General features: G+C 44.3%; 3 protein-coding genes across 7 annotated transcripts; 1 reads left to right on the forward strand and 2 right to left on the reverse strand.

Moving 5' to 3' along the window:
• The first annotated feature begins 367 nt into the window (after positions 1 to 367).
• Positions 368 to 4410, forward strand: FAHD1 (FAH domain containing oxaloacetate decarboxylase 1). The gene is made up of 2 exons (XM_089682104.1): positions 368 to 559; positions 3246 to 4410. Exon 2 carries the CDS (start codon positions 3265 to 3267, stop codon positions 3928 to 3930), a length of 666 nt encoding a protein of 221 aa, XP_089538230.1. The 5' UTR covers positions 368 to 559; positions 3246 to 3264; the 3' UTR covers positions 3931 to 4410.
• Positions 4411 to 8152: 3742 nt separating this feature from the next.
• Positions 8153 to 91535, reverse strand: MEIOB (meiosis specific with OB-fold). Of its 5 annotated transcripts, none has more exons than XM_089682106.1 (15): positions 91203 to 91535; positions 64240 to 65404; positions 47701 to 47783; positions 39815 to 39872; positions 36987 to 37118; positions 31836 to 31908; positions 26700 to 26895; positions 23825 to 23925; positions 23552 to 23604; positions 21345 to 21440; positions 19338 to 19439; positions 14860 to 15013; positions 11801 to 11987; positions 11565 to 11651; positions 8153 to 8629 (listed from the first exon to the last, which is right to left on the reverse strand). In XM_089682106.1, the coding sequence occupies exons 3-15, from the start codon at positions 47767 to 47769 to the stop codon at positions 8519 to 8521; spliced, it is 1419 nt and encodes a 472-aa protein (XP_089538232.1). In that variant the 5' UTR covers positions 47770 to 47783; positions 64240 to 65404; positions 91203 to 91535; the 3' UTR covers positions 8153 to 8518. The 5 variants fall into 5 exon arrangements, with proteins under 5 accessions (XP_089538232.1, XP_089538231.1, XP_089538233.1 ...); XM_089682105.1 differs by lacking the exon at positions 91203 to 91535 and adding an exon at positions 66436 to 66522; XM_089682107.1 differs by lacking the exon at positions 64240 to 65404.
• Positions 91536 to 112936: 21401 nt separating this feature from the next.
• Positions 112937 to 116334, reverse strand: LOC149458523 (uncharacterized). Its single transcript, XM_089682112.1, has 3 exons — positions 115920 to 116334; positions 114324 to 114510; positions 112937 to 114191 (listed from the first exon to the last, which is right to left on the reverse strand). The coding sequence occupies exons 1-3, from the start codon at positions 116173 to 116175 to the stop codon at positions 113582 to 113584; spliced, it is 1053 nt and encodes a 350-aa protein (XP_089538238.1). The 5' UTR covers positions 116176 to 116334; the 3' UTR covers positions 112937 to 113581.
• Between the last annotated feature and the right edge of the window lie 17458 nt (positions 116335 to 133792).

The following is a 133792-nucleotide window of genomic DNA, read 5'->3' on the forward strand; positions in this document are numbered from 1 at the left end:
TGTAAACCTGCCCAGCAACGTTTTTTTTTTAAACCGGAAAACACAACAAAAACACGTACAAAACGCAACGCAAAACACACTTCAGAAACAGATCAAACGCAACCTGCATAGGTGTGAACCGAGCCTTAGATCCACTTCAAATGATCCAACAAAAGTTTCACAAAACGCTCCAATGTAAGGACTGAACTACACCAACACCATACAGATGAGATGTTGTACACATGAGTACAGAATGACATGGATCTGGAGGAGCCACTCCACCCCACAATCTGATTACACTGGGATCACTGACACCAACACATCACACGGCACTGTAGGAGGATGACTCCTCCCCGGGCTGTACCATCGTGCAGGATGTGAAGGGGGTGGAACTACATAACTATCACTCTGACATACAATGCGGCAGAAAGTGAATCCGATGTCTGACTTGTCATTGACGGTTTGGAGTCTCTTATTGGCTGCAGCGGGTTAAGCTGTGTGTATGGGCAGGAGATCTGCTCCTGGGTGGCTCCTTACCCCTCTCTCTGCTCTACTTCCTCTTCCTCCATGTGACTGCAAGGTGAGTTCTGTCTTGTTGGGGATCTTTATGATATATTGATTGCTAGCTTCGCTGTCAACACAAGCTGCATAGAACACTGGTGACCTGACCTGACCCTTGTATGACTTTCCATATAGAGGACTGACTGTCCTGCATGCTGACCTAGAACAGAAGTGTCAGGGCAAGGTTCAGTATGGATGATGCATGTGTACAACTGAGTTTAAAGCTGAATTATTATTTCAGGTACTTATATAGCGCTGTCAATGTACGCAGCGCTTTACATATATATTACATTCACATCAGTTCCTGACCCTCAAGGGGTGTACAATCTAAGGTCCCTCACATTCATACATACACATACTAGGGACAATTTAGAAAGGAGCCAATGAACCTACCAGCATGTTTTTGGAGTGTGGGAGGAAACCAGAGTACCCGGAGGAAACCCACGCAGGCACAGGGAGAGCATGCAAACTGCAGGCAGGTGGTGCCGTGGTTGGGATTTGAACCAATGACCCTAGTACTGCCAGGTGGAAGTTCTAACCATTTAGCCACTGTGCTGCCCATCCAGGTATGGCAATGTTTCCATAGTTCTATTAGTCCAGCCTGGAGCAGTGAAGTGAAGTGTACAGTATGTGCCATACCTGTGGAAGCTGGAAATCACTGTAGTAGTTACTGCTACTACAATAGGTGCTGCTGGCTTCTGGGTCTCGTGCCAAGCGGCTGCCAAGCTTTGCACATCCTTTGATCAACTCAGAATGTGGATAATAAAGTGTTACTAAACCCACAACAGTAAAATCAGTCTGTATATGCAGTAAAGCATGCTTGTTATACTCACTGTGGAAGCTAAGGGGTTAATCCTCTGAATTGTGTATAAAAAGGCTGATTGATCCTGTCATCTCTGATCCTCCCCTTCTTCTACTTTCCCTAATACATCTGCTGAATGTACAGAGCTCTAGGAGCTACTCTGCACATGCTCACTTTACACCCCAGTCACACCATCTGACTTTGAGATCGTGCAACGTCCAGTGAAGTTGCACGATTTCAAAGTCGGATGTTGTTCTGACTTTAGGTACGACTTGCAAGACATCTGCGGCTTGCAAGACACAGATGTCTATGCAAGTCGCACCTGAGTTAGTGCATGCGGAATCGCACCGATATGACCACTTTAATTGTGCACAATAGGGTGCGACTTGCCATGCGATTTGTAACTCCCATAGCATGGCAAATCGCATGGCAAGTCGCACCTGGAGTGACCGGGTACTTAGTGTGTATTGCTAGAGAGGTTTTTTTGGGGGGAGGGTGCATGTGATTAGCATAGGGCCAATCAGCGCTGTCCAGATAGAGGGTCAGGGGTTATGCAGCCTCATAGGACAATCAGAGGAGAATTAAAACTCCTCCTACAAGCTTTAACCAGTGCTCTGCTGGACACTGATAGCAGTCACAAGACTGCTATATACTGCTGATAAGAAAAGGTAGTTATCAATTTACTAAAATAATTGCATTTCCATGTTGTGTGTACTGTGGGGGACCAGATATAATGAATGCAGGGGTATGGGTTTCGTAACACTTTAAACTGAAAGTTAAGTTGGGCTTATGGGTAGATTTAGATGTGCGTTTAAATCTCCCTTTCCTCTGAAGCCCGATCCACATTTGGATCACGCTTCAGAGGCTACTGACAGGCAGCAAGAAAGTGACGTGATGCCTCATCATTGCCTGTTTTAATCCTATTTTTGACGACAAACATGCCACAACCACGTGCATTAAATACGGTTGTGGGGTGTTTGCGGTGCTTCCCCATTTGCTATGTAAAGTCACTATAAAAATGCAAGTTTTTCAGCGTTTTATATTAGCTTTTAGCCGCGGTTTTATTTTTTTGTGTTTGCATTTTTTAGCCCCCCCAAATTTTTTATTTTTTTTAAAAAAGTCAGAAAACGCTGGTTTGCTGCGATTTACCGCGTTTTTCAGCGGTAGAGCATTTTTACAGCTAAAAAAACTCCTCTAGAAACCCACTAGTTCTGATGGTTTTTTCCAGCCAAAAAACGCCCCTGCCAAAAAACGTTGATTACAGTCTATGTGTGTACGGACACACAAGATAACACGCCGGGGGTGGACACACAGGATAACACGCCGGGGGTGGACACACAGGATAACACGCCGGGGGTGGACACACAGGATAACACGCCGGGGGTGGACACACAGGATAACACGCCGGGGATGGACACACAGGATAACACGCCGGGGATGGACACACAGGATAACACGCCGGGGATGGACACACAGGATAACACGCCGGGGATGGACACATAGGATAACATGCCGGAGATGGACACACAGGATAACATGCCGGGGGTGGACACACAGGATAACATGCCGGGGATGGACACATAGGATAACATGCCGGGGATGGACACATAGGATAACATGCCGGAGATGGACACACAGGATAACATGCCGGGGATGGACACATAGGAGAACATGCTGGGGATGGACACATAGGATAACACGCCGGGGATGGACACATAGGAGAACATGCTGGGGGGTTTACTGGTTGTAGAAAAAAATGTCAAAAGCCACAATCAGCCGCTGCAAAAACGTCCCGTGTGCATGAGGACTAAAACTGCAGTAATCTTTTCTGTGTGTTGTCTGATCCCTGGAGAAAAGCACCAAAGACGTTTTGTTAAACTTTGATAAATGTGATTTGTTCCAGACATCTCCATCATCAAAGGATGGCTTCCTCTAGAAATCTGAGCCGGTTTTGGGAATGGGGAAGAAAAATTATCTGCGTTGGAAGGAATTATGCGGAACACGCCAAGGAGCTGAAAAACGAGGTGCCCACGGAGCCAGTTTTATTTCTTAAATCTCCCTCAGCCTACGTGAGGGAAGGTGCGCCTGTTCTCCTGCCTTACTACACCAATAACCTGCACCATGAGGTGGAGCTCGGCGTTGTTATTGGTAAAGGAGGTACAAACATAGCTCAGTCACATGCGATGGACCATGTAGAGGGCTATGCTCTGTGCCTGGATATGACCGCCAGGGACATTCAGGACCAGTGTAAGAAGAAAGGTCTTCCATGGACTTTGGCCAAAGCCTTTGATACATCTTGCCCTGTTAGTGATTTCATCTCCAAAGAAACAATAAAAGACCCCCACAATCTGAAGATATGGTTGAAGGTGAATGATGACCTCAGACAGGAAGGACATACCTCTTCAATGATCTTCTCCATCCCATTCCTCATCAGTTACATCAGCAGGATAATCACCTTGGAAGAAGGAGATCTGATACTGACGGGGACACCGAAGGGAGTTGCTGCCGTGGGGGAGAATGATGAGATGGTGGCAGGCATAGATAATATCATTACTATGAAGTTTCAGATTAAAAAACAACTGCAGTGAGGAATCGCAGGAGAACTTACGAATAATAGCAAAGCAGGCCGGTTTTTGCATAAATGGACCTTATTTTTACATTCCCTCTTTACTTGTTGAGCACCAATCATTTTGGCAATTGTAGAGGCCAATGAAAATGCAAAAGCAGCTTGAAGTAGGTTGATGCAGCTTAGAAATAGGGCAATGCAAGTCAAAAGGAGATCTGAAGGACAAATGCACCCGTCGATGAACTCTGAATCATCTCAGAAGCATTTTAAACTGACATCAAATGAAGATGGAGTACATCTAAGAGCAAGCTGCATTCACCCATTGACATCAGCCCAAAGTCTGTTGATACGGGCCCTAAAGCAATGTGTATGGTCCTTCCCTTCCCTGTAATCAATATATGGAAAGAGATGAGACAAAGATGATTTACAACTGATGTTTTTTCTGCTATTCCTGGTTTTTCCTCTCATCAACATGCTAATAAAATTTTTATATGACATGCTAGAGGGATTTTTTCATTACAGAACTAATTTTAGGCCCAGGTATATCATCACTGGGTTTCTATGATTCTCTACACAATGTAGGCAGATCATGGTTGATGGGAGGAGCTAGCAGGGTGCTGTGCATAGTGTCCTGAAAACACCACAGCACCCTGCCTCAGTACTCCTCTCAAAAGCCCTCAGTCGTGATGGAAGCAGTGGACTGGCAAGTATTCAAATTCCTAGATAGATGGGTATCAGTCTAGAAGAGTCCTGTTCCTGGGCAGGCTGTATTTGCATGCAGATTACTTTAGGTATCTCCCACATGTGACGCTGAACCTCCATGATTGAAAAACTGAAATCCAATGAATGAAAGGGACGGGCCAGGCAGAAGTCAGGCTGAAGAGGATAGAGCTAGATAATGTTGGATGTCCAGCCAAGAAATGAGGCAGGCTCTGTCTAATGCAAACTGTATGAAGCTCACACTGAGCACTGAAATCAAAGTGAGAAATTTCAGTACAGAGGAGCACAACTGTGCATTACTGAAGGGTAAACTTGACACCCCGGTTACACCAAACCTGACTTTGAAATCGTCCGACTTACAGTGAAGTCGCACGATTTCAAAGTCGGGTGAGATGCCATTTTCAGGTGCGATTTGCAAGACATCTGACACAGATCTCTATGCAAATCGCACCAAAAGTGGTGCCTGTACTACTTTAGAATTGGTGCGGCTCCAACCAAGTCTGAACCGCACTGATATGACCGCTGTAATTACGGACAATAGGGTGCGATTTGGTATGCGATTTGCAAGTTGCATGGCATGTAAATTGCATACCAATTCGCATCCAGTGTGATCGGGGACTGGATGGAGTGGGAAAGGGTTAGAATCCCTGTCAGGTTTTTACTCTGTTAGGGCTCGTTCACACTTGGCTGTTTTACCAACGCTTGCCAAACGCCCCTATAGCGTTTGGCAAGCGTTGGCCCGGCGTTTGCGGAGCGTTTTTTAACGCTCCGCAAACGCCGCATGTGCGGTTTAGCGTCGGTTGCTAGGCATTTGCCGAGTGTTAATAACGCCCCACAAACGCCTGTAATGCAGTTTGAGTGGTGTTACCATTCCGAAAACGCGTCACAACCGCATTGCAAACGCTGGCCGGGCATTTGCGGAGCGGCACCATAGATGAGAATAGGAGGCTTCAACGCCTCCTGACTCAACCAGAGGCGTCCGTTTTGCCGCGACGTAACGCAAACGCTCCCGTTAGAACAGCACCATGTGCTGTAATGTGCAGAATTGGCAGAGGCGTTTGGGGAGCGGTAAAAACGCTTCCCAAACGCCTCTCTGCCGCCTGCACACAACGCTAGTGTGAACGTAACCCTAAAGAGATTGCCGCTCAGTGGAAGCAGAAGAAGTTGCCACCCCTAAGCCTGAGTCATGTGGCGGGGTGGAGCTCTTTCACACTTCCCATAGAGAATCAAATGCAAACGAATGGCTGTCCACAGATGATATCAGCGTTTCAGTGAATCTGTATTGTTTTAGACATACACACAGAAACCTTGCCTCCGACCTGCCCACTCATTTGCAATTAAGATCATCCCAGGGAGGAACACATCAAAGTAGGGAGGTTCAAGGAAGGAATTCTGTGTACATGTCCAGATGTATAAAGTTTTATAGAAACTCTGACATCAATCACTGATCTTTTGCAATCAGATTTCCCGTCAACTACTGTCACATCGACAACGGTTTCATCAAACAGAAAGTGAGTGAAAATTTTTATGAAATCTGCTATAAAAGCAAAAAAAACACAAACACAAACATTCTCTCTAATGGAATTACACATAGCAGGAAAAAAATGTTAATATATCCCCTGCCCAACAACGCAGTCAGGCTTTATGGAGAACAAACAAGTAAAAAGCACAGCCAAAAAATACTTGCTATCTTCACTCTCCCAAGTCTGTTTATATATTCTGTAACATAAAGCAAAATTTGTTTCTACCATCTCTTGTGATAAGTAGACAATCTGTGGGCTCAGCTAGCTATCCAATTTATTCAACAAAACATCATCACAACATGCAAAAGACAGCACAGCACAACATTCAAGTTTGTTACCTAAGGCCACTTTCACATGGGCGGCCTGGTTGTGGTAAAAACAGGTCTGTGGTTTTACCTCCCACCGTACAAAAGTTCTCAATATATAATCGTTCGTCGAAAATACTCAAATTGTGTTTGCTTTTACCATTCAGTTTTGGAATGAATGGACTTTCCTGAATGAAAAGCACATTCACTGTTAGAAATTAGTTTCATTTATTTAAAAAAACATTTCCATCCCGTTCCTCTTCACTGCGCTCAAAAATAACCCCAAGAATGATTAAGAACATTCCCAAAATGAAAGATTTCAAATAAGATTCTGCTAGTATATGGCCAGCTTTAGCCTAGAGCAGGGGTCTCCAAACAGTTTACTGTCCTTCAAACTTCAGGAGGCCAGAATGTGTCCATTGGGAATAGAAATTGTCCAGTGGGAGTAAACCATTCATCTTTGGTATTAAAGGGAGCAATAGTGTCAGTGGGAGGAATAGTGCCCCATTGTTGGTGTCAGCGGACGGTATAGTGCCTCATCGTTGGTGTCGGTGGGAGGAATAGTGCCCTATCGTTGGTGTCAGTGGGAGGAATAGTGCCCTATCATTGGTGTCAGTGGGAGGAATAGTGTCCCATCGTTGGTATCAGTGGGAGGAATAGTGCCCTATCATTGGTGTCAGTGGGAGGAATAGTGTCCCATCATTGGTGTCAGTGGGAGGAATAGTGTCCCATCGTTGGTATCAGTGGGAGGAATAGTGCCCTATCATTGGTGTCAGTGGGAGGAATAGTGTCCCATCATTGGTGTCAGTGGGAGGAATAGTGCCCCATCATTGGTGTCAGTGGGAGGAATAGTGCCCTATCATTGGTGTCAGTGGGAGGAATAGTGTCCCATCATTGGTGTCAGTGGGAGGAATAGTGCCCTATTGTTGGTGTCAGTGGGAGGAATAGTGCCCTATCATTGGTGTCAGTGGGAGGAATAGTGCCCTATTGTTGGTGTCAGTGGGAGTAATAGTGCCCCATTGTTGGTGTCAGCAGACGGTATAGTGCCCCATCGTTGGTGTCAGTGGGAGGAATAGTTCCCCAAGGATGATGTCAGCGGAAGGTATAGTGCCCCATCGTTGGTGTCAGTGGGAGGAATAGTGCCCCATCGTTGGTGTCAGTGGGAGGAATAATGCCCCATCGTTGGTGTCAGTGGGAGGAATAGTGCCGTTGTTAGTATCAGTAGCAGAAATTATGTCCCATTTTTGGTGTCAGTTGGAGGAATAGAGTCTTGTATCAGTGAAAGGAAAAGTGCCCCAAGGGCCAGATAAAGGCAAGCAAAGGGTCACAGTTTGGAGACCACTGGGCCTAGAAGACACCATAGACAAATATCAGTGAGAACCCATGAGATTTTGTAGTACAAGCATATGGCCACAAGATGGCACACCAGAATCACTGACTGCTAGCAGTTTCTACAGTACAAGCACATGGCCACAAGATGGCACACCAGAATCACTGACTGCTAGCAGTTTGTACAGTACAAGCACATGGCCACAAGATGGCACACCAGAATCACTGACTGCTAGCTGCTGACTATCAAAAGTGTTGTATTGATAACAGGACAAGGAAAGGTGAATAAAATGTTAGGTTTTGCTTCTTGTTAATTAGCAACATTACAGCAAAATACAGCTAAATCGCAGAAATATATATATTTTTAAAACAGAAACATTTTTATTTATCAATAAAGCATAAAAGTCTCAATTCGTCAAACAGTGAAGAACTGTTCATGTACACAAAATGGATATCCAGGAATGAAAGAGAACATGCTCATAGAAATACATTTACCAATACATCTTAGTTGCTTTTATTGAAGACTGACATTTAAGGTTACTGTAAAACGTCAGTTTGGCTAAAACCTGGCATTATAATAAACACAGTTTCAAGAAAAACGTTGAAAACGCTTTTTTGCAGCTATGAACTCTACCTTCTACTGTAGGCCTTATTAAACAGTGTGAACAGAACAGTACTGCTCCCTCTGTAAAGTCTACAGAGAAGTGAAAGGCTGTCAACGGACCTGAAATGTTTAGTGATTGTCAGGGTGGAGGATACACTGCAGTGCTTCGGTAGGATCTGCTCTCTTACAGGACAAGATGTTCACACGTAGGCCGTTTTTGGCTTTTGGTGACAAGGTAACCTGAAAAAACAGAAATGAGAAAGAAGCGTTCAATAAATCATGTAGAGGTATTGTCAGGCAAGGCTGTTCTACTTATACTGCTGTATTGGAGGTACTGAAGAGTTCCTTGTCTTCATATACAGTCACAATAGAGATTTTTGTCCCCTCTTCACAACCACTTCAGCTCTGGTATCTATACACCCTTTATGGACAGAGCAGTTTTTACATTTTCACTATGGGCCCGTTCATACGCCAATAACTTTGTCATTACATAAAGGGGACTTCCTCTCCCCCATAATAAACCTGACCTTATTACGAGGGGCGTTCAAGTCAAACCGGGACTTTTCATTTTCCAGGTATAAACAGGGATGCTAACATGTTGGTACTACACACAGTAATAAGTGCGTTCTATTACTGATAGGCGGCGCACATGTCGCGGACCAGTCCAGAGACCATTAATCAAGATGATAGACAACAGTGTTAGTGCGTGCAAAGAACCGCGTGCGGTTTCTTGTGAATGAAAGGCTTAAATCCTGCGGATATCTACAGAAGACTTCAAGCACAGTACAGTGATGAGAAGGTCAGCCGCAGTAAGGCATCTGAATGGTGTAAACGTTTCAAAGATGGCTGTACGTCCGTCAGTGACGATCCCGGCTGTGGTGGTTCCCAGCCCACAGTAGTCATTCCTGTGAACATTCAGTGCATGGAACGCCTGATCCTGGATAATCTATGTATAACCTGTTGTGAAATTGCACAAGAGACGAATCTTCTGTGGTCAGCATTTCAGTACTGATGATGAAGTGAAGCAGGCTGTCCTAGGATGGTTGAGGCGTACTGCCAAATCTTTCTATGCCCAAGCTTTTCAGGCATTATTTAAACGCTGGGATAAGTGTATAAATGTAGCAGGCGAGTATGTCGAAAATTAAATGCAGTTTCCACTCCTTGAAATTTGTTCTTTTAAACTCAAAAGTTCCGGTCTGACTTGAGCACCCCTCATACATTATAATAACTAAAACTAGCAGTACTTACCTGCCTCCAACTCAAACAATTTCCCCAGTTTTAGTGCTGTGTCCCCCGCCGGTTGGAAACCCATACCACCATCAAAAAAGAAAAAGTCAAGGCTTCTCTTTTCGCTTCTGCGTGGTTCCAGTGAAAGGAATTCTTAAATTCAAAACATTAACAATAACATATAAAGCCATTTATAACTCTGCCCCAAATTACATCACCGATTTTGTCTCCAAATATCACCCAAACCGTCCTCTCCGCTCCTCGCAAGACCTCCTGCTCTCTAGCTCCCTTATCTCCTCCTCCCATGCTTGTCTCCAGGACTTCTCCAGAGCTTGCCCCATCCTCTGGAACCCTCTACCCCAATTTATCAGACTATCACCTACTCTGCTCACTTTTCGTTGATCTCTTTAAACCTATCACTTCAGGGAAGCCTATCCTGCCCTCAGCTAATACTGGAATCTTCTACTCTTCCTACCAGTCCATCCCCCACAGTTACTACCTTTTGTACCACTAGCCCCTCCCTCCTAGATTGTAAATTCCAAGGAGCAGGGCCCTCAAATCCCTCTTGTATTGAACTGTATTGTTGCTGTATTGTCTCCCGTTATATTGTATAGGGCGGAGCAAACTGTTGGCGCTATATAAATCCTGTATAATAATAATTATAATAAAGGCGGCAGCATACCAAGACATTTTGGACAATTTCATGCTCCCAACATTGTGGGAAGAGTTTGGAGATTGCCCTTCCTGTTCCAACATGACTGCACACCAGTGCACAAAGCAAGGTCCATAAAGACATGGATGAGCGAGTTTGGGGTGGAGGAACTTGACTGGCCTGCACAGTTTTAACCCTACAATTACAGCTGAGTCTGTGAGCAGGATAGTACCCTGTGTGACACATTCACTGATTTTGCACAAATCAACAGGAGAGCAACACTGCTTCACCTCTCTTAAAGGCACCACCCATTGCCGATTAGCAACCATTGACAATCCTGCTGTTTAGAGCTGTGCATCTCAACACTGAGTAATATCTATCACTAAATAGATTGTAAGCTCCAAGGATCAGGGCCCTCCTAACCCTCTTGTATTGGACTGTATTGTTGCTGTATTGTCTCCCGTTATATTGTAAAGCGCTGAGAAAACTGTTGGCGCTATATAAATCCTGTATAATAATAATAATTGTTGGCGCCATATAAATCCTGTATAATAATAATAGTAATACTCCTTAGTGTTAACCCTGGACTAGTCACTCTTTCCTATTCAGTGCTCACAAATGTTCTCTAACAAACCTCTGAGGGCTTCACAGAACAGCTGTATTTATACTGAGATTATATTACACACGGGTGGACTCTATTTACTAGATAGGTGACTTCTGAAGGCAATTGGTTCCACTAGATTTTAGTTAGGGGTATCAGAGTAAAGGGGGTGAATACAAATGCATGCCACACTTCTCAAATATTTATTTGTAAAACATTTTTTAAACCATTTATCATTTTCCTTCCACTTCACAATTTATATGCCAGTTTGTCTTGGTCTATCGCATAAAATTTCAATACATTTACATTTTTGGTTGTAACATGGCAAAATGTGGATAATTTCAGAGGGTATGAATACTTTAAGGCACTGTATCAGGGATGTTACCTCATTTCACTGCATGCTGCTGTAGTGTCAAAGTAACAGCAACAGAGGGACTGTTTCATTCCTTGTACAGTAGTAGTTCCACTGTCTGTTACCTGCTCTGTCCATGGTCAGTCCCTCCTGTTTTGCATAGGTCATTTTTAATATCATCACATTTCATAATGGTGTGTATAGCAATCATATAAAAACGTAATTTTCCTTTAAGCCGTTATCCTGCTTTTCTATTAAACCGGCGTTTTCCTTTAAGTGATTTGTAGCAATAAGACCGGTGTTTAGAACCCTGGAGGTGACAAGTCTATTTGAGATTTCTCACCTTCACATAGATCTTGAAGCGCTCCAGCACAAAATTCCATTTCAGCGATGTCTTCTGGTCTTCTGTTAAATTGAAAAATCCATCTACCTAAATCAAACACATGGAAATGCGCCATGAAAAATCATTATGACTTGTGCGGCGAGGAAACGGCGGCGATTACTCTTCCTGGCAAGGAATTAGAGGTGATGTATTGTGCAGCATCATTTGAAATGTAAAATAAGTGAAGAGATACTTGCCGTGCATGATAATGTATCCTCGGCCACCTTGTCTGATAGGTTACAAGACAGAGTCCCGGTGTGATCGCTAATGTTCATCTGAAGATCCAGACTAGGGAGGGCAGATTTAGGGTCCTGGGACATCTCATTGCAGAAGGCGTAGTTGCATCCTTCGGATGGATCCTTGATGAAGTAGCGGCAACGAGAGCTGAGCAAAGAATTATGCCATTAAATATTTCTAGCTTACAGGGAGGATTAAAAATGTATCACTGAAAGGTAGCATTCTGAGATATGGTATGCCATGAAAAATCTATAACCAGAAGAATTTTTATCACTGCATTCAGAAGCCCTAAAGCTGTACTCCAGGAATTATTTGTATTGCACTGGCCCAGCTTGGCACAATATAAGAATGCATTACTTGTACCTAACGGACTGCTGGGGAAGCTGGAAATCACTGTAGTAGTCAGCTCTACTACAGTGATAGCTGCAATCTTACGGGTCCTAATTGTAAGAGGGTCTTAGTGATTAGTGAATTTTGGCACCCAATCACAAGGCCCTACCCCTGCTAGAGTCCTGCTAGAACACAATCCCACCTGCTGATGCCAATCTCTCCACCATCTTGTGTCCTACTTCTCACCACAGGCCTCTCCATGACATTCCCAGTCATAGAACTTTATATTTCAAAGAAGGAATGTCCACATGATAGTTAGCTTCACTGCACTTTACTGGTGTTGTTAAGGGAATGGCAAGACAGTCACATCACTAGTACATACATTCTGGAGTCAAATGGCATACACAGTCAATCACATATAGTGGACGGTCTGCAGTTGTCACAAGTGAAAGCATGTGCAGCACCTCACAGCCATCTCCCTACAGTCTCTCCTCTGCCCAGGCTCATCAGTACTCACAGGACTGTGTTCTCTGTAGACACCTACCAGCTGGGTACACCTCTCCCATGGACCCTCTTGGGAAGCAGGCTCTACCTAAATGGTGTCTAACACCTAGTACCACTACCTGCTGTACCAGACACTATTCTGTACAGAGCCACCTGGAGGCAAAGTGGCTAAGTGCACCTGCCTACATGCTCAGGTTCTATGCGAAAGGCTTTGTCACGATCTGGGTCAGGTTCAGAGACCAGTTGCTACAGCAGTTGTAAGGCTTACCTGAAACCAGCAGGATTGGTACACCAGCGGCCCACCCTGGGAATGACGCAGGCTCACCTGAGGTGCGGGGTCTAACCATCCACCGGTCTTCCCCAGAGCTCCTAATGGTGGAGATGGATTTGGCTGCGTGTGAATGCCAGGTCGCAGATCTCAGGATCACCCCACCAGGGAATGAGTAGGCTGGAAACCAAAAGCGGATCAAACAGTTCAGGGATCAAACAGAAGCGGAGTCAGTCACAAGCCAAGGGTCGGTCACCAATGGTAGTAGATAGGATGAGGCAGAATCGTAGTCAGTAGCAAGCCAAAGGTCAGTAACGTAGAGGAAGACAGCAGCAGGAACAGTAAGCGGGATATTGGCTGGTAAGGCACAATAATCTGGCAAGGAGGAAGTGCATGGACATGGCTTTTATAAGGAAGTTCATGGGAGGAGCAAGGAGTTCACGGTTCAAGACAAAACAGGGCAAAGGCAGGATCATCCAAAGATTTGTCAAGGGAACTGTCCAGCATTCCAGGTGGCTCAGCGAGAAGAAACACCGTCTCTCACCGCAGAAGGCCCAGGTTCGATTATAGGCTCTGACAGGCTTTTCCTCTGCTCACTGACCACAGTGGGTCATTTGCTTGGCCCTGCCACCATTCATAGAATGTATTCTATTATTTTTAAACTGAATACAAAGTGTTCTCTGATTGGACACAGTGGAGAGGTGGGGCAACGATTTCATGATCTCCACCCCTGCCAAATAGAGAATGCCTTGTATTCATTGTTCAATGAATGGGAACAGTGTGAACAAGTGACCCTGTGTGGTCAGTGTGCAGTGGGTCTGCCATCACATAGAACCCAAGTAGGACCTGGAGGATTGCAGCTATCATCATAGTAGCGCAGACTACTACAGTGTTTTCCATCATCCCCAGCAGTCCATCAGGTATGAGCTATATATACAGTACCTACTTACATTGGGCCAAGCTGGACCAATGTAAGTATGCAATACAAAGAAGCCCTGGAGTTCAACTGTAAAGCTGAACTCCATTAAAGCTGAAGTTTTATGAAATTAATAAAAATATTAAATGTATTTTTAAATGCAATTGCAAAAATACCTAAATCTGACATCTAACATTGGCTATCTGCATTCCCCTGTGGAACAGAAGTCAGACTAGGGAAGGCGGGGTCAGCATTAGGAACCAATCAGGCTCTGTTAAAGTAATAGTGCTCTCAGTCTAGGGCCAGGGACATGCTAACAGGAGAGGAGAGCACAGAGCCGATTCAGTGTACTTCTGCTCCGTAACTGTCCATTCAGAAAGTGTGTGTAGTTCCAGGAGCTGGCCTGTGAAACGATAAAAAAACTATGGTATGCTAAATTGTCCAAGCAACGCTTTAAAAGCCTTTACATGTCATCAATTTAGAGTTAGCAGTGGATGGTGGACCTAGAATTACTGCTCTCACCCTGGTGTAAGATACCTAATATCTGTGGTGCAATCATCATTTCGTACTTGTACGCATCTGACTCATGTGTTTGCACTTGTATCTGCTATGCAGCAAATTTAGCAATAAATTTAATTTGTAAAAATTAAAAAAAGAAAATTTAAAAAATAAATTATTTTATTTAAAAACATTCATTTTTAACACATTTTTTAGTTAACTGCTAACACAGTTATTCCTATCACAGGGCAGTTGACAGGCCCCTATGTGATAACAAATTGCAGTTGACAGGTTATCTTTAATCGGGCATCAGGGGTCTATTATAGGGGGCACAGGCCAGACTGGGTCTAGATCATCTATTCCAATAAACAGTCATCAGGAAGGACTTTTTGGAGCACAACTGAATTTCCTTGTCTTTTGGTTCTCAATACCAGGGCTCCAAATGTAAGCGTCATTATTTATTAATATAGACGTTAGAGTACAAAATGAAACTGAAGACATACCATCTAGTTCGAACAATTTTCCTAATGCTGTCATCAACATTCAGCAAGGAGATAAATGCAAACACAATGCCATACAGAGGATTCCTCTTTTCTGCAGCAGATGTAGCCATGTCCATTATCTGCTGCACTGTGTATACATCTTTGATTGTCTCCACTGAAAGAAAAAAAGATTCAGTTAAAGAGGGTGTTTCACCTTTATGTGAAATATTTAATGCAGCCACTATAACAAAATGTTTATATGCTAGAATTAAAAAAAAACACATCTTTACTAGTATATGGAGTCCAGCAACGTCTTCCTGGCAGCCAATGTTTTCCCCATGCTTCTGTATTTGCAAGCCGCCATTTTAGAACCAGGATGATTACTTCCTGACTCTCCCAGCCAGTCCCCCTAATGATGTGCCACTAGATATCACACACAAATCTACTTGGCTGTTTAATTTACTGGTCATTGGTAGGCATCAGTAGTAGGTTTTGTAAAGACACCATGGCATTAAAGAACTGGGTAAAGCAAAATCTAGCAATACTTTTGCAATTTTGCGAGACTTTGAAACTTACTGCCTTACTGCTTTCTGAGATGTGGGACTAAATATTCCCACCTAGGCAAGAAGTAGTATGCACCAAACACAAAACAGGAAAATTGGATGTCATTGTGTAAGAGGAAGGGGGAACTAAGGTAGTGTTTTTGTGTTTGTTTTTTGTTTTTTTTTTAAATTAAAGCTGCATTTCAGGTACGTGTTTTTTTTTTTTTTTTTCTACATTTGTCCTGCCAGCAGCTACTACAGTGGTTCTCGGCCTTCTGGCTGCTCTGCTACATGGTAACCATAAGGGGTCACCTGCACTGCGCCATTCGGAGACCACCTTGCATTTATTTTAATGTGTTAAGTAGAGACTGTGACATCACCGCCCCACCTCTAGACCTTGTCCAATCAGAGGACAATTAATTGAGAAAAATGAAAGGCAAGGCAACCCCCTGTAGTTACTATGCAGCAGGGCAGCCACTAGCTGCAGGATACAAAAAGCATCAGGGATCACTGTATAAGCAGCAACTACTACAGTGATCCTCTGCTTCCTCAGGAATCAGTCAGATATGCAATATGTATACTTACATTGGTCCAAGCTGGACCAATGTAACTATTTAAAAAAAATTAAAACAACCACCTGGAATTCAGCTTTAAAGATTAACTCTGGGCAATGAGAAAATCATTTAGTCATTGCTTTGAAGAAGACGTACTAAAAAATATAACAACTAGCAAAAGGAGAACTCCCCAGGTCAAAAAAGGTAAACAGAGGATAAAGGCCCCATGTGGAAAAGGGGAATCAGATGGCTTCAAGTGTCAAGAGATAATTTTAGAAAATCAATCCATTATGTGAAACGAAAGCAGTTGTTTATGGATTGCATATGTACACAACCATCACACATATGAGATAGAATAACAAAGAAAACTAGAGAATATTTGTCCTTCTCATCAACAGCTGTCACCCCCTTCTTCTCAGAATACCAATGACTTCTGAGCATGGTGGACACAAGCACAAAATGACTGGCCTGATTTAGAAGCTCATGTAAATTAGCAGTTTTGCTGAGACTAGGTTTCTAAAGGTTTTTGGTAAATACAGCCAGAACACATTGTGGGCAGTGGGCCGTGCTCATTTAGTGAATACTGTATATCATCATATGATAATGAGTGATGACTTAGAAATCTAAAGCTAAAACCAGTTAAATTTTGGAAAGGGTGGGGATTTTTTAATGTGTTTTTTTTTAGGTTGTGTTCTTTGGGGAGATTTTGGCTTCTCTTCTTGTCACAACGCAACAGGAAATGAATAGAAATCTCTTCCAGGTAAATGGAAATCCTGTCTAGAGAGTTATCACCAGGACAGATGTCTCCATTGAAGGGATAAATGCACTTTTCTTTTTTTCCCCCTTCCCCTGACCCAACCAATCCCACCCTCATCCACCACAGATGCATATTTAAACAGGAGTTCCAGTGAAACTGTAAAAAATAAAAGTCAGCAGCTAAAAAAACAGACACTCACCTGTCCCTCAATCCCGCGCTGTCCTTCCCGCAGCCTGTTTCATCAACTGTCCTGTGTTCTCAACGCCAGCATCTTCAGTGTGGGCACCCGGCTGTGACAGCCTCTGGCTTCACAGCCGGGTGCTCACTGCACATGTGCGAGTAGCACTGCACCTTGTGAATGGTACCGTAGTCTTCTGGGACCTGCCACATGTCCCAGAAGACAAAGGGGGGGGGGGGGTTGAGGACAACGTCCCTTTCCAATCGCCTAGGCAATCACAGAGAAAGTGGGAGCGGATATCTGTCAATTTTGGGTACCCACCCCTCCCCCCGCTCCCCAAAGGTGCCAATACTTAACGGGAGCGGGGGACCAGTCCTTAGCGGAACTTCCTCTTTTTGGCGGAGCTCTGCTTTAACTCAATCCGACAGCTGTGGTGCTGCCGTTTGTTTACATCTATTGCCACAATTCTTCACTATCTTGGCCATGTTTGAACATTACAGCCCCAAAGATTTCTATGGTACTGTCTCTGACCATCTTTGGCCTCAGGACACAGTCCCACAGAAGTCTATGAGGGTTTAAGGTACGGGGGGGAAGGCCAGTTTAGACTTGGATGTCAACAAACAAGGGAACAATAGCCATCAGATTGGTTTAAGTACCTGTAGATTGGGTTAGGAAGATGGGTTTGGTTAGGTCTGGGAAGGGGCAAAAATTAAATATACTTTATTCTAAGTGTATTTATCCTTTAAAAGATTTCAACTCCTGTTCCCATGCCAACTGTAACATTTTACCAAAACAAATAAAGGTGAAATATCCCAGCAGGGATAGAGACATCAATAAAAACCCAACAGGGGTTTTAACACCTTCATTACTCTATTCAAAAATATGGAAAATGTTTTGGCTTTAGGTATCCTTTTAGGGGCATTACAGCCATTATTAGCTGGTATTTTAAAAGACTTTTAATTGGAACTGAACTAAAAAGGTGAACATTTGCTATGTTATAGGTGACATTTAAAGGTGTCAATTATCCCTAAGTAGTACCCTGAAATATTTATCTTTTTTCTTGAAATCTTTCAGAAAAATAGCAGTGCACTTCCTGATATGTGAAGGTGCCTAGGTACTCCTGTGCCTACAGCATTATAGATCTATATCTGCAGTGTGAGATCTAAGGCAGTGCTGCCCTCAATTACTAGTCTCAGGAGATTTGGTGATGTCACTATTGTGCTTCTCTCTAGGTTCCTTGCTGGAGGCTTTCACATGAAGAAGAAAAATCATAACATGGGGAAAAGATCACTTGCAGGGTAATCACAGGCAATACTAGTGACTAGTTCTTGGCCTTCTGCCTGACTTTTTTTATGGGAAAGCTTAGAGCAGGGGTATCCAACCTTTTGACTTTCCCGGGCCACATTGGAAGAAGAGGAACTGTCTTGTGCCACACATAAAATACACTACTAATAAGGGCAGCTGATGAGCAGAAAAAGTCAGGCAGATCACAAGTTAACGATCACGGATATAGATAATGTACTTATCTGAGTAATAAAATGTCATTATTTATTGTAAAAGAGGGCAACATAAAAACGAGTGCGATATTTGACCCTGTTTTGATAAACGAACACATCAATATCTGGTTCAATTAATGTAGCAGCAATTCTCAATTAATTCTCAAGCTGCTCACAAATGTAGGAGCTGCCGAAAACTGATGACGTGAATAAGAATAAGACGTGATTGTGGAGAGAAGGAGATTTTTATTTGGGAAGATAAAACTTTTTAAAATCTAGTAAAGGGACACTGTCAAATTTTTCTACAGACACATGTGTTCACTAAATGTAAAATGCATTTTTACAAGAAATTCCCCCTCAAAAATCAATTTTTTCAAGTAAGTTACAATTTTGTGTTGGGCCCATTCATAGCCGTCTTGGGCCACTTGCAGCTCATGGACTGCAGGTTGGGCACCCCTGGCTTAGAGAGTTCAGTTCCTGTCAAAAACGTTTTCCAAAATGGTTTGCAAAATCTTGCAAAAGCATTTGTGTCTGACATATTTGTTTCCATTACTGTGCTTTCATTTACAAGCAATGTTTGGCAGGCAAGGAAACCTGCAGTTACTTCGTAATGCCTGTAATAGAAGCAGATATAAATACTTCCCAAACTATGCTCAGTGCCTGAATAGTGTTTGAGAAACTTCTGATTTTCTGTAATTCTAGAAGCAAAAGGTGATCTCTGCTAGTTAAAAATAGGTGCAAAAAGCATGGAAAAGGCTTTCTGTGTCAACACATGATAATTGCAATGGGGGTTTGGTAATCTCTGATAACAGCTTGATGAATTAGGCCCTTTGCACAGAGCGATGTCAAAATACCTTACAGCAGTCAAGGTGTCTCTGTGAAAAGTATAGTATCTACAGTGGGTAAATCTGACTGTCTTAGAAATAAAGTATGAGAGACACTTCTAATTAGAGCATTGCCTTATCTACTTACAATTTACCGACTCTGCTGCCGTCTCCTCACTGGCTTCTACAAAGGCTTCATTCTCAGCACATTCTCTGGCATAGTTCAATAAGTCATGCGCTTGCTGTATACCTTGTTAAAAATAAACAAATAATAATCACATAAAGCTTTTAAACCTTGTTAAAATTATTGTAATAAAAACTGCTGAAACCATGTCCCCCCATCCTACCAATTAAAGTGAACTTCTCACCCTTCCCTCCCTCTAACACCTCTAACCCATCCTGAATTTTCTTCCTTACCTTGTGAGCAGGTCAGGACAAATGGGTGGGCAGGAGGGGTGGCAGCCCTGGGCACTGTGCTATCATGTGAGGTGGAGGGGCACCATGAGGAGATTGGAGGGAGGGAATTTGTGTGAGGAGGGGGAATTTGGGGTGCGGAAGGGGGTAAGAATTGTTTCAGAAGGGGAAATTTGGGGAGGTGTGCTAGCAGTGGTGATTTGGGGAATTTGTGTTGGGATGGTGGAAAAAGGTTTGTGCCAGAAGTGGGGATTTGGGGGGTTTGTGCTAGAAAAGTAATATGCTAGAACGGGGAGGGGATTTGTGCTACGCTGAGAATTTTTTTTTTGGGGGGGGGGTATTTATGCTAGCAAGGATTATTGGGGGGGGGGTATTTGTGCTAGGATAGAGGGTTTGGGGGAGGGAATTCAGAGTGGGGGGAGAGGATTTGTCCTAGGAAGGGGCAATATTTTTTTTCTTTTTGAGGGGTGTGCTGGGGGCATATGGGGAGAAAAAGGATTTGAGCTGGGGGGGGGGCAAAGATTTGTGCTGGGAGGGGGGATTTCATCAGGGTTCAGGTTTGTACTGGGAGGGGGGAGAATTTATGCTTAGGGGGGTAAACATGCATATTAGTGCATCAATGTCACTCCTCTTCTGGTTCCTGAGAAACTCCATTGCTGGACAGCCAATAGGAAATATCCATGTCACACAGGCAGTGATGTGGACACCTGAAGAAGGACCCCGACAAATGTAAAACAGCAGAGGAGAAAAAAAGCTGGAACTGGAATGTAATGACCATGGCTTTAGGCAAGTAAAAAAGGCATGACAGCGCTGAGCGAACTATTGGCGCTTTATAAATACTGTATAATAATAATAATAATGTAGATTTTTTTGGCTAGACTTAGGCTTTGAAGTGTAACTATGGGCAAAATCAAGAAATATCAGATATGATGCAGTCAATAACATTAAAACAAAACTAAACCCATCAATTTAAAGATTCCCAAAACAGCTGCATTCAAGGTTTGCTGTGAATTAAAACTGCCACAGTTGCTTGTGCTCCCAACAGAACTGTCAAAATAGCTGGTCAAAACTGATCATATGTGCAGCACCATGGCAACTGCAGTTCAAGAAGAGGGTTTAGTTCTGCTTTAACACATCAATTTGTGTTTTTCTGAATTACCCTAGTTTTATTTTCTATTGATCCTGCCAGTTAATCAGTTACTTTTCTACTTCCAGTAGTAGGGTGACAATGCTATTCATGGCAAAGTAAAATGATGCAACAGTGTTGTCTTCCTGCGGGCAGGGTCGTGTACAAGTACACATGGACACGTAGTTTTAAATGGACTTTACGTGGGATACAAACTAATGAAGGCCTAACTTCAGCTAATGCTTTCTAAGCAGTTTGAGCAACAGTTTATGTCTTTTGAAGAAAAAAAAAATGAAACTACATCAAATTATAAATAAAAATTGACCTTTATAAGCACCCCAAGATGTGTTATATGGTTTGTCCCATCCCCTGAAACTGCTCCCTTTGCTTGTTAACTTGTCCTGTTACAGGAAGTTGAAGAAAAAGCAGATCTACTGGCAGGATCAACAGGGGTAACAAAGCTGTGTTATACTGGAAACTTAAACAAGCAGAGAGATGGTAAGTATATGCTGCTACATGGGCTGCTGTTAAAGTGAACCTGTTGCTTTGTCTTGCACAGTACAGGATTACTTTAAATTGTTGTGATTCTTAGTGACCTTCTATATTACTTTTTACCTGGATTGGGGGTGAAGATGGTTTTCGACACCACAGTTGCAACCATTGAATTTCGAAATGAGTCATAATTTATGCGTATCTCTGATGCAAATAAAACTAAATGTAACAAAAGATTAACATGGTTACACGATTGTTTAAATAATATCTCTTGCGGTTATATCTTGTAGGCTTAGTCCAATATTAATATGAGAAATAGAGAAAAAAAAAAGCGCCACAAACTAAATAGAACAGAAGCTGCACTCCTAACCAAAAAAAGGTAAAAATGTGAATAAATCAAAGAGTCCGCTAAATATAAGTAAATACAAAAATTATTAGTTTAAAATAATGATGTCCGTGATAGAAAAAATTTGATATAAAAGTCCATCCACCATAACAAAGGAAATTCCGCCCCGTGAGGACGTCGGATGACGAAACTAGTAGGGCGGGGCTTCTTTTGGATGTGACGTCTGGACGTTCCTCGTAGACTGTCGGCTGTGATATCGCGATGAGCGAGGCTCGTCCCTGTTTTCTTGAGGCTGTCATTGCTGGTGTCGGCTAGACACCCTGTTTGTGAGTGCATTTCTGACGTTTTAATAAAACATTTTGGTTTTAAACGTACTGCACCATGATTTCCTTTTTTGATTCCCCGAACATGATCTATGGTATGGAGACGTGATGACTACCCGCTGTTAAGGCTATTCCATATTGTGCTGACTGGCTGCTTGCAGTATATTGCTCCCAGTTTGGATTACTTCTGCTGATCATCACTCCCAGAGCAAACGCTATCTTTGCTGATTTATAATCTGGTCAGCATGGAGCTCTGGTGAGTGTACCCATTTCATTCGGTGGTGGATTTTTTTTTTTTTTTGCACGTTGTTTGATTTATACAAGATTTCAGAACTGTTTAATTACTTTGTTAAGGTAGATGGACTTTTATATAAATTTTTTTCTATCACGGACATCATTATTTTAAACTAATAATTTTTGTATTTACTTATATTTAGCGCACTCTTTGATTTATTCACATTTTAGTCCAATATTAATCTAGTCACATTATATGTTATTCTAGTAAACTTAAAAAACCTGTGGCCATTTAAAGAGGAACTATAGACTGGCCAAAAATATATAGACTGGCCAAAAATGTAAATATGTCTTCTGTCTACTCTCCATCATATGCAGAATACAATGCATGTTTCGCCTAGGAGTAACCTAAGATAGAGTATTACTCACCTTAACTCACAGTCCTGTAGCAGCCATGCTTTGATCCTCCTCCTTTCCAATCCCAGCATGTTTTACTAAAACAGTAGCCACATCAAGGCAGAAATCTGCGGATTGGGGAGCATAATGGATCGGACTCCAATTCATTATGCTCAGTCCGCAGATCCGATCCATCCTGCGGGGATTGCCGGCATGCAACCTATACGGGGTGACACCGGACCCGCTCCACCAAAAGGTAAGTTGTAAAGCAAGCCGACGATCCCTGAAGGATGGATCGGATCTGCAGATTAAGTATAATGGATCGGAGTCCGATCCATTCTGCTCAATCCGCAGATCCGATCCATTCTGGGGGGGGATCGTCGCCGGGGGTGTCACCAAGTGTTACCGCACCGGTTGACACCAACTAGGGACGCCCCTGGGTATGGTTCACTGTAGTCCCCATCAGGAAACCTGCCCTGAGAAATGGCATGCAGCTATCACTAGCGTGTATGTATGCAGACTGGAAGTGGCTGAATAGGGTTTGCAAGAGACCAGCAGCACTGAGATGTAACAGTGAAAAAAGTGGAAAGTTTTTGCTTATGATACAAAGGGGAGATTTACTAAAACTGATGCACTCAGAAACTGGTACAGCTGTGCATGGGAGCCAATCAGCTTCTAACTTCAGCTTGTTCAATTAGACTTTGACAATAAAACCTGGAAGATGATTGGTTTCTATGTAGGGCTGCACCAGATTTTGCACCGTGCAGTTTTAGTAAATAGCCCCCTATAGTGTTTTTGGAAAACAAATGTTTTTTAGTGAGGGTTTACATCTACTTAAACAGCAGATACTGTTAATCTCTAAGTATTACTGCATGTCTTCACAATGTAAAACAGAATCTATCGGGGTAACTAACACCGCGCTGAAAGAACGACACAGCAACATTTTCAAATAACTTCACTGAAAAAACAACTTCACAAGAAAACAGCAATTATTTCTAAGAACAAAAGTTGAAACGAGTAAGAAAGACTACCTGTTTCTCTTGGCGTCCAGCTTTGTGCCAGCTTAATGGATTCATTATCCCAGCTAAAGTTCAACAAAGAGAATCAATCTATTTTGCTACAACATTCACAGGTTTTATTAGAAGCAATAAAATTGCTGAAAATGTAGAAATGAAATGATCTGTACTTTATGAATCTCATGATTCAGTCACTTGTTTTCTTTTCATTGCGGCAATTTCAGCATACTTTATTTACAATAGTCCCCTGAATCAGAAAATGAAGTACATGTACAAATCTAAACCTACCATATCATTGGAAATGAATCAACAGAGTAGTCAAACAGCTTGACCTCACACCTCCGACCTGCTCTTTTGTCAGAAGTGGTAAAAGGTTTCACTTCCCCAACCTAGAGAAATTACAAAAATGAAGTGAGAGAAAATTCCTCCAAGTGAAGGAATTCCTGGTTGTCACTGGAAATAGTGTCCATTTTGGTAGATTTCCCCTCTATTGCTCTTTTGGTGAAAATCCAAAATCTGGGATTTTTCTTTCACTTTTACTGTACCAATGTTGAAGAAGAGGAAGGATCCATGAGTAGCCTGAAGGCTGCAAGATTTAAAGTGGTTATAAACCCTTACATATACCCAAAGAAGTTATTGGCCTCAAGTAATACACAGAGATGAAACAAATCCTCCTACCTAAGTTGTGCCTGTTTATCTGCAGTATTATTCTCTTCATCAGTGCAGAATTTATAAAGCTTGTCTGAGAGTTAAAAAAAAGGGAGTGAGAGCTAAAAGTACACACTACAGAGTGAGGAGAGCTCTGATTAGAGGGAAGGGATTCACCTCCCTCCAAACAGCTCACAGGAACAGAACCGAGGCTGTCAATCTGCTGGAGGTCCCTCTTGGTGATTTTTCTCTTGGTGACAGGAAAACATGTCAGAATTGATTTATGCTGATAGCAGAGAAATGAAGCAGCAGACTGAAATGACAATTAGTGCTCTTAATTGAGACAAGTACACACTATAGAGGGATATGTTTTGTTCATATTTTATGTCTGAAGTTTACAGCCACTTTAAGGTATGTATATATAGTTTTAAGTAGCAGGGGGTTTTCACACAATAGATGGTGTTGGAATTAACTGCAGGCAAAATTAAAAATAGAGCCCCAGCCAGTGTTTAAAATTAAAAATCAGCTCTGGTGGCACATCTTATCTGGTGCTGTCAACATGCAGTAATCCCATTCCATCACTAGATGTCCTCAGTATTCCAGGTCAATTGACGTGCAGGACTGAGGACATACATTATATTGCCAAAAGTATTGGGCCAGACTTCCAAATCTATAGTTTCAGGTGTTCCAATCACCTCCTTGGCCACAGGTGTATACAATCAAGCCCCTAGGCATACAGACTGCTTCTACAAACATTTGTGAAAGAATGGGTCGCTCTCAGGAGCTCAGTGACTCCAAGCGTGGTCCCGTGATAGGTTGTCACCTGTGCAATAAGTCCATCCGTGACATTTCCTGGCTACTAAATATTCCACGCTCAACTGTTAGTGGTATTATAACAAAGAGGAAGCAACTGGGAACAACAGCAACTCAGCCACCAAGTGGTAGGCCACGTAACATGACAGAGCGGGGACAGCACATGCTGAAGCGCACAGTGCGCAGACGTTGCTGCAGAGTCAATAGCTAAAGACCTCCAAACTTCATGTGGCCTTCAGATTAGCACAACAACAGAGCGTAGAGAGCTTCATGGAATGGGTTCCCATGGCCGAGCAGCTGCATCGAAGCCTTACATCACCAAGTGCAATGCAAAGCGTCAGATGCTGTGGTGTAAAGCACGCCACCACTGGACTCTAGAGCAATGGAGGCGTGTTCTTTGGAGTGATGAATCACGCTTCTCTGTCTAGCAATCTGATGGACGTGTCTGGGTTTGGCGGTTGCCAGGAGAACGGTACTTGCCTGACTGCATTGTGCCAAGTGTAAAGTTTGGTGGAGGGGGGATTATGGTGTGGGGTTGTTTTTCAGGGGCTGGACTTGGCCCCTTAGTTCCAGTGAAGGGAACTCTTAAGGCGTCAGCATACCAAGACATTTTGGACAATTTCATGCTCCCAACTTTGTGGGAACAGTTTGGGGATGGCCTCTTCCTGTTCCAACATGAGTGCGATCCAGTGCGCAAAGCAAGGTCCATAAAGACATGGATGAGCGCATTTGGGGTGGAGGAACTTGACTGACCTGTCCTGACCTCAACCCCATAGAACACCTTTGGGATGAATTAGAGCGGAGACTGTGAGCCAGGCCTCCTCCCCTGACATCAGTCCCTGACCTCACAAATGTGCTTCTGGAAGAATGGTCAAACCTTCCCATAGACACCCTCCTAAACCTTGTGGAAGGCCTTCCCAGAAGAGTTGAAGCTGTTATAGCTGCAAAGGGCGGGGCCAACTCAGTATAGAACCCTACGGACTAAGACTGGGGGGCCATTAAATGTCATGTGCGTGTAAAGGCAGGCCGACCAATACTTTTGGCAATATAGTGTACATTGAGTGCAGAGAGTAATAGTTCTATGCTTTCAGGGGGGTGTAATCATGGTGCTCTCCACTCACAATATACTCATAACTCACTCACAATATACTCACAACACAGAGAGAGAAGCTCTGAGGGTGTGAAAAAAGAACCGCAAAGAATACATTGAGATGGGGCGGTGCCTGCATGGGGATAAAAAGAAGCACTAGGCACCATACCTGGAGGTGGCACAAAACATAATACTAATTAAGAAATCAGCAATAAAGCAGGACTGGGTAAGTTTTGCAAGCAAGTATAGCAGAGAGTGACAAATGTTCTAAAAAAATCTCACTTACACAGACTGGAGCATGACAGAGGGGTAGTTTAACAGCATCATGAGTCAAAGGGATGAAAGCGAGTGAGAATTTAAAGTTCTAGATTTTAGATCCCTTTTCAATACCTGGAACTCTATCTGGTAATGTCTTTCCTCCGCTACACATAGGTGAAGATTTACTAAAATCTGGTGCAGCTGTGCATGGGAGCCAATCAGCTTCTAACTTCAGCTTGTTCAATTTAGCTTTGACAATAAAACCTGGAAGTTGGTTTCTATGCAGAGCTACACCAGATTTTGCACCGTGCAGTTTTAGTAAATAACCCCCCTATATTTATGAAATTAACATACCTGTCTTACTGCTGCAAGAATGTTAATAATTTCCTTATTCAGGCTTTGTCCATTAGCAACAATGTCTTCCAGTGAATAATAATCATTTGGGTGCTGAGTGGGGATATGCAGTAATGACAGCATGGAGTCATCAGTATCACGGTTAGAACATATCTTCACCACAGAATGCACTTCACTGATAAGCAGTTTGTAGGAACTAAAAGGCAGAAGGTGGATTTGTTTTTGTCAATGTGCATATAGATGAAATACAAGCCGCATTTACCATGTCCTAAATCTGGGCTTAGCTAATAATGTGTTTGACATTAGCAAGTGATAGGACCTAGGCCAGGACATATTTTCCCAAAACCTAGGAGCCAGCTCCAAAAAATATTAGCACCATCAACAATGCAGCAACACAGATATACAAAAAGAGGGGGAGGTGCAGCGCTATACAAACTAGCAGACAATAATGAAATTCAGAATCAAACTCACATAATAGACAGTGACTGTGTGCTAATAAAATAAAGCCACTGGATGGTGGCTATAAAGTGAAGGAAGTGCAACATAAATAAAAGAGTCCAATGGAGGGGTGCTCTTAAGATCCGAGATGATCCTCAGACGTCCAATATTTGGAACCGCAAGGTGATAAGTAATGTAAAGATTGCGCACTCACCAGATACGCAATCTTTATGCGCATTTGTATATAGTATCACTGGACCTCCGGTGTCATCAGACTGGTCTGGTCAGATCTGGTCAGCATGACCTCTATCTGAGTAACAGGCAGTGAAAGTCATGCTGACCAGATCTGACCAGACCAGTATGATGACACCGGAGGTCCAGTGATACTATTTTGCACTTCCTTCACTTTATAGCCACCATCCAGTGGCTTTATTTTATTAGCACACAGTCACTGTCTATTATGTGAGTTTGATTCTGAATTTCATTATTGTCTGCTAGTTTGTATAGCGCTGCACCTCCCCCTCTTTTTGTATATCTACGTCTCTGAAGGTTGTATATGGTGCCTTTTTTGGTGTACAGCTGTTGTTTATTTGTATATCTATTCAAGCGCTCACTTACTCTGTTTTTTTGAATGCAGCAACACAGCTCTCTTCCCTTTCCCAGCAGCCACCATGTATGCTCTTGTCTCTGCAGACTGAGGGACTCTCCCAACCCATCAAGTTAAAAGTAACCTAAAGCGATATTAAATCCAAAACCAAAAATGTAATATATTGCAGCTAACCAATCATTGGGCAAGGTTCACACCTAAGCAGTTTGCGTTTGATCCATTTCTGTAGTGCTTTCTGCGGTGCGCTTTGCATTTTTGCACATGCATTTTTGATGTATTTTTTTTTCAACTTGTTGCTGGGCAGAATATAACGCGAAATGCATAAAAAACGCACTACATGCTTTTCTGCAGTATCTCAATTGAAGTCTATAGAACCAAAAACACAACGTTTTGTGTTTAAAAAAGTCCCTGACCCATTCCAAAAAACACACTAGGTGACAATGCGGAGATGTGAACCTGTCCCATAGGAGATCATGTTAAACAGACTGCTGTGCGTTTCTGGAAAATACAGCGGAAAACACATAGGTGTGACCCTAGACTTGGGAATGGTGACTGCATTAATTTTCTATTCTTATACTTTGTTTTTACCAGGTGATCTAGCCAGTAACACACCTCCTGTATTACTGTAGGGTGCCACTACTCTAGATGAAGGAGCACAGGGGGACAACTTTAGACAGCAGTATTGTCAGTCTGGGGGGAGGAGAGTGTTAATTATACTAGCAGATTTAAATACACAAATTAAAGCCAAACTCCAGCTCACACGTTATAATCAGTTACAGCAAGCATTTTCTCCTTTTGGAATAAAGGTTTTACATCAGTAAATAAAAGCTGATCATTGTAAGCACCCTTGCCTGTGTTGAATGGGTTGTCTCATCCCTGGCAACTGATACATCTGGAAGAAAGCTTGTTCGTTTGAAAAACAAAAGACTTACAGGCTGGATCGCCAGACGAAAATAGATGAAAGCATAACAAAGAAATTAAATACAGCCATCATAGCTAAGAATTGGTAAGCTGCAATATAATAAACATTTGCTTTTGGGTTTAACACCACTTTAATCTTAAGACTAGAGCGATTGTTGATCATCAGTTCAATAATAAATACATTCTGTGAGATAATCATAACCCCGATGAAGCCATGTGTCCTATGGCGTAACGCGTAGGGGTGGGGCTACGAAGTCACTCGGTCTCAGAGAATAAGCGGCAAGTACGTATGCCAACGGCTGATACAGGCATTTATCACTGATTTTAACAATGTGAGTGCATTGATTAAGATTTGTGGAATAAAATAAAGTCTGTTTTAAGGATAAAGCACTATGTTCCTATTGTCTCCTTTCACACTGAGGAACGTATAAGGAGGATTGTGCTAGTGATTCAAAGCAGCTGAAGGAGGGAGAAATCCTTGTAGAGATATACAGCGTTTAAAAGGGAAAGGTGTTTGCAAGAAGTACCCAACATCCATCATATACTGCAGCAATCCTAGTAGGTTCCAGGATATGTGAACCAAAAGCTTATTAAGCCTGTATAATAGGCTTAGAAGGAGGTGAGTGCACATCTTTTTTCACTGAAGGATTCACGGAAAGTCACTGTATTATGTTTTAATCACTTTATCACAAATTTGGACTTTTTTTGGATAATAGATTTATTTTTTTGTTTTTTATTATGATCACTTTATTGATATATTGAAATTTTTTTGTCAGTTTGTATATATAATAGTATATTTCACACACTTTATATAGTTGGATAATAGGAGCGCAACATTTATAGATATATGGTTTATTTGAATTTAAAGTCTACTGTGGAAAAAATAAAAGTCAGCAGGTACAAAAACTGTTGTGCGCATTGTGAGTAGTCCTGCAGTCTGCTGGGAGGGAGTGGGGTGGGAGGAGAGCTTTCTATCGCCTAGCCAGTCGGATTGGAAGCGGGTAGCTGTCAAAATCGGAAACCTGCTCCCTCCCCACTCTCTAAAGGTGCCAATTCTTCACGGAAAGTGGGAGACCAGTCCTTAAAACAGAACTTCCCCTTTTGGGAAGCTTTAAGTGCTATTTATCAGTAGTACAATTATATAATATATAAACAATAGTGTTTTAAATGAGTCCTGATGAGTGTGAGTGTGTGCGTGTGTGTGTGGGGGGGGGGGGGTATAATAATTATGGTCAAGCCACAATGACATACCCTTCCTTTTTTCTGGAACAAGGATTTACAATGATCACAGTTACCTGCCAGACATCAAAAGACAGTGCAAAAGGAACCTCAGACCTAAAATTGGGACTGTGAGCATGTGTTCTCTGTAGAGAACATACACATTATCACCATAAGTTTGGGAACACCTGAGTATCAGTATCATATATTAATATATAGTATATTCAAAAGTATGTAGACATCCTCCAAATTATTGAGTTCAGTAGTTTACAGTGAAGGATATTGTTAATGCTGTAGAATACAAACACACTTTGGAAAACCTTAATCCAACAGTTTGGGGAAGACCATTTTCTGTTACAGCATCATTGTCCCTTTGTGCACAAAGTCAGCTCCATACAGACATGGTTTGATAGGTTTGGTTTGGAGGGACTCTAGTGGCCTGCACAGAGCCCTGACCCTCAACCCTACTGAACACCTTTGGCATGAATTGGAACACTAATTGTGAGTAATGTTTTCGCCAACATCAATAGCTGACAGCACAAATGCTCTTTTGGTCGAATGGGCCCAACTTCCCACAAACACACTTCAAAATCTTGTGTGAAGAATGGAGGTTTTTAGAGTTGCAGAGGAGCCAGCTCTTTATTAATGCCCGTGGTTTTGAAATGGAATGTCCAACATGCCAATGTGTCTCTGTGCATCCAAAAGGTCCTTTTGTGTTAAACTTACCCTTGCATCTGATCAGGTATTTCAACAGAGAATTGCCCAGCTTCTATCACAACTTTTGTTACCCATCCTGTTATTCCAGTGATAGATGAATTGTGGCCATGCCACGGTCCTGTGCGTCTTATGGATGCATAGAGAAGGGCTCAGAAGCGAGCATGAACCAGTGCCCCAATAGCAAGCGGCTGGCTATTGGGGGCACTGGTCAAGGGGGAGGAGACAGGAGCAGGGACCCAAGAAGAAGACGATCTGGGCTGCTCTGTGCAAAATCATTGCATAGAGCAGGTAAGTATGATGTGTTTGTTATGTTAAAAAAAAAAACCTTTAGAATCACTTTAAAGTGATTGTAAAGCATTTTTTTTAGATAAAATATAAAAGATGTTATCCTTACCTGCTCTGTGCAATGGTATAATGGTACTTCGAGAGTACCCAACCAGGGCTGTCTGCTCCGCATTTCTTCTGAGAGCCCCCTCAGCAAGCCCTGTGCTAAGGGGGCACTCATGCAGGCATGTTCCCAACCCAGACTGTGTGCGTTCATAGACACACAATAATGAAACTCTGTATGCATTAATATATTGTGAAAAAAATGTTTTAATGTAAGCAGCGTATATATCAAAATTGGACCAGGCATCAGCCTCTTGCAGCCCCTGTACAGCGGAGTTCTGAGTTCTAGTAGACAAAGAAGCAGCACAAAGAATCATTCAGTTGTGCTGCATTGCAAAGAGTAGGCTGACAGGAGGAGAGAGTAGAATGACAAAGAGAAACACTCATAGGTACTTTACTTTTCCTTTTACTGACACAGGCTGGATGAGCAGACCTGAAAGTGAAACTGCAGCAAAGAAAGGTCAGGTCCCCTGCTAGATAGGGTTTTGTGAGGCACCAGCTGTATACATTTTAGAATTGGATGTGCAGAAATGCAAATCCTTTGGCAGGTAAAATAGCTCAAATATTTGTATTTTATCTGTGTACTTAGCTGTTTGTCCGGAGTTCATCTTTAACTTGTAGACAGAATACTCACATCGTTTTCTAACTGCCTTTCAGACAAAAGCAGATTGGACAGAACTGCTTCTGAAAAGCTAGCATTAATCAGAGAGCTTAGAACAGGATGATGTAAATAGTACAGCTGTCAGGTATCCTAAATACATGTAAAGAGACAAACTCTGCCACTCTAATGATTGCTGTTAAACCTTAGCAGCCTCTTAAAGAATGGAATATGGCAAGTTTATGCTAACCCTGGCGTTGAAGGATTAAATTTTTCTTCTTTCTCCAGGTCCTTTGTTTGCACAAGAGGATTTTCAATCATAACTAAAAGAAATAAAAACATTGTTTAGAATGCTTTGCATTTCCCTAAAATGATGACTACAGATGATTAACACACAAAGAAAACAAGTAACAGATGTCCTCATTACCACCTAAACAAAGTTAAACAAAAAAAAAGGTTTATGGCCCATTTCTTCTTTGTAGCGTGTTAACACGTGTAAGCATGTTGTGTTACGGCAGCCCATTGAAAATAATGGGCGGCCAACGCACCCTAAAATTAAAAAAAAAAAACACATCACCCACTTTTTGTAACATGATGTGCTACACTGTAGGTGCCTTGAGGAGGGTGTCATTGAAAATAAATGGCATGGCAGCACATATTCCATGAAGTATATGAAGAAAAGGTGACCGAAGTAAGTACATACAGTATGTCAGTATAAAAGTTTGTCCCAACTCCTACAACTGTCAGTTTTGCTGAACTACTAAGCCTGCATGTAAAGATGTAAAAATAGAAATTAAGGCAAGTGAACAAGAAATTTGTATCCTGAATACTATCATTGCAGGTATTAGCACCATACAGTTACCAGAGTTCAGCATTTGTTTTCTTTACTGGGTCCTTAATGATAACCTTATACCGAAAAAAGAGCATTGGATATGCAGCAGGTCACTAAGTCTGTCAGGGTCCCTATTCAAGTTTTGACATAATACCGTATTGATTAAAGATTTAAAGCAGTATTAAACCCAAAACCAAAAATGTAACATATTGCAGCTTACCTATCATTAGAAGAGGTGGCTGCATTAGTTTTCTACTTTTAGGCTTTTTCCCTCTGTTTTCACCTGGTCAGGAACACACCTCCTCAGGGGCAGACTTACCATTTGAAAACTCGGGCACTGCCCGAAGGCCCGGGGTCAGTAGGGGGCCGCATGAGATGCCCCTGGTACCTTTTTCATAGGCTTGAGTTTGGACAAGGACACAGGGGCCCCATCATCCCCTATTGCCCGGGGGCCCCCTGAGTTGTCAGTCCGCCCCTGCACTTCCTGTATTAGAGTGTCACCACTCCAGATGAAGGAGCACAGGAGGCACCTCTGGACAGCAGCATTGTCAGTCTGGGGGGAGGGGAGTGTCAGATGTACTAGCAGATTTAGATATACTAACACATGTAAGTCAAACTGCAGCTCACACTTTATAATCAGTTACAGCAAATGTTTTTTTTTATCTTCTGGGATAAAGGTTTTACATAAATAAAAGGTGATCATTGTAAGCACCCCTGCCACTGATAAATGGTTTGTGCCATCCCTGTAAACTGATACATCTAGAAGAGAGCTTGTTCCTTTGATAAATAACAGACTAAGGCCTTGTTTAGACTAGCGTTTAGAGGGCAGCAAAAATGTGCGGATGAGCCACGTTTTTGCTGTCTATCAACTTTCCCCTTAAGCTGCAATAGGCAGCAGACGAGGCTGTTTTCATGGCAAGGCTGCAATGCTTCCCTTGGCAAACTTGGCAGAGTTGACCTGCCATGTATTGCTTGGCAGGCGCCAAGTTCACTGAACACTACACATTGCATGTGGTTACAAGGCATTTGCAGCACTTCCCCATTGACTTGCATGGTTAGTGTTCGGCGGGAAGCATTGGGGGGGCAATCCTAACGTGGATCAGGCTTCAGAGGCAAAGGAGATTTAGATGCAAAAATCTTACTCTACCCTTACTGGCTGGTTCACCAGATGAAAATACAAGAAAGAAAGTCTTAAAAATTAAAGCGAATGTAGCTAATACATCTAAGAATTGATAAGCTGTAATAATAAATGTTTGCTTTGGGGTTTAATGCCGCTGTAAAAGCAGAATTATATTTGACCAATGTGAAGTCTGCAAGCTCTCTCACCTGTGCTGACATCTTTGTCCAGTTTTCTTCCAGGTTTGGAATGTTTAGTGATTTTGATTGGCTGTCACAAAATGATGTAACACACGCACATGCCAGAATTGTTCAATGAGCTGTGCATGCGCAATTCACTGGACATTGTCAATAAGAAGGTGAAGAGGCAGATAAGAATCCTTTGTTGCAGAAAAAACTCTATAGTGTGTCTCTTCCACAATCAAAAGCCTGCCTGGCGGCACATTTTTAGTTTTTACTTGAAGTTCCACTTTAATTAGAAGGTAAGTAAACACAATCCTTGCATTCTTAGGGATTCTTGTACCATACTATGACCTGGCTTTATATGAGGACTATTCACTCTAAATTCTAACTGCTGCTTCAGATGTAGGAAAAGGTAATGGGGGTGAAGTAATTCTGCTGCTATTTTAGTCAACTTTAAAACATTTTATTACAATCATTATTACAAATAAACGCTTTACATTTTTATTCACAGCATGTTTATAGTGAATTTACTTAAAATAGTTGTGAAGCTTAGCCAAGTTATATAATAAATAAAAATAAGTATATAAATATGTACTTAATCCATTTGTATAATTAAAAAATAAAAAATTATTATATATCTTTTTGTACCAAGAAAGGTGTGTGGTGCATGTGATTGCTTTTCCTTCCTCAGTGCATCATAGACCTGCAGAGGGGCGTATTTACCACAAAGCAAAAAAAGGCATTTGCCTAGAGTGGCATTATTCGGGGGGGGGAGCAGCATTTTTCAGGGGAGCAGCGCCACCCCCCGAAAGAAGGGATGGAAAAAGGGACACATGCAGCATGGAGACCAGGTGGGATCTGAGAGAGGATGTGGGCTGCTTGATGGTGTATGCAGAGCCTGACCCTTGTTCCCAGGGATGTCCGGAGCTGTGAAGGTGAGTGTCTTCTCTCTCGCAGGGGTGGGTTGCCAGTGTATGGGGGGCGGTGGTAGTGGAAGGCTCTCTGGGGTGGGAGGGGAGATGGAGTGTTGTTGGTCAATGCCAGGCTCCGTTTGTGGGGGAGGGGGGTGTTTGTCGGTGTCAGGGTCTCTCGATGGGGCCGATTTTTGTGTTCCCTAGGGCAGCACGAAACCTAAATTGACCACTGGTGCCCAGATCAGGGGGCATGTGCAACATTTCTGGAGGTGATATTTGCCACTGAGCATCAGCGTTTCCAAGGTAATTAAATGCAAGTACACAGTGGTGTCCCGAGGCAGGTGCGGGGAGTGCGGCCCGCACCAGGTGACACCGACCGCATGGGGTGACACTGGACCCGCTCCACGAAAAGGTAAGTTGTAAAGCAAACCAACGATCCCCACAGGATGGATTCCTGCGGGGATCGTCGGCTTTCTTTACAACTTATCTTTTCTTGGAGCGGGTCCGGTGTCACCCCATATAGGTTGCATGCCAGCGATTCCTGCATCCTGCGGGGATCGTCGGCATGCAACCTATACGGGGTGCCACCGGACCCGCTCCAAGAAAAGGTAAGTTGTAAAGAAAGCCGACGATCCCCGCAGGATGGATCCGATCTGCGGACTGAGCATAATGGATCGGAGTCCGATCCATTATGCTCAATCCGCAGATCCGATCCATTCTGCGGGGATCGTCGGAGGGGGTGTCACCAAGTGTTACCGCACTGGGTGACACCAACCCTAGGGATGCCTCTGCAAGTACATACCTGACAGCATAATGTCACTCCCACCTTATCAAAGTCACCTTTCAGGAAGAGTTTTCTCTAAGACTGGGGAAGCCGCTGTCAATCAAGGGAGAGGAGATGGCTACACACTGACCATGGAAGATACAGGCACGCTGTGTGTTTGAACAGCCTGCCTGTATTTCAATACAGGGTGACAAGAAATCCACGCTAGCAAGGATCATCTTCAATGCTTATCATGTTCAGTTTTCAAACAGGAAGTGAGGAACTGGCAGGATCAAATAAACCAGCAAAAATAAAGCATATATAAAATCCTTAGAGACAGATGTATTTAATTGTATTATTATTACTGTTCTACAGTGGCCTATTCCTCCTCGCAGGCATCCTTCTCTAAAGCGTTGATAGCCAGCTCCACCACTAGTACAGGCACATGCCAGTCCAACCTCTCCTTCTATTCTGCCAAGGGAATATTAAAGCCTTTAAACTTAGGTAGCAGGGCCAAGGCAGATCCTAGCGGAGCCATACTGGAGCCCAATTTTTCCTTCCACACCCGCTGCAAGGGACATATCCTGCCGACTGCCCGCCAAGTGTGGGGAGGTGCAACGTAGTGCGGGCAGTGAACACATTAAGTCTGATTGCAATAAAACTTGAAACTTTATTGAACAGAATGCCAACGTTACAAACACCCTCGCAGGAGAGTGCCACTAGGGAAATAACTCACAATTCAACGCAGTCAGATGTGGCTGAGGAGAGGTGGCGACAATGTTCCAGAATGCAGTGTGGCCTGGCCCAAGAGGGGAGGCTTCCTAGGACAGCAAGTCCCCAGCCTTTTACTTCTCGTCTGCAAACCTTTGCTACTGCTAGTTACTTTTCTTAGCAAGTGGGGTCTCTCTCCCTAGACTAGCCAATCGCAAAATGCGCCAAAACCCTGGGGCAGAGAGTTATAAAGACCTTGCTGGCCTAAGATGGCCACCAGGGGTCACACAGCCGCAGTGTATCCAACTGGAACGCTGCTCCATTAACCCAGAAACCGTAGAGAAACTGGACGTTCTCACCATCACTGGGGCCGAGCGCCACCTACAGTGGAGAAAGTAGACTGCACCTGCCTACACCTAGGATAGGAAGTGTTTTAAACTACAGCAACCTTCCGCCCCTCTCCTCATCTCCGGAACAAAGGAGAAAATGTTCTGAAGGCCACAGAGATAGCTGGAAACAATGCTAACTGATAGTTTGATGATTTTTCAGGATCAACAGATATTTCTTGCACTTATCAAACATCAAGCAGATATAACAAAACATTTTCAATGGCATATTTAACAGATCAAAAAGGAGGTTCATTGCAAAAAACGATTAAAAAAAAAATGCAACTGCCAGTTGACTCTATCCTAGGAGCCTCTTAACCAGTTCACATACACTTTTAAGAAGCTCCAAGAATAAGGTCAACTGGCAGTTGCATTTTTATTTGTTTTAATTTTTTTAACCAAATATCACCTGTTAATCCCAACATTTGATCGACCTAGTTCATGTTTGAAACAAAACAGTTATATGAGAACAAGTAATAGTCATGTATGGACCTACCACAGTCACCGACCCGGAAACTTTCAGAAAGAGATTTAATATACTCCTCTCTACCCCAAGATGAGGCATTGATGAAGGCCGACGGAGAATCTCGAATGGTGAAACTGAATGTGTACCTTTCAGATCCAATATCTAAGCAAAATACAAATACAAGTTGTCTACTGCTACAAATGGCATATCAGTTTTAAGATTTTCAGCAGCATAAAGGACACTTGAATGTAAGTACCATCCCCTCTGATGATTTTAAAAAATTAATTACGTTTATAGTGGTCATACACTGGTAGAATTTTTTTTAAATGTTTTGTTTTAACCCCTTTTACCATGGGCAAGCAGCACAGCAAATATACATTGCTGAGCACATGCACACTGGCTCGTTGAATGACTGTGAGTTCATGCAATCACATGATCACAATAGCAACAAAACTGTTATGACTGAATTTCATTTGTACCGGCTGTGCTTCCTATAGTGATGTTGTGATTGTCCCACAGCTATCACATGGTACCTGGGTCAATTATTGCACCCTTTACCATCTGATAGCATCACTAGGGTAAGCACAGCTGTTATGAATTTATTTATTACAGGTACTTATATAGCACTGTCAATTTACAGCTTTACATATATACTGTACATTCACATCAGTCCCTAACCCTCAAGGGGTGTACAATCTAAGGTCCCTAACTCACATTCATACATACACATACTAGGGCCGATTTAGACAGGAGACAATTAACCTACCAGCATGTCTTTGGAGCGTGGGAGGAAACCAAAGTACCCAGAGGAAACCCACGCAGGCACAGGGAGGACATGCAAACTCCAGGCAGGAGGTGCCGTGGCTGGGATTCAAACTGCCAGGCAGAAGTGCTAACCATTTACCATGAATGAAATCCATTCAGTTCAAACACTGCCTTTTTTACACTGTGATTGATGATACAGTGGTGATTACAGTAACAAGCAATCACAGTGTAGAAAAAAAAGAAACTAAATCTCTGATCACCCCCCCCCCCCCCAGCAGAATAGTTCAGTGTCACTGTGGTAACAGTGAACTACCCTGATGACAGTATGTAAAAGAAAAATTAACAAAAAAAAAGAAAGGAGAAAAACTGAATAAAAAATTATTACTTTTTACATACTGTCACTAGTTAGTATTCCTGATAACCACCACACCAGTCATATGATGATGCTGTACTGCACTGGTGACTGTGTTAATGTGGAAAAAAAACAAGTTTTATTTATTTTCTAATTTTCCAAAAAGATGTGACAAAAAATTACAACTTCAAAAAACTCACCTTGCCTCTTAATAAATACCCCAGACTGTCCACTTTCCAAAAAGGGGTCATTTGGGGGGTAAATTTACTGTGCTGGCATTTTAGGGCCTCAAGAAATGAGGTCAGTATATCAGGACTGATCAGTTTTCAAATATATATACCAAAGATTGTAGACACTATAAATTTCACATAAACCAATTAATACAAAGCCATTCACAATGCTGCCCCTAACTACCTCACCAACCTGATTCCCAGGTACCACCCTACCCGTACCCTTCGCTCTTCACAGGACCTCCTTCTATCTTGCTCCCTGGTCTCCTCCTCCCACGCACGACTGCAAGACTTCTCCAGGTCCTCCCCCATCCTCTGGAACTCACTACCCCAATCCATCACACTGTCACCTTCCCTCCTCACCTTCAGGCGCTCCCTGAAAACCCACCTCTTCAGGGAAGCCTACCCCACCCTCACCTAACAGCCGCTCTCCTTCATTCCTCACACAGTGGGTACCTGGCTGTGAAGCCGCAAGCTGCACAGCCAGGTGCCCACACTGAAGATGCCGGTGTATTGGCAAGATGTGCCTCCCATGTAGATATGTCCCCCTGAAGCAACTGCGCATGTCCCAGTTTCAGACATAAGAAGCCGATCACCAACTGTAGCACAGAGCTGCCACAGTTAACCCCTTTAGGCTGCACCGCTGATTATTGGGGAGCATAATGGATCAAAGAGAGGACAGTTACATGGGGGGAGTGACATGGGGAGTACAGACACGTGGGGAGGACAGTGACATTGGGGTAGTGATATGTGGGGGGGGTCAGTGACATGGGGGGGGCAATTGTAGCAGCAAGATGTGTCTCCCATGTAGATATGTCCCCCCCCCCCCCCCGAAGCAAATTGGCATGGAAGGGGTTACTTCACCAAAAGGTACATGGTCAGATACAGTAGTTCTATCATCGATTGATCGTGCCTGAAACCGGGACATGCGCAGCTGCTTCAGGGGGGACATATCTACATGGGAGACACATCCTACCGCTACACCGGCCTCTTAGAATACAGGACAACCGGTGAAACAGGCTGCGGGGGGGACACAGCGGGACCGAGCGACAGGTAAGTGGCTGTTTTATAAAAGTCAGCAGCTAAAGTATTTGTAGCTGCTCACTTTTATTTTTTGACAGCGTGAGTGGAACTCCACTTTAAGCTAACATTTGAGTTCCGGTCCACTTTAGGTTTTGGAATGGCGTGTATTAGCTGTCAGCTGTCATTCTAGAGTGCATACAATACTTTTCTATTTCATCACAGCAATTCTCACTAGCAAATAAAAACCCTTCCTTACAAACTAGGATAATGCTACAGTAACTCATGTCAACAATAATGCCAAAAGCAAAGGCAGCGGAGGTAAATATGACAGATTTTCTCCAAAGAATCAAGTAATTTGTTCGCATGAATTAAAATTAATTATTTGCACCGCTTTAATTCCTCCGGCATAAAGAAAAAGCAAGGGAAAAGAGAATTCTGACTGACACGCAGGTCTCAAAGAGCTCAAGAAATAATAAAGGCGGCTTAACTTTTTCGGTCTGGAAATCCTTTGACATCTGTTTTCCCAATTACAATGCCCATTATGCTCTGAAAAATAAAAAATGGAATGTTGTACACAAATAAAACACAGATGTAGTTAGTAAATTAGATTTCATGGTCTTAAAAGCCACTAGTTAAGAGTACACATTTTTTTTCTTTCTGAACGGCAATTAAGCAGCAAGGTTTGCTCTTCAGCACCCAGTAAATCCATACAATGCGCTGTTAGGATTTTATGGAAACCATTATACACCGCAATGCACAAAAGTGGACGTTAGCCGAATGTAATACTAGACTGACCCTCTTTTTTTTCCTTCTCATTTGGCCTAATCATTAAATTGGACAAACTGACTAAGCCTCATTGGCGATGGCTTCCTTTAGAGTCTGGGTTTCCTGTAACCGTCTTGTAATTTGTACTTGCATGTGAAGTTTTCACATGACATGCCGAATTATTCCATAGCATACAATTCCCCTGGTAAAAGCCCCAGCATTGCTATGAATGTATTTAGTGCCATTATATTATTAAGTTTCATTAAGAGAAGCGCTGGTATTTGAAGTTCTTTTCTGTCGCTCTGCAGTTGTTAAAAGTTGATTTGATGATATATGACTGCATGTAATACAGGCAAGAGAGGAATAACTAAATTAACGCACAGCTGGGTGGATCTTGTATGTCTCACCCGTCTACCAAGGAAAACAGAGCAATATAGGATTATTATTACAGGCAGGGTGAATTGGGGCTGTTAAGGAGTAACTTTAGCCAAAACGTTTTCCTTTAGTTTTTCTTATAGCAAGAGCCAGAAGTGCTGTCAGCTTTTTATTGCTGTCTCTGTCTGTTGTCCTACTGACCCCAAATCACTGTCACATATAACACACCCGCACAGTAGTGCGCCACAACACAATACCTATACTGTGCATTAGGAAAATAAAGTGGCTGATTTTCTTGTGTGTTGAAGTGCATGGTCAGTCTATTCATAATGAATGAGCCGCTTTAAAGTGGACCATCCATAACAAACAGAATGACTACTTTTGCACCAACCCTTTGCACCTCCCTAACACAAATGGCTTTAACTGCTGCCCATCCACCCTATAGCAGAAGTACCGCTACAGCGCAGCATGGGTGCGCAAAATCACACATATATATATATATATATATATATGTGATTTTGCAGTCCCAAGTAGTAGGGACACGAGTGGCACGCCACCATTCGTGGCCTTGGCTGTCAATCACCAGGTTCCAGCCGTTGATTACTTGCCCACGCTCGGTGATTGCCGAGCATCTCTGACAGGGAGAACGCACGGCAATCACTGAGCGCCGGCGAGTAATCAACGGCCGACACCCGGTGATTGCTGAACATCTCCGACAGGGATGGAGAACAAATACAATTCTCTACCCTGTCAGCTCCTGCACACTGCTTTGCATGGCTGTGCATAGCAGAGCCATACAAAGCAGTGTGCTTACAGTGAAACACTCACATAGCACACTATGTAAAACAGCACACAGTTAACCCTTTGATTGCCCCACATGTTATCCCCTTCCTGCCCAGTGCCATTAATACAGTGTCAGCGATTTTTATTAGCACTGATCACTGTATTGGTGTCACTGGGGATGTCAGTGACACCAAGTCAGTTCACCCAGTGTCAGAATGCCCCCCCCCCCCCCGGAGTGGATAACCACTTGCCCCTCCTGAAGATTTACCCCCTTTTCCTGACCAGGCCATTTTTTGCGTTATGGCGCTGCATTACTTTAACTGACTATTGCACGGTCATGCAACGCTGCACCTTTTTTCCCCATGAACTGAGCTTTCTTTTGGTGGTATTTGATTGCCTGTGCGGTTTTTATTTTTTGCGCTATAAAAAAATAAAGACCAACAATTTTGAAAAAAAAACAAAAATATATTTTTGACTTTTTGCTATCAAATATGTCCAGTAAAAAATGTAAAAAAATCTAATTTTGTCATAAATGTAGGCCAAAATGTATTCTGCTCCATGTCTTTGCTACAAAAAATCCCAATACGTGTAAATTAATTGGTTTATGTGAAAGTCATAGCATTTCCAAATGGCGGTATATATACTGGGATTTTTTTTTTCAATTTTTACTAGAAATGGCGGCTATCAGCGACTTATAGCAGGACTGCGGTGGACATTGACACTGGGAGGAACTGACCTGGTGTCACTGACATCCCCAGTGACACCAACACAGTGATCAGTACTAATAAAAAGCACTGACACTGTACTAATGGCATTGGACAGGACAGGGTTAACATGAGTCCATCCAAAGCAGTGTGCAGGAGCTGACAGGGAGGAGAACTGTTAGTAAACAAATCAGTTCTCCTCCCCATCAGAAATCCTCAGAAATCAGCAGGTGCCGGCGAGAAATCCGGGACCCAGTGATTGACAGCCGCGGCCGTGAATGGTGGTGTGGGTAGGGCGAGCGTGCGCCCCCTACCTGGAAATGCAAAATCGTGTATATATGTGATGTTCTGCACTGTGCCACCTTCTAGCAGTATTTCTGCTATAGGGTGGATGGGAAGCAGTTAAAGAGCCATTTGTAAACAAGTCCCCCCCAAACAAAAACCCTGTCCTCCAAACGTCTGGAAGGCACAGGTGATATCACTTTCTCCAAGCAGATCTGGGAGATTGAAATACCATGAAAATGCATCCTTGCAATGGACTGGAGCACATTCCCATGGAATTTGCAGCTCCCAATTCTGTCAGGAGGTACAATGACGTCACCTGTGCCTCCTGAAAGTGCCGGTAGCTGGACTGTGGTAATTTGTTTAGGGGAGGGGGGGGGGCATTGTTTGTTTTGGAGGGGTAGGGGGCTAGCCAACAAGTAGAACTTCTGTTTGCCATGGAAGGTCTGCTTTAACGCAGCACACCCTAAGGCTGGTATATTAATGCCATGCATAGTGTCAAGGAGTAACACACACCCAAAACCATGGCTCCACTCCAGACTTGCTCCTTTCATCCCACTTCGATGACCCAGGTGATGGCTGCCACAGCCTATCACCTCTCCCAATCAAATGATAACAAATATAAGCTGCACTCCAAAACTTTGCTCTTTCTGTATTTGTAAAAAAAAAAATGCATTGATGTCTCCACCAGAAACCACCATCCTTGACGTTTCACCACTGGTGGATTGCTCACAAGGATAGGGGACTTCGACTTCCTCTATCCCCGCCAGCAAACCAGCAGCCATGAAATGTGTTAAGGAAGAGTCATGTGACTTTTATTTTCTATATCAGGAAAACAGATAATACATATTTTTCAGTTACTTTTAGGACCCAATGAGACCGCGTGATCTGCAGTGAGGGCCCCTTCCAGTGCTGGTGCTGATGCGATGCATAGTCAGTCCGCCAAAGCTTCTTGTGTTCATGGCATCTCACAGGGCCGTCTTTAACGCCGGGCAAGAGGGGCAGCAGCCCCGGGCCCAGTCATTGTTGTGGGGCCCAAAGCAGCTGCCCCTTGTCTTGGAGGAACAGGAGGAAGGCGAGCCTCGAGGGCCGCTAAGATTGAGAGCCCGTGAGCGTGAAGACCTCCATTGACAGCAACGGGCGCAGCATTCCCGACGGCGGTGCCTGGCAGACCATCCACTCCTCCAACCTCCCGCCTTCAACAACGACTGTAACGGTCAGGCTGACCAGGAGCCCGGAAGACAGGCTGACCAGGGGCCCGGAGGACAGGCTGACCAGGGGCCCGGAGGACAGGCTGACCAGGGGCCCGGAAGACAAGGACAGGCGGGAGCGCAGACAACCAGGGACTGCAGATCAAAGTAAGGAGCACATCGTTCCAGAATGAGAGAAGGGAGCCTGCCCACTGCGGTCATGTCAGGTACCAGGTACTACATATACCTACCCGCAGGAGGGGGCTGGGACAGGGAGGCACAGGAGGAACTGCAGACAGGGCTAGGGGGTCTCCCTCTCATCCTCCCCCTCTCTCTCCCACACCCACCCCCCCCCCTCTCTCTCCCACACCCATCTCCCCCCCTCACCTCACCCCCCCTCTCTCTCCCACACCCATCTCTCCCCCCCACCTTTCTCACCTCATCCCCCCCTCTCTCTCCCCACACCCATCTCTCTCCCCCACCTCATCCCCCCCTCTCTCTCCCCACACACATCTCTCCCCCCCACCTCTCTCACCTCACCCCCCCCTCTCTCTCCCCACACACATCTCTCCCCCCCACCTCTCTCACCTCACCCCCCCTCTCTCTCCCCACACCCATCTCTCCCCCCTCACCTACTCCACCCCCTCTCTCTCCCCACTCCGCACCTCTCTCAAATGCCCTCTCTCACCCCTCTCGCTCACCCCCTCCTCTCTCTCACCACCGTTTCTCTCACTCCTGCCTCGCTCTCTCCTCCTCCCCTCCTCTCTCTCAACCCTCCCCCCCCTCTATTTCTCTCCTCCCCTCACCCCCCTCTCTCTCTCTTTCATCCCCTTCTGTCTCTCTGACCCCCTCCCTCTCTTTCTCACCCCCCTCCCTCCTCACCCCCTGCTCTCTTTTACCATCTCTCTCACCTCTCTCTCTCCCCCCCTGCTCTCTCTTACCACCTCTCTCACCCCCCCTCTCTTATCCTCCCCCTCTTTTACCTCCCGTCCCTCTCTCACCCCCTTCTGTCCCTTACTCCCACTCTCACCCCCTTTCTCTCAATCTCCCTTCTCACCCCTCTCTCTTTCCATCACCCCCCCCTCTCTCTCATTCTCCTCCCCCCCCCCCTCCAATAAAGGCAGGGGGAACTGAGTGATCACTAACTGGCACATAACAGCAAGTGAGTGTCGCTGATCCCATCTCCCCCAAGCACTGCCACTGATCCCATCTTCCCCAAGCACTGCCACTGATCCCATCCCCCAACCAGCACTGCCACTCATCCCATCACCCACCAGCACTGCCTTTCATCCCCCCACCTTCCCAAGCACTGCCACTGATGCCATTGCCCCCAGCGCTACCACTGATTCCATCAACCCCCCCAGCACTGTCACTGATCTCACCCCTTCCCCCCCCAGCACTGCCACTCATCCCATTTACCTCCGCCACCACTACCGTTGCCAATGATCACACTCTACCCCCTCCCCCAGCCCCATAAACCAATGGTTCTAGCTGCTATTTATCATATGTCTCAGGTCAGATGGAGAGCAAAATTGCATGTGAGGTGGGGGGGCAGGAAAATGTTTGCTCAGGGTCCAATCAATATTAAAGACGGCCCTCTCTCACACAATACTTAACACAATGACTTGAGTGAGGTACACCACACATAACGCATTCAATCATTTTTCACTTGTACGCTGCAGCTGCACAACCCAATGCTATACAACATGGAAATATATTATAAATATTATTAACCACTTGCCTACCAGGCACTTATACCCCCTTCCTTACCAGGCCAATTTGCAGCTTTCAGCGCTGCTGCACTTTGATTGACAATTGCGCGGTCATGCAACATTGTACCCATATGAAATTTTGATCATTTTTTTCTCACAAATAGAGCTTTCTTTTGGTGGTATTTAATCGCCACTGGGCTCTTTACTTTTTGCGCTATAAATTAAAAGATGTGCAAAAAATTTGAAAAAAAAAAAAAAAGTTTGTTTCTTTTATAAAATTTTTCAAACAGGTATTTTTTCTCCTTCACTGATTTGCGTTGATGAGGCGGCACTGATGGGCACTGATAGGCAGCACTAAAGGGCACTGATAGGCAGTACTAATGAGGTGGCACGGATAGGCGGCACTGATAGACAGCACTAATTAGGGGTCACGGATAGGCGGCACTGATATGCAGCACTGATAGGCGGCACTGATAGGTGACACTGATGATGGGTACTGATAGACGGCACTGACTGGCATCACTTCTGGGCACTGACTGGCGGCACTGACTGGCACAACCCCTGGGCACTGACTGGTGGCACTGACTGGCAGCACTGCTGGGCTGCACTGGTGGGCGGCACTGGTGGGCGGCACTGGTGGGTGGGCACAGGTGGGTGGGCACAGGTGGGTGGCACTACTGGGCACATGTAGGTGGCACTTCTGGGCACAGGTAGGTGGCACTGCAGAGTGGCACAGGTGGGTGCACTGCTGGGCACAGGTGGGGGCATTGCTGGGCACAGGTGGGCGGGGCTAGTAGGCGCACTGCTGGGCGGAACTTGCGGGTGTCACTGCTGGGCACCGATCATCAGGGCACTGATCATCAGTGCCCTGATGATCGGTGCCGATCCCCGCTCTGACAACTGCCGGTTCTCGGCAGTACTTTCCTCACGATCTGACAGCGTGAGGAAAGTGCAGCCGAGAACCGGCACTTGCATTTCCCTGTGATCAGCGTGTCATTGGACACCGCTGATCACGTGGTAAAAGGCCGGTGGGATCGGCCTTTCACCACATCACGTGATCAGCTGTGTCCGTAGGACACAGCGATCACGGAGATCGCCGGGTGCGCGCCCCCTGGGGCGCGCAGGAGAGCGCGTTCTGGGAGGACGTCATATGACGTCCACTCAGAACTGGCCGGCCGCGGTGAAGCCGTCATTCGGCTATGCGCGGTCGGCAAGAGGTTAAAGGAGTATTAAAACCAAAATCAAACATTTGTTATTTTGCAGCTAACATTTCTTACATGTGATGGTTGCATTTATTTTCTTTTTTAGGCTTTATTCTATTTTCATCTAGTGATCCAGCCAGTAAATCTGTTTTTCTTTTCTTAAAAAAAACAAGCATTCTAGCACAATGTATCAGTTACAGAGATCAAATAAGGCATTAACACTGTCAGGGGCGCTCACAATGAACAGCTTTTACTTATTTATGTAAAACCTTTATCACAAAAAGGAAAAAAAACTACTGTAACAGCTTATAAAGTATTAGCCGGAGTTTGGCTTCAATTTGTTAGTGCATTTAAATCTGCTAGTACATCTAACACTCGCCTCCCCCCAGTCTGACAATGCTGCTTTTCAAAGGTGCCCTCTGTGCTCCTCCATCCAGAGTGGGGGCACTCTAATACAGGGGGTGTTATACTGGCCAGATCACCAGGTGAAAACAGAGGAGAAAAAGCCTGAGAAAATAAAACTAATGCAGCCACCAAATCTAACGATAGGTAAGTTGCAATATATTCGACTTTTGGTTTTGGGTTTATTACCACTATAGGTCTCAGTTACATCTGCTGTAGCTGATGATCTAAAATGTCTTACCAGAGATGTGCACACCGACGTTGTACATGTGGCTCCATGTTTGTAATTTACAAAAAAAAAAAGCTTTACAAACTGGCATATCAATGTAATAAATTCTGGCACCAAAATGTTGAATACAAGTTAACAAACATGTCTAAACAATGGCGGGAAATAAAGGCTTTGTTTACGATATGCCATTTTGTAGCAGACATACACAGCAGGGTTCAGCTTATTTCCACCTCCTTTAACCTTTACCAGTCAAAGAATAAAAATGAAACCAGCCAAGGGGGGATTTATTGGGGCCGTAACGCACAACTGTTGAGGCAAATTGCTTGGGACAGCTAGGACAGCTCAAATGTTGCCATCCAGAGTGGAAAATACCAGACGTCCTTTGCTATATTATGATTTTTACTCCGCTGAGTCCCAGCAATTATCTATTCAGCGTGCAATCAAGCAGATACAAAGGGGTCTCTCATACGCTTCAACAAAGGTTTGGCTAGCGCGTAAGTGTTGGGCCGGGTACCATGACACATCCCTGGACAGCACCCTCAGCATCAGTTTTCATCCCCTGCCATGTAAATAAAGATCATCAACAATCAGAGTATTGTAGTTACAGAAACACTGGTATTGCCGCAGGGAAACGCGGTGACAATGTGACAATGAGGTCGTTTGTGATACAGGCTGAGGCGGATGGGACGCGGCTGAACCGGAGGGCGATAACAAAGTCACTGATACTTACTGGGCGAGAGAGATTAGGGTGCAGGTCGGAAATGTTGACAAATGCTTGCCGGAAGGTGCGCGACGCCATCCTCCCAACACGATCTGATAGAGAGGGTAAAAAATCTATACATTCAATATACATTCTAAGGATACTATAGGACATTCACTTATGGCCATTATATCACATTTTATAACATTGTTACTTTTTACAAGCCTGCATGGCATGTTTTTATGGTAAGATTTGTAGGTGTTTAGTATGTCAGACAATGCATTCCTCACGTTAGAAACTAAAATAGGGCTCATTCTCACCAGATCTGTTTGATGATAAAACCATGCCTCTCAATTTGCATGCCTTTCCAAAGTATACAGTTGTGCTCAAAAGTTTACATCCCCTGACAGAAATTGTGAAATGTTGGCATTGATATTGAAAATATGACTGATCATGCCAAACAAATGCTCTTTTATTGAAGGATGATGATCATAGGAAGCCATTTATTATCACATAGTTGTTTGGCTGCTTTTTAAATCATAATGATAACAGAAATCACCCCAAATGGCCTGGATCAGAAGTCTCCGCACCCCGGATCAGAAGTCTCCGCCCCCTGGAATGTTTGGCCTTGGTACAGACACACAAGGGGACACACACGGGTTACAATGCCAATTAGAGGTTAATGTCCCACATCTGTGGCTTTTTAAATTCCAAGTAGTGTCAGTGTATAAATAGTCAATGAGTTTGTTGGCTCTTACATGGAAGCACTGACTAGGCTAGATACTGAACCATGGGGATCAGAACAGAACTGTCAAAAGTCCTGCGTAACAAGGTAATGGACCTTTATAAAGATGGAAAAGGACATAAAAAGATGTCCAAAGCCTTGAATATGCCAATCAGTACTGTTACATCACCTATTAAGAAGTGGAAAGTTCGGGGATCTCTTGATACCAAGCCAAGGTCAGGTAGACCAAGAAAGATTGCAGCCATAACTGCCAGAAGAATTGTCCGGGATTCAATGAAAGACCCACAGGCAACCTCAAAAGAAATACAGGCTGCTGTGGAAAAAGATGGTGTGGTTGTTTTTAAGAAGCACAATACGGTGATACTTGAACAAAAATGAGCTGTTTGGTCGAGGTGCCAGAAAGAAGCTTTTACTGCAGATGTCCAGATGTCATAGACTGATCTACAATCCTACTTCCTGCATGGCGGCCGTATTGCCCAGTTGTCATAGGCTGATCTACAATCCTACTTCCTGCATGGCGGCCGGTTTTGCCCAGTTGTCATAGGCTGATCTACAATCCTGCCTCCTGCATGGCGGCCGTATTGCCCAGTTGTCATAGACTGATCTACAATCCTGCCTCCTGCATGGCGGCCGTATTGCCCAGTTGTCATAGGCTGATCTACAATCCTGCCTCCTGCATGGCGGCCGTATTGCCCAGTTGTCATAGACTGATCTACAATCCTGCCTCCTGCATGGCGGCCGTATTGCCCAGTTGTCATAGACTGATCTACAATCCTGCCTCCTGCATGGCGGCCGTATTGCCCAGTTGTCATAGGCTGATTTACAGTCCTGCCTCCTTCAATGGATGATAAAGAAAATAAGATGTTTGCACTTAGGGCTCATGTCCTCTTAGATTGTAAGCTCTGAGGATCAGGGCCCTCCTTTCCCTCTTGTATTGAACTGTATTGTTGCTGTATTGTCTCCCTTTTATATTGTAAAGTGCTGAGAAAACTGTTGGCGCGATATAAATCCTGTATAATAATAATAATGTACACTGCAGCTGATAAACTGACGTTTAGGAGCTTTTCTGCATTTTTTTCAGCAGCCCCTGAACTCTCCCTAATGTTTCCTCTGTGTCCATGTACACATCATCGTTTACAGGCAGTTGAGTTTACAGTCATTTTTTTGAACACACCAAACTTGCGTTCAGGAGTAGATTTTATCAGCGTTTCAAATGTCAAATGCTTGTAAACGTGGCTAACCGTGTTTATAAGCCTTTGCGTTTAGAAGCGTTTTTTAACCTCCCTGGCGGTATGATTATTTCAGATTTTTGGGGCTGAAAGCGGTACCATTTTTTTGCATGGAAATATGTATTTTTTTAATTGTAGGCCTGTAATTTTTAGGAAAAACTCACTGAAATCTGTCCGAACAAGAGTCTAGTGAACATCCCGGGTATGATAAAATTTGAAACACAAAATCATAAATTATAATTTAATAAATAATCATAAAAATAATATAAAAATAGTAAAAAATTTAATTCAATAATATAATCAAACCAAAAACACTGAAATTTGAAATATAGCGCCAAGTTCGCACATTGCTGAGCTCAGTCGCAAAATCGTTTTCAGTGTCTGATGACGAATTTCCCCCACGAATCATTATCACTCAATTCTGCAAGTGGTTCTGATTTACTATCGCTGTTCTCTAGCTGATCTAAACCGCTTTTGACCTAAAGGGACACTTTTTGGATGCCATGGACATTTCTCAGTTTCCAGGCAGAAAGAACAGACAAAATGCAGGCAGGGCGCCCGACAAAGCACTCGGGACAATATGTATGTGAAATTGGTTGAGACAGCAATGTTTTACTATGTAAAATGAAAAAAAAAAAAAATGACATTTTTTAAAATTTCCCGCCGCCGCTGCCGGCGGCGCCCGTACGTCCCGACGTCACAGGGACAGGACACAGAAGCCGGATGCCGGCATCGGCCGGAGGAGATGACCGGGGACACTGCAGGGGACACATCGTGGGAGCGCAGGGTAAGGTAAGTGAAGAACAAATGCAGGAGCAACGCCACATGGTATTCCCGAGTGTAGCTCGGGGTTACCGCTCTTGGTACTGAAATGTTACCCCGAGCTACACTCGGGAATACCGCTAAGGAGGTTAACTGTTCCTTATCCAGATGCTGTCCAGAGCCACTTTTCATCATCAGAAATGCATGCAACACGTTTTCCATGTATTCAAATGGACCCGGTACACCAGCGCAGTCAGTTCCAGGTTTTGCGTGAAGGAAAAAATGTTAGAACGTGCCGCATTATGCTCATGATGGGATCCATAGTGAATACAACCAGAAAAGACAGGTCATCTCCACACATACTGCTCTCTCTGCTTCTGCTCTCTCTATTTCTCTCAAAATGTCTGAAATAGGTAATCATTTACTGTTTCTCAGTGCATTCTGGGCATTTGGGAAGGTCTCCTGAGGTTATCTTTTAAAAAACACTTCTAAACGCAAACACGCATAAATGCGGAATGCAAACACCGCTACACAGACGTTTTTTTAACCTACGTTTTCCAGCAGTCAGTTTCCATCATTCAGAAGAGTTTTCCAAACATCCAGTGTACATGGAGCCTTAGTCCTCATGCACACCGGACATTTTTACAGCGACTGTTTTTGGCTTTTGGCATTTTTTTCTACAGCCAGTAAACAGTGTTTTTTGGCTGGAAAACCCCCCCAGAACTGGGTTTACATAGTAGATACGGGGTCCTGGGTTTATATAGTGAATGCAGGGGCCCGGGTTTATATAGTGAATGCAGGGTCCCGGGTTTATATAGTGAATGCCGGGGCCCGGGTTTATATAGTGAATGCAGGGTCCCGGGTTTATATAGTGAATGCAGGGGCCCGGGTTTATATAGTGAATGCAGGGTCCCGGGTTTATATAGTGAATGCAGGGTCCCGGGTTTATATAGTGAATGCAGGATCCCGGGTTTATATAGTGAATGCAGGGGCCCGGGTTTATATAGTGAATGCAGGGGCCCGGGTTTATATAGTGAATGCAGGGGCCTGGGTTTATATAGTGAATGCAAGGGCCCAGGTTTATATAGTGAATGCAGGGGCCCGGGTTTATATAGTGAATGCAGGGGCCCGAGTTTATATAGTGAATGCAGGGTCCTGGGTTTATATAGTGAATGCAGGGGCCTGGGTTTATATAGTGAATGCAGGGTCCCGGGTTTATATAGTGAATGTAGGGGCCCGGGTTTATATAGTGAATGCAGGGTCCCGGGTTTATATAGTGAATGTAGGGGCCTGGGTTTATATAGTGAATGCAGGGTCCTGGGTTTATATAGTGAATGCAGGGGCCTGGGTTTATATAGTGAATGCAGGGTCCCGGGTTTATATAGTGAATGTAGGGGCCCGGGTTTATATAGTGAATGCAGGGGCCCGGGTTTATATAGTGAATGCAGGGGCCCGGGTTTATAGAGTGAATGCAGGGGCCCGGGTTTATAGAGTGAATGCAGGGGCCCGGGTTTAGTAACACTTTCAGCAGATTTGACATTTACATAGACTTGTATGGGAATACAGAGCTCATCTGATGCAAACAAAACCCTTCAGACACTGAGGCCTGACAATTCCTTCATCTTTGCACAGCTGGTTACATTATAAAATCAGAAGAGAAAAAAAATCACACAAATCTACAATAGAAGATAGGAATCCCCCGGGCCTTATTGTGGATGTATAGACTGTGTGAACGCCGCCATCTACATCAGGTCTAGGAATAATCCAGCCTCAGCCTGACTGTTCTGTCACTTCATAGCGGGGGCCTCTCAGGAACTACAAGGCCCAGCATACTCCCTCAGTCACTAAAACTCCTCACCAGCAGGGGCACATAACCAAATAACATAACCCAGCACACATACTCCACCTCTTCCTCACAAATGTCTCCTGACAGGAAATGTGTCCTGGCTCCACCCCCTCCCTGTCTGACAGGAATCTCCTCAGGAATCTCCTCAAGATGTCTCCCTTCCAGGTTTTCCCGCCTCTGCAGGTAGAGTCATGATTTATTATTTAGTGACCTGAATAATGCAGCCTTTCTCAGCCCCCCCTCAGGAAGTGTCATGTGACCTGACTACCCCACACTTACCTCAGGGCCCCCCACCTTCAACAAGTGTAATGCGACCCGACTACCCCACACTTACCTCAGGGCCCCCCACCTTCAGCAAGTGTAATGCGACCTGACTATCCCACACTTACCTCAGGGCCCCCCACCTTCAACAAGTGTAATGCGACCTGACTATTCCACACTTACCTCAGGGCCCCCACCTTCAACAAGTGTAATGCGACCTGACTACCCCACACTTACCTCAGGGCCCCCCACCTTCAACAAGTGTAATGCGACCCGACTATCCTACACTTACCTCAGGGCCCCCCACCTTCAACAAGTGTAATGCGACCCGACTATCCTATACTTACCTCAGGGCCCCCCACCTTCAGCAAGTGTAATGCGACCTGACTATTCCACACTTACCTCAGGGCCCCCACCTTCAACAAGTGTAATGCGACCTGACTACCCCACACTTACCTCAGGGCCCCCCACCTTCAACAAGTGTAATGCGACCCGACTATCCTACACTTACCTCAGGGCCCCCCACCTTCAACAAGTGTCATGCGACCCGACTATCTCACACTTACCTCAGGGCCCCCCACCTTCAACAAGTGTCATGCGACCTGACTACCCCACACTTACCTCAGGGCCCCCCACCTTCAACAAGTGTCATGCAACCTGGCTATTCCACACTTACCTCAGGGCCCCCACACTTCAACTGTGTGACAGGAATCTCCTCAAGATGTCCCCTTCCAGGTTTTCCCGCTTCTTCAGGTAGAGTCATGATTTATTATTTAGTGACCTGAATAATCCATCCTTCCTCAGCCCCCCCCCCCCCCAGGAAGTGTCATGTGACCTGACTACCCCACACTTACCTCAGGGCCCCCCACTTTCAACAAGTGTCATGCGACCAGACTATCCTACACTCACCTCAGGCCCCCCACCTTCAACAAGTGTCAGGCGACCTGACTATTCCACACTTACCTCAGGGCCCCCACCTTCAACAAGTGTCATGCGACCTGACTATCTCACACTTACCTCAGGGCCCCCACCTTCAACAAGTGTCATGTGACCCGACTACCCCACACTTACCTCAGGGCCCCCCACCTTCAACAAGTGTCATGTGACCCGACTACCCCACACTTACCTCAGGGCCCCTCACCTTCAAGTGTCATGCGATCTGACTATTCCACACTTACCTCAGGGCCCCCCACCTTCAACAAGTGTCATGCGACCTGACTATTCCACACTTACCTCAGGGCCCCTCACCTTTAAGTGTCATGCGACCTGACTATTCCACACTTACCTCAGGGCCCCCACCTTCAAGTGACCTGACTACATCACACTTACCTCAGGGCCCCCCACCTTCAACAATTGTCATGCGACATCTTAGAAACGCAGATAAGATGCATTCCAAATGTGTTTTGGTGCGTTCTGGTGCATTTTTGATGCATTCTGGTTTAATTTTTTCCACTCATTTTCTTCAATTTAAATAGGGACATGCGCGTTCTAGTGCGTTTTTGGTGCGTTCCAGTACAGTTCTGTGCAGGAAAAATGCAGCCTGTTCTTTTTTTTTTTCTGCAACCAGAACACACTGCAACTGCAAGCACTGATGTGAACGATGACATTGACCACCATATCACCTAATTTCTGTGCGTTTTGAATGCAGAAAAAAAGCAACTGAAACGCATGTCGTGTGAACTGGCGCTTAAGGAGATTAATCAAGAAACAAGACAATTGTATAATGTATGGCCGGCTTTAATCCCCAGCTGCTACCTCAGCAGCAAAAGGGGGAGTGGATGAGGGGTGCTAAAAATGCAGCTGTGGTGTTTTAGCATCCCTCAACTGCAAGTGTAAATGAGGCCTAAATCCACACATCAGCTTTAACGCCTGGCTTACACCAATGCGTTTTTTTTTGGTGCTTTTTGCAGAAACACACTACAGTCCATTTAACATGGTTTCCTATGGGATGCATTCACATCTATGCTTTTTCCAGCTGCTGTGGTTTTGTAAAGAGTCAGGGACTTTTCTTGAAATGCAAAATGGTGCATTTTTGGTTCAATAGACTTCAATGGAGACGCTGCAGAAAAGAATGTAGTGGGGGGTTTTTGATGTGTTTTTGATGCGTTTTGCAGTTTTTAATCTGCCCAACAACAAATTGTCCTAATAAAAGTATAACAAATGCAAAATGCATTAAAAAAGGCATGAAAAACATGTGTGCAAACGGCATAGGTGTGAACCAGGCCTAACATGGTAAGGTCATTTCCACAGTCCTCTTCAATATTTACATAGCTGCAGTTTTCAGGAAAATAACACTTGGCGATCCTGCCATGTGACCAGGGCCGGTGCTGCCACTAAAAACTGACATAGGGTGGACAGAAAGTGCTTGAATTAGGCAAAATATTTGTGTATGCATATAAAAATCTTATAGATACCCTTTTCCCCTTTTTATAAGTGAGTACGTGTACCCTCTGTTCTCAGCTGCATTAGGGGCTCAGAGAGCTGGGGGAGGAAAAACAGCAGCTCACTGCACTTTCCAATGAATAGCTGTGATGGGTATGTCAGTCTGATACAAAGAGAATAGGAGACTTTTTCATACAAGTACATGGCACAGCGGGCACGTATCAGGAATATGAAATGTTGCATGTTTTTTAACAACTTGAGTACCGGGTAGGTATATAGATGTAACTGCTCTTCCACCGTCAGCTTACTATCTCCTCAACTCCACTCCATACATACAAAAAAGATACTCCTCATAGTATTTTCATATGTATGGAGTGGAGTTGGAGGAGATAGTAAGCTGATGGCGGATGAGCAGTTACATCTATATACCAACCTGGTCAAAAGGGAAAAGCGCAGTTTGACCTGGGATACAGGTCAGACATTAAGGTGAGCGCAATAGTGTGTCGGGGGGGTGTGGACACTGAAGAGGGACACTATTGCACTTCGGTTGGATTTGAATATCACATGAACCACGGCAGTTATTAAAGGCACAATTCACTAAAAAATTGTTTAATAGCATATGGTGAATTTCAAACACAGCAAGTTCACCACATGGATGTGATTTATGATGAATTTGGAACTTAATATGTGCTAATTATTTTGATGGACATATGTTTAACTTTGGATAATTTCAATGTATGTTTGGCCACATGCATTTGTCACTTATAACACTAGGATTTGCACGTTTATATATGTATATGTTTTCATTTTTTTGATGGATATATGTTTAATTTTGAATAATTTCAACGTATGTTTGGGCACATGTGTTTGTCACTTATGACACTAGGATTTATTTATTTCAGGTACTTAGATAGCGCCGTCAATTTACATATATATTGTACATTCACATCAGTCCCTAACCCTCAAGGGGTGTACAATCTAAGGTCCCTAACTCACATTCATACATACACATACTATGGACAATTTAGACAGGAGCCAATTAACCTACCAGCATGTCTGGAGTGAGAGAGGAAACCCACTCAGGCACAGGGAGAACATGCAAACTCCAGGCAGGTGGTGCTGTGGTTGGGATTCGAACCAACAACCCTAGTACTGCCAGGCGGAAGTGCTACCATTTAGCCACTGTGCTGCCCCAAAATGTATCCAAAATTAAACATATGTCCATGAAAAAAATGACAACATATGACACTAGGATTTGCACGTTTATATATGTATATGTTTTAATTTTTTTGATGGACATACAGTATGTTTAATTCTGGATCATTTCCACACACGTTTGGGCACATGCATTTGTCACTTATGACACTAGGATTTGCACGTTTATATATGTATGTTTTAATTTTTTTTATGGACATATGTTTAATTTTGAATAATTTCAATGCACGTTTGGGCACATGCGTTTGTCACTTAAGCCACTAGGATTTGCACATTTATATATGTATGTTTTATTTTTTTTTATGGACATATGTTTAATTGTGAATAATTTTAACGCACGTTTGGGCACATGCGTTTGTCACTTATGACACAAAGATTTGTACGTTTTTGGATGTATAATTTGGTATTTATTGGAGTATATGTGTTTACTATGCACAATGATATGTTTATGGTATACATCTAATATATTAGAGCATTATTTGAGCGCTGCATATACACTTTTTCTGTATGTGGGAACACGTTCTATGTGGGCAGCACATCACTGTATAATAATATCAACACCGTATTGCGTGAAGGCTTTTTCTATATATGGTTCCATGCACACTGACTTATAAAAACGCCAGTACTCTTGGCAGAAAAAAATGCTAATTCCGAACAGTTTTTGTAGTAGCGTTTAGGAGCATTTGGTGTGTTTTTCTGCCAGAAAACCCGCTCTCAAAAATACAAAACTGAATAGTTTTTTCTGCCTCTAAATGTTGAGCTTAAAAAACAACTCGGGACTGCCTAATGTGCATGGACACACAGGATAACATTTGCTGCTTCTACAGGCAAAATGCTAAACCCCTCCAGGAGCAGCGTTTTTTTTAAGTCAGTGTGCATGGAAAAAAGACCAAACATTTTGAAGAAATTCTGCTGTTGTGCATTTGTTAGGCCCCTTTCACACGGACGTTCCCATCGGGTCCGCCTGCCCGGTTTTCAGGCAGACTTGATTGGAACTTCTATTCTCTTCTATGGAGCGGCGGTTGTAAACGGACATGTGTCCATTTACACCCACCGACATCCAATCAGATCCAATCTGCCAAAAAGAGACGGATGGGGATCCATTCCCCTTCTGTCTATCAGATCGGATGGCAGTCGGATGGAAACGTACAGGCGGTGCATTTTCATCCGACCGCCCATGGAGGACAGCGGGCTGTGTCTGTGTCCACTCTGCAGCTGCGGAGCGGACACGGACCTGTCATCTGCTAGGTCAGCGGGGATCAGCGGAGAGATCTTCTACTGAGCAAGCGGATTCACTTTGTGTGAAAGAGACCTTAAGGCCCTAAAATGCCTCCAAAATTGCTTAGTTTAGGACATACAGTACAGCAACCAGAGTGCAACGTTCAGGACTATGTAATGCACAGGACAGCTTGTGGTCCTTTAGGTTGCTTTCACACTGATGCATTTTTACTGTGCTAAAAATGCAACAAAAACACAATGCTGTTAAATCCAAAGTGACTCTTCACACCACTGCGCTGCAAGTGCGGTGCATTTTGAGAAGTCCTGCATGCTGCATCTTTGGTGCAGTTTTCAAAATGCACCAAAAACGCAGGTCCCCATTAAATTGAATAGAATAGAAAATGTGGCAAATATGCATCAAAAACATACCTGCGTTGCATTTTTGGTGTGTTTTTTGGGTCACACGTCCAGGTCTGACAGGTGCAGGCTGGGTAATAGGCACACAGAGAAAGCATCGGAAACACAGCAAAAAAAGCAGGGGGGGGGGGGGTAAGCATAGGAGCTAAACGTAGGTGCTGGCAGGTGTTGGGGCTGATCCCGCTAATGCTGCGTTTTTGGGGACGCTATACTAATGTGAACGCTGGTATAGTTCTGATCTGGTCAAAGATGTTGATCCGTTCAGACACTATACTAGCATTGGAAGTTTATAGTGTATGAACGTGTTCCTGGCAATCAAGGGGTAAATGTGATTACAGGTGTACTGATGGGCCATCTGACGCTATCTGGGAGGGGTGCGAATATATATATATATATATATATATATATATATAATTTGGTGCACCCGTGCCGCCCTGTAGCAGTATTTCTACTATAGGGAAGAATGGAAGTGGTTACACATATCCGATAAAACAATTTAAAAAATCAAATTTCATATATTTAGGCCAAAATGCATTATTTGCTAAAATAAAAAATCCCAATATGTGTAAATTAATTGGTTTACATGAAAGTTAAAGCGTTTACAAATGGCGGTATAGATACTGGAATTTTTTTTTTTGTTTGTTTTGTTTTTTACTAATAATGGCGATGATCAGTGACTTATAGCAGGACTGTGGCGGACATTCTGACACTGGGGGGAACTGACTTGGTGTCACTGACATCCCCAATGACACCAATACAGTGATCATTGCTAAAAAAAAAAAAGCGCTGGGCAGGAAGGGGTTAACATTTGGGGGCGATCAAAGGGTTAAATAAGTGCTTGGAGTGTTTTACTAGGGGGCGGGGGTGTATGTTCTTCACTATAAAAGCACACTGGCTCTTCTCAGCCATCCAGAGCAGTGTGCCCAAGCTGACAGGGAGGAATGCTGTTGGTAAACAAAGCAGCTCTCCTCCCTGTCAGTTATCACTGGGCGCCAGTGGGTAATCACCGCCCGGGACCCAGTGATTGAGACCCGGGGCTGCGATCAGCGGCGCGGGTAGGGCGTGTGCGTCCTACCCGGAAATGTGAAATCACGTGTGTATATACGTGATTTTGGGCACCCGTGCCACAGTGTAGCTGTACATCTGCTATACGGCGGTGGGGAAGTGGTTAGGACTTTATTTAGCTTGTGCATCCTTAACCACATCCTGGCTGCTCTATAGCAGAGATAGTACAGTGTCAGTGCTTTTTTTTTTAGCACTGATCACTGTATTTGTGTCATTGGGGATATCAGTGACACCAAGTCAGTTCCCCCCCCCAGTGTCAGAATGTCCACCGCAGTCGCTGATTGAAGCCATTACTAGTAGAAAAAAAAAAATTGCAGTATCTATACCGCCATTTGTAAACACTATAACATTCACATAAACCAATTAATTTACACGTATTGGGATTTTTGTTTTGGTAAAGACATGTCGTAGAATACATTTTGGCCTAAATTTATGAAGAAATTTGATTTTTTTATTTTTTATTTTTTACTGCACATGTTTAATAGCAAAAAGTAAAAAATATAGTATTTTTCTCAAAATTGTTGGTCTTTTTTTTTTTTTTTTTTAAAGCGCAAAAAATACAGGTGATCAAATACCACCGAAGGAAATCCGCTGATCAGAGCTATTCCCCCAAACATGTGCGCCCCTCACCACTGCTAGCCATTTCTCCCCCGCTGTCACCTAAAATACACCCCTTCTTCACCGCACTAATACTCTCAGCATTTCTGTCTGTCTCCCTACATTCACCCCCCTGCATTGATTTTGTCCCCCTGCAACACAGATCCTCTCCTGCAGCTTGTGGCTTCCCTCCTCTGTCCTCTCACTAGGATGATGTGCTGCAATGGAAATGACATAGGCGAAAAAAAATTTCAAAATGTACTCTTCTCCCCACCACATCTGCCCTCCCCTTTAGTCTTTAGTGCCCCCCTCCCCAATCTGACATCCCGCCCTGTAGTCCCTCACCTTCTCCCGCCGGCTGCAGCTGTTTCTCCAGAGGGAAACGGCTGTCAGGATGGAGAGAAAACGGGGGGGGGGGGGGTGTGCAGTTAAACAGGATGAACATAGCGAGCGATCACTTCATTCATCACTGTAGCATAGTAAACAGTGTTTACTATGCCACGGTTTATGAAAGAAAAGGAGCCTCTATGCAGAGATCTCTGTTCATTTATATGCATTGCAGAGAATGCAGAGGCTGCAGAGAAAAGGACTGAACTCTGTCTTGAGTCCCTTTGTCGGTCGCAAAATAGAGATATGAGTGGTCTGTTTTGACCTCTGATATCTCACCACATACAAGTTCACACAGGGCATACACAGCGTACACCCCTGAAAGGCCGCACACTTTAGTATGCCCATGTGAACGAGGCCTTAGTATGGATTAACTGGTTGCCGCCCAGCCACAGTGTTTTTACTGCGGTAGGGCGGTACCTCTGCGCAGAACACCATCTTTTAACCTCGCTCTGCAAAACAGGTAGGGGCGCGCGCAAGGCGCGTGCCCGCCCTACCCGTCCCGCCGATTGCGGCAGCGGGTGTCCATCACCGGGTCCCGGCAGGTCATTATCCTCCGGGTCCCGGCGATTACAAGCAATCACTGACGGGGCACGGCTGCAGTGTTTCTTATAAATATTTTACTGGACATGTTTAATAGCAAAAAGTAAAAAATATAGTATTTTTCTCAATTTTTGGTCTTTTTTTTTTTTTTTTTTTTTAAAGCGCAAAAAATAAAAACCGCACAGGCGATCAAATACCACCGAAAGAAATCTCAATTTGTGGGAAAAAAAAGGCGTGACTTTCATGTGGGTTCAGCGTTGCATGACTGCGCAATTCTCAGTTAAAGTAACGCAGTGCCGTAACACAAGAAATGGCCTGGTCCGGAAGGGGGGGGTAAATAGTCTGGATACTAAGCGGTTAACGCATTGTAAAGACAATTTTTTAAATTAAAATAATAAACATGTTGTGTTCACCTGCTCTATGCAAGGGTTTTGCACAGAGTAACTCCAAACCTCTTCTAGGCTGGCAATCTTTGCTCGAATCCAAATAGTTTATACGTGATTATATCCCATCCGTTGCTAAAGGGGTGCGACCAGATGTCAACGCTAAAAATTCTAAATGAACCGTCTGCTTACTGCTATATACCCTTTCTAGTAAACTGAGTGAAAACAGGGATTTTTAGTTCACATGCATTGCAATACATGTTTAAGCTGGCCAACTACGTCAAGGTAATCCCTCTCAGGCCAGTTCCTACTCTACTCTGCAAAAGGCAGAATTATTAGGGCATTAGAGATTGTGCATTTTAGCCCTTTCAGTGCCAGGTCTGTACGGCGTACGGCCCTACAGCATTGCTTCTAGCTGGCCAAGTCAGTACGCAGTACGGACCTGACATGCCTCCTTCTACTATAAGTTCATGGTTACTTCAGTGACCACAAGTCTATAGCAGGACTATTCAGCAGACTCTGCTGAACAAAACAATATCTCTGATCAGCAGATGACAATCCGCTGATCAGAGCTATTCCCCCAAACATGTGCGCCCCTCACCACTGCCGCTGCTAGTCATTTCTGCCCCGCTGTCACCTAGAATACACCCCTTCTTCACCGCACTAATACTCTCAGCATTTCTGTCTGTCTCCCTACATTCACCCCCCTGCATTGATTTTGTCCCCCCGCAACACAGATCCTCTCCTGCAGCTTACGGCTTCCCTCCTCTGTCCTCTCACTAGGATGATGTGCTGCAATGGAAATGACATAGGCGAAAAAAAATTTCCAAATGTACTTTTCCCCACCACATCTGCCCTCCCCTTTAGTCTTTAGTGCCCCCCTTCCCAATCTGACATCCTGCCCTGTAGTCCCTCACAGGGGCGGACTGACCATTTGAAAACTCGGGCACTGCCCGAGGGCCCGGGGTCAGTAGGGGGCCCCAAGAGATGCCCCTGGTACCTTTTTCATAGGCTTTTTTGAGTTTGGGCAAGGACACAGGGGCCCCATGATCCCCTATTGCCCGGGGGCCCCATGAGTTGTCAGTCCACCCCTGGTCCCTCACCTTACATAGCGAGCGATCACTTCATTCATCACTGCCATAGTTTATGAAAGAAAAGGAGCCTCTATGCAGAGATCTCTGTTCATTTATATGCATTGCAGAAAATGCAGAGGGTGCAGAGAAAAGGACTGAACTCTGTCTTCAGTCCCTTTGTCGGTCTCAAAATAGAGATATGAGTGGTCTGTTTTGACCTCTGATATCTCATCAAATACAAGTTCACACAGGGCATACACAGTCTATACCCCTGCAAGGCCATACACTAAAAATCAAAATAACTAAAAAAAAAAAATGCTGCTCCCATGCACGCACACCTGTGTTCAGAAGCCTTGACCCTGTGGCGGTATGTAAACAGCGGTTTCACCATGCATGTGAGGTATCACCGTGAACATCAGATCAAGGGCAGTAATTCTAACACTAGACCTCCTCTGTAAATCTAAAATGGTAGCTTTTAAAGTGTTGCCTATGGATAATAAAAATGTTTGCAGTTTGTCGCCATTGCACGGGGCATGCACAGTTTTAAAGCATGTCATCTTTGGTATCTATTTACTCAGCATACCATTATCTTTTATATGTTACCAAATAATTGGCCAATATATTGTTTTTGTGCATTAAATGTAAAAGAAAGTGTATTTTTTCTTTTTAAAATTTGCTTTTGAAAAATCGCGGAGTACTATGTGCCATAAAAAATATTAGTAACCACCATTTTATTCACTAGTGTGTCTGCTTTAAAAAAATATATAATGTTTGGGGGTTTAAATTAATTTCCTAGCAAAAAATACAGATTTTTTTTCATGTGAACAAAAAGTGTCAGAAAAGGCTTGGTCTTCAGGTGGTTAGAAGAGTGAATGATGTGTGGCATAAACTTCTAATGCTGGGCATAGAATGCCCCCACCCCCCAAAACGACCCCTTTTTGGAAAGCAGACACCCCAAACTATTTGCTGAGAGGCATGTTGAATCAATAGAAGAATTTATTTTTTTACCACAAGTTTTTGGAAAATGACAAAAAAATATATATTTTTTTTACACAAAATTGTCACCAAAATGATTTACTGCTCACACATGCCATGGGTATATGTGGAATTACTCCCCAAAATACATTCTGCTAAAAGGAAGGAAACGGGCCTGTGCTTGCTCCTATTGGGGGACCCAATGCAAAACAAAACAGACAAAAAAAGGTGTGAGGCCCCCCCAAATTCCATACCAGACCCTTATGTGAGCATGTGGTCTTAAAGGACGTCAAGGGGAAGGAACGAGCCTGCGCTCCCTCTCTCCTGAACCATATCAGGCCACATGCCCTCAACATGGTTGGTTTGGATACTTTGCCGGGGGGTCCTCCTACTCCCCCCTTTTCCCCCAAAAAAGCACCTTGTCCCCATGTTGAAGAGGACGTGGGACTCTTCCTCACAACCTACGCCCAGTGGTTGTGAGGGTCTGCGAGCAGGGGGGGGGCTTATCAGAATCTGGAAACCCCTTTCAAAATAAGGGAGTGCTTAGATAATTATCCCCCACCAGATACCCACAGGAAAAGGAAGTAAACGAGCCTTTGCTTCCTCCCATTGGGTGACCCATTGCAAAAAAACAAAAAAAGGGTGTTAATTCCTCCCCCCCTTCCATATTCCATACCATACTCTTATGTGAGCATGCAGTCTTGAAGGACATGAAGGGGAAGGAACGAGCCTGCGCTCCCTTTCTTCTGAACCATATCAGGCCACATGCCCTTAACATGGTAGGTTTGGGTACTTTGCCAGGGGGGTCTTCCCACTCCCTCTTTTTTTTCCCAGAAAAAGCACCTTGTCCCCATGTTGAAGAGGACAAGAGCCTCTTCCCCACAACTTTGGCTTGGTGGTTGTGGGGGTCTGTGGGCTGGTGGCCTATCATAATCTGGATACTGACCCCTCCCTCCCCACCAGATTCCTCCTGAACCATACCAGGCCACATGCCCTCAACATGGAGGGTGGTACCTTGCCAGGCAGGGAAGCCCCTCAAAGATGCTTGTCCTTATGCTGAAGAGGACAAGGGTCTCTTCCCCACAACCCTGACCCAGTTGTTGTGGGGACCTGCGAGCGGGAGCCCATCAGAAGCTGATAAAGCGGCCCCCTTGATATCTCCCTCCAATGTGAATGAGTAATGCAGGCCATAGATGGGTCGTTTATCGGCCGAATTTTCAGCCGCACGAAAAATAATCACACCGTTAGTGGGGCCAGCCCGTCAGCCGGTCATGCTGAAAAATCCACGAAAAACAGCCGTTTTCCGTGGACATTGGTGGCAGCATCGTTGCCAGCAATGACCGATTTTTCATTTATCGTCCGAAAATTCGGCCGATGAACGAACCATCAATCGCCAGCCTAAAGCTGGATATATACACAGAGAAGATCCCCTGCTGATCGGAGCAGAGGGGGGTGGTTGCCACATCCATACCTGCTTAGTTTTTGCAGAGCAGACATGGGCAGGTCCTGCTGAGCTCTATGGGTGGCCGGGCTGTTTAATGTCTTCAGGCATTTCAACTGTTGGTACGACTGCCTGAGATGGATCCGTCGCTTCTGTTGGTACAGCCACAGCAGATGGATGAGCCTGCGACATCGGAGATCTCCTCCGGCTTCTCTGTGTGCGGCTTGGTAACTGTGGTGCCCTCTTTTACTTTTTACGCCTGCCGAACAACCACTTTCTTTTCTTTTTAGCTTTTGGAACTTTCAGATGTAGATCTGGTGCATTGTGCAACTCTTCACTGTCTACAGGAATTTCTTCATCTGTGCTTGAATCATTGCTCGGTATGGAAGGTCTCCTTTGGATTATGTTCCTGCGGGTCAGCATCCTCTGTGTCTTAGAACTTAGAGCTGAAGTTTGATCCGGTGCATCCGTTGGTTGTATCGGTTGGCTGCATTCATCCAACGATATAACCGGTTCCAATAGCTGTGTCGGGGCAGGTTTGGGGGTCCAATCTTTGTACATTTCAGGCAATACATATGTTTGTAGATTCTCTGTAGATGGACTAGGCTGATACATCTGAGATGGATATTTGAATTTGTAGTTGTACTTATTCCTCATCGCCAATGACAGAGACATTCTTTGTATAATTGGAATCTTCTCCGGTAGATCTGGTACATGTGTTGTCTCCATCTGTTGGTCAATTTCAACGGATTCCATCTCGATAACTGTATCCGGCACCTTGGGCTCCTCGGGCTCCTCGTGCATGCGCCCCTCTTCCATCAATTTTACAGCATCAGTTACCTTGTGCCTCAAATTCCTGTGAATTCAATTCAATTCAATTCAATGTGAACCTGATACGTGCCGTTATCACTGATGCTGACAGGATCAATGACCAGGGAGCAGTGTCCCTTGCGCACTTGCCTCAGTTGTATCGATGCCCTTTCATTTGTCTCACTTACAAACAGAACCTCGGTGGCTTTTAGATGGACTATTGGTCTGAATACATCGCTGTCGTTGGACATCATGCTCCACCCCAAATCAATCTGATGACCCCCGCTGGGTTCATCCACGTTAAAAAAGCATGGGACCAGCAGCCGCTGTCCCTCCGTAACGAACACATCATGGTCTGGTATTTCGACGCTCGTGATTTTAGCACCTAGAGAAAGAAACAAAACAGGATTATCTTCACAGCTCTCAAGTAAGCCAGCAAATCACAAATTAAATATTGTCAGGGGCAGCGATCACTGTAGGAATTGCTAAATACTTTGAACAGTTACAACTTTTCTTGGTATGCATGTCCCTAAAATGATAAAATAATACATTTGACTCTATATATGACATGGGGATGGTAGTTGTTTAACTCCCTATGGCCTGATCACACTATTGTGTTGCGGTAACAAATGGCTAATGCAGCGCAACAATCGGGGGCGGACTGACCATCTGGAAACTCGGGCACTGCCCGAGGGCCCGGGGTCAGTAGGGGGCCCCATGAGATGCCCCTGGTACCTTTTTCATAGGCTTTTTTGAGTTTGGGCAAGGACACAGGGGCCCCATGATCCCTTATTGCCCGGGGGCCCCATGAGTTGTCAGTCCGCCCCTGGCAACAATGTGCCTGGGACCATAAGCCCTGAAACTACATTTATGTGAAAGTGTAACTCTGGGCAACATAGAAAATGACTAATATACTGCAGTATGTCGCTAGCATCACCACGGCAGTTTTCCATTTTCTTTAGGGTTGGTTCACTCCAGATGCTTTCCAGTACATCTTTAAACTGCATCTAAAATGCATTCACAGATATTGACATGTATTCCAATGGCCGTAGTTCACACCAGTGCGGTCAGTTTCAGTGCTTTCTACAAAAGTACAACCTGCTGCGCTTTTTTTGTCTTTTGCGCAGACTGCATGAAACTGCTTGTAAATGCACCAGAACGTACATTGTCCTGAATGAAAATCAAGATTTCTCAAGTGTCAAAAAAAAATGCATTGGAATGCATCAAAAACAAGTGAACTCACATGGAAAAATGCATCTGGAAAGCAGAAATTATGGTGTGAAGATTACTCTACAGTGACTTGATTCGTAAGTTCGTACGTTCGGTGGAACTACAAGTAAACACATACAACAGTTTTTACATACAGATCTACCTGCATTACTAAACAACAGAGGAACACACAAGTGCATTAAATACCTATTTGGCCTTCTCTGCTTCCATAAAGCTTTTCTGATTGGAACTGTGTCTGTTTCCTCTTCTGTCTGGTGAGCATGTGTCTCTAGAAAATCCTAGCAGAGAGTTTTACACAGGCACAAATGTGAAACTGGCTGGGATTGGTTAAGGCTCTGTACAGTGTGAGACTGTCTGTGATTGGCTCACCTTATACTAACTCTTAAAGGCATATTTTCCTTTTCTGCTTCTGCTAACACAATGAATATATAAATGTCATATAACAATCAAAGACATAAATCACAGCAATGATTCTGCTTTTGGCTTTAACATATGTACATATACACTGTACTGAGATTATTGGCAGGTTTGGTATACACATATATGTGAACCATATTAGCAACCTAGGACTGGTCTTAGCTGGCCAGCTACACGCTTTAATTAAATATAGTTAATAGTTTTTAATTAAAAAAAAGCTTTAGCCATATAAATAAAGGCTGAGTACTGTAGGCAGCAATATCAGAGGAAAAAGCCTTTTTTTTTTCTTAATAAAAAAATAAATAAATATATATATATATTAGCCATGTAAACAAAATCTGATTACTGCCGGCGGCCCTGTCAGCTAAATATGGTTTCCTCCACCTCCAACTGACACTTTGTCAGCACAGCTGGACCTGCTACAGGACACTGAAAAATAACCGATCTACCGGCAGAATGACCAGATATGAACACTATGTTGGGGGAGGGGAGGGGGGGTCTGTGTTATGTCCCGGCACATCTATCACGTATTAATATTGCCGGGATCTCCTATTCTAACACACCCATTTTACACCTAACACCCACTATATAACACCCTGATAACAACACATACCTGCTGCGACGTTCAGAAATAGAAGGAAAATAATCATGATGGGAATCATCTTTAAATCACTTTATTAATAAGGAATTATATAACAAAGCGATGGAACATATTCTCTTTACAGAGCAATGTAAAATCTGTCCTCCTGTAGTGTGTTTCTGCAAAATGCTGTGAAAAACGCTTAGGTGTGACCCCGGGGTAAAGGGCAAGTTGGGTTGGCTAGCCCTCCTCTCCTCAGTTTCTTACAATTTTTTAAAATAACAGCTTTATTTTTTATTATTTTTACAATATTTGTATATATATATTTTTTTCATTTATTTATTGAACATTTGGGAGTGAACCTAGACTAACGGCTGCTTTCACACTGAGGAGTTTTTGAAGTGCTTTTGCGTTTAAAAAAAAGCGCAAGAAAAGCTGAAGATGAATGCTCCCCTATGTATGTCTTCACAATGGTCTGTTACGCTTCTGTTGTGGTGTAAAAAATCCTGCTTGCTGCATTTCTTGGGGCATATTTGGTCAGTTAAAAGAACTGCACCAGAAATGCACCATCCATTGAAATGCATTGTAAATGTGACAAAAGCGCTCCTGTGTTGTGTTTTTGATGCAGATTTTGAGTCACATGCCCTGTGTGTGAAAAACACACCGCAGTTGTGGCAAAAGCACGTTTTTGCTACAGATCAGTGTGAAAGTGCCATAAAAGTGCTTTTTTTAGTGATTGCAGCTGTCACTGGGATTGATCTGTCAGAGATAATGGAGGTTATTTACTAAAACTGCACGGTGCAAAATCTGGTGCAGCTCTGCATGGAAACCAATCAGATTCCAGGTTTTATTGTCAAAGCTTAACTGAACAAACTGAAGTTAGAAGCTGATTGGCTCCCATGCACAGCTGCACCAGATTCTGAGTGCTCCAGTTTTAGTAAATCCCCCCATTGAGACTTGTGGTTATTTATTTAGTCTGCACTTCTCTGTGAATGCAAATGGTAATTTTCCATGTGGACTGATCCTATGTAGAATGATTTACTGTGGGGGGATTTGGTGGATGGATCTGAAATGTTTCTGTGGATTCTGGAGAGGGAGCTTTGTGTATTGTGATCTTCAATGTCATCCAGATTTAGCTGTATTCTGGATGGATGGTTCTTATAGAGGAATTCGTCTAGACATCCAGTTATAAAATATATAGAAAATCCAATCAGAAATAAAGGGCTGTAGTGATGTTCTATGATGCCGGGATGAATAGTCTCATGTATAGTGCAGGAAGGAACGATCCCATCTTGTTGGTTGATACAGATGAACTCTTGTTTTGTATTATTTAAATTTGCTCAGATATGATGAGATCTGTGGTCTTGGCAGAATTTGTCTATAAAATGATGTCTTCAGTGTTTAGTGCTCTGTTTATTATTATTATTATTATTATTATTATTATTATTATAATCATTGTTCCATTATATTGCTGACATCTAGTGGTCTTAATTGGCATTGTGCCATAGCTCTGTGCTGTTCTCTGATTATGGATTTATGCAGTTATATCTGGCTTCAGCATCTTTGGGCCTCATACACACAGGGCACTTTTGCAGCCATTTTTAGGGGCAACAGGCATTTTTTTTTCAGCTTCCAAACGCCCCTCCATATCACCCTATGTGTGCATTCAGAGCTGTACAAAAAACGACTGACAATGTGTCTAGGGGCAGCGGCGTTTTGGCAGAAAAAAGGTGCATGTAAACGTGTCTAAATGCATGTTCACGCTAGGCACATTTAGTGATGAGTGTTATTCATTTCAATGGTCAGAATAAATTCTGAAACACTATTACAGGTGTCAGGTGTTTGTTCTGCCAAAACGCTGATGACAAGAGGAGGAGTGTTTGTAAACATCCTGTGTGCATGGAAATCCTAAGTCCTCATACACACGGGGCTTTTTTAAAACGTCGGTAGCATTAGTTGTATAAAGTCACGTTAAAAGCGCAAGTTTTTCTGCATTTTTTAGCATTTTTGCATTAGTATTTAGCTGCGTTTTTCCACATTTGCGTTTTTTTACACAAAAAAAAATTTTTGCTAAAAAATAGCCCAAAAAAAGCCAGTTTACTGCATTTTGCCTTGTTTTATCGCGTTTACCAGTGTTAGGGCTCATGTACACTGCAGCTGATAAACTGACGTTCAAGAGCTGTTCAGTGTTGTTTTCAGCAGCCCCTGAACTCTCCCTAATGTTTTCCTATGTGTCCATGTACACAATGTCGTTTACAGTCAGTTAGTTTACAGTCGTTTTTTAAACGCACCATACTTGCGTTCAGGAGTAGCTTTTACCTGCGTTGCAAACGCTTGTAAATGCGGTCAACCGCGTTTAGAAGCGTTTGCGTTTAGAAGCGTTTTTTAACTTCCATATCCAATGCTGTCCAGAGCCTTTTTTCATCACCAGAAATGCATGCAAAGTGTTTTCCATGTATTCAAATGGACCCGGTACACCAGCGCAGTCAGTTCCAGGTTTTGCGTGAAGGAAAAAATGTTAGAACGTGCCGCATTATGCTCATGATGGGATCCATAGTGAATACAACCAGAAAAGACAGGTCATCTCCACACATACTGCTCTCTCTGCTTCTGCTCTCTCTATTTCTCTCAAAATGTCTGAAATAGGTAATCATTTACTGTTTCTCAGTGCATTCTGGGCATTTGGGAAGGTCTCCTGAGGTTATCTTTTAAAAAACACTTCTAAACGCAAACACGCATAAATGCGGAATGCAAACACCGCTACACAGACGTTTTTTTAACCTACGTTTTCCAGCAGTCAGTTTCCATCATTCAGAAGAGTTTTCCAAACATCCAGTGTACATGGAGCCTTAGTCCTCATGCACACCGGACATTTTTACAGCGACTGTTTTTGGCTTTTGGCATTTTTTTCTACAGCCAGTAAACAGTGTTTTTTGGCTGGAAAACCCCCCCAGAACTGGGTTTACATAGTAGATACGGGGTCCTGGGTTTATATAGTGAATGCAGGGTCCCGGGTTTATATAGTGAATGCAGGATCCCGGGTTTATATAGTGAATGCAGGGGCCCGGGTTTATATAGTGAATGCAGGGTCCCGGGTTTATATAGTGAATGCAGGGTCCCAGGTTTATATAGTGAATGCAGGGTCCCGGGTTTATATAGTGAATGCAGGATCCCGGGTTTATATAGTGAATCCAGGGGCCCGGGTTTATATAGTGAATGCAGGGGCCCGGGTTTATATAGTGAATGCAGGGTCCTGGGTTTATATAGTGAATGCAAGGGCCCGGGTTTATATAGTGAATGCAGGGGCCTGGGTTTATATAGTGAATGCAAGGGCCCGGGTTTATATAGTGAATGCAGGGGCCCGGGTTTATATAGTGAATGCAGGGTCCCGGGTTTATATAGTGAATGCAGGGTCCCGGGTTTATATAGTGAATGCAGGGTCCCGGGTTTATATAATGAATGCAGGGTCCTGGGTTTATATAGTGAATGCAGGGGCCTGGGTTTATATAGTGAATGCAGGGGCCCGGGTTTATATAGTGAATGCAGGGGCCCGGGTTTATATAGTGAATGCAGGGGCCCGGGTTTATATAGTGAATGCAGGGGCCCGGGTTTATATAGTGAATGCAGGGTCCCAGGTTTATAGAGTGAATGCAGGGGCCCGGGTTTATATAGTGAATGCAGGGGCCCGGGTTTATATAGTGAATGCAGGGGCCTGGGTTTATATAGTGAATGCAGGGTCCCGGGTTTATATAGTGAATGCAGGGGCCCGGGTTTATATAGTGAATGCAGGGTCCCGGGTTTATATAGTGAATGCAGGGTCCCGGGTTTATATAGTGAATGCAGGATCCCGGGTTTATATAGTGAATCCAGGGGCCCGGGTTTATATAGTGAATGCAGGGGCCCGGGTTTATATAGTGAATGCAGGGGCCCGGGTTTATATAGTGAATGCAGGGTCCCGGGTTTATATAGTGAATGCAGGGTCCTGGGTTTATATAGTGAATGCAGGGGCCCGGGTTTATAGAGTGAATGCAGGGTCCCGGGTTTATATAGTGAATGCAGGGTCCCGGGTTTATATAGTGAATGCAGGGGCCTGGGTTTATATAGTGAATGCAGGGTCCCGGGTTTATATAGTGAATGCAGGGTCCCGGGTTTATATAGTGAATGCAGGGGCCCGGGTTTATATAGTGAATGCAGGGTCCCGGGTTTATATAGTGAATGCAGGGGCCCGGGTTTATATAGTGAATGCAGGGGCCCGGGTTTATATAGTGAATGCAGGGTCCCGGGTTTATATAGTGAATGCAGGGGCCCGGGTTTATATAGTGAATGCAGGGGCCCGGGTTTATATAGTGAATGCAGGGGCCCGGGTTTATAGAGTGAATGCAGGGGCCCGGGTTTAGTAACACTTTCAGCAGATTTGACATTTACATAGACTTGTATGGGAATACAGAGCTCATCTGATGCAAACAAAACCCTTCAGACACTGAGGCCTGACAAATTCCTTCATCTTTGCACAGCTGGTTACATTATAAAATCAGAAGAGAAAAAAAATCACACAAATCTACAATAGAAGATAGGAATCCCCCAGGCCTTATTGTGGATGTATAGACTGTGTGAACACCGCCATCTACATCAGGTCTAGGAATAATCCAGCCTCAGCCTGACTGTTCTGTCACTTCATAGCGGGGGCCTCTCAGGAACTACAAGGCCCAGCATACTCCCTCAGTCACTAAAACTCCTCACCAGCAGGGGCACATAACCAAATAACATAACCCAGCACACATACTCCACCTCTTCCTCACAAATGTCTCCTGACAGGAAATGTGTCCTGGCTCCACCCCCTCCCTGTCTGACAGGAATCTCCTCAGGAATCTCCTCAAGATGTCTCCCTTCCAGGTTTTCCCGCCTCTGCAGGTAGAGTCATGATTTATTATTTAGTGACCTGAATAATGCAGCCTTTCTCAGCCCCCCCACAGGAAGTGTCATGTGACCTGACTACCCCACACTTACCTCAGGGCCCCCCACCTTCAACAAGTGTCATGCGACCCGACTATCTCACACTTACCTCAGGGCCCCCACCTTCAACAAGTGTAATGCGACCTGACTACCCCACACTTACCTCAGGGCCCCCCACCTTCAACAAGTGTCATGCGACCCGACTATCTCACACTTACCTCAGGGCCCCCACCTTCAACAAGTGTAATGCGACCTGACTATTCCACACTTACCTCAGGGCCCCCCACCTTCAGCAAGTGTAATGCGACCTGACTACCCCACACTTACCTCAGGGCCCCCCACCTTCAGCAAGTGTAATGCAACCTGACTATTCCACACTTACCTCAGGGCCCCCCACCTTCAACAAGTGTCATGCGACCCGACTATCCTACACTTACCTCAGGGCCCCCCACCTTCAACAAGTGTAATGCGACCCGACTATCTCACACTTACCTCAGGGCCCCCCACCTTCAACAAGTGTAATGCGACCCGACTATCTCACACTTATCTCAGGGCCCCCCACCTTCAACAAGTGTAATGCGACCTGACTATCTCACACTTACCTCAGGGCCCCCCACCTTCAACAAGTGTAATGCGACCTGACTTCCCCACACTTACCTCAGGGCCCCCCACCTTCAGCAAGTGTAATGCGACCTGACTATTCCACACTTACCTCAGGGCCCCCACCTTCAACAAGTGTAATGTGACCCGACTATCCTATACTTACCTCAGGGCCCCCCACCTTCAACAAGTGTAATGTGACCCGACTATCCTATACTTACCTCAGGGCCCCCCACCTTCAACAAGTGTAATGTGACCCGACTATCCTATACTTACCTCAGGGCCCCCCACCTTCAACAAGTGTAATGTGACCCGACTATCCTATACTTACCTCAGGGCCCCCCACCTTCAACAAGTGTAATGTGACCCGACTATCCTATACTTACCTCAGGGCCCCCCACCTTCAACAAGTGTAATGTGACCCGACTATCCTATACTTACCTCAGGGCCCCCCACCTTCAACAAGTGTCATGCGACCCGACTATCCTACACTTACCTCAGGGCCCCCCACCTTCAACAAGTGTAATGCGACCCGACTATCTCACACTTACCTCAGGGCCCCCCACCTTCAACAAGTGTAATGCGACCCGACTATCTCACACTTATCTCAGGGCCCCCCACCTTCAACAAGTGTAATGCGACCTGACTATCTCACACTTACCTCAGGACCCCCCACCTTCAACAAGTGTCATGCGACCTGACTTCCCCACACTTACCTCAGGGCCCCCCACCTTCAGCAAGTGTAATGCGACCTGACTATTCCACACTTACCTCAGGGCCCCCACCTTCAACAAGTGTAATGTGACCCGACTATCCTATACTTACCTCAGGGCCCCCCACCTTCAACAAGTGTAATGTGACCCGACTATCCTATACTTACCTCAGGGCCCCCCACCTTCAACAAGTGTAATGTGACCCGACTATCCTATACTTACCTCAGGGCCCCCCACCTTCAACAAGTGTAATGTGACCCGACTATCCTATACTTACCTCAGGGCCCCCCACCTTCAACAAGTGTAATGTGACCCGACTATCCTATACTTACCTCAGGGCCCCCCACCTTCAACAAGTGTAATGTGACCCGACTATCCTATACTTACCTCAGGCCCCCCACTTTCAACAAGTGTCATGCGACCCGACTATCCTACACTCACCTCAGGCCCCCCACCTTCAACAAGTGTCATGCGACCTGACTATCTCACACTTACCTCAGGGCCCCCACCTTCAACAAGTGTCATGTGACCCGACTACCCCACACTTACCTCAGGGCCCCCCACCTTTAACAAGTGTCATGCGACCCGACTACCCCACACTTACCTCAGGGCCCCTCACCTTCAAGTGTCATGCGACCTGACTATTCCACACTTACCTCAGGGCCCCCCACCTTCAACAAGTGTCATGCGACCTGACTATTCCACACTTACCTCAGGGCCCCCACCTTCAAGTGACCTGACTACATCACACTTACCTCAGGGCCCCCCACATTCAACAATTGTCATGCGACATCTTAGAAACGCAGATAAGATGCATTCCAAATGTGTTTTGGTGCGTTCTGGTGCATTTTTGATGCATTCTGGTTTAATTTTTTCCACTCATTTTCTTCAATTTAAATAGGGACATGCGCGTTCTAGTGCGTTTTTGGTGCGTTCCAGTACAGTTCTGTGCAGGAAAAATGCAGCCTGTTCTTTTTTTTTTTTCTGCAACCAGAACACACTGCAACTGCAAGCACTGATGTGAACGATGACATTGACCACCATATCACCTAATTTCTGTGCGTTTTGAATGCAGAAAAAAAGCAACTGAAACGCATGTCGTGTGAACTGGCGCTTAAGGAGATTAATCAAGAAACAAGACAATTGTATAATGTATGGCCGGCTTTAATCCCCAGCTGCTACCTCAGCAGCAAAAGGGGGAGTGGATGAGGGGTGGTAAAAATGCAGCTGTGGTGTTTTAGCATCCCTCAACTGCAAGTGTAAATGAGGCCTAAATCCACACATCAGCTTTAACGCCTGGCTTACACCAATGCGTTTTTTTTTGGTGCTTTTTGCAGAAACACACTACAGTCCATTTAACATGGTTTCCTATGGGATGCGTTCACATCTATGCTTTTTCCAGCTGCTGTGGTTTTGTAAAGAGTCAGGGACTTTTCTTGAAATGCAAAATGGTGCATTTTTGGTTCAATAGACTTCAATGGAGACGCTGCAGAAAAGAATGTAGTGGGGGGGTTTTGATGCGTTTTGCAGTTTTTAATCTGCCCAACAACAAGTTGTCCTAATAAAAGTATAACAAATGCAAAATGCATTAAAAAAGGCATGAAAAACATGTGTGCAAACTGCATAGGTGTGAACCAGGCCTAACATGGTAAGGTCATTTCCACAGTCCTCTTCAATATTTACATAGCTGCAGTTTTCAGGAAAATAACACTTGGCGATCCTGCCATGTGACCAGGGCCGGTGCTGCCACTAAAAACTGCCATAGGGTGGACAGAAAGTACTTGAATTAGGCAAAATATTTGTGTATGCATATAAAAATCTTATAGATACCCTTTTCCCCTTTTTATAAGTGATTACGTGTACCCTCTGTTCTCAGCTGCATTAGGGGCTCAGAGAGCTGGGGGAGGAAAAACAGCAGCTCACTGCACTTTCCAATGAATAGCTGTGATGGGTATGTCAGTCTGATACAAAGAGAATAGGAGACTTTTTCATACAAGTACATGGCACAGCGGGCACGTATCAGGAATATGAAATGTTGCATGTTTTTTAACAACTTGAGTACCGGGTAGGTATATAGATGTAACTGCTCTTCCACCGTCAGCTTACTATCTCCTCAACTCCACTCCATACATACAAAAAAGATACTCCTCATAGTATTTTCATATGTATGGAGTGGAGTTGGAGGAGATAGTAAGCTGATGGCGGATGAGCAGTTACATCTATATACCTACCTGGTCAAAAGGGAAAAGCGCAGTTTGACCTGGGATACAGGTCAGACATTAAGGTGAGTGCAATAGTGTGTCGGGGGGGGGGGGGGTGGACACTGAAGAGGGACACTATTGTATTTCAGTTGGATTTGAATATCACATGAGCCACGGCAGTATTAAAGGCACAATTCACTAAAGAAATTTTGTTTAATAGCCTATGGTGAATTTCAAACACAGCAAGTTCACCACATGGATGTGATTTATGATGAATTTGGAACTTAATATGTGCTAATTATTTTGATGGACATATGTTTAACTTTGGATAATTTCAATGTATGTTTGGCCACATGCATTTGTCACTTATAACACTAGGATTTGCACGTTTATATATGTATATGTTTTCATTTTTTTGATGGACATATGTTTAATTTTGAATAATTTCAACGTGTGTTTGGGCACATGTGTTTGTCACTTATGACACTAGGATTTATTTATTTCAGGTACTTAGATAGCGCCGTCAATTTACATATATATTGTACATTCACATCAGTCCCTAACCCTCAAGGGGTGTACAATCTAAGGTCCCTAACTCACATTCATACATACACATACTAGGGACAATTTAGACAGGAGCCAATTAACCTACCAGCATGTCTGGAGTGAGAGAGGAAACCCACTCAGGCACAGGGAGAACATGCAAACTCCAGGCAGGTGGTGCCGTGGTTGGGATTCGAACCAACAACCCTAGTACTGCCAGGCGGAAGTGCTACCATTTAGCCACTGTGCTGCCCCAAAATTTATCCAAAATTAAACATATGTCCATGAAAAAAATGACAACATATGACACTAGGATTTGCACGTTTATATATGTATATGTTTTAATTTTTTTGATGGACATACAGTATGTTTAATTCTGGATCATTTCCACACACGTTTGGGCACATGCATTTGTCACTTATGACACTAGGATTTGCACGTTTATATATGTATGTTTTAATTTTTTTTATGGACATATGTTTAATTTTGAATAATTTCAATGCACATTTGGGCACATGCGTTTGTCACTTAAGCCACTAGGATTTGCACATTTATATATGTATGTTTTATTTTTTTTTATGGACATATGTTTAATTGTGAATAATTTTAACGCACGTTTGGGCACATGCGTTTGTCACTTATGACACAAAGATTTGTACGTTTTTGGATGTATAATTTGGTATTTATTGGAGTATATGTGTTTACTATGCACAATGATATGTTTATGGTATACATCTAATATATTAGAGCATTATTTGTGCGCTGCATATACACTTTTTCATGTATTTACTGTATGTGGGAACACATTCTATGTGGGCAGCACGTCACTGTATAATAATATCAACACCGTATTGTGCGAAGGCTTTTTCTATATATGGTTCCATGCACACTGACTTATAAAAACGCCAGTGCTCTTGGCAGAAAAAAAAGCTACATCTGAACAGTTTTTGTAGTAGCGTTTAGGAGCATTTAGTGTGTTTTTATGCCAGAAAACCCGCTCTCAAAAATACAAAACTGAATAGTTTTTTCTGCCTCTAAATGTTGGGAACTCGGGACTGCCTAATGTGCATGGACACACAGGATAACATTTGCTGCTTCTACAGGCAAAATGCTAAACCCCTCCAGGAGCAGCGTTTTTTTTTAAGCCAGTGTGCATGGAAAAAAGACCAAACATTTTGAAGAAATTCTGCTGTTGTGCATTTGTTAGGCACCTTTCACATGGACGTTCCCATCAGGTCCGCCTGCCCGGTTTTCAGGCGGACCTGATTGGAACCTCTATTCTCTTCTATGGAGCGGCGGTTGTAAACGGACATGTGTCCATTTACACCCACCGACATCCAATCAGATCCAATCTGCCAAAAAGGGACGGATGGGGATCAATTCCCCTTCTGTCCATCGGATCAGATGGCAGTCGGATGGAAACGTACAGGCGGTGCATTTTCATCCGACCGCCCATGGAGGACAGCGGGCTGTGTCTGTGTCCGCTCTGCAGCTGCGGAGCGGACACGGACCTGTCATCTGCTAGGTCAGCGGGGATCAGCGGAGAGATCTTCTACTGAGCAAGCGGATTCACTTTGTGTGAAAGAGACCTTAAGGCCCTAAAATGCCTCCAAAATTGCTTAGTTTAGGACATACAGTACAGCAACCAGAGTGCAACGTTCAGGACTATGTAATGCACAGGACAGCTTGTGGTCCTTTAGGTTGCTTTCACACTGATGCATTTTTACTGTGCTAAAAATGCAACAAAAACACAATGCTGTTAAATCCAAAGTGACTCTTCACACCACTGCGCTGCAAGTGCGGTGCATTTTGAGAAGTCCTGCATGCTGCATCTTTGGTGCAGTTTTCAAAATGCACCAAAAACGCAGGTCCCCATTAAATTGAATAGAATAGAAAATGTGGCAAATACGCATCAAAAACACACCTGCGTTGCATTTTTGGTGTGTTTTTTGGGTCACACGTCCAGGTCTGACAGGTGCAGGCTGGGTAATAGGCACACAGAGAAAGCATCGGAAACACAGCAAAAAAAGCAGGGGGGGGGGGGGGGGTAAGCATAGGAGCTAAACGTAGGTGCTGGCAGGTGTTGGGGCTGATCCCGCTAATGCTGCGTTTTTGGGGACGCTATACTAATGTGAACGCTGGTATAGTTCTGATCTGGTCAAAGATGTTGATCCGTTCAGACACTATACTAGCATTGGAAGTTTATAGTGTATGAACGTGTTCCTGGCAATCAAGGGGTAAATGTGATTACAGGTGTACTGATGGGCCATCTGACGCTATCTGGGAGGGGTGCGAATATATATATATATATATATATATATATATATATATATATATATATTTGGTGCACCCGTGCCGCCCTGTAGCAGTATTTCTACTATAGGGAGGAATGGAAGTGGTTACACATATCCGATAAAAAATTAAAAAAATCAAATTTCATAAATTTAGGCCAAAATGCATTATTTGCTAAAATAAAAAATCCCAATATGTGTAAATTAATTGGTTTACATGAAAGTTAAAGCGTTTACAAATGGCGGTATAGATACTGGAATTTTTTTTTTGTTTGTTTTGTTTTTTACTAATAATGGCGACGATCAGCGACTTATAGCAGGACTGTGGCAGACATTCTGACACTGGGGGGAACTGACTTGGTGTCACTGACATCCCCAATGACACCAATACAGTGATCATTGCTAAAAAAAAAAAAAAAAAAGCGCTGGGCAGGAAGGGGTTAACATTTGGGGGCGATCAAAGGGTTAATTAAGTGCTTGGAGTGTTTTACTAGGGGGCGGGGGTGTGTGTTCTTCACTATAAAAGCACACTGTTCTGGATGGCTATTCTCAGCCATCCAGAGCAGTGTGCCCAAGCTGAAGGCTGTTGGTAAACAAAGCAGCTCTCCTCCCTGTCAGTTATCACTGGGCGCCAGTGGGTAATCACCGCCCGGGACCCAGTGATTGAGACCCGGGGCTGCGATCGGCGGCGCGGGTCGGGCGTGTGCCTCCTACCAGGAAATGTGAAATCACATGTGTATATACGTGATTTTGGGCACCCGTGCCACAGTGTAGCTGTACATCTGCTATACGGCGGTGGGGAAGTAGTTAGGACTTTATTTAGCTTGTGCATCCTTAACCACATCCTGGCTGCTCTATAGCAGAGATAGTACAGTGTCAGTGCTTTTTTTTTTAGCACTGATCACTGTATTTGTGTCATTGGGGATATCAGTGACACCAAGTCAGTTCCCCCCCCCCAGTGTCAGAATGTCCACCGCAGTCGCTGATCGAAGCCATTACTAGTAGAAAAAAAAAAAATTGCAGTATCTATACCGCCATTTGTAAACACTATAACATTCACATAAACCAATTAATTTACACGTATTGGGATTTTTGTTTTGGTAAAGACATGTCGTAGAATACATTTTGGCCTAAATTTATGATGAAATTTGATTTTTTTTTTTTTTTTTTTACTGGACATGTTTAATAGCAAAAAGTAAAAAATATAGTATTTTTTTTTTAAAGCGCAAAAAATAAAAACCACACAGGCGATCAAATACCACCAAAGGAAATCTCAATTTGTGGGAAAAAAAGGACGTAACTTTCATGTGGGTTCAGCGTTGCGTGACTGCGCAATTCTCAGTTAAAGTAACACAGCGCCGTAACGCAAAAAAATGGCCTGGTCCGGAAGGGGGGGGGTAAATAGTCTGGATACTAAGCGGTTAACGCATTGTAAAGACAATTTTTTAAATTAAAATAATAAACATGTTGTGTTCACCTGCTCTATGCAAGGGTTTTGCACAGAGTAACTCCAAACCTCTTCTAGGCTGGCAATCTTTGCTCGAATCCAAATAGTTTATACGTGATTATATCCCATCCGTTGCTAAAGGGGTGCGACCAGATGTCAACGCTAAAAATTCTAAATGAACCGTCTGCTTACTGCTATATACCCTTTCTAGTAAACTGAGTGAAAACAGGGATTTTTAGTTCACATGCATTGCAATACATGTTTAAGCTGGCCAACTACGTCAAAGTAATCCCTCTATGGCCAGTCCCTACTCTACTCTGCAAAAGGCAGAATTATTAGGGCATTAGAGATTGTGCATTTTAACCCTTTCAGTGCCAGGTCTGTACGGCCCTACAGCATTGCTTCTAGCTGGCCAAGTCAGTACGCAGTACGGACCTGACATGCCTCCTCCTACTATAAGCTCATGCTTACTTCAGTGACCACAAGTCTATAGCAGGACTATTCAGCAGACTCTGCTGAACAAAACAATATCTCTGATCAGCAGATGACAATCCACTGATCAGAGCTATTCCCCCAAACATGTGCGCCCCTCACCACTGCCGCCGCTAGTACACTGTCATTTCTCCCCCGCTGTCACCTAGAATACACCCCTTCTTCACCGCATTAATACCCTCAGCATTTCTGTCTGTCTCCCTACATTCACCCCCCTGCATTGATTTTGACCCCCTGCATTGATTTTGTCGTCCCCCCCCCCCCGCAGCACAGATCCTCTCCTGCAGCTTGCGGCTTCCCTCCTCTGTCCTCTCACTAGGATGATGTGCTGCAATGGAAATGACATAGGCAAAAAAAAATTTCCAAATGTACTCATCTCCCCACCACATCTGCCCTCCCCTTTAGTCTTTCGTGCCCCCCTCCCCAATCTGACATCCCGCCCTGTAGTCCCTCACCTTCTCCCGCCGGCTGCAGCTGTTTCTCCAGAGGGAAACAGCTGTCAGGATGGAGAGAAAACGGGGGGTGCAGTTAAACAGGTGTCCCCCTTCCTTTAGATGAACATAGCGAGCGATCACTTCATTCATCACTGTAGCATAGTAAACGGTGTTTACTATACCACAGTTTCTGAAAGAAAAGGAGCCTCTATGCAGAGATCTCTGTTCATTTATATGCATTGCAGAGAATGCGGAGGCTGCAGAGAAAAGGACTGAACTCTGTCTTGAGTCCCTTTGTCGGTCGCAAAATAGAGACATGAGGGGTCTGTTTTGACCTCTGATATCTCACCAAAGACAAGTTCACACAGGGCATACACAGCGTACACCCCTGAAAGGCCGCACACTTTAGTATGCCCATGTGAACGAGGCCTTAGTAGGGATTAACTGGTTGCCGCTCAGCCACAGTGTTTTTACTGCGGTAGGGCGGTACCTCTTCACAGAGCACCATCTTTTAACGTCGCTCTACAAAACAGGTAGGGGGCTCGCGCAAGGCGCGTGCCCGCTCTACCAGTCCCGCCGATTGCGGCAGCGGGTGTCCATCACCGGGTCCCAGCGATTACAAGCAATCACTGACGGGGCACGGCTGCAGTGTTTCTTATAAATATTTTACTGGACATGTTTAATAGCAAAAAGTAAAAAAATATAGTATTTTTCTCAATTTTTGGTCTTTTTTTTTTTTTTTTAAAGCGCAAAAAATAAAAACCGCACAGGCGATCAAATACCACCGAAAGAAATCTCAATTTGTGGGAAAAAAGGCGTAACTTTCATGTGGGTTCAGCGTTGCATGACTGCGCAATTCTCAGTTAAAGTAACGCAGCGCCGTAACACAAGAAATGGCCTGGTCCGGAAGGGGGTAAATCTTCCGGATACTAAGCAGTTAACGCATTGTAAAGACAATTTTTTAAATTAAATAATAAACATGTTGTATTTTTGGTCTTTTTTTGTTTATAGCGAGGAAAATAAAAAGCGCACAGGTGATCAGATACCACCGAAAGAAAGCTCTATTTGTGTAAAAAAAAAGGACATAAATTTCTTTTGGGTGCAGCATTGCATGACCGCGCAATTATCAGTTGAATTAGTGCAGCGCTGAGTAGCAAAAAGGGGCCTGGTCAGGAGGGGGGGTAAATCCTCAGGAGGGCAAGTGTTGTGTTTATGTCCACTAATAATGATTTTAGTGTATTTTTAGTAAAAATAGCGATGTAACAAACATTTGCGCAACTATTATGGGGCCTAAAAAAAATCAGTAGCACATTATTTTTTAATCCTACTGGTCATGTGCGGTCAGAAACTATATGGTTTGGGAAGTCTTTTACGTAGGCTGAAAGTTGTAAGTGAAAAATGATAATCTTTTTAAAGTAAATTGTGTTTATTTACATTTTTGCGCACCTTCAGTTTTCATCTATTTATAGAAAAGGTGCAATTTAACATTTACAATATTTGTTATGTACTAAGTCAATAAAGTTTCAGCTTTTTAGTAGGAATTTAGCAGGAATTATATATGTTTTGCTGTGTTTGTCTCCATGAAAATGGATTTTTATGTATTTTTAGCAATAATATTATTTTGAAAAACATTTGCACAAATATCTTGGGGCCTAAAAAATAACACTTTTTTTTTTCTACGGGTCCTATGCTTTCAGAAAATGTATAGCTTGGGGGTCTTTTAAAAACTCTGAAAGCTGTAAGGAAATTTATTTTAAAAAAATGGAAAAATTGCAAAAATGGCCTGGCCAACTGAGCTTAAAAATGGAGCGCAGGGCCTGGCAGTGAAAGGGTTAAAGGATAAGTACACCTTTTGGAGCTTGTTACACATTACATCTATATTTAGGGTGTAATGTGTAACATGCTGCAGAACCTCCCTCCCCCACCCCCTGGATGCCCCTCTCCCTGTAACAATGAGTGGGAGTTCTCCCCTCACTCGCTGCCACATTTGAAAATGGCATGACTCTTCTTCTTTTTCTTCTCCTTCTCATCCTCCTCCTCAGAATCCTCCTCCTCCTCAGAATCCTCCTCCTCTGAATCCTCCTCCTCCACCTTAGAATCCTACTCAAAATCCTCCTCCTCCTTCTTCTCCTCCTCAGAATCCTCCTCCTCCTCAGAATCCTCCTCCTCCTCAGAATCTTCCTAATCCTCCTCCTCCTAATCCTTATCCTTATCCTCCTCCTCCTAATTCTTATCCTCCTCCTCCTAATTCTTATCCTCCTCCTCCTAATTCTTATCCTCCTAATTCTTATCCTCCTCCTCCTAATTCTTATCCTCCTAATTCTTATCCTCCTCCTCCTAATTCTTATCCTCCTAATCCTTATCCTCATCATCCTCCTCCTCCTAATCCTCCTCCTCCTAATCCTCCTCCTCAGAATCCTCCTCCTCCTCAGAATAGTCCTCCTCCTCCTTAATTCTCCTCCTCAGAATCCTCCTAATCCTCCTCTGAATCCTCTTCCTCCTCTTCCTCAGAATTCTCCTTCTCCTCCTTCTCAGAATCCTCCTCCTCAGAATCCTCCTCCTCCTCAGAATCTTCCCCCTCCTCCTCCTCCTCAGAATCCTCCTTCTAATCCTTCTCCTTCTCCTCCTCCTCAGAATCCTCCTCCTCTGAATCCTCCTCCTCCACCTTAGAATCCTACTCAAAATCCTCCTCCTTCTTCTCCTCCTCAGAATCCTCCTCCTCCTCAGAATCTTCCTAATCCTCCTCCTCCTAATCCTTATCCTTATCCTCCTCCTCCTAATTCTTATCCTCCTCCTCCTAATTCTTATCCTCCTCCTCCTAATTCTTATCCTCCTCCTCCTAATTCTTATCCTCCTCCTCCTAATTCTTATCCTCCTCCTCCTAATTCTTATCCTCCTCCTCCTAATTCTTATCCTCCTCCTAATTCTTATCCTCCTCCTAATTCTTATCCTCCTCCTAATTCTTATCCTCCTCCTAATTCTTATCCTCCTAATCCTTATCCTCCTCCTCCTCCTCCTCCTAATCCTCCTCCTCAGTATCCTCCTCAGAATCCTCCTCCTCCTCAGAATCTTCCTAATCCTCGTCCTCCTAATCCTTATCCTTATCCTCCTCCTCCTAATTCTTATCCTCGTCCTCCTAATTCTTATCCTCCTCCTCCTAATTCTTATCCTCCTAATTCTTATCCTCCTAATTCTTATCCTCCTAATTCTTATCCTCCTAATTCTTATCCTCCTAATTCTTATCCTCCTAATTCTTATCCTCCTAATTCTTATCCTCCTCCTCCTAATTCTTATCCTCCTAATTCTTATCCTCCTCCTCCTAATTCTTATCCTCCTAATTCTTATCCTCCTCCTCCTAATTCTTATCCTCCTAATCCTTATCCTCATCATCCTCCTCCTCCTAATCCTCCTCCTCAGTATCCTCCTAAGAATCCTCCTCCTCAGAATCCTCCTCCTCCTCAGAATCCTCCTCCTCCTCAGAATCCTCCTCCTCCTCAGAATCCTCCTCCTCTTCCTTAATTCTTCTCCTCAGAATCCTCCTAATCCTCCTCTGAATCCTCCTCCTCCTCTTCCTCAGAATTTTCCTTCTCCTTCTCAGAATCCTCCTTCTCAGAATCCTCCTCCTCAGAATCCTCCTCCTCCTCAGAATCTTCCCCCTCCTCCTCAGAATCCTCCTCCTTCTAATCCTTCTCCTCCTCCTCAGAATCCTCCTCCTCTGAATCCTCCTCCTCCACCTTAGAATCCTACTCAAAATCCTCCTCCTTCTTCTCCTCCTCAGAATCCTCCTCCTCCTCAGAATCTTCCTAATCCTCCTCCTCCTAATCCTCATCCTCCTCCTCCTAATTCTTATCCTCCTCCTCCTAATTCTTATCCTCCTCCTCCTAATTCTTATCCTCCTCCTCCTAATTCTTATCCTCCTCCTCCTAATTCTTATCCTCCTAATTCTTATCCTCCTCCTAATTCTTATCCTCCTAATCCTTATCCTCATCATCCTCCTCCTCCTAATCCTCCTCCTCAGTATCCTCCTAAGCATCCTCCTCCTAATCCTCCTCCTCCTAATCCTCATCCTCAGAATCCTCCTCCTCCTCAGAATACTCCTCCTCCTCCTTAATTCTCCTCCTCAGAATCTTCCTAATCCTCCTCCTCCTAATTCTTATCCTCCTCCTAATTCTTATCCTCCTCCTCCTAATTCTTATCCTCCTAATTCTTATCCTCCTCCTCCTAATTCTTATCCTCCTCCTCCTAATTCTTATCCTCCTCCTCCTAATTCTTATCCTCCTCCTCCTAATTCTTATCCTCCTCCTAATTCTTATCCTCCTCCTAATTCTTATCCTCCTCCTCCTAATTCTTATCCTCCTCCTAATTCTTATCCTCCTCCTCCTAATTCTTATCCTCCTCCTCCTAATTCTTATCCTCCTCCTCCTAATTCTTATCCTCCTCCTCCTAATTCTTATCCTCCTAATTCTTATCCTCCTCCTCCTAATTCTTATCCTCCTCCTCCTAATTCTTATCCTCCTCCTAATTCTTATCCTCCTCCTCCTAATTCTTATCCTCCTAATTCTTATCCTCCTAATTCTTATCCTCCTAATTCTTATCCTCCTATTTCTTATCCTCCTAATTCTTATCCTCCTCCTCCTAATTCTTATCCTCCTAATTCTTATCCTCCTAATTCTTATCCTCCTAATTCTTATCCTCCTAATCCTTATCCTCCTAATCCTTATCCTCCTAATCCTTATCCTCCTAATCCTTATCCTCATCCTCCTCCTCCTCCTAATCCTCCTCCTCAGTATCCTCCTAAGAATCCTCCTCCTCAGTATCCTCCTCAGAATCCTCCTCCTCCTCAGAATCCTCCTCCTCCTCAGAATACTCCTCCTCCTCTTAATTCTCCTCCTCAGAATCCTCCTAATCCTCCTCTGAATCCTCCTCCTCCTCTTCCTCAGAATTCTCCTTCTCCTCCTTCTCAGAATCCTCCTTCTCAGAATCCTCCTCCTCAGAATCCTCCTCCTCCTCAGAATCCTCCTCCTCAGAATCCTCCTCCTCAGAATCCTCCTCCTCCTCAGAATCCTCCTCCTCTGAATCCTCCTCCTCCACCTTAGAATCCTACTCAAAATCCTCCTCCTCCTTCTTCTCCTCCTCAGAATCCTCCTCCTCCTCCTCAGAATCCTCCTCCTCCTCAGAATCTTCCTAATCCTCCTCCTCCTAATCCTTATCCTCCTCCTCCTAATTCTTATCCTCCTCCTCCTAATTCTTATCCTCCTCCTCCTAATTCTTATCCTCCTAATTCTTATCCTCCTCCTCCTAATTCTTATCCTCCTAATTCTTATCCTCCTAATCCTTATCCTCATCATCCTCCTCCTCCTAATCCTCCTCCTCAGTATCCTCCTAAGCATCCTCCTCCTCCTAATCCTCCTCCTCCTAATCCTCCTCCTCAGAATCCTCCTCCTCCTCAGAATAGTCCTCCTCCTCCTTAATTCTCCTCCTCAGAATCCTCCTAATCCTCCTCTGAATCCTCTTCCTCCTCTTCCTCAGAATTCTCCTTCTCCTCCTTCTCAGAATCCTCCTCCTCAGAATCTTCCCCCTCCTCCTCCTCCTCAGAATCCTCCTCCTTCTAATCCTTCTCCTCCTCCTCAGAATCCTCCTCCTCTGAATCCTCCTCCTCCACCTTAGAATCCTACTCAAAATCCTCCTCCTTCTTCTCCTCCTCAGAATCCTCCTCCTCCTCAGAATCTTCCTAATCCTCCTCCTCCTAATCCTTATCCTCCTCCTCCTAATTCTTATCCTCCTCCTCCTAATTCTTATCCTCCTCCTCCTAATTCTTATCCTCCTCCTAATTCTTATCCTCCTCCTCATTCTTATCCTCCTCCTAATTCTTATCCTCCTCCTAATTCTTATCCTCCTCCTCCTAATTCTTATCCTCCTCCTAATTCTTATCCTCCTAATCCTTATCCTCATCCTCATCCTCCTCCTCCTCCTAATCCTCCTCCTCAGTATCCTCCTCCTAATCCTCCTCCTCCTAATCCTCCTCCTCAGTATCCTCCTCCTAATCCTCCTCCTCCTCAGAATCCTCCTCCTCCTCAGAATCTTCCTAATCCTCCTCCTCCTAATCCTTATCCTTATCCTCCTCCTCCTAATTCTTATCCTCCTCCTCCTAATTCTTATCCTCCTCCTCCTAATTCTTATCCTCCTAATTCTTATCCTCTTAATTCTTATCCTCCTAATTCTTATCCTCCTAATTCTTATCCTCCTAATTCTTATCCTCTTTCTCCTAATTCTTATCCTTTTCCTCCTAATTCTTATCCTCCTAATTCTTATCCTCCTAATTCTTATCCTCCTAATTCTTATCCTCCTCCTCCTAATTCTTATCCTCCTAATCCTTATCCTCATCATCATCCTCCTCCTCCTAATCCTCCTCCTCAGTATCCTCCTAAGCATCCTCCTCCTCCTAATCCTCCTCCTCAGAATCCTCCTCCTCCTCAGAATCCTCCTCCTCCTCAGAATACTCCTCCTCCTCCTTAATTCTCCTCCTCAGAATCCTCCTAATCCTCCTCTGAATCCTCCTCCTCCTCTTCCTCAGAATTTTCCTTCTCCTCCTTCTCAGAATCCTCCTTCTCAGAATCCTCCTCCTCAGAATCCTCCTCCTCCTCAGAATCTTCCCCCTCCTCCTCCTCCTCAGAATCCTCCTCCTTCTAATCCTTCTCTTCCTCCTCAGAATCCTCCTCCTCTGAATCCTCCTCCACCTTAGAATCCTACTCAAAATCCTCCTCCTTCTTCTCCTCCTCAGAATCCTCCTCCTCCTCAGAATCTTCCTAATCCTCCTCCTCCTAATCCTTATCCTCCTCCTCCTAATTCTTATCCTCCTCCTCCTAATTCTTATCCTCCTCCTCCTAATTCTTATCCTCCTCCTCCTAATTCTTATCCTCCTCCTAATTCTTATCCTCCTCCTCCTAATTCTTATCCTCCTAATTCTTATCCTCCTCCTCCTAATTCTTATCCTCCTAATCCTTATCCTCATCCTCCTCCTCCTCCTAATCCTCCTCCTCAGTATCCTCCTAAGCATCCTCCTCAGTATCCTCCTAAGCATCCTCCTCCTAATCCTCCTCCTCAGAATCCTCCTCCTCAGAATCCTCCTCCTCAGAATCCTCCTCCTCAGAATCCTCCTCCTCAGAATACTCCTCCTCCTCCTTAATTCTCCTCCTCAGAATCCTCCTCTGAATCCTCCTCCACCTTAGAATCCTACTCAAAATCCTCCTCCTTCTTCTCCTCCTCAGAATCCTCCTCCTCCTCAGAATCTTCCTAATCCTCCTCCTCCTAATCCTTATCCTCCTCCTCCTAATTCTTATCCTCCTCCTCCTAATTCTTATCCTCCTCCTCCTAATTCGTATCCTCCTCCTCCTAATTCTTATCCTCCTCTTCCTAATTCTTATCCTCCTCCTCCTAATTCTTATCCTCCTCCTCCTAATTCTTATCCTCCTCCTCCTAATTCTTATCCTCCTCCTAATTCTTATCCTCCTCCTCCTAATTCTTATCCTCATCATCCTCTTCCTCCTAATCCTCCTCCTCAGTATCCTCCTAAGCATCCTCCTCCTAATCCTCCTCCTCCTAATCCTCCTCCTCAGAATCCTCCTCCTCAGAATCCTCCTCCTCCTCAGAATACTCCTCCTCCTCCTTAATTCTCCTCCTCAGAATCCTCCTAATCCTCCTCTGAATCCTCCTCCTCCTCTTCCTCAGAATTCTCCTTCTCCTCCTTCTCAGAATCCTCCTTCTCAGAATCCTCCTTCTCAGAATCCTCCTTCTCAGAATCCTCCTCCTCCTCAGAATCTTCCCCCTCCTCCTCCTCCTCCTCAGAATCCTCCTCCTTCTAATCCTTCTCCTTCTCCTCCTCCTCAGAATCCTCCTCCTCTGAATCCTCCTCCTCCACCTTAGAATCCTACTCAAAATCCTCCTCCTTCTTCTCCTCCTCAGAATCCTCCTCCTCCTCAGAATCTTCCTAATCCTCCTCCTCCTAATCCTTATCCTCCTCCTCCTAATTCTTATCCTCCTCCTAATTCTTATCCTCCTCCTCCTAATTCTTATCCTCCTCCTAATTCTTATCCTCCTCCTCCTAATTCTTATCCTCCTAATTCTTATCCTCCTCCTAATTCTTATCCTCCTCCTCCTAATTCTTATCCTCCTAATTCTTATCCTCCTCCTAATTCTTATCCTCCTAATTCTTATCCTCCTCCTAATTCTTATCCTCCTCCTCCTAATTCTTATCCTCCTCCTCCTAATTCTTATCCTCCTCCTCCTAATTCTTATCCTCCTCCTCCTAATTCTTATCCTCCTCCTAATTCTTATCCTCCTCCTAATTCTTATCCTCCTAATTCTTATCCTCCTAATTCTTATCCTCCTCCTCCTAATTCTTATCCTCCTAATTCTTATCCTCCTAATTCTTATCCTCCTAATTCTTATCCTCCTAATCCTTATCCTCCTAATCCTTATCCTCCTCCTCCTCCTCCTCCTAATCCTCCTCCTCAGTATCCTCCTCCTAATCCTCCTCCTCAGTATCCTCCTCCTAATCCTCCTCCTCAGTATCCTCCTCCTAATCCTCCTCCTCAGAATCCTCCTCCTCCTCTTAATTCTCCTCCTCAGAATCCTCCTAATCCTCCTCTGAATCCTCCTCCTCCTCTTCCTCAGAATTCTCCTTCTCCTCCTTCTCAGAATCCTCCTTCTCAGAATCCTCCTCCTCAGAATCCTCCTCCTCCTCAGAATCTTCCCCCTCCTCCTCAGAATCCTCCTCCTTCTAATCCTTCTCCTCCTCCTCAGAATTCTGCTCCTCAGAATCCTCCTTCTCCTCAGAATCCTCCTTCTCCTCAGAATCCTCCCTTCTCCTCCTCAGAATCCTCCTCCTCAGAATCCTCCTCCTCAGAAACCTCCTCCTCTTCCTTAGAATCCTCCTCCTCAGAATCCTTCTCCTCCTCCTCAGAATCCTCCTCCTCCTTAGATAATGAGCCCCCACCAGATGCCCACAGGAAATGGAAGGAAACGGGCCTGTGCTTCCTCCCATTGGGGGACCCAATGCAAAACAAAACACACAAAAAAGGGTGTGAGGTCCCCCCATATTCCATACCAGACCCTTATGTGAGCATGTGGTCTTAAAGGACATCAAGGGGAAGGAACGAGCCTGCGCTCCCTCTATCCTGAACCATATCAGGCCACATGCCCTCAACATGGTAGGTTTGGATACTTTGCCGGGGGGGTCCTCCCACTCCCTCCTTTTCCCCCGAAAAAGCACCTTGTCCCCATGTTGAAGAGGACAAGGGACTCTTCCTCACAACCTACGCCCAGTGGTTGTGAGGGTCTGCGAGCAGGGGGGGGCTTATCAGAATCTGCAAACCCCTTTCAAAATAAGGGAGTGCTTAGATAATTATCCCCCACCAGATGCCCACAGGAAAAGGAAGTAATCGAGCCTTTGCTTCCTCCTATTGGGTGACCCAATGCAAAAAAACAAAAAAGGGGTGTTAGTTCCCCCCCCCCTTCCATATTCCATACCATACTCTTATGTGAGCATGCAGTCTTGAAGGACATGAAGGGGAAGGAACGAGCCTGCGCTCCCTTTCTTCTGAACCATATCAGGCCACATGCCCTTAACATGGTAGGTTTGGGTACTTTGCCAGGGGGGGTCCTCCCACTCCCTCTTTTTTTTCCCAGAAAAAGCACCTTGTCCCCATGTTGAAGAGGACAAGAGCCTCTTCCCCACAACATTGGCTCGGTGGTTGTGGGGGTCTGTGGGCTGGTGGCCTATCATAATCTGGATACTGACCCCTCCCCACCAGATTCCTCCTGAACCATACCAGGCCACATGCCCTCAACATGGAGGGTGGTACTTTGCCAGGCAGGGAAGCCCCTCAAAGATGCTTGTCCTTATGCTGAAGAGGACAAGGGTCTCTTCCCCACAACCCTGACCCAGTTGTTGTGGGGACCTGCGAGCGGGAGCTCATCAGAAGCTGATAAAGGGACCCCCTTGTTATCCCCCTCCAGTGTGAATGAGTAATGCAGGCCATAGATGGGTTGTTTATCGGCCAAATTTTCAGCCGCACAAAAAATAATCACACCGTTAGTGGGGCCAGCCCGTCAGCCGGTCATGCTGAAAAATCCATCGCTATCAGCAACAAACGATTTTTCATTTATTGGCCGAAAATGCGGCCGATAAACGAAACGTCAATGGCCAGCCTAAAGCTGGATATATACACAGAGAAGATCCCCTGCTGATCGGAGCAGAGGGGGGTGGTTGTCACATCCATACCTGCTTAGTTTTTTCAGAGCAGACATGGGCAGATCCTGCTGAGCTCTATGGGTGGCCGGGCTGTTTGATGTCTTCAGGCATTTCAACTGTTGGTACGACTGCCTGAGATGGATCCGTGGCTTCTGTTGGTACAGCCACAGCAGATGGATGAGCCTGCGACATCGGAGATCTCCTCCGGCTTCTCTGTGTGCGGCTTGGTAACTGTGGTGCCCTTATTTACTTTTTACGCCTGCCGAACAACCACTTTCTTTTCTTTTTAGCTTTTGGAACTTTCAGATGTAGATCTGGTGCATTGTGCAACTCTTCACTGTCTACAGGAATTTCTTCATCTGTGCTTCAATCATTGCTCGGTATGGAAGGTCTCCTTTGGATTATGTTCCTGCGGGTCAGCATCCTCTGTGTCCTAGCACTTAGAGCTGAAGTTTGATCCGGTGCATCCGTTGGTTGTATCGGTTGGCTGCATTCATCCAACAATACAACCGGTTCCAATAGCAGTGTCGGGGCAGGTTTGGGGGTCCAATCTTTGTACATTTCAGGCAATACATATGTTTGTAGATTCTCTGTAGATGGACTAGGCTGATACATCTGAGATGGATATTTGAATGCGTACTTGTACTTATTCCTCATCGCCAATGACAGAGACATTCTTTGTATAATTGGAATCTTCTCAGGTAGATCTGGCACATGTGTTGTCTCCATCTGTTGGTCAATTTCAACGGATTCCATCTCAATAACTGTATCCGGCACCTTGGGCTCCTCGGGCTCCTCGTGCATGCGCCCCTCTTCCATCAATTTTACAGCATCGGTTACCTTGTGCCTCAAATTCCTGTACAGACGTCTGTGTAGAAAAAAACAAGATAAATTAGATATGTTTGTGAAGTGATTATAGTGAGGGGCAATAAGAAAACCCCCAGTAAGTGCAAAAAGGAGCCCTTCTTAGAAAGCTATAGAAAGTGATCAGTCTACTTACCTAAACACGATTGCTGCCACAATGCCCAGTATCCATAGGGAAGCCACCACTCCTATACCAACTATCAGGTAGAAGAGGTAGCCTTTATCTTTCATGTCCTGAATGAACTTCTCCATCCTCATCAGTCTGTCTTTGAAGCCTTCCGTAGTCCCTGGCTGATCAGTGTAGGTGTCTCCTGTATGAAGGCCTGCATGGAACACATCACAAAAAAAAAGAAAAGAAATCAGTTTACAAGGTCCATTCACATATGTGACATTACACTAAAGTTGAAAAATATGATACCCCTAAATGTACCCCAGAGTCTGCTGAGCTAAAAACATTCACAATGGTCAGATGTAGAGAAGCCAGGGTGAGGGTGAAAAGCCCTGGAGCCTGCACCTTCCAAAACTAATAGGTAATTTCATTCTTCCATAATTCTATCCTCACAAATCAACTCTATATTGACAGATTAGTTAAAGCGGAACTTCACCCAAGAGGGGAAGTACCGCTTGTTTGCCTTCCTCCCTTCCACTGCCACATCTGGCACTTTTTGGGGGGGGAGAAGGTAGCAGGTACCTGGTTTTGACAGGTACCCACTCCTACATCTGGTCCGATTCGCCGCAGCAATCTGAGCCAGAAGTTCGGTCCCCCTCCTTCCCCTGCTGCCTTCTGGGACACCTCATAGGTCCCAGAAGACCGCGGGACCATTCACAAAGCACAGCACGCTTCATGCATGCGCAGTAGGAAACTGGCTGTGAAGCCGCAAAGCTTCACTTCAGGGATTCCATTACTGAAGGTGCCATCACCTGCACCCAAATCTGATTGAAGAATCAGCTTGGGTGAGAACATCTCTGGATCCCTGGACAGGTAAGTGTCCTTATATTAAAAGTCAGCCCCCCTGAGTGCAGCCCACCTGGGATCATACTTGCCTTTCTTCCTGATCCAGTGATCTTTCCTCCTACAAGGTCCCAGCTGGCTCCTCTTTATAGTGGGATACGTGCCATTCCTTCCCATGAGTAAGCCATTCTCATGTCACCCTCCAGAGCATTGGCTAGGGCAGCAGAGCGTATTATGGAGGAGTCTACCAGTACTATGTCAGAAGTAAAATCATTGTATTGGAGACTAAGGTAAGTATTATCACAGGTGGGCTGCCAATCCATAGAGATGTGGAGCTATGTACAGGTGTGGGAGTTTGTAATGTACAGTTTTTGTTTTAGATATAAAAGCCTTCAACATCATTTCTCAGCAGCCCACATGTACTGCGATATACAACGGCCATTCTGGCAGATGGCAGAATTGCCATATTACCAGTCTGGTCCTGTCCATTAGTAAGGATGAGCTGGATTCAGATCCAATCTCACACTGACAGCAGGAAACTGTGACATGATCACATCCCGGCGGACCCAGTGAGCAGTGGTCAAGGGGCCATATTAGGTCAGTGATGTCACAAGCATCCCTGCCCCACAGCTCATTGGCCAGCAGTACAGCTAACGTACAGCTTAGGACCGAACCCAAGCTCATCCCCGGTCTTTAGTAAGGCTAAAGGACATCCATATAAATGACAATACTATATAATGAATACATAAGATATAAGGATCTTAAATGAACAAACACTTACCATCTGGCTGATTTCTTTTTAAGACATGAATAGTGACATTGTCAGTCCCCGCATACTCCAATCCATCTATTGCAATGTGAACCTGATACGTGCCGTTATCACTGATGCTGACAGGATCAATGACCAGGGAGCAGTGTCCCTTGCGCACTTGCCTCAGTTGTATCGATGCCCTTTCATTTGTCTCACTTACAGACAGAACCTCGGTGACTTTTAGATGGACTATTGGTCTGAATACATCGCTGTCGTTGGACATCATGCTCCACCCCAAATCAATGTGATGACCCCCGCTGGGTTCATCCACGTTAAAAAAGCATGGGACCAGCAGCCGCTGTCCCTCCGTAACGAACACATCATGGTCTGGTATTTCGACGCTCGTGATTTTAGCACCTAGAGAAAGAAACAAAACAGGATTATCTTCACAGCTCTCAAGTAAGCCAGCAAATCACAAATTAAATATTGTCAGGGGCAGCGATCACTGTAGGAATTGCTAAATACTTTGAACAGTTACAACTTTTCTTGGTATGCATGTCCCTAAAATGATAAAATAATACATTTGACTCTATATATGACATGGGGATGGTAGTTGTTTAACTCCCTATGGCCTGATCACACTATTGTGTTGCGGTAACAAATGGCTAATGCAGCGCAACAATCAGGGGCGGACTGACCATCTGGAAACTCGGGCACTGCCCGAGGGCCCGGGGTCAGTAGGGGGCCCCATGAGATGCCCCTGGTACCTTTTATCATAGGCTTTTTTGAGTTTGGGCAAGGACACAGGGGCCCCATGATCCCTTATTGCCCGGGGGCCCCATGAGTTGTCAGTCCGCCCCTGGCAACAATGTGCCTGGGACCATAAGCCCTGAAACTACATTTATGTGAAAGTGTAACTCTGGGCAACATAGAAAATGACTAATATACTGCAGTATGTCGCTAGCATCACCACGGCAGTTTTCCATTTTCTTTTGGGTTGGTTCACTCCAGATGCTTTCCAGTACATCTTTAAACTGCATCTAAAATGCATGCACAGATATTGACATGTATTCCAATGGCCGTAGTTCACAACCTGCTGCGCTTTTTTTGTCTTTTGCGCAGAATGCATGAAACCGCTTGTAAATGCACCAGAATGTACATTGTCCTGAATGAAAATCAAGATTTCTCAAGTGTCAAAAAAAAAATGCATTGGAATGCATCAAAAACAAGTGAACTCGCATGGAAAAATGCATCTGGAAAGCAGAAATTACGGTGTGAAGAAGACCTAACAGAGTGACACATAGCAGTACCCCCCCCCCCTTAGTCAGAGGTGAACATGTAATTTATTATATAGGCTTTAGGACAAATTAAGAAAGTTCACCTTTCTAGAAAATATAATAAATACACATTTTTGCAGAAAATAAAAAAAAGAAAATGTGCATGTATTATTTGCAGGAGCCTGGAAACCATTGCAGCCCTGTCCAGTGGATCAGACCAGCTGTGCAGCTTTCAGCCCATACCTCCGAGACCGGCTGACTACAAGCTGCAGGGCTGGAATGAACTACAAGAGCACTTTAATTAAATACAGTTGATAGTTTTTAATTAAAAAAAAGCTTTAGCCATATAAATAAAGGCTGAGTACTGTAGGCAGCAATATCAGAGGAAAAAGCCTTTTTTTTTCTTAAAATATATATATATTAGCCATGTAAACAAAATCTGATTACTGCCGGCGGCCCTGTCAGCTAAATATGGTTTCCTCCACCTCCAACTGACACTTTGTCAGCACAGCTGGACCTGCTACAGGACACTGAAAAATAACCGATCTACTGGCAGAATGACCAGATATGAACATTATGTTGGGGGAGGGGAGGGGGGGCTCTGTGTTATGTCCCGGCACGTCTATCACGGATTAATATTGCCTGGATCTCCTATTCTAACACCCATTTTACACCTAACACCCACTATATAACACCCTGATAACAACACATACCTGCTGCGACGTTCAGAAATAGAAGGAAAATAATCATGATGGGAATCATCTTTAAATCGCTTTATTAATAAGGAATTATATAACAAAGCGATGGGACAGATTCTCTTTACAGAGCAAAGAAAAATCTGTCCTCCTCCCAGCACAGTCACAATGAAATGACACAGAGCTCTGCAGCTGCACAGATACCAAAGCTTCCGCTCACTGTGATGCTGTTGCTAGGCAACCAATCAACCAATCAGATTTACTGTTCACAGTCCACTCACTGTGCTCACTCCAGGCAAAAGTAATCGATCAGATGTTGTTTACTCCAGGAGGAAAAAAAAGATCACATTTTTCTCTACTGTGTTCTGTTCTCCATCTATAACAAATCAACCAATCAGATTTATTGTTCCTTCACACACCTGACTCTGAGCAGATGAATTTTGACTGTTTGCCGCACATTAAGTGAGCCTGTAAACCCTAAGTCCTGGTTCACACCTATGCAGTTTTGCCGTTTCTGCAGTGCTTTTTGCAGTGCGTTTTGTGTTATTGCACGTGTTTTTGATGCATTTTGCTTTTTTGGGTTTTTTGTTCTTGTTGCTAGGCAGATTAAAATGCAGCAAATACGCAATACATGCTTTTCTGCAGCATCTCCATTGAAGTCTATAGAACCAAAAATGCAACGTTTTGCGTTTAAAAAAGTCCCTTAGCAAAAAATGTAGCGGGTGAAAACACGGAAATGTGAACGTGTCCTATAGGAAATCATGTTAATTGCACTGTAGTGTGTTTCTGCAAAATGCTGTGAAAAACGCTTAGGTGTGACCCTGGGGTAAAGGGCAAGTTGGGTTGACTAGCCCTCCTCTCCTCTGTCTCTTACAATTTTTTAAAATAACAGCTTTATTTTTTATTTTTTTTATAATTGTATATATATATTTTTCATTTATTATTTATTGAACATTTGGGCGTGAACCTAGACTAACGGCTGCTTTCACACTGAGGAGTTTTTGAAGTGCTTTTGCATTTAAAAAAAGCGCAAGAAAAGCTGAAGATGAATGCTCCCCTATGTATGTCTTCACAATGGTCTGTTACGCTTCTGTTGTGGTGTAAAAAATCCTGCTTGCTGCATTTCTTGGGGCATATTTGGTCAGTTAAAAGAACTGCACCAGAAATGCACCATCCATTGAAATGCATTGTAAATGTGACAAAAGCGCTCCTGTGTTGTGTTTTTGATGCAGCTTTTGAGTCACATGCCCTGTGTGTGAAAAACACACCGCAGTTGTGGCAAAATCACGTTTTTGCTACAGATCAGTGTGAAAGTGCCATAAAAGTGCTTTTTTTAGTGATTGCAACTGTCACTGGGATTGATCTGTCAGAGATAATGGAGGTTATTTACTAAAACTGCACGGTGCAAAAACTGGTGCAGCTCTGCATGGAAACCAATCAGATTCCAGGTTTTATTGTCAAAGCTTAACTGAACAAACTGAAGTTAGAAGCTGATTGGCTCCCATGCACAGCTGCACCAGATTCTGAGTGCTCCAGTTTTAGTAAATCCCCCCCATTGAGACTTGTGGTTATTTATTTAGTCTGCACTTCTCTGTGAATGCAAATGGTAATTTTCCATGTGGACTGATCCTATGTAGAATGATTTACTGTGGGGGGATTTGGTGGATGGATCTGAAATGTTTCTGTGGATTCTGGAGAGGGAGCTTTGTGTATTGTGATCTTCAATGTCATCCAGATTTAGCTGTATTCTGGATGGATGGTTCTTATAGAGGAATTCTTTCTAGACATCCAGTTATAAAATATATAGAAAATCCAATCAGAAATAAAGAGCTGTAGTGATGTTCTATGATGCCGGGATGAATAGTCTCATGGGGACAGACTAAAACATTTAATGTGAAAATGGCTTAATGTAGCTTAATGTGTAATAAACTGCCTAACTCTCAATCAATTGACTTGAAACTTTGCACAGCCCAAGTTCTCAACATCCCAAACATGTCCTAGAAGTTTCATAGATTTCGGCCTTCCACAAAAAAAATGGGGGACATTAAGCTTGTTTTTTGGGGGGCTTAATGTGGCTTAACATCCAAAAAAGAGCTTAGATGTTTACCAATCTCCCCCAAACTTCACAAAATACAAGAATCTACATCACAGGCACTGAATTAAAATTCATAGAGGTCCAGTTTTTAATACTTTCTTTCTGCAGATGTCCGAATCTCATTTTTCTTCTATGACTCAGGTCTTTAACGTCACAGCCCCTTTTCAATTAATACCCTCAGTCCCCCTTTTCCAGTCACAACTCCCTTTCACATCAGAGCCCCCAACATTACAGCCAAGCTTACATCACATCCCCCTTGCAATCATAGACCCCTCCCTCACATCACAGGCGCCTTTGCAATCACAACCCCCCACATCACAGCTCACCCTCTCTTGACATCACAGCCCTCCTCCTCACATCACAAACCCTTCATATCACAGCCCCCCCTTCACATTACAGCCCGCCATATCACATCACAGCCCGCCCATATCACAGCTCCCCCTCCCGCATCACAGCTTCCCCTTCTCACATCACAGCCCCCCATACCACAGCTTCTCCCTCTCACGTTATTCACCTCTCACAAACCTTCATATCACAGCGCCCCCCCCATTCTCATCACAGCCCCTTATATCACAGCCCCCATATCACAGCCCCCATATCACAGATTCTCCCTATCACATCACAGCTCCCCAAGTATTACAATTCCCCTCTCTCACAGCCACTCATATCAGAGCTCACCCCTCACAGCTCCCCCCCTCTCACTTCCCAGCCCCCCATATCACAGCTCCCTCTCTGACATCACAGCCCCCCCCCATAATCTTCCCGTAGCTTAACTTAGTGTTGTGGAGGGTGGGGAGAGTGGCAGGGTAGACTCCTCTTTTGGGTGTGCACACCTGCTGCTGCCACTAGGCTCCGTGCCTCCCGCCCTCCTCCTTACTGTGGGTTCAGTGGTGGACGAGTGCATTGGGGGGAAGAGGTTGGGCATACTCCTGTAGACCTTACTTTCCTCCAGCCCACTCTGCTGTGACTTCAACAGTGGTGGCAGGAGAGTGAATGTGGGGGGGAGGGGATTCGGGTCCTCCTTGCTGTGGGTTCAGTGGTGACGAGCGTATTCAGGGGGAGGGGGAGGGCAGCTGCTGCTCCCCCTGTAGACCATCCATTCCTTCCGCCCGCTCTGCTGCGGTGGGCGGGTGCATGGGGGGGTCCAGGTCCCCATCCATCTTGCCATTTCTCCCACCCTCTGCAGGACAGTAATCCTTAACATCTGCAGTGGTGGGAGGAAAGGAGTCCGCTCAGGCTGCTGGGTGGTGCGGCTGAGGTCCGGACTGAACTATCACTTGGTCTGTGTATGGACCGCAGTCCGCCATTTAGTGATGCCTGCTCTACATGTACCAACAAATTGTGAAAATTTCAGGTTGTTTCATAGAACATGCCAAAAGATATTCAGAGAGGGAGAGAGAAAGAAGGAGGGGGGAACAAGACTCTCAATGCCACTACATATCAAGACTTGATAGGCTTCTATTGCTCAGCTCACAGCACAAGGAGACGAAGCAAAGTGATCACTAAAGCCTGTCAGCCTTTCCCGTACTCTCAGTTGTCAGTAAAGGCAGAGAAGGGCTGTTGGTGCAGAACAGCAGCGGAGGCAGAATTTTCACTGAGGATATTGCAGGTCTGCCAGTGAAGGATGTTCAGCTGCTTTCTCCAGCTGCTTGCTCTGCTCAGGCTGCCCCCCCATCTCTAGTTACACTCTCTTGTTCCTCCAGCACAGAATGCCATCCTCTGTCTCTCTATTCCTGGCTCCCCTAATCACTCACAGCTCTCAGACTCTTCCGTAGTCATGGTAAGCAGGGCGGACAATGGAAGAGGTGGAGCAGCTCGGTAGAATAAAGTTGGAGCCTCCTGGCTGTGAATTCTGTGGCTTTGCATATACATCACTGGTTGCTAGATACCAGGCGGTCCTAGCAACCAGTGCTTTCACTGGGGGACATTGGGCAGCGGCTACCAGAACCAGAAAGCTGGTCTTCCGAAAGCTGGTCTTCAGATGGTACAGCAAACAGAGGATTCTGAGCCAGCTGTTATGCTACCCTAATGTGCAGGCAGCATGGGTTACAGACTCCCTTGGATGCAGCCTTCAGTGCAGCCCAGGGGGGCTGTCATTCCTAGGACACCACCTCCATGGACGCTACAGACCGGCAGTCTGTGTATCCTGGTCCACCCACTGCAACAAGCAGGGATGGAAATACATCCCTGCTTGCTGGAGAACAGAACTACAGATGGGACGTACCAAGACCGGTGTCTGTGGGAATAGGAGGCATAGCAGTGATCGGTCTTACTAGAAGGAAACCAATGGGAATTAAGGGTTTGATTTAAATATACCCAGGCTATTTCAGAACAACTACTCAGATAACAAGAATATGGATTACATATTCAGGGAAGGCAGGAGATAAGCAACAAGAACATATAAAAAAAAGTTTTTGCCCAGAGTTCTCCTTTAAATGTTAATAATCTTTAGTCTGTTTTACCAAACAACCTGAGATTTTTTATAATATGTTGGCATAGATAGAGTCTTCTATTGTATACATTTTGAGGAAATTGGATAACATCCAAGCTCTCTTGTGTACTTTAAGCCACAATTAGTTCCCCTAAAAATAAGTACAGCACCCCCATGACCCCCAGAGGCATAGCGTGGACCCTCAAAGGCAGGGAAGGCTGACATCTTGTTTTCGTGCAGATCCTAGGACAGTGAAGAGATGTGCGATCAAAGAAATGTTAGGCGCCAGTCAGTTTAAATACATCTTTGAATTCTTTATTGGGGAACTTCATAACTGGGAGAGAGGACATAGGGTTTAGAACATTCATGTCAAAACTATATTAGAAAAGAACTCCAGACTCACCAGACCCTTTCAGTATTTCACAGTGCAGAACCGATAGGAGCACAAGCCGGCACTGGTTATTAAAGGAACAGCTAAATATGGAAAGTCATGTGATCTTCAATAGGTCAGACAGACTTGCCCCTTAGGTACATTCTAGTACCAGGTACCTCCAGTGGCCATCCAGCTTCTCTCATTCTCCTCCTCAATCAGCATGTGAGGCCCCTTCTAGGCTTAAGGCCTAGTCAAACCTTTCCCGCACATAAGCATTACCTCCCCAGGCCAAGCCTGGAGGTAGACTGTACTAAGATTGAGCACATAGCAATTCTCATGAATATATACAGTGGATATAAAAATTCGACATGCCACTATTAAAAAAGTCAGGTTTCTGTGATGTAAGAAAATGAGACAAAGAAAAATGATTTCAGAAAAAATTCCACCTTTAATGTGACCTATAAACTGTACAACTCAGTTGAAAAACATACTGAAAACGTTTCGGTGGAGGGAAGTAAAAATAAAAGACTAAAATAATGTGGTTGCATAAGTGTGCACACCCTTAAACTAATACTTTGTTGAAGCACCTTTTGATTTGATTCCAGCACTCAGTCTTTTTGGGTATGAGTCTATCAGCATGGCACATCTTGACTTGGCAATATTTGCCCACGCTTCCTTGCAAAAATTCTTCAAATCTGTCAGATTGCGAAGGTTTCTCATGTGCACAGCCCTCTTCAGATCACCACACAGATTATCAATCAGATTCAGATCTCGGCTCTGGCTGGGCCATTCTAAAACTTTAATTATCTTCTGGTGAAGCCATTCCTTTGTTGATTTGGATGTATGCTTTGGGTCGTTGTCATGCTGAAAGATGAAGTTCCTCTTCATGTTCAGCTTTCTAGCAGAAGCCTGAAGGTTTTGTGCCAATATTGACTGGTATTTGGAACTTGGAAGAATGCACTTCCCAAGCATGCACCACAAGCCAAGAAATCCCCAGTGATTGGCTGGTGAGCTACAAACACACACTCATAATATTCCCCCTTTGGCTGTCCCACGCTACGGCCACTACACGAGGTGGTAAGGGCTACACAAGTTTAATGTCACTCACTTGCTTTGTGGAAGGCTGAAATCTATGAAACTTCTAGGACATGTTTGGGATGTTGAGAACTTGGGCTGTGCAAAGTTTCAAGTCAATTGATTGAGAGTTAGGCAGTTTATTACACATTAAGCCATTTTCACATTAAATGTTTTGGTCTGTCCCGTCTCATGTATAGTGCAGGAAGGAACGATCCCATCCTGTTGGTTGATACAGATGAACTCTTGTTTTGTATTATTTAAATTTGCTCAGATATGATGAGATCTGTGGTCTTGGCAGAATTTGTCTATAAAATGATGTCTTCAGTGTTTAGTGCTCTGTTTATTATTATTATTATTATTATTATTATAATCATTGTTCCATTATATTACTGACATCTAGTGGTCTTAATTGGCATTGTGCCATAGCTCTGTGCTGTTCTCTGATTATGGATTTATGCAGTTATATCTGGCTTCAGCATCTTTGGGCCTCATACACACAGGGCGCTTTTGCAGCCATTTTTGCATTAGTATTCAGCTGCGTTTTTCCACAATTGCGTTTTTTTACACAAATAAAATGTTTGCTAAAAAATAGCCCAAAAAAAGCCAGTTTACTGCATTTTGCCTTGTTTTATCGCGTTTACCAGTGTTAGGGCTCATGTACACTGCAGCTGATAAACTGACGTTCAAGAGCTGTTCAGTGTTGTTTTCAGCAGCCCCTGAACTCTCCCTAATGTTTTAGAGTTCATCTCAACACATACTGCTCTCTCTACTTCTATTCCTTTCAAAATGACTGCAATAGTTAATTTTTTACAAAAGATGTAATTGGCGCAAGAGAGATGGTGATGGGTATAGTGTTCACACAAAAAATCTTAGACGATATATGAACAGTTCAATTCTTAGGAGTTATTTTTTTAAAAAACAAAATGACACAGGAAATGGTGCATATATATGTATATACGGAGTATAAGGCAGGTAGTACAGCTTGAGTAGTAGGAGGAGGGGGGGGAATAGATGGTATACATATATGTGTATATATATACATACAAAGCTGCAATGTAGGCACCGTCGTGAGGCTTGCATTCTCTAGAGTAAACTGGACTCTGTAGTAGAGGAATAGAGAAGAGAGAGAAGTGCGCCAGACTAAGTGCAGTAAGATAAAAACAGTTTATTGCACACAAGATATTAAAAACTCACAAGACGTGGGTATATATCACAAAATACAGGTGTGTATAACTTGCGAGCCAAACGAAAAAACCTTAGGGATCGCTAACAATTAACACATACTCCAAGTGTGCAATTTAAACCACATATATCTATAAATGTTGCGCTCCTATTATCCAACTCTATAAAGTGTGTGAAATATACTATTATACCGTATTTTTCGCTCCATAAGACGCACTTTTTTCCCCAGAAAATATGGGAGAAAATGTCTGTGCGTCTTATGGAGCAAATACTGACAGTCCTCCACCTGTCACCGCCGCCGTGTTAGGGCCAGCGGCTGTCCCCTCCCACTGCAGCCTGTCACCGATGCTCTCCCTGCCTTATCCCTTCTCTCTCTGGATACTGACAATCCTCCACCTGTCACCCCCGCCGTGTTAGGGCCAGCGGCTGTCCCCTCCCACTGCAGCCTGTCACTGACATTCTCCCTACCTTATCCCGTCTCTCAGCGGGCTGTCCCCGCAGCTCTTCATAGTAGGCAGTCCCCCGCCGAACCCAGCTCTGCCGGTCCGCCCTGCAGGTGTGGCCTGTCCTCAGAGTTCCTCCCCGCTCCTGGCATGTCTGTGTACTGCTCTCTGTGTTCTGCAGTCCGGTCCGCAGGTGTGGCCTGTCCTTACAGCTCCTCCCCTTTCCTGGCATGTGTCCCTAGTGCGCTCCCTGCTCTGCAGTCCGGTCCTGTCTGCTGGTGTGGCCTGTCCTCGGAGCTCAGTGCGCCCCCTGCCTTCTGTAAGTTAAAAATGACATGCTGGGAGTTGTAGTCCTTTTCCTTGATGTATGGTGTCAGATCATTTGATATTCTGGGTGGAGGGGCCCTGTAGGGACTTTATATGATGTAGTGTGTCCGCAGTCTCTGGTCATCTCCTGTACTGTGTCCGCAGTCTCTGGTCATCTCCTGTACTGTGTCCGCAGTCTCTGGTCATCTCCTGTACTGTGTCCGCAGTCTCTGGTCATCTCCTGTACTGTGTCCGCAGTCTCTGGTCATCTCCTGTACTGTGTCCGAAGTCTCTGGTCATCTCCTGTACTATGTCCGCAGTCTCTGGTCATCTCCTGTACAGTGTCCGCAGTCTCTGGTCATCTCCTGTACTGTGTCCGCAGTCTCTGGTCATCCCCTGTACTGTGTCCGCAGTCTCTGGTCATCTCCTGTACTGTGTCCGCAGTCTCTGGTCATCTCCTGTAGTGTGTCCGCAGTCTCTGGTCATCTGTACTGTGTCTGCAGTCTCTGGTCATCTTCTGTAGTACGTCCGCAGTCTCTGGTCATCTCCTGTAGTACGTCCGCAGTCTCTGGTCATCTCCTGTAGTACGTCCGCAGTCTCTGGTCATCTCCTGTAGTACGTCCGCAGTCTCTGGTCATCTCCTGTAGTACGTCCGCAGTCTCTGGTCATCTCCTGTAGTACGTCCGCAGTCTCTGGTCATCTCCTATAGTACGTCCGCAGTCTCTGGTCATCTTCTGTAGTACGTCCGCAGTCTCTGGTCATCTCCTATAGTACGTCTGCAGTCTCTGGTCATCTCCTGTACTGTGTCCGCAGTCTCTGATCATCTCCTATAGTACGTCTGCAGTCTCTGGTCATCTCCTATAGTACGTCTGCAGTCTCTGGTCATCTCCTGTAGTATGTCTGCAGTCTCTGGTCATCTCCTGTACTGTGTCCGCAGTCTCTGGTCATTTCCTGTAATGTGTCTGCAGTCTATTGGTTCACAATTTTTTTTTTCTTGTTTTCTGCCTCTAAAACCTAGGTGCGTCTTATGGAGCGAAAAATACGGTATATGCAAACTGACAAAAAATTTTCAATATATCAATAAAGTGATCATAATAAAAAACAAAAATAAATCTGTTTATCCAAAAAAAGTCCAAATTTGTGATAAAGTGATTAAACCATAATACAGTGACTTTCTGTGAATCCATCAGTGAAATTAAATGTGCGCTCACCTCCTTCTAAGCCTATTATACAGGCCTGATAAACTTTTGGTTCACATATTCTGGAACCTACTAGGATTGCTGCAGTATATGATGGGAACTTCTTGCAAACACCTTTCCCCTTTAAACTCTGTATATCCCTGCAGGGATTTCTCCCTTCTTCAGCTGCTTTGAATCACTAGCAAAATCCTCCTTATACGTTCCTCAGTGTGAAAGGAGACAATAGGAACATAGTGCTTTATCCTTAAAACAGACTTTATTTTATTCCACAAATCTTAATCAATGCACTCACATTGTTAAAATCAAAAAAACGCTTTCAGTGATAAATGCCTGTATCAGCCGTTGGCATATGTACTTGCCGCTTGTTCTCTCTGAAACTGAGTGACTTCGTAGCCCCACCCCTACGCGTTACGCCATAGGACACATGGCTTCATCAGGGGATTATGACTGGACAGTTACTACACACAGACTCCTTTATATATGCTGTCTCCACCATTTTCCTGGAGATCGCATGGGAGCGGCCATCTTTTTGGGGTCAAACCAAGCTTGCTAACCACACAGGATTTGACACATACTGTATGTTTGAATTATAAATATTTTAAATATAACTACGTTGCACCTCGGCCAAAAGAGATACTATAGCGATATCTTACGGCTCACACAGGTTCACACATATTACAAACCCTCTCAAAACAACACAAAATGTTTTATAGATTACATAAAATACACTGAAAAATAAAATCAAATAAAATAACAATCAAAAATAAAATAAATATCCACAATACTAATATAAAACTAAATCTAAAATTGAATCCCATTAATCATATGCCTAAAATAAAGAACTAGTCTATACTATAAACTAAAAATCATTAATAAAACATGACAGATCAAAATCCTTATTCAATCCTCCTGGGGTCAGACTACCCAATTCATATATCCAAAATGATTCTTTTTTACTTATTTCCCTAATTAAATTATCACCCCTCCAATGTGGGGTATGTTTAACTATACCCCAAAATTCAATCTTATCTACTTCTCGGTTACGAAACTGACGAAAATGAAGAGACAAATGATGATATTTGAATCCAATGCTAATTATGTATATGCTCTTTTATGCGTTCTTTTAAACTTCTTTTTGTGTGGCCTATATATAACAGATTGCATGAACATTTCAGAGCATATACTACACCTTTGGTGTCACAAGATATAAATTGATCTATTGTATAATTTTTTCCATTTTTTGGATTGGTTAATTTTTTTCTACATTTCGGATTATTAAACGTTCTTTTACAGCTGTAGCAACGGCCGCATTTATGAAATCCAGTGCCCTGAAAAAAACTAAGTGTACCTTTTGTTGTTTTCGGGGGTTCTAATACATTTTTAACCACACAATCTCTAATATTTAATGCTTTTTTATATATGAATTTGGGTTTTTCTTTGATAATAGTTCTTAGATCCTTATCCAATTTCAGTACATCCCAATGTTTAGTTCTTCTTTGGACATCTTTATACTGTTTATTATATGGCAATACCACAGATATCTCATATTCTTCTAACTTACTGTGTTTCTTATTTACTAACAAACTATTTCTATCCACCACTTCTATTGCCCTACTCTCTTTTTCTATTATTTCTTTTTTATATCCTTTAGCTGTAAACCTCTGAATTAATATCTCACTCTGTTCTCTATAATCCTCTATATTTGTGCAGTTTCTTCTTAAGCGGAGAAACTGGCCCCTAGGCATATTTTTAATCCACGGTTTATGATGACAACTATTAACCGGGATATATGAGTTTCTATCTGTTTTCTTAAAATAATTTTTAGTGATGATATGCGTACCTGTATTAATGATCCTTATATCCAAAAAATTTATCTCACTATTACTAATATTCCAACTCAAAATGATGTTCTTATTATTTAAATTCAATTTCTGATAGTAATTGGTTAATGATGTTACATCCCCATTCCAAAAGTATCTAAAGTGAAGATCCAATAGGTCTCCTGTCGGCATAATAGTTTAAAGCGTTCGGCTAGGGAGAGGTGATCTGGTATGGCCTCAATGACCCATACCTGCAGATGAGTAGAAGATTTAGAATGAAACTCTGAAAAGTGGCGAGGTACACTATGTTTGGTGATGCCGTGGGACGCACAATTAGAACACTACGAAAAAGATTTGGTGAGCACCGCAGGCTAGTTGATGACGAGATCACCAAATATAGTGTACCTCGCCACTTTTCAGAGTTTCATTCTAAATCTTCTACTCATCTGCAGGTATGGGTCATTGAGGCCATACCAGATCACCTCTCCCTAGCCGAACGCTTTAAACTATTATGCCGACAGGAGACCTATTGGATCTGCACTTTAGATACCCTTGCACCTAGGGGCCTCAATGAAGAGATCGAGATACATACCATCATCTAACAACCCACCCCCCTACACCTGCCTCACCCTTCATCGTATACACTTACCCCCTACACTACCTTACCACCATTCCCCTTTCCCCCCCTCTCCCCCACCCATCACATACCACTATACATTTAGATATTGTAGTGCTGCAACCCATGATTTTGGGTCTTTTTACTATTATTATTATTAATAATTATCATTTATTATCATTGTTCAACATATCAGGGTAATGGTCTTTTCATGTGTAATTTAATATCTCGTGTGTAATTCAATACCTTTTGTTTAATTTTTTATCCTCTAAATGCCTTGTTATGTATCCCATGGGCGCATATATACACACGCACATTTTTTAACCCGTCCCACCACATATTAATACCCCCCTAATAGATACAGATATGTGGTCCATTAATCTTACATGTAATATTATATATATATTTTTTTCTTTTAATTTTCCATCATTTTTTAATTATTATTTTTTTTTTTTATCAATTATCTTTTATTACTAATTTTTTATTATCAATTATTTGGTATTTACTTTCCCCCTTCATCACTTTCCCCTGCCGTTTCTATATGTGCCCAAAAATCCGATCACACATTGCTATCTATACATACTAATTCTATCTAACTAGCTATTTATCTTGCCCAGACATTGCTCTTCAGCCCTTCCCCTCTTCCCTTTTCTACATACTCTACATATTTCTCATGTTTCGGCTGTTTATCATTCACAAGTTTTATTACTGTTTACTAGCCCGCATGAACTATCTGTTTTCGATTCATTAGCCCGCCCTTTTAGTCGTCCCACGTCCCCCTCCATTCCCTTATTTATTGGCCCACTCCAATGGCCAATCAATTCTGATGAAAAGGCTGGTTGCCTTGAAACGCGCCACCGCCCCCTTGGACGACTCCTAACAACGTCTTGACGTCACTTCCGCTCGGCGGCCATCTTGGATGCGTCTCAAGCTGGCCCCATCAACCACGCTGATGTGAGAGACCAGCACTCTCTCTCTTCTCTAATTTTTTACTGTTTTTTCTGGGCATTTGGGAAGGTCTCCTGAGGTTATCTTTTAAAAACGCTTCTAAACGCAAACACGCATAAACGCGGTATGCAAAAGCAGATAAACTGATGTTTTTTAACCTACGTTTTCCAGCAGTCAGTTTCTATCGCTTAGAAATTTTCCAAACGCCCCGTGTACATGAGCCCTTAGACCTTTTTTACATCTAAAAAAACTCCCCTAGAAACCCACTAGTTCTGTTTTTTTTTCTCCCAAAAAACACCCCTGCCAAAAAGTACTAATTAAAGCCTATGTGTGCATGGATACATAGGATAACATGCTGGGGGGTTTACTGGCTGTAGAAATACGCCAAAGGCCAAAAACAGCCGCTGTAAAAATGTCCTGTGTGCATGAGGACTAATAATGAACTTCTCTTATATGTGCCATTTTTGTCTGCTGAATATATCATTGGACATTATTTTGTTACATCTTATTTATTAGGGTTGTACCGATACAGATACCGTTGCCCATACTAAGCATTTTGTGTGAGTACTTGTACTCGTGCAAATGCTCCAATAATTTTTTGTTCGGTACAATAAGATTTTTAGCCCATACAAAGTGCATTGCATGTGATTTGAACAGGGGTTTTGTAAGTTGTGTTGTGTTTATGTCCACTAATAATAATTTTAGTGTATTTTTAGTAAAAATAGCGATGTAATAAATGTTTGCGCAACTATTGTGGGCTCCTAAAAAAAAAATCAGTAGCACATTTTTTTTTATCCTACTGGTCATGTGCTTTCATAGAATATATGGTTTGGGGAGTCTTTTACATAGGCTGAAAGTTGTAAGTGAAAAATGATAACCTTTTTAAAGTAAATTGTGTTTATTTACAGTTTTGCGCACCTTCAGTTTTCATCGTTTTATAGAAAAGGTGCAATTTAACATTTACAAATATTTGTTATGTACTAAGTCTATAAAGTTTCAGCTTTTATTTTCAGTAGGAATTTAGCAGGAATTATATATGTTTTGCTGTGTTTGCCTCCATGAGGCAAAATTTGATCAACATTTGCACAAATATCTTGGGGCCTAAAAAAGAAAACAAAATAAATTTTTTTTTTTCTACGGGTCCTATGCTTTCAGAAAATATATAGCTTGGGGGTCTTTTAAAAACTTTGAAAGCTATAAGGAATTTTTTTCTTAAAAAATGAAAAAATTGCAAACATGGTCTGGCCAACTGAGTTTAAAAATGGAGTGCAGGGCCTGGCAGTGAAAGGGTTAAATAAGTACACCTTTTGGAGCTTGTTACACATTATATCTATATTTAGGATGTAATGTGTAACATGCTGCAGAACCTCACTCCCCCACCCCCTGGATGCCCCTCTCCCTGTAACAACGAGTGGGAGTTCTCCCCTCACTCGCTGCCACATTTGAAAATGGCATGACTCCTCCTCCGACGAATCCTCCTCCGACGAATCCTCCTCCTCCTCCTCTGAATCCTCCTCCGACGAATCCTCCTCCTCCTCCTCTGAATCCTCCTCTGAATCCTCCTCCTCTACTTCCGAATCCTCCTCTTCCTCCTCCTCCTCTTCCTCCTCCTCCTCTTCCTCCTCCTCCTCCTCCGAATCCTCCTCCTTCGAATCCTCTTCCTCCTCCTAATCCTCCGAATCCTCCTCCGAATCCTCATCCTTCTCCGAATCCTCCGAATCCTCCTCTGACGAATCCTCCTCCGACGAATCCTCCTCCGTATCCTCCTCTGAATCCTAATCCTCCTCCGAATCCGAATCCTCTTCCGAATCCTCCTCCTCTGAATCCTCCTCCGAGTCCTCCTCCTCCAAATCCTCCTCCGAATCCTCCGAGTCCTCCTCCTCCAAATCCTCCTCTTCCTCCTCCTCCGAATCCTCCTCCTCCACTTCCGAATCCTCCTCCTCCGAATCCTCCTCCTCCGAATCCTCCTCCTTCGAATCCTCCTCCTCCTAATCCTCCTCCTCCTCCAAATCCTCCTAATCCTCCTCCTAATCCTCCGAATCCTCCTCCGAATTCTCATCCTTCTCCGAATCCTCCTAATCCTCCTCCGAATTCTCCTTCTCTGAATCCTCCTCCGAATCCTTCTCCTCCTCCGAATCCTAATCCTCCTCCGAATCCTCCTGAATCCTCCTCCTCCGAATCCTCCTCCTCCGAATCCTCCTCCTCCGAATCCATCTCCTCCTCCTCCGAATCCTCATCCTTCTCCGAATCCTCCTAATCTTCCGAATCCTCCTCCGAATCCTCCTCCGAATCCTCCTCCTCAGAATTCTCCTCCGAATTCTCCTCCGAATCCTCCTCCGAATACTCCTCCGAATACTCCTCCGAATCTTCCTCTTCCGAATCCTCCTCCTCTTCCTCCTCCTTTGAATCCTGCTCCGAATCCTCCTCCTCCTCCTCCTCCTCCTCTGAATCCTCCTCCGAATCCTCCTCCTCCGAATCCTCCTCCTCCGAATCCTCCTCCTACTTTGAATCCTCCTCCGAATCCTCCTCTGAATCATCCTCCTCCTCCTAATCCTCCGACTCCGAATCCTCCGATTCCTCTTCCTACTCGAATCCTCCTCCGAATCCTCTGATTACTCCTCCGAATCCTCCTCCTCTGAATCCTCCTCCTCCTCTGAATCCTGCTCCTCCTCCGAATCCTCCTCCTCTTCCGAATCCTCCTCCTCCTCCGAATCCTCCTCCGAATCCTCCTCTTCCGAATCCTCCTCATTCTCCTCCGAATCCTCCGACTCCAAATCCTCTTCCTCCTCCTCCGAATCCTCCTCCTCTGAATCCTCCTCCTCCTCCAAATCCTCCGAATCCTCCTCTGAATCCTCCTCCTCCAAATCCTCCTCCTCCAAATCCTCTGAATCCTCCTCTGAATCCTCCTCCAAATCCTTTGAATCCTCCTCTGAATCCTCCGAATCCTCCTCCTCCTCCTCCGAATCCTCCTCCTCCGAATCCTCCTCTGAATCGTCCTCCTCCTCTGAATCCTCCTCCGAATCCTCCTCCTCCGAATCCTCCTCCTCCGAATCCTCCTCCTCCGAATCCTCCTCCGAATCCTCCGAGTCCTCCTCCGAATCCTCCTCCTCCTCTGAATCCTGTTCCTTCAAATCCTCCTCCTCCTCCGAATCCTCCTCCGAATCCCCCTCCTCCTCCTCCGAATCCTCCTCCTCCTGCTCTGAATCCTCCTCCGAATCCTCCTCCAAATCCTCCGAATCCTCCTCTGAATCCGAATCCTCTTCCTCCTCCTCCTCCGAATCCTCCTCCTCCTCCGAATCCTCCTCCTCTTCCGAATCCTCCTCTTCTGAATCCTCCTCCTCTGAATCCTCCTAATCCTCATCCTCCTACTAATCCTCATCCTCCTAATCCTCCGACTCCAAATCCTCTTCCTCCTCTGACTCCGAATCCTCCTCCGAATCCTCCTCCGAATCCTCCTCCTCCGAATCCTCCTCTGAATCCTCCTCCGAATCCTCCTCCTCCTCTGAATCCTCCTCCTAATCCTCCTCCTCCTAATCCTCCTCTGAATCCTCCTCCGAATCCTCCTCCTCTGAATCCTCCTCCGAATCCTCCTCCTCCGAATCCTCCTCCGAATCCTCCTCCGAATCCTCCTCCGAATCCTCCTCCGAATCCTCCTCCTCCGAGTCCTCCTCCGAGTCCTCCTCCTCCTTCGAATCCTCCTTCTCCTTATCCTCCTCCTCCTTTCCGAATCCTCCTTCGCATCCTCCTCCTCCTCCTTCGCATCCTCCTCCTCCTCCTTCGAATCCTCCTCCTCAGAATTCTCCTCCGAATCCTCCTCCTCCTCAGAATCCTCCTCCTCCGAATCCTCCTCCTCCTCCGAATCCTCCTCCTCCTCAGAATCCTCCTCCTCAGAATCCTCCTCCTCCTTCTCAGAATCCTCCTCCTCCTCTGAATCCTCCTCCGAATCCTCCTAATCCTCCTCCGAGTCCTCCTCCTCCTTCGAATCCTCCTCCTAATCCTCCTCCTCCTTTTCCGAATCCTCCTTCGAATCCTCCTCCTCCTCCTTCGAATCCTCCTCCTCAGAATCCTCTTCAGAATTCTCCTCCGAATCCTCCTCCACTTCCTCCCATTGGGGGACCCAATGCAAAACAAAAACAAAACACACAAAAAAGGGTGTGAGGTCCCCCCCATATTCCATGTCCGACCCTTATGTGAGCATGCAGTCTTGAAGGACATGATGGGGAAGGAAGGAGCCTGCGCTCCCTCTCTCCTGAACCATATTAAGCCACATGCCCTCAACATGGTAGGTTTGGATACTTTGCCAGAGGGGGTCCTCCCACTCCCTCCTTTTTCCCCCCAAAAATGCACCTTGTTCCCATGTTGAAGAGGACAAGGGACTCTTCCTCACATCCTTTGCCCAGTGGTTGTGAGGGTCTGCGGGCAGGGGGGCTTATCAGAATCTTGAAGCCCCTTTCAAAATAAGAGGGTGCTTAGATAATGTTCCCCCACTAGATGCCCGCATGAAAAGGAAGGAAACGGGCCTGCACTTCCTCCCATTGGGGGACCCAATGCAAAACAAAAAAACACACACAAAAAAGGGTGTGAGGTCCCCCCATATTCCATACCAGACCCTTATGTGAGCATGCAGTCTTGAAGGGGAAGGAACGAGCTTGTGCTCCCTCTCTCCTGAACTATTCAGGCCCACATGCCCTCAACAGGGTAGTTTTGGGTACTTGGTCAGGGTCCTCCCACTCCCTCCATTATTTCAGAAAAAATGCCTTGTCCTTATGTTGAAAAGGACAAGAGCCTCTTCCCCACAACTTTGGCTTGGTGGTTCTGGGGGTCTGTGGGCTGGTGGTCAATCAGAATCTGGATACTGACACCTCCCCACCAGATTTCTCCTGAACCATACCAGGCCACATGCCCTCAACATGGAGGGTGGTACCTTGCCAGGCAGGGAAGCCCCTCAAAGATGCTTGTCCTTATGCTGAAGAGGACAAGGGTCTCTTTCCCACAACCCTGACCCAGTTGTGGGGACCTGCGAGCGGGAGCTAATCAGAAGCTGATAAAGGGACCCCCTTGATATCCCCCTCCATTGTGAATGAGTAAAGCTGGGTATATACACAGAGAAGATCCCCTGCTGATCGGAGCAGAGGGGGGTGGTTGTCACATCCATACCTGCTTAGTTTTTTCAGAGCTGACATGGGCAGGTCCTGCTGAGCTCTATGGGTGGTCGGGCTGTTTGATGTCTTCAGGCATTTCAACTGTTGGTACGACTGCCTGAGATGGATCCGTCGCTTCTGTTGGTACAGCCACAGCAGATGGATGAGCCTGCGACATCGGAGATCTCCTCCGGCTTCTCTGTGTGCGGCTTGGTAACTGTGGTGCCCTCTTTTACTTTTTACGCCTGCCGAACAACCACTTTCTTTTTAGCTTTTGGAACTTTCAGATGTAGATCTGGTGCATTGTGCAACTCTTCACTGTCTACAGGAATTTCTTCATCTGTGCTTGAATCATTGCTCGGTATGGAAGGTCTCCTTTGGATTATGTTCCTGCGGGTCAGCATCCTCTGTGTCCTAGCACTTAGAGCTGAAGTTTGATCCGGTGCATCCGTTGGTTGTATCGGTTGGCTGCATTCATCCAACGATACAACCGGTTCCAATAGCTGTGTCGGGGCAGGTTTGGGGGTCCAATCTTTGTACATTTCAGGCAATACATATGTTTGTAGATTCTCTGTAGATGGACTAGGCTGATACATCTGAGATGGATATTTGAATTTGTAGTTGTACTTATTCCTCGTCGTCCATGACAGAGACATTCTTTGTATAATTGGAATCTTCTCAGGTACATCTGGCACATGTGTTGTCTCCATCTGTTGGTCAATTTCAACGGATTCCATCTCAATAACTGTATCCGGCACCTTGGGCTCCTCGGGCTCCTCGTGCATGCGCTCCTCTTCCATCAATTTTACAGCATCAGTTACCTTGTGCCTCAAATTCCTGTACAGACGTCTGTGTAGAAAAAAACAAGATAAATTAGATATGTTTGTGAAGTGATTATAGTGAGGGGCAATAAGAAAACCCCCAGTAAGTGCAAAAAGGAGCCCTTCTTAGAAAGCTATAGAAAGTGATCAGTCTACTTACCTAAACACGATTGCTGCCACAATGCCCAGTATCCATAGGGAAGCCACCACTCCTATACCAACTATCAGGTAGAAGAGGTAGCCTTTATCTTTCATGCCCTGAATGAACTTCTTCATCCTCATCAGTCCGTCTTTGAAGCCTTCCGTAATCCCTGGCCGATCAGTGTAGGTGTCTCCTGTATGAAGGCCTGCATGGAACACATCACAAAAAAAAAGAAAAGAAATCAGTTTACAAGGTCCATTCACATATGTGACATTACACTAAAGTTGAAAAATATGATACCCCTAAATGTACCCCAGAGTCTGCTGAGCTAAAAACATTCACAATGGTCAGATGTAGAGAAGCCAGGGTGAGGATGAAAAGCCCTGGAGCCTGCACCTTCCAAAACTAATAGGTAATATCATTCTCCCATAATTCTATCCTCACAAATCAACTCTATATTGACAGATTAGTTAAAGCGGAACTTCACCCAAGAGGGGAAGTACCGCTTGTTTGCCTTCCTCCCTTCCACTGCCACATCTGGCACTTTTTGGGGGGGAGAAGGTAGCAGGTACCTGGTTTTGACAGGTACCCACTCCTACATCTGGTCCGATTCGCCGCAGCAGTCTGAGCCAGAAGTTCGGTCCCCCTCCTTCCCCTGCTGCCTTCTGGGACACCTCATAGGTCCCAGAAGACCGCGGGACCATTCACAAAGCACAGCACGCTTCATGCATGCACAGTAGGAAACTGGCTGTGAAGCCGCAAAGCTTCACTTCAGGGATTCCATTACTGAAGGTGCCATCACCTGCACCCAAATCTGTTTGAAGAATCAGCTTGGGTGAGAACATCTCTGGATCCCTGGACAGGTAAGTGTCCTTATATTAAAAGTCAGCCCCCCTGAGTGCAGCCCACCTGGGATCATACTTGCCTTTCTTCCTGATCCAGTGATCTTTCCTCCTACAAGGTCCCAGCTGGCTCCTCTTTATAGTGGGATACGTGCCATTCCTTCCCATGAGTAAGCCATTCTCATGTCACCCTCCAGAGCATTGGCTAGGGCAGCAGAGCGTATTATGGAGGAGTCTACCAGTACTATGTCAGAAGTAAAATCATTGTATTGGAGACCAAGGTAAGTATTATCACAGGTGGGCTGCCAATCCATAGAGATGTGGAGCTATGTACAGGTGTGGGAGTTTGTAATGTACAGTTTTTGTTTTAGATATAAAAGCCTTCAACATCATTTCTCAGCAGCCCACATGTACTGCGATATACAACGGCCATTCTGGCAGATGGCAGAATTGCCATATTACCAGTCTGGTCCTGTCCATTAGTAAGGATGAGCTGGATTCAGATCCAATCTCACACTGACAGCAGGAAACTGTGACATGATCACATCCCGGCGGACCCAGTGAGCAGTGGTTAAGGGGCCATATTAGGTCAGTGATGTCACAAGCATCCCTGCCCCACAGCTCATTGGCCAGCAGTACAGCTAACGTACAGCTTAGGACCGAACCCAAGCTCATCCCCGGTCTTTAGTAAGGCTAAAGGACATCCATATAAATGACAATACTATATAATGAATACATAAGATATAAGGATCTTAAATGAACAAACACTTACCATCTGGCTGATTTCTTTTTAAGACATGAATAGTGACATTGTCAGTCCCCGCATACTCCAATCCATCTATTGCAATGTGAACCTGATACGTGCCGTTATCACTGATGCTGACAGGATCAATGACCAGGGAGCAGTGTCCCTTGCGCACTTGCCTCAGTTGTATCGATGCCCTTTCATTTGTCTCACTTACAGACAGAACCTCGGTGGCTTTTAGATGGACTATTGGTCTGAATACATCGCTGTCGTTGGACATCATGCTCCACCCCAAATCAATGTGATGACCCCCGCTGGGTTCATCCACGTTAAAAAAGCATGGGACCAGCAGCCGCTGTCCCTCCGTAACGAACACATCATGGTCTGGTATTTCGACGCTCGTGATTTTAGCACCTAGAGAAAGAAACAAAACAGGATTATCTTCACAGCTCTCAAGTAAGCCAGCAAATCACAAATTAAATATTGTCAGGGGCAGCGATCACTGTAGGAATTGCTAAATACTTTGAACAGTTACAACTTTTCTTGGTATGCATGTCCCTAAAATGATAAAATAATACATTTGACTCTATATATGACATGGGATGGTAGTTGTTTAACTCCCTATGGCCTGATCACACTATTGTGTTGCGGTAACAAATGGCTAATGCAGCGCAACAATCGGGGGCGGACTGACCATCTGGAAACTCGGGCACTGCCCGAGGGCCCGGGGTCAGTAGGGGGCCCCATGAGATGCCCCTGGTACCTTTTTCATATGCTTTTTTGAGTTTGGGCAAGGACACAGGGGCCCCATGATCCCTTATTGCCCGGGGGCCCCATGAGTTGTCAGTCCGCCCCTGGCAACAATGTGCCTGAGACCATAAGCCCTGAAACTACATTTATGTGAAAGTGTAACTCTGGGCAACATAGAAAATGACTAATATACTGCAGTATGTCGCTAGCATCACCACGGCAGTTTTCCATTTTCTTTTGGGTTGGTTCACTCCAGATGCTTTCCAGTACATCTTTAAACTGCATCTAAAATGCATGCACAGATATTGACATGTATTCTAATGGCCGTAGTTCACACCAGTGCGGTCAGTTTCAGTGCTTTCTACAACAGTACAACCTGCTGCGCTTTTTTTGTCTTTTGCGCAGAATGCATGAAACTGCTTGTAAATGCACCAGAACGTACATTGTCCTGAATGAAAATCAAGATTTCTCAAGTGTCAAAAAAAAATGCATTGGAATGCATCAAAAACAAGTGAACTCGCATGGAAAAATGCATCTGGAAAGCAGAAATTATGGTGTGAAGATTACTCTACAGTGACTTGATTCGTAAGTTCGTACGTTCGGTGGAACTACAAGTAAACACATACAACAGTTTTTACATACAGATCTACCTGCATTACTAAACAACAGAGGAACACACAAGTGCATTAAATACCTATTTGGCCTTCTCTGCTTCCATAAAGCTTTTCTGATTGGATATGTGTCTGTTTCCTCTTCTGTCTGGTGAGCATGTGTCTCTAGAAAATCCTAGCAGAGAGTTTTACACAGGCACAAATGTGAAACTGGCTGGGATTGGTTAAGGCTCTGTACAGTGTGAGACTGTCTGTGATTGGCTCACCTTATACTAACTCTTAAAGGCATATTTTCCTTTTCTGCTTCTGCTAACACAATGAATATATAAATGTCATACAACAATCAAAGACATAAATCACAGCAATGATTCTGCTTTTGGCTTTAACATATGTACATATACACTGTACTGAGATTATTGGCAGGTTTGGTATACACATATATGTGAACCATATTAACAACCTAGGACTGGTCTTAGCTGGCCAGCTACACGCTTTAATTAAATATAGTTGATAGTTTTTAATTAAAAAAAAGCTTTAGCCATATAAATAAAGGCTGAGTACTGTAGGCAGCAATATCAGAGGAAAAAGCCTTTTTTTTTTCTTAATAAAAAAATAAATAAATATATATATATATTAGCCATGTAAACAAAATCTGATTACTGCCGGCGGCCCTGTCAGCTAAATATGGTTTCCTCCACCTCCAACTGACACTTTGTCAGCACAGCTGGACCTGCTACAGGACACTGAAAAATAACCGATCTACCGGCAGAATGACCAGATATGAACACTATGTTGGGGGAGGGGAGGGGGGGCTCTGTGTTATGTCCCGGCACGTCTATCACGGATTAATATTGCCGGGATCTCCTATTCTAACACACCCATTTTACACCTAACACCCACTATACAACACCCTGATAACAACACATACCTGCTGCAACGTTCAGAAATAGAAGGAAAATAATCATGATGGGAATCATCTTTAAATCACTTTATTAATAAGGAATTATAAAACAAAGCGATGGAACATATTCTCTTTACAGAGCAAAGAAAAATCTGTCCTCCTGTAGTGTGTTTCTGCAAAATGCTGTGAAAAACGCTTAGGTGTGACCCTGGGGTAAAGGGCAAGTTGGGTTGGCTAGCCCTCCTCTCCTCAGTTTCTTACAATTTTTTAAAATAACAGCTTTATTTTTTATTATTTTTACAATATTTGTATATATATATTTTTTTCATTTATTTATTGAACATTTGGGCGTGAACCTAGACTAACGGCTGCTTTCACACTGAGGAGTTTTTGAAGTGCTTTTGCGTTTAAAAAAAAGCGCAAGAAAAGCTGAAGATGAATGCTCCCCTATGTATGTCTTCACAATGGTCTGTTACGCTTCTGTTGTGGTGTAAAAAATCCTGCTTGCTGCCTTTCTTGGGGCATATTTGGTCAGTTAAAAGAACTGCACCAGAAATGCACCATCCATTGAAATGCATTGTAAATGTGACAAAAGCGCTCCTGTGTTGTGTTTTTGATGCAGATTTTGAGTCACATGCCCTGTGTGTGAAAAACACACCGCAGTTGTGGCAAAAGCACGTTTTTGCTACAGATCAGTGTGAAAGTGCCATAAAAGTGCTTTTTTTAGTGATTGCAGCTGTCACTGGGATTGATCTGTCAGAGATAATGGAGGTTATTTACTAAAACTGCACGGTGCAAAATCTGGTGCAGCTCTGCATGGAAACCAATCAGATTCCAGGTTTTATTGTCAAAGCTTAACTGAACAAACTGAAGTTAGAAGCTGATTGGCTCCCATGCACAGCTGCACCAGATTCTGATTGCTCCAGTTTTAGTAAATCCCCCCATTGAGACTTGTGGTTATTTATTTAGTCTGCACTTCTCTGTGAATGCAAATGGTAATTTTCCATGTGGACTGATCCTATGTAGAATGATTTACTGTGGGGGGATTTGGTGGATGGATCTGAAATGTTTCTGTGGATTCTGGAGAGGGAGCTTTGTGTATTGTGATCTTCAATGTCATCCAGATTTAGCTGTATTCTGGATGGATGGTTCTTATAGAGGAATTCGTCTAGACATCCAGTTATAAAATATATAGAAAATCCAATCAGAAATAAAGGGCTGTAGTGATGTTCTATGATGCCGGGATGAATAGTCTCATGTATAGTGCAGGAAGGAACGATCCCATCTTGTTGGTTGATACAGATGAACTCTTGTTTTGTATTATTTAAATTTGCTCAGATATGATGAGATCTGTGGTCTTGGCAGAATTTGTCTATAAAATGATGTCTTCAGTGTTTAGTGCTCTGTTTTTTATTATTATTATTATTATTATTATTATTATTATTATAATCATTGTTCCATTATATTGCTGACATCTAGTGGTCTTAATTGGCATTGTGCCATAGCTCTGTGCTGTTCTCTGATTATGGATTTATGCAGTTATATCTGGCTTCAGCATCTTTGGGCCTCATACACACAGGGCGCTTTTGCAGCCATTTTTAGGGGCAACAGGCATTTTTTTTTCAGCTTCCAAACGCCCCTCCATATCACCCTATGTGTGCATTCAGAGCTGTACAAAAAACGACTGACAATGTGTCTAGGGGCAGCGGCGTTTTGGCAGAAAAAAGGTGCATGTAAACGTGTCTAAATGCATGTTCACGCTAGGCACATTTAGTGATGAGTGTTATTCATTTCAATGGTCAGAATAAATTCTGAAACACTATTACAGGTGTCAGGTGTTTGTTCTGCCAAAACGCTGATGACAAGAGGAGGAGTGTTTGTAAACATCCTGTGTGCATGGAAATCCTAAGTCCTCATACACACGGGGCTTTTTTAAAACGTCGGTAGCATTAGTTGTATAAAGTCACGTTAAAAGCGCAAGTTTTTCTGCATTTTTTAGCATTTTTGCATTAGTATTTAGCTGCGTTTTTCCACATTTGCGTTTTTTTACACAAAAAAAAATTTTTGCTAAAAAATAGCCCAAAAAAAGCCAGTTTACTGCATTTTGCCTTGTTTTATCGCGTTTACCAGTGTTAGGGCTCATGTACACCGCAGCTGATAAACTGACGTTCAAGAGCTGTTCAGTGTTGTTTTCAGCAGCCCCTGAACTCTCCCTAATGTTTTCCTATGTGTCCATGTACACAATGTCGTTTACAGTCAGTTAGTTTACAGCCGTTTTTTAAACGCACCATACTTGCGTTCAGGAGTAGCTTTTACCTGCGTTGCAAACGCTTGTAAATGCGGTCAACCGCGTTTATAAGCGTTTGCGTTTAGAAGCGTTTTTTAACTTCCATATCCAATGCTGTCCAGAGCCTTTTTTCATCACCAGAAATGCATGCAAAGTGTTTTCCATGTATTCAAATGGACCCAGTACACCAGCGCAGTCAGTTCCAGGTTTTGCGTGAAGGAAAAAATGTTAGAACGTGCCGCATTATGCTCATGATGGGATCCATAGTGAATACAACCAGAAAAGACAGGTCATCTCCACACATACTGCTCTCTCTGCTTCTGCTCTCTCTATTTCTCTCAAAATGTCTGAAATAGGTAATCATTTACTGTTTCTCAGTGCATTCTGGGCATTTGGGAAGGTCTCCTGAGGTTATCTTTTAAAAAACACTTCTAAACGCAAACACGCATAAATGCGGAATGCAAACACCGCTACACAGACGTTTTTTTAACCTACGTTTTCCAGCAGTCAGTTTCCATCATTCAGAAGAGTTTTCCAAACATCCCATGTACATGGAGCCTTAGTCCTCATGCACACCGGACATTTTTACAGCGACTGTTTTTGGCTTTTGGCATTTTTTTCTACAGCCAGTAAACAGTGTTTTTTGGCTGGAAAACCCCCCCAGAACTGGGTTTACATAGTAGATACGGGGTCCTGGGTTTATATAGTGAATGCAGGGTCCCGGGTTTATATAGTGAATGCAGGATCCCGGGTTTATATAGTGAATGCAGGGGCCCGGGTTTATATAGTGAATGCAGGGTCCCGGGTTTATATAGTGAATGCAGGGTCCCAGGTTTATATAGTGAATGCAGGGTCCCGGGTTTATATAGTGAATGCAGGATCCCGGGTTTATATAGTGAATCCAGGGGCCCGGGTTTATATAGTGAATGCAGGGGCCCGGGTTTATATAGTGAATGCAGGGGCCTGGGTTTATATAGTGAATGCAAGGGCCCGGGTTTATATAGTGAATGCAGGGGCCTGGGTTTATATAGTGAATGCAAGGGCCCGGGTTTATATAGTGAATGCAGGGGCCCGGGTTTATATAGTGAATGCAGGGGCCCGGGTTTATATAGTGAATGCAGGGTCCCGGGCTTATATAGTGAATGCAGGGACCCGGGTTTATATAGTGAATGCAGGGTCCCGGGTTTATATAGTGAATGCAGGGTCAGGGGTTTATATAGTGAATGCAGGGTCCCGGGTTTATATAGTGAATGCAGGGTCCCGGGTTTATATAGTGAATGCAGGGGCCCGGGTTTATATAGTGAATGCAGGGGCCCGGGTTTATATAGTGAATGCAGGGTCCCGGGTTTATATAATGAATGCAGGGTCCTGGGTTTATATAGTGAATGCAGGGGCCTGGGTTTATATAGTGAATGCAGGGGCCTGGGTTTATATAGTGAATGCAGGGGCCCGGGTTTATATAGTGAATGCAGGGGCCCGGGTTTATATAGTGAATGCAGGGGCCCGGGTTTATATAGTGAATGCAGGGGCCCAGGTTTATAGAGTGAATGCAGGGGCCCGGGTTTATATAGTGAATGCAGGGGCCCGGGTTTATATAGTGAATGCCGGGGCCTGGGTTTATATAGTGAATGCAGGGGCCTGGGTTTATATAGTGAATGCAGGGGCCCGGGTTTATATAGTGAATGCAGGGTCCCGGGTTTATATAGTGAATGCAGGGTCCTGGGTTTATATAGTGAATGCAGGGTCCCGGGTTTATATAGTGAATGCAGGGGCCCGGGTTTATATAGTGAATGCAGGGTCCCGGGTTTATATAGTGAATGCAGGGGCCCGGGTTTATATAGTGAATGCAGGGGCCCGGGTTTATAGAGTGAATGCAGGGGCCCGGGTTTATAGAGTGAATGCAGGGGCCCGGGTTTAGTAACACTTTCAGCAGATTTGACATTTACATAGACTTGTATGGGAATACAGAGCTCATCTGATGCAAACAAAACCCTTCAGACACTGAGGCCTGACAATTCCTTCATCTTTGCACAGCTGGTTACATTATAAAATCAGAAGAGAAAAAAAATCACACAAATCTACAATAGAAGATAGGAATCCCCCGGGCCTTATTGTGGATGTATAGACTGTGTGAACACCGCCATCTACATCAGGTCTAGGAATAATCCAGCCTCAGCCTGACTGTTCTGTCACTTCATAGCGGGGGCCTCTCAGGAACTACAAGGCCCAGCATACTCCCTCAGTCACTAATACTCCTCACCAGCAGGGGCACATAACCAAATAACATAACCCAGCACACATACTCCACCTCTTCCTCACAAATGTCTCCTGACAGGAAATGTGTCCTGGCTCCACCCCCTCCCTGTCTGACAGGAATCTCCTCAGGAATCTCCTCAAGATGTCTCCCTTCCAGGTTTTCCCGCCTCTGCAGGTAGAGTCATGATTTATTATTTAGTGACCTGAATAATGCAGCCTTTCTCAGCCCCCCCTCAGGAAGTGTCATGTGACCTGACTACCCCACACTTACCTCAGGGCCCCCCACCTTCAACAAGGGTCATGCGACCCGACTATCTCACACTTACCTCAGGGCCCCCCACCTTCAACAAGTGTCATGCGACCCGACTATCTCACACTTACCTCAGGGCCCCCCACCTTCAGCAAGTGTAATGCGACCTGACTATCCCACACTTACCTCAGGGCCCCCCACCTTCAACAAGTGTCATGCGACCTGACTATCCCACACTTACCTCAGGGCCCCCCACCTTCAGCAAGTGTAATGCGACCTGACTACCCCACACTTACCTCAGGGCCCCCCACCTTCAACAAGTGTAATGCGACCTGACTATCCCACACTTACCTCAGGGCCCCCCACCTTCAACAAGTGTCATGCGACCCGACTATCTCACACTTACCTCAGGGCCCCCCACCTTCAACAAGTGTAATGCGACCTGACTATCTCACACTTACCTCAGGGCCCCCCACCTTCAACAAGTGTAATGCGACCTGACTATCTCACACTTACCTCAGGGCCCCCACCTTCAACAAGTGTAATGCGACCTGACTATCTCACACTTACCTTAGGGCCCCCACCTTCAACAAGTGTAATGCGACCCGACTATCCTATACTTACCTCAGGGCCCCCCACCTTCAACAAGTGTAATGCGACCCGACTATCCTATACTTACCTCAGGTCCCCCCACCTTCAACAAGTGTAATGCGACCTGACTATTCCACACTTACCTCAGGGCCCCCCACCTTCAACAAGTGTAATGCGACCTGACTATTCCACACTTACCTCAGGGCCCCCCACCTTCAACAAGTGTAATGCGACCCGACTATCCTACACTTACCTCAGGGCCCCCCACCTTCAACAAGTGTCATGTGACCCGACTACCCCACACTTACCTCAGGGCCCCCACCTTCAACAAGTGTCATGCGACCTGGCTATTCCACACTTACCTCAGGGCCCCCACACTTCAACTGTGTGACAGGAATCTCCTCAAGATGTCCCCTTCCAGGTTTTCCCGCTTCTTCAGGTAGAGTCATGATTTATTATTTAGTGACCTGAATAATCCATCCTTCCTCAGCCCCCCCCCCCAGGAAGTGTCATGTGACCTGACTACCCCACACTTACCTCAGGGCCCCCCACTTTCAACAAGTGTCATGCGACCAGACTATCCTACACTCACCTCAGGCCCCCCACCTTCAACAAGTGTCAGGCGACCTGACTATTCCACACTTACCTCAGGGCCCCCACCTTCAACAAGTGTCATGCGACCTGACCATCTCACACTTACCTCAGGGCCCCCACCTTCAACAAGTGTCATGCGACCTGACCATCTCACACTTACCTCAGGGCCCCCACCTTCAACAAGTGTCATGTGACCCGACTACCCCACACTTACCTCAGGGCCCCCCACCTTCAACAAGTGTCATGTGACCCGACTACCCCACACTTACCTCAGGGCCCCTCACCTTCAAGTGTCATGCGATCTGACTATTCCACACTTACCTCAGGGCCCCCCACCTTCAACAAGTGTAATGCGACCTGACTATTCCACACTTACCTCAGGGCCCCCACCTTCAACAAGTGTAATGCGACCCGACTATCCTACACTTACCTCAGGGCCCCCCACCTTCAACAAGTGTAATGCGACCCGACTATCCTATACTTACCTCAGGGCCCCCCACCTTCAGCAAGTGTAATGCGACCTGACTATTCCACACTTACCTCAGGGCCCCCACCTTCAACAAGTGTAATGCGACCTGACTACCCCACACTTACCTCAGGGCCCCCCACCTTCAACAAGTGTAATGCGACCCGACTATCCTACACTTACCTCAGGGCCCCCCACCTTCAACAAGTGTCATGCGACCCGACTATCTCACACTTACCTCAGGGCCCCCCACCTTCAACAAGTGTAATGCGACCCGACTATCCTACACTTACCTCAGGGCCCCTCACCTTCAACAAGTGTCATGTGACCCGACTACCCCACACTTACCTCAGGGCCCCCCACCTTCAACAAGTGTCATGCGACCTGACTACCCCACACTTACCTCAGGGCCCCCCACCTTCAACAAGTGTCATGCAACCTGGCTATTCCACACTTACCTCAGGGCCCCCACACTTCAACTGTGTGACAGGAATCTCCTCAAGATGTCCCCTTCCAGGTTTTCCCGCTTCTTCAGGTAGAGTCATGATTTATTATTTAGTGACCTGAATAATCCATCCTTCCTCAGCCCCCCCCCCCCAGGAAGTGTCATGTGACCTGACTACCCCACACTTACCTCAGGGCCCCCCACTTTCAACAAGTGTCATGCGACCAGACTATCCTACACTCACCTCAGGCCCCCCACCTTCAACAAGTGTCAGGCGACCTGACTATTCCACACTTACCTCAGGGCCCCCACCTTCAACAATTGTCATGCGACCTGACTATCTCACACTTACCTCAGGGCCCCCACCTTCAACAAGTGTCATGTGACCCGACTACCCCACACTTACCTCAGGGCCCCCCACCTTCAACAAGTGTCATGTGACCCGACTACCCCACACTTACCTCAGGGCCCCTCACCTTCAAGTGTCATGCGACCTGACTATTCCACACTTACCTCAGGGCCCCTCACCTTTAAGTGTCATGCGACCTGACTATTCCACACTTACCTCAGGGCCCCCACCTTCAAGTGACCTGACTACATCACACTTACCTCAGGGCCCCCCACCTTCAACAATTGTCATGCGACATCTTAGAAACGCAGATAAGATGCATTCCAAATGTGTTTTGGTGCGTTCTGGTGCATTTTTGATGCATTCTGGTTTAATTTTTTCCACTCATTTTCTTCAATTTAAATAGGGACATGCGCGTTCTAGTGCGTTTTTGGTGCGTTCCAGTACAGTTCTGTGCAGGAAAAATGCAGCCTGTTCTTTTTTTTTTTTCTGCAACCAGAACACACTGCAACTGCAAGCACTGATGTGAACGATGACATTGACCACCATATCACCTAATTTCTGTGCGTTTTGAATGCAGAAAAAAAGCAACTGAAACGCATGTCGTGTGAACTGGCGCTTAAGGAGATTAATCAAGAAACAAGACAATTGTATAATGTATGGCCGGCTTTAATCCCCAGCTGCTACCTCAGCAGCAAAAGGGGGAGTGGATGAGGGGTGGTAAAAATGCAGCTGTGGTGTTTTAGCATTCCTCAACTGCAAGTGTAAATGAGGCCTAAATCCACACATCAGCTTTAAGGCCTGGCTTACACCAATGCGTTTTTTTTGGTGCTTTTTGCAGAAACACACTACAGTCCATTTAACATGGTTTCCTATGGGATGCGTTCACATCTATGCTTTTTCCAGCTGCTGTGGTTTTGTAAAGAGTCAGGGACTTTTCTTGAAATGCAAAATGGTGCATTTTTGGTTCAATAGACTTCAATGGAGACGCTGCAGAAAAGAATGTAGTGGGGGGTTTTTGATGTGTTTTTGATGCGTTTTGCAGTTTTTAATCTGCCCAACAACAAATTGTCCTAATAAAAGTATAACAAATGCAAAATGCATTAAAAAAGGCATGAAAAACATGTGTGCAAATGGCATAGGTGTGAACCAGGCCTAACATGGTAAGGTCATTTCCACAGTCCTCTTCAATATTTACATAGCTGCAGTTTTCAGGAAAATAACACTTGGCGATCCTACCATGTGACCAGGGCAGGTGCTGCCACTAAAAACTGACATAGGGTGGACAGAAAGTGCTTGAATTAGGCAAAATATTTGTGTATGCATATAAAAATCTTATAGATACCCTTTTCCCCTTTTTATAAGTGATTACGTGTACCCTCTGTTCTCAGCTGCATTAGGGGCTCAGAGAGCTGGGGGAGGAAAAACAGCAGCTCACTGCACTTTCCAATGAATAGCTGTGATAAGTATGTCAGTCTGATAAAAATATGAAATGTTGCATGTTTTTTAACAACTTGAGTACCGGGTAGGTATATAGATGTAACTGCTCTTCCACCGTCAGCTTACTATCTCCTCCAACTCCACTCCATACGTGCAAAAAAGATACTCCTCATAGTATTTTCATATGTATGGAGTGGAGTTGGAGGAGATAGTAAGCTGATGGTGGATGAGTAGTTACATCTATATACCTACCCGGTCAAAAGGGAAAAGCGCAGTTTGACCTGGGATACAGGTCAGACATTAAGGTGAGTGCAATAGTATGTCGGGGGGGGGGGGGGGGTGGACACTGAAGAGGGACACTATTGTATTTCAGTTGGATTTGAATATCACATGAGCCACGGCAGTATTAAAGGCACAATTCACTAAAGAAATTTTGTTTAATAGCATATGGTGAATTTCAAACACAGCAAGTTCACCACATGGATGTGATTTATGATGAATTTGGAACTTAATATGTGCTAATTATTTTGATGGACATATGTTTAATTCTGGATAATTTCAATGTATGTTTGGCCACATGCGTTTGTCACTTATAACACTAGGATTTGCACGTTTATATATGTATATGTTTTAATTTTTTTGATGGACATGTGTTTAATTTTGAATAATTTCAACGTATGTTTGGGCACATGTGTTTGTCACTTATGACACTAGGATTTATTTATTTCAGGTACTTAGATAGCGCCGTCAATTTACATATATATTGTACATTCACATCAGTCCCTAACCCTCAAGGGGTGTACAATCTAAGGTCCCTAACTCACATTCATACATACACATACTAGGGACAATTTAGACAGGAGCCAATTAACCTACCAGCATGTCTGGAGTGAGAGAGGAAACCCACTCAGGCACAGGGAGAACATGCAAACTCCAGGCAGGTGGTGCCGTGGTTGGGATTCGAACCAACAACCCTAGTACTGCCAGGCGGAAGTGCTACCATTTAGCCACTGTGCTGCCCCAAAATTTATCCAAAATTAAACATATGTCCATGAAAAAAATGACAACATATGACACTAGGATTTGCACGTTTATATATGTATATGTTTTAATTTTTTGATGGACATACAGTATGTTTAATTCTGGATCATTTCCACACACGTTTGGGCACATGCATTTGTCACTTATGACACTAGGATTTGCACGTTTATATATGTATGTTTTAATTTTTTTTATGGACATATGTTTAATTTTGAATAATTTCAATGCACGTTTGGGCACATGCGTTTGTCACTTAAGCCACTAGGATTTGCACATTTATATATGTATGTTTTATTTTTTTTTATGGACATATGTTTAATTGTGAATAATTTTAACGCACGTTTGGGCACATGCGTTTGTCACTTATGACACAAAGATTTGTACGTTTTTGGATGTATAATTTGGTATTTATTGGAGTATATGTGTTTACTATGCACAATGATATGTTTATGGTATACATCTAATATATTAGAGCATTATTTGTGCGCTGCATATACACTTTTTCATGTATTTACTGTATGTGGGAACACATTCTATGTGGGCAGCACGTCACTGTATAATAATATCAACACCGTATTGTGCGAAGGCTTTTTCTATATATGGTTCCATGCACACTGACTTATAAAAACGCCAGTGCTCTTGGCAGAAAAAAAAGCTACATCTGAACAGTTTTTGTAGTAGCGTTTAGGAGCATTTAGTGTGTTTTTATGCCAGAAAACCCGCTCTCAAAAATACAAAACTGAATAGTTTTTTCTGCCTCTAAATGTTGGGAACTCGGGACTGCCTAATGTGCATGGACACACAGGATAACATTTGCTGCTTCTACAGGCAAAATGCTAAACCCCTCCAGGAGCAGCGTTTTTTTTTAAGCCAGTGTGCATGGAAAAAAGACCAAACATTTTGAAGAAATTCTGCTGTTGTGCATTTGTTAGGCACCTTTCACATGGACGTTCCCATCAGGTCCGCCTGCCCGGTTTTCAGGCGGACCTGATTGGAACCTCTATTCTCTTCTATGGAGCGGCGGTTGTAAACGGACATGTGTCCATTTACACCCACCGACATCCAATCAGATCCAATCTGCCAAAAAGAGACGGATGGGGATCCATTCCCCTTCTGTCTATCAGATCGGATGGCAGTCGGATGGAAACGTACAGGCGGTGCATTTTCATCCGACCGCCCATGGAGGACAGCGGGCTGTGTCTGTGTCCGCTCTGCAGCTGCGGAGCGGACACGGACCTGTCATCTGCTAGGTCAGCGGGGATCAGCGGAGAGATCTTCTACTGAGCAAGCGGATTCACTTTGTGTGAAAGAGACCTTAAGGCCCTAAAATGCCTCCAAAATTGCTTAGTTTAGGACATACAGTACAGCAACCAGAGTGCAACGTTCAGGACTATGTAATGCACAGGACAGCTTGTGGTCCTTTAGGTTGCTTTCACACTGATGCATTTTTACTGTGCTAAAAATGCAACAAAAACACAATGCTGTTAAATCCAAAGTGACTCTTCACACCACTGCGCTGCAAGTGCGGTGCATTTTGAGAAGTTCTGCATGCTGCATCTTTGGTGCAGTTTTCAAAATGCACCAAAAACGCAGGTCCCCATTAAATTGAATAGAATAGAAAATGTGGCAAATATGCATCAAAAACATACCTGCGTTGCATTTTTGGTGTGTTTTTTGGGTCACACATCCAGGTCTGACAGGTGCAGGCTGGGTAATAGGCACACAGAGAAAGCATCGGAAACACAGCAAAAAAAGCAGGGGGGGGGGGGTAAGCATAGGAGCTAAACGTAGGTGCTGGCAGGTGTTGGGGCTGATCCCGCTAATGCTGCGTTTTTGGGGACGCTATACTAATGTGAACGCTGGTATAGTTCTGATCTGGTCAAAGATGTTGATCCGTTCAGACACTATACTAGCATTGGAAGTTTATAGTGTATGAACGTGTTCCTGGCAATCAAGGGGTAAATGTGATTACAGGTGTACTGATGGGCCATCTGACGCTATCTGGGAGGGGTGCGAATATATATATATATATATATATATATATATATATATATATATATATATATAATTTGGTGCACCCGTGCCGCCCTGTAGCAGTATTTCTACTATAGGGAGGAACGGAAGTGGTTACACATATCCGATAAAACAATTTAAAAAATCAAATTTCATATATTTAGGCCAAAATGCATTATTTGCTAAAATAAAAAATCCCAATATGTGTAAATTAATTGGTTTACATGAAAGTTAAAGCGTTTACAAATGGCGGTATAGATACTGGAATTTTTTTTTTTGTTTGTTTTGTTTTTTACTAATAATGGCGACGATCAGCGACTTATAGCAGGACTGTGGCGGACATTCTGACACTGGGGGGAACTGACTTGGTGTCACTGACATCCCCAATGACACCAATACAGTGATCATTGCTAAAAAAAAAAAAAGCGCTGGGCAGGAAGGGGTTAACATTTGGGGGCGATCAAAGGGTTAAATAAGTGCTTGGAGTGTTTTACTAGGGGGCTAGGGTGTATGTTCTTCACTATAAAAGCACACTGTTCTGGATGGCTCTTCTCAGCCATCCAGAGCAGTGTGCCCAAGCTGACAGGGAGGAATGCTGTTGGTAAACAAAGCAGCTCTCCTCCCTGTCAGTTATCACTGGGCGCCAGTGGGTAATCACCGCCCGGGACCCAGTGATTGAGACCCGGGGCTGCGATCAGCGGCGCGGGTAGGGCGTGTGCGTCCTACCCGGAAATGTGAAATCACGTGTGTATATACGTGATTTTGGGCACCCGTGCCACAGTGTAGCTGTACATCTGCTATACGGCGGTGGGGAAGTGGTTAGGACTTTATTTAGCTTGTGCATCCTTAACCACATCCTGGCTGCTCTATAGCAGAGATAGTACAGTGTCAGTGCTTTTTTTTTTAGCACTGATCACTGTATTTGTGTCATTGGGGATATCAGTGACACCAAGTCAGTTCCCCCCCCCAGTGTCAGAATGTCCACCGCAGTCGCTGATCGAAGCCATTACTAGTAGAAAAAAAAAAATTGCAGTATCTATACCGCCATTTGTAAACACTATAACATTCACATAAACCAATTAATTTACACGTATTGGGATTTTTGTTTTGGTAAAGACATGTCGTAGAATACATTTTGGCCTAAATTTATGAAGAAATTAGATTTTTTTATTTTTTATTTTTTACTGGACATGTTTAATAGCAAAAAGTAAAAAATATAGTATTTTTCTCAAAATTGTTGGTCTTTTGTTTTTTTTTTTTTTTTAAAGCGCAAAAAATACAGGTGATCAAATACCACCGAAGGAAATCCGCTGATCAGAGCTATTCCCCCAAACATGTGCGCCCCTCACCACTGCTAGCCATTTCTCCCCCGCTGTCACCTAAAATACACCCCTTCTTCACCGCACTAATACTCTCAGCATTTCTGTCTGTCTCCCTACATTCACCCCCCTGCATTGATTTTGTCCCCCTGCAACACAGATCCTCTCCTGCAGCTTGTGGCTTCCCTCCTCTGTCCTCTCACTAGGATGATGTGCTGCAATGGAAATGACATAGGCGAAAAAAAATTTCAAAATGTACTCTTCTCCCCACCACATCTGCCCTCCCCTTTAGTCTTTAGTGCCCCCCTCCCCAATCTGACATCCCGCCCTGTAGTCCCTCACCTTCTCCCGCCGGCTGCAGCTGTTTCTCCAGAGGGAAACGGCTGTCAGGATGGAGAGAAAACGGGGGGGGGGGTGCAGTTAAACAGGATGAACATAGCGAGCGATCACTTCATTCATCACTGTAGCATAGTAAACAGTGTTTACTATGCCACGGTTTATGAAAGAAAAGGAGCCTCTATGCAGAGATCTCTGTTCATTTATATGCATTGCAGAGAATGCAGAGGCTGCAGAGAAAAGGACTGAACTCTGTCTTGAGTCCCTTTGTCGGTCGCAAAATAGAGATATGAGTGGTCTGTTTTGACCTCTGATATCTCACCAAATACAAGTTCACACAGGGCATACACAGCGTACACCCCTGAAAGGCCGCACACTTTAGTATGCCCATGTGAACGAGGCCTTAGTATGGATTAACTGGTTGCCACCCAGCCACAGTGTTTTTACTGCGGTAGGGCGGTACCTCTGCGCAGAACACCATCTTTTAACCTCGCTCTGCAAAACCGGTAGGGGCGCGCGCAAGGCGCGTGCCCGCCCTACCCGTCCCGCCGATTGCGGCAGCGGGTGTCCATCACCGGGTCCCGGCAGGTCATTATCCTCCGGGTCCCGGCGATTACAAGCAATCACTGACGGGGCACGGCTGCAGTGTTTCTTATAAATATTTTACTGGACATGTTTAATAGCAAAAAGTAAAAAATATAGTATTTTTCTCAATTTTTGGTCTTTTTTTTTTTTTTTTTTTTTAAAGCGCAAAAAATAAAAACCGCACAGGCGATCAAATACCACCGAAAGAAATCTCAATTTGTGGGAAAAAAAAGGCGTGACTTTCATGTGGGTTCAGCGTTGCATGACTGCGCAATTCTCAGTTAAAGTAACGCAGTGCCGTAACACAAGAAATGGCCTGGTCCGGAAGGGGGGGTAAATAGTCTGGATACTAAGCGGTTAACGCATTGTAAAGACAATTTTTTAAATTAAAATAATAAACATGTTGTGTTCACCTGCTCTATGCAAGGGTTTTGCACAGAGTAACTCCAAACCTCTTCTAGGCTGGCAATCTTTGCTCGAATCCAAATAGTTTATACGTGATTATATCCCATCCGTTGCTAAAGGGGTGCGACCAGATGTCAACGCTAAAAATTCTAAATGAACCGTCTGCTTACTGCTATATACCCTTTCTAGTAAACTGAGTGAAAACAGGGATTTTTAGTTCACATGCATTGCAATACATGTTTAAGCTGGCCAACTACGTCAAGGTAATCCCTCTATGGCCAGTCCCTACTCTACTCTGCAAAAGGCAGAATTATTAGGGCATTAGAGATTGTGCATTTTAGCCCTTTCAGTGCCAGGTCTGTACGGCGTACGGCCCTACAGCATTGCTTCTAGCTGGCCAAGTCAGTACGCAGTACGGACCTGACATGCCTCCTTCTACTATAAGTTCATGGTTACTTCAGTGACCACAAGTCTATAGCAGGACTATTCAGCAGACTCTGCTGAACAAAACAATATCTCTGATCAGCAGATGACAATCCGCTGATCAGAGCTATTCCCCCAAACATGTGCGCCCCTCACCACTGCCGCTGCTAGTCATTTCTGCCCCGCTGTCACCTAGAATACACCCCTTCTTCACCGCACTAATACTCTCAGCATTTCTGTCTGTCTCCCTACATTCACCCCCCTGCATTGATTTTGTCCCCCCGCAACACAGATCCTCTCCTGCAGCTTACGGCTTCCCTCCTCTGTCCTCTCACTAGGATGATGTGCTGCAATGGAAATGACATAGGCGAAAAAAAATTTCCAAATGTACTTTTCCCCACCACATCTGCCCTCCCCTTTAGTCTTTAGTGCCCCCCTTCCCAATCTGACATCCTGCCCTATAGTCCCTCACAGGGGCGGACTGACCATTTGAAAACAGAGATCTCTGTTCATTTATATGCATTGCAGAAAATGCAGAGGGTGCAGAGAAAAGGACTGAACTCTGTCTTCAGTCCCTTTGTCGGTCTCAAAATAGAGATATGAGTGGTCTGTTTTGACCTCTGATATCTCATCAAATACAAGTTCACACAGGGCATACACAGTCTATACCCCTGCAAGGCCATACACTAAAAATCAAAATAACTAAAAAAAAAAAATCCTGCTCCCATGCACGCACACCTGTGTTCAGAAGCCTTGACCCTGTGGCGGTATGTAAACAGCGGTTTCACCATGCATGTGAGGTATCACCGTGAACATCAGATCAAGGGCAGTAATTCTA

The sequence above is a fragment of the Staurois parvus genome, unplaced genomic scaffold, assembly GCF_062004578.1.
Source record: "Staurois parvus isolate SC_StPar_1 unplaced genomic scaffold, SC_StPar_1.0 ptg000285l, whole genome shotgun sequence".
In the NCBI taxonomy this organism is placed as follows: domain Eukaryota; kingdom Metazoa; phylum Chordata; class Amphibia; order Anura; family Ranidae; genus Staurois; species Staurois parvus.

Bases quoted from the DNA above. Each gene is read 5' to 3' on its own strand.
- FAHD1 (XM_089682104.1), top strand. From the start codon at position 3,265: ATGGCTTCCTCTAGAAATCTGAGCCGGTTTTGGGAATGGGGAAGAAAA.
- MEIOB (XM_089682107.1), bottom strand. From the start codon at position 47,769: ATGGCGTCGCGCACCTTCCGGCAAGCATTTGTCAACATTTCCGACCTG. The intron at 39,873-47,700 runs GTAAGTATCAGT...TTTATTTTTCAG, and splicing joins ACCCTAATCTCTCTCGCCCA to AGCATAATGGGCATTGTAAT. The intron at 15,014-19,337 runs GTAAGTAGATAA...TTTTTCTTTCAG, and splicing joins GGCAGCAGAGTCGGTAAATT to TGGAGACAATCAAAGATGTA.
- LOC149458523 (XM_089682112.1), bottom strand. From the start codon at position 116,175: ATGATGTCCAACGACAGCGATGTATTCAGACCAATAGTCCATCTAAAA. The intron at 114,511-115,919 runs GTAAGTGTTTGT...TGTTCCATGCAG, and splicing joins AAAAAGAAATCAGCCAGATG to GCCTTCATACAGGAGACACC. The intron at 114,192-114,323 runs GTAAGTAGACTG...TTTTCTACACAG, and splicing joins GTGGCAGCAATCGTGTTTAG to ACGTCTGTACAGGAATTTGA.